General features: G+C 42.3%; 11 protein-coding genes across 35 annotated transcripts; 6 read left to right on the top strand and 5 right to left on the bottom strand.

Moving 5' to 3' along the window:
- Positions 1 to 1,229: 1,229 nt before the first annotated feature.
- LOC117738958 (SH2 domain-containing adapter protein E-like) lies at positions 1,230 to 10,256 on the bottom strand. Its single transcript, XM_034545164.1, has 8 exons — positions 10,179 to 10,256; positions 8,060 to 8,239; positions 7,255 to 7,886; positions 4,957 to 5,083; positions 3,739 to 3,975; positions 3,052 to 3,298; positions 2,673 to 2,792; positions 1,230 to 2,260 (listed from the first exon to the last, which is right to left on the bottom strand). The coding sequence occupies exons 3-8, from the start codon at positions 7,753 to 7,755 to the stop codon at positions 2,077 to 2,079; spliced, it is 1,416 nt and encodes a 471-aa protein (XP_034401055.1). The 5' UTR covers positions 7,756 to 7,886; positions 8,060 to 8,239; positions 10,179 to 10,256; the 3' UTR covers positions 1,230 to 2,076.
- On the top strand, positions 8,931 to 14,204 carry pygo2 (pygopus homolog 2 (Drosophila)). 4 transcript variants are annotated; one of them, XM_034545160.1, is made up of 4 exons: positions 8,931 to 9,701; positions 9,854 to 9,917; positions 10,537 to 10,589; positions 10,715 to 14,204. In XM_034545160.1, exons 2-4 carry the CDS (start codon positions 9,866 to 9,868, stop codon positions 12,500 to 12,502), a joined length of 1,893 nt encoding a protein of 630 aa, XP_034401051.1. In that variant the 5' UTR covers positions 8,931 to 9,701; positions 9,854 to 9,865; the 3' UTR covers positions 12,503 to 14,204. The 4 variants fall into 4 exon arrangements, with proteins under 4 accessions (XP_034401051.1, XP_034401052.1, XP_034401053.1 ...); XM_034545161.1 differs by having other exon boundaries at positions 8,931 to 9,105; XM_034545162.1 differs by lacking the exon at positions 9,854 to 9,917 and having other exon boundaries at positions 8,931 to 9,105.
- A 943-nt stretch (positions 14,205 to 15,147) lies between these two features.
- Positions 15,148 to 36,207, top strand: cgnb (cingulin b). 5 transcript variants are annotated; one of them, XM_034545849.1, is made up of 21 exons: positions 15,148 to 15,284; positions 20,461 to 21,590; positions 21,673 to 21,755; positions 21,863 to 21,932; positions 26,662 to 26,756; positions 26,940 to 27,066; positions 27,162 to 27,374; positions 29,604 to 29,752; positions 30,111 to 30,143; positions 30,946 to 31,066; positions 31,313 to 31,510; positions 31,648 to 31,746; positions 32,332 to 32,589; positions 32,681 to 32,851; positions 33,326 to 33,487; positions 33,646 to 33,735; positions 33,839 to 33,922; positions 34,026 to 34,144; positions 34,296 to 34,404; positions 35,339 to 35,502; positions 35,715 to 36,207. In XM_034545849.1, exons 2-21 carry the CDS (start codon positions 20,490 to 20,492, stop codon positions 35,845 to 35,847), a joined length of 3,579 nt encoding a protein of 1,192 aa, XP_034401740.1. In that variant the 5' UTR covers positions 15,148 to 15,284; positions 20,461 to 20,489; the 3' UTR covers positions 35,848 to 36,207. The 5 variants fall into 5 exon arrangements, with proteins under 5 accessions (XP_034401740.1, XP_034401742.1, XP_034401743.1 ...); XM_034545851.1 differs by having other exon boundaries at positions 30,114 to 30,143; XM_034545852.1 differs by having other exon boundaries at positions 21,676 to 21,755.
- A 4,575-nt stretch (positions 36,208 to 40,782) lies between these two features.
- Positions 40,783 to 56,066, top strand: tuft1b (tuftelin 1b). 2 transcript variants are annotated; one of them, XM_034545033.1, is made up of 12 exons: positions 40,783 to 40,961; positions 50,209 to 50,286; positions 50,383 to 50,475; positions 50,602 to 50,676; positions 50,785 to 50,850; positions 51,264 to 51,353; positions 51,994 to 52,104; positions 53,209 to 53,432; positions 53,830 to 53,935; positions 54,260 to 54,343; positions 54,574 to 54,668; positions 54,804 to 56,066. In XM_034545033.1, exons 1-12 carry the CDS (start codon positions 40,893 to 40,895, stop codon positions 54,874 to 54,876), a joined length of 1,164 nt encoding a protein of 387 aa, XP_034400924.1. In that variant the 5' UTR covers positions 40,783 to 40,892; the 3' UTR covers positions 54,877 to 56,066. The 2 variants fall into 2 exon arrangements, with proteins under 2 accessions (XP_034400924.1, XP_034400925.1); XM_034545034.1 differs by lacking the exon at positions 51,994 to 52,104 and having other exon boundaries at positions 40,805 to 40,961.
- Positions 56,067 to 56,070: 4 nt separating this feature from the next.
- Positions 56,071 to 58,748, bottom strand: LOC117738889 (protein C1orf43 homolog). The gene is made up of 7 exons (XM_034545035.1): positions 58,350 to 58,748; positions 58,162 to 58,263; positions 57,921 to 58,029; positions 57,741 to 57,794; positions 57,257 to 57,423; positions 57,072 to 57,130; positions 56,071 to 56,836 (listed from the first exon to the last, which is right to left on the bottom strand). The coding sequence occupies exons 1-7, from the start codon at positions 58,410 to 58,412 to the stop codon at positions 56,629 to 56,631; spliced, it is 762 nt and encodes a 253-aa protein (XP_034400926.1). The 5' UTR covers positions 58,413 to 58,748; the 3' UTR covers positions 56,071 to 56,628.
- A 1,168-nt stretch (positions 58,749 to 59,916) lies between these two features.
- Positions 59,917 to 83,676, top strand: ubap2l (ubiquitin associated protein 2-like). Of its 12 annotated transcripts, none has more exons than XM_034545762.1 (30): positions 59,917 to 60,027; positions 61,368 to 61,493; positions 62,248 to 62,325; positions 62,867 to 62,977; positions 64,022 to 64,196; positions 64,958 to 65,059; positions 65,222 to 65,267; positions 68,041 to 68,085; positions 68,917 to 69,023; positions 69,359 to 69,418; positions 69,520 to 69,572; positions 69,890 to 69,975; positions 70,393 to 70,573; positions 70,727 to 70,925; positions 71,017 to 71,348; positions 71,547 to 71,719; positions 72,029 to 72,149; positions 73,239 to 73,278; positions 73,379 to 73,565; positions 74,527 to 74,587; positions 74,777 to 75,068; positions 77,060 to 77,148; positions 77,260 to 77,313; positions 77,404 to 77,485; positions 77,709 to 77,926; positions 78,212 to 78,317; positions 79,605 to 79,730; positions 81,491 to 81,558; positions 81,686 to 81,883; positions 82,254 to 83,676. In XM_034545762.1, the coding sequence occupies exons 2-30, from the start codon at positions 61,410 to 61,412 to the stop codon at positions 82,347 to 82,349; spliced, it is 3,570 nt and encodes a 1,189-aa protein (XP_034401653.1). In that variant the 5' UTR covers positions 59,917 to 60,027; positions 61,368 to 61,409; the 3' UTR covers positions 82,350 to 83,676. The 12 variants fall into 12 exon arrangements, with proteins under 12 accessions (XP_034401653.1, XP_034401661.1, XP_034401662.1 ...); XM_034545761.1 differs by lacking the exon at positions 59,917 to 60,027 and adding an exon at positions 60,034 to 60,205; XM_034545763.1 differs by lacking the exon at positions 59,917 to 60,027 and adding an exon at positions 60,034 to 60,205 and having other exon boundaries at positions 81,689 to 81,883.
- Positions 83,677 to 85,168: 1,492 nt separating this feature from the next.
- Positions 85,169 to 87,511, top strand: hax1 (HCLS1 associated protein X-1). 2 transcript variants are annotated; one of them, XR_004610171.1, is made up of 8 exons: positions 85,169 to 85,358; positions 85,686 to 85,942; positions 86,034 to 86,254; positions 86,348 to 86,411; positions 86,498 to 86,631; positions 86,871 to 86,973; positions 87,064 to 87,224; positions 87,334 to 87,511. XR_004610171.1 is itself a non-coding variant. In XM_034545774.1 (7 exons), the coding sequence occupies exons 1-7, from the start codon at positions 85,294 to 85,296 to the stop codon at positions 87,132 to 87,134; spliced, it is 915 nt and encodes a 304-aa protein (XP_034401665.1). In that variant the 5' UTR covers positions 85,169 to 85,293; the 3' UTR covers positions 87,135 to 87,511. The 2 variants fall into 2 exon arrangements, 1 of the variants encoding a protein (XP_034401665.1); XM_034545774.1 differs by having other exon boundaries at positions 87,064 to 87,511.
- A 1,316-nt stretch (positions 87,512 to 88,827) lies between these two features.
- Positions 88,828 to 92,045, top strand: aqp10b (aquaporin 10b). Its single transcript, XM_034545060.1, has 6 exons — positions 88,828 to 89,167; positions 89,834 to 89,960; positions 90,157 to 90,294; positions 90,910 to 91,028; positions 91,297 to 91,514; positions 91,824 to 92,045. The coding sequence occupies exons 1-6, from the start codon at positions 88,859 to 88,861 to the stop codon at positions 92,017 to 92,019; spliced, it is 1,107 nt and encodes a 368-aa protein (XP_034400951.1). The 5' UTR covers positions 88,828 to 88,858; the 3' UTR covers positions 92,020 to 92,045.
- Positions 92,046 to 92,222: 177 nt separating this feature from the next.
- znf687b (zinc finger protein 687b) lies at positions 92,223 to 101,142 on the bottom strand. 2 transcript variants are annotated; one of them, XM_034545059.1, is made up of 10 exons: positions 101,067 to 101,142; positions 98,014 to 100,371; positions 96,917 to 97,179; positions 96,647 to 96,831; positions 96,186 to 96,362; positions 95,901 to 96,063; positions 95,385 to 95,744; positions 95,038 to 95,138; positions 94,435 to 94,522; positions 92,223 to 94,164 (listed from the first exon to the last, which is right to left on the bottom strand). In XM_034545059.1, the coding sequence occupies exons 2-10, from the start codon at positions 100,355 to 100,357 to the stop codon at positions 93,532 to 93,534; spliced, it is 4,314 nt and encodes a 1,437-aa protein (XP_034400950.1). In that variant the 5' UTR covers positions 100,358 to 100,371; positions 101,067 to 101,142; the 3' UTR covers positions 92,223 to 93,531. The 2 variants fall into 2 exon arrangements, with proteins under 2 accessions (XP_034400950.1, XP_034400949.1); XM_034545058.1 differs by having other exon boundaries at positions 93,497 to 94,164; positions 96,917 to 97,209.
- A 235-nt stretch (positions 101,143 to 101,377) lies between these two features.
- On the bottom strand, positions 101,378 to 105,948 carry LOC117739391 (26S proteasome non-ATPase regulatory subunit 4-like). Of its 2 annotated transcripts, XM_034545759.1 has the most exons (10): positions 105,816 to 105,948; positions 105,048 to 105,188; positions 104,805 to 104,919; positions 104,119 to 104,205; positions 103,879 to 103,947; positions 103,506 to 103,721; positions 102,862 to 102,970; positions 102,616 to 102,747; positions 102,458 to 102,510; positions 101,378 to 101,972 (listed from the first exon to the last, which is right to left on the bottom strand). In XM_034545759.1, the coding sequence occupies exons 1-10, from the start codon at positions 105,839 to 105,841 to the stop codon at positions 101,799 to 101,801; spliced, it is 1,122 nt and encodes a 373-aa protein (XP_034401650.1). In that variant the 5' UTR covers positions 105,842 to 105,948; the 3' UTR covers positions 101,378 to 101,798. The 2 variants fall into 2 exon arrangements, with proteins under 2 accessions (XP_034401650.1, XP_034401651.1); XM_034545760.1 differs by lacking the exon at positions 103,879 to 103,947 and having other exon boundaries at positions 101,646 to 101,972.
- A 2,464-nt stretch (positions 105,949 to 108,412) lies between these two features.
- On the bottom strand, positions 108,413 to 116,610 carry LOC117738890 (phosphatidylinositol 4-phosphate 5-kinase type-1 alpha-like). Of its 3 annotated transcripts, none has more exons than XM_034545037.1 (17): positions 116,436 to 116,593; positions 115,939 to 116,060; positions 114,986 to 115,039; positions 114,759 to 114,793; positions 114,483 to 114,569; positions 113,867 to 113,997; positions 113,651 to 113,768; positions 113,252 to 113,404; positions 112,641 to 112,940; positions 112,270 to 112,478; positions 112,103 to 112,186; positions 111,648 to 111,696; positions 111,465 to 111,549; positions 110,625 to 110,786; positions 110,258 to 110,474; positions 109,687 to 109,765; positions 108,413 to 109,592 (listed from the first exon to the last, which is right to left on the bottom strand). In XM_034545037.1, the coding sequence occupies exons 2-17, from the start codon at positions 115,985 to 115,987 to the stop codon at positions 109,587 to 109,589; spliced, it is 1,818 nt and encodes a 605-aa protein (XP_034400928.1). In that variant the 5' UTR covers positions 115,988 to 116,060; positions 116,436 to 116,593; the 3' UTR covers positions 108,413 to 109,586. The 3 variants fall into 3 exon arrangements, with proteins under 3 accessions (XP_034400928.1, XP_034400929.1, XP_034400930.1); XM_034545038.1 differs by having other exon boundaries at positions 114,998 to 115,039; positions 116,436 to 116,578; XM_034545039.1 differs by lacking the exon at positions 114,986 to 115,039 and having other exon boundaries at positions 116,436 to 116,610.
- Between the last annotated feature and the right edge of the window lie 20,509 nt (positions 116,611 to 137,119).

Genomic DNA, 137,119 nt, shown 5'->3' on the forward strand with positions numbered 1-137,119 from the left:
ACATATATCAGCCTCGGGTAACAGTGACAGAGTGAGGTAAAGGAGAGGGCCGAATGATACGAAAAGGAGGGTTGGTGTCCATTGCTCTTATTTCCTTCACATTTAGTGTCCTTGACACAGGTGTAATAGTACTACTGTTACTCTTTGTCTGTTTTTAGTGCTGCACTTACCTCAGATCTACCCACGGCACAGGACTCGGTGCTCTTTGCAACAAAGCAAGATGTTTATCCCCAACATGATCCTCGGTTCAACCTAATCTCCCCACGAGACCTTTCCTCCTGACCTTTTCACTCTAACCTGGCAGAATAATCAAATCCCTTTTGGCCAATTGGAGCAGTAAACTTCCAGAGAAATTACCAAACCACTGAAACCCCAATCAAGCTCTTGCAGTTAAAAGATTCATTATACTCAAAAGTGCCCTCATTCAGTCATTGGAAGCGTCTGTGAAGAGGCTGCTTCCTCGGGGACGGTGAGGCAGTTTGACGCTTTGATCACTGACACAAACACACCCTCACATGTTGCTGTTCATGTTGTTGATTTATTGGGATCAGAAAGAAGCATTGAGATTCACATACTTTTATTCTAATCGTTTTTACAATTTCTGAACAACAGGTGTTGATATAACAAGTCAAGAAGAACGGCGAGTTATGCTTTGCAGGTGTGTGTCCTTGTAAAACGTCCGCTTCAGTGCTCTGCCAAAAACCACAAACTGACCTTGCTTAAATCTTTGAAGAGATATAGAAACTGGCACACCTCCAAAACAAGAGAACATAAGACAAAACATAGCCTTAGTTCAACCATATTTTATTGTCATCCTGGCTTTATTGCAGATCAGAGTTGTCCGAATGATTTCGAGCATCTCTAAACTAAGAGTACACATACCTGGCCAAATGTTTGAGTTTCAAATACACAAAGAAAAATAAGACTCTAGTGAATACAATATAGTTACCACTTGTCAAGTTGGTCGTCTGCCTCTTAGCACCAGGGGGCATTAAACCCTGAGGGAGAACAGCATCAGAGGTCTGAATGAACAATGGCTTCTTCTTTTTTTTATAATGGTGTTGTTTATTTTATTGCAATTGTTGTTATTTAATAAATGATCCCCATGTGTAGACATAAAGTCTGACAAAAACCTTTAATTGTACAATGTTTTCTCACTACAAATCATAATAATCTGCAGGGTTTTCCACCAAATGGACAGGGTTATTTTTGCTGAAAATGAAGTGCGGTCTCAGTTCTCGTCATGAAAAACAGCAACAATTGTAAAGCCATGGTCCGTCAAGCACATTGCATCAGGGTGAATCACTCACTCTTCACAGCGCAGATACCACAGTGGAAACAACTCCCTCATTCACAGTAAAACAGAGGAAATCCTCAAGGGGCATTGGATACAACCAACAAGTATAGGAGCATAAATTAGACACATGCTGCAAGCACAAAATATTAAAATAGCTGCTCTTTGTTCATAATAAGTGTAATGATATGCTCCGTGTTTGGATTTTACCCATCAATTATGAGGAAAGAAGAGACTTCTTTGTGTTGGCATTATTGGTTGCAGTGTACCAGCACATCCACCAGGGGGGGAAGGAGAGCCACAAACTACTGAGATTCTAGTCCTTTCAGAGAGTCAGTAGTCCTTTCTGCTTCATAGTAAATATCACTTAGTAACAATAACAACAATATCACGTGGAGCTTCTAGTAGAGCCACACTGGATAATTAAAACATCAGAGTATGAGTCTTGGTCCCAATCCAACTCACATTTCATCATTAGAATTGCCTCATCGTCTCTGATGCAAAACAGCAGCCTGGATGTTTTGCATCAGCTGAACATCAAAAGTAAAATGAAGACATAAGGAGACACAGAGTGAGCTGCAAATGTTTTGTGATCATCAAATAAAAATATCATAAAAATAACACAAAGTAGTGTCCCACAGGCAGGTTATAAAGTGAGATGGAAGCAGTAGGAGTACAGACTGGTCAGAGATGTGAGGTCGGGACTGATTTCTGGAAACATTGTATCACTGCAGGCCTAGAGGTGTGTTTGTTTTGTATACCTAAGCTCGGGTGGGGTGGAGTCAGTGGATCCGAGGCACTGGATGCAGCAGGGTCATGTGCTCAGCGCCGTCGAAAGGCAGACGGCGGGAGCAGTAGTGGTGCACCACCTCTGGGATGCTGGCGAACACGCAGCTGCTCTGGTCCAGGGTGTAGCCGTTTTCTTTGGTCTGGGCAACAATGATGTGGACGCAGCCTTGGCTCGTCCTGAGTCACACAAAGGACACCGAAGGAGAGAAAAACAATTAACCCGTTTTATTTTGTCAAATAGGATGATGATCTGTGTGATTTTTGCTATGTATGACCCATTTGTTGGCGTTATATTTAATGTATATATTGATCTTGATGTATTCCAGATCCTTTTTCATAGATGCTCGGCCCCCACATGTGGGAGTATCAGACTGCATTGTTCAGCTCTGCTTTGATTCGGCTCAACTTGAAAGTGGAGTGACTCTAGTTTGACTCTTAAAAAGGGGGATTATGACATAAACAACTTTCCTCTGCTGAATTTACAACTGGACCAAATCCATCTGAATCCCTTCATAGAGCACAGTATGTGATCAATATGTACAACTTCCGCCCTTGAGACACCACTGATGCACTTTCAGGCTGCACTCACTTGAGGGCGATGGAGTACTTGCTGCTGTCCGACTCGCTGTTCCTGACCAGGAAGCTGGCCTCTTTGCAGGACTGCAGCTGAAACTCCGCCTCCTGACGAGTCACAAAGCCATGGTACCAGCTGAGAAAGAGGGTGAGAGTGAGGGGGATTACATTTTCATCTGCTGCTTATCAGGTCTGGATCCTCATTTCATACAAACCTGTTGAGCCTGACTCTGACGTAACACTGAGACCTATTAACAATCTGGAGTGAGGCTTATATAACGCATAATCAGACACATTCTGACATTCATAACAATTTAATTAATTTAAAAATAGTGTGAGTGTATTGAGTATTGCAGTATTAAATATCTAAGTGTTATGCACCCACAGGGTCTCACCTCTGTTTTTCCAGGGGCAGGCAGGGGTCAACGCAGCAGGCCTCGGGGTCGGGGATGCTGCCGGGGGTGCAGGACGGCGACAGCGTTGTGGGAGAGGACCGCAGGATCTTCTGGGTCCAGCTTTTCTGCCTCAGGTGCTGGTGCTGATGCGGCTGCGGAGGCTGGGCCAGTGGATGTTGGGGCTGCCTGGTGAGTGTGGGGTGAGGTGTCTCCTCTTTGGTTTGGCGTTCAGGGCTGTCAAACTGTGCTGGGGACGAAGAGAGGCGAGAGAAGATGTCAATTCATACAAAGAAAGAACTGAGTTAAAACGTTGTGCCGAAGCCTCCAGTAAATATAAAAATAAGAAGACGGCAGTTTGATGAATCATGCAAGATGTGATTCAATATGCTGTTAGTCTATGCAGCATATGAAATATAAATGTGAGAGCAGACCTTTGTTGTTGTTTTCAACAAATATACGTCATACTGATCTGAGGTGGAGAAGTGAAAGGGTTATATGAGTTCAGCAACACTGTAGCCAGGGATGTGTGTATTTTAGTTACTTTGAAAAGCGTTGCTATATAATTTATAAAGATAAAGATTAATGATCTAAAAGTGCATGAAATTCAGTTCAGCTGTTGCACGGAAGCAAACATTTCCTTGTATCTGCGATCAAGATGGATGTGGTGTAAAAAAATGTTCGCTGTACCTGACAGAGTTTTGACAATATGCTCTTTCTTCCACTCCCAGGGCAGCTCGTACTCAGTGGAGGGTCGGGGATCCAGCTCAGGCCGCATGACCACCGCCTTGTCCCCGTCACCACTGTCCTCATACGGGACGTCATATATCTGTAAGGGCACGGGCGGACTGTCCTCCACCGTTCCCTCGCTCGCCTCCACCAGCACACACACCTTCAGCAGGTCCTTGGACCCCCGACGTCTAATTTCTTGCAGGTAGAAAACAAGGGATTCGAGATTCAAATCTGTGGTGGAAAATCAGTATAGAACCACCACGCAGAGAGGCAGCCTGCAGAGATGCGTGTATCCTTTTTATATGGTTATAATGCCGGTTTGAATGTTGGTAATAATTAATGCCATTAATAAATGTTAAATAGGTTGTAAATGAATGGATGTTGTTTCAGGGGATGGTTATATGGTCCAATCACTCACAAACTGAGTCCTTCCTGCAAGGCTTATAACTGATCAATAACACATAGAAAAGTATTTATTCACTTTTGACTACTTTTAAAGCCTTTATAATAGATCATTCAGGTCAGTAACCCAGGGATTCAGCTGCCTTGCCTATTGAGTCATAGTGACATCAAACTCTTTCTTACTTCCTCAGTATGATTTAAGCCTCATAAATTGACTCAGTCACATCATCACATCCTCTGTAGACTTCTCTGAGGAGGCCTGGAAGTAGCACAGGCACTGATTGAACTGCAATACACCATTTACATTCACAGCAGGCTATTGTGTAACCCTTGTAATTAAAACAATGGCGTGATGGAATGAAAGGTCGGGGGAGCATGTGATTGGCCAACAGACCGCCAGTCTTCCTAGATGCTGGGAAGTTTTGATAAATGGTCAGACAGCTCCATATAGGGGGTTACACAGAGAGGAGGTGGGGGGCACTGAGGGGCCAACTTCCTTTTTAGAGAATAGTACCAGGAAACAGAGACAGGAAAGAGGAAGCAGGGGCAGGAAACTGCACCTATTGTCCGAACGCAGCACAGTTGCCACGGCAACCCCGTGGGGTTTGTGCATTCGCTACTCGGCCTGCAGAGACTGAAAATGGCATTCATTCACACGGGGGCTACGTGTGGAAACGTCAGCTGTACACATTCTGGGATTCAGGGGCTGAATGAAATATCATGGTCACAGCTGACAGCTAGAAGGCAGTAAGAGCACATTGATGAAAGTCTCACCTGTAATCATCTGCTGGGCATCATAAGGCTCCATGTATCCATCGTTCTCCCCGACCCTCTCAGCCTCCCTTTGCTCTCTGGTCTTCTGGGCATCAAAGGGATCTGCGTAATCCTCAAGGATGATCACCTGGATCAAAAAACGCAGGAAATTAGAATGGCATCAAACATTGTAGGGCTAAAAATGTGCCAGGCGTATAAAAAAAGAAAATGTAATTCCCCAGCTAGGGCAACAATTACTTCTGACGTTTCCAGCAGATACAACTGCAGAGAAGTTGACATGGATGGCTAAAAGTAATAGATACATGGTTGAACATAACCTATTGTAAGTCGCTTTGGATAAAAGCGTCAGCTAAATGACATGTAATGTAATGTAATGTAATGAATCCTCCACGTGGTAGTAGTACTAATATCCAACTAAAGCTACTGAAAATAAAAAGGAATAAAGACCATGGACCGTTCCAGAGTGAAACAAATTGCATTTATATAATTGTGTTAAATATCATCCAGTTAAAAGTAGGGATGCAACTAACGTTTTACTAAGAAATTAATCATTTTGTATGTAAAATGAAATATACCCATTACATTGGTGTTTGAATAATGTAGCCGATGCTCGACAGACGCAAATACATATGCAGGTCTAACAGCATGTTACGCATTCACCTCTTATGCAAATAACATCATATTCCTTATTAAAAAGGAAACATAAGACACAGCAATAAACCTGGCGGCTGCAGTGGAGATCAGTAACAGGGATTTTACTCCCTTCCTGAAATATAAAACTCCCATTTTATTCTTCCTCTCTTTTGTGTGTCTTTTTTCATCACCACCTCTCCACTATCACGATCCCTGACTTCACTATCTTTCTCTCTCTTTTATTTTTCAAAGCCAAGCTGGAGGGGACTCGGGTTAGTGCCTTTGTGTCAAATAACACTGTGCTTTTTATAACATGATAGCCTTCTTCACCAGGGGTGCTGAATCCAGTGAAAGAGGGGGATGAGGTGGAGGAAGGAGGGGTGAGAGAAGAGGGAAACTGGGCCAGATTACATACAGGAAGGTAAGGCCTCATGTCCGACCACAGCTTTGTATCCAAGGCGAGGTCGGCGGGTGTAAAGGCGAAGGGTGGAGAGGAAGAGACAGAGAGATAGAAAGACGGACTGGGAGGAGTGGACACAATGGGTATAGTGGGGACAAAGGGGAGGGAGAAACTGAAACAATAATATCAATTTCCACAGCTTGGACTGGATCCTTGCTATGTTATAGTCAACAGTATTGATGACACCATGCTAAGAGAATGCTGCCACATATTATGTATGAATTAATAAATGTAATTTCACATCCAAACACCAGCGAACAATCAGTGGTGGTTTAATTAAGTAAAAGTAGCAATACCACACTGTAAAAATATAATATAAGTAAAATGATGAGTTTTGATGCCATAGAAACAAAATGTACTAGACAGAATGATTACTGTCATTGTTATGGTATCATTATATTATATTATGAGGTTATGATTACCAGTGGTGGAAGAAGTAGATTGTTTACTGAAATAAAATTAGCAAGACCGAAGTAAAAGTTTATGCAGAGCGGCGCATAACTAGATTATAATTGCTGTTGATCAGTGATCACTAATGTTGCTGCATGCTGCTGAATGTGTAAATAATTAGAATTACTTTATATACTGTCGGGCAGCTTCATTTTACACAGCATTTTGTATTAGTTAATAAATATATTATATTTGGTCATAATAATCCCAAACTGTAAAGTAACGAGTAAGTAAAATGGTGGATTAAAAGTAGTATCAAGTATAGCAGAACATGGAAACAATAAAATACAAGTAGCTCCAAATTGTACTAAAGGATCTATTGAGTCAAAGTACTGATGTGTCCGAGGGAAAGCTAATTGTAAGTTATTGCTATGTTTGGTGGAGTAATCCTTAATATAGTACCATTATACACTAATCATGTAACATCTTAATCTGAAAGTAAAATGTAAGTAGTTTTCAGATAAATTAAGCCTACCAACACAATATGTCCTTCTGAAATGTAATTATAATATATATATATATATATATATATATATATATATATATATATATATATATATATATATATATATATATATATGGCATACAGTAGCATACAATGGAAATACTCAACATTGAACTGAAGTGCAATAGCCTATAGAAAATAGGCAGGGAAACAAATTCTACATGTATTTAGTTTCGGGCCAAAGTACGGTCCGTTGTGATATCAATAACAAAACTCAAGTCTCAAAATATAGATTGCATCGGCCACTCACCGTCTCCGTCTTGCACTGGACTGGTTTCTCTGCTTCGGGTACCACTTGATTGGTGATGGTGGCGCTCTTGAAGTTGGGGCTTTTGTCCTGTTTGTCCACTCTGATCAGCCGGCTGATGAACGCGTTGGCAGATGGAGAGCTTTTCGGGGGTCTGTGCTGCTCCTCAAACACCGGCAGCGCTTTGGAGTTCTTGCGACTTTTCCCAGACAGGAGGTTCTCCCAAACTGTTCCATCTTTCGGGGAGATGGCACCACTTCTACTCAACTCTGTGGCGGAGTTCTTCCGGTTTCTTCCGGAGAGGAGAGACCCGACTCCTCCGCCTGTGTTGTCACCAGAGGAGTTCTTGCGATGGCCCGTTTTGGAGCCCGTTGTTTTGGTACCGATGCTGGCCACCAGCCCGGCTTTATTGGCTCGAGGTTGTGAGCCCGATTCGGAGGCTGAGCGGATCCTGTCGGCACCATTCTTCAAGTTGATGGGGAACTCCTTGAACCACTTTGCCATGGTGACTCGGTTGGAAACCAGTACACCTCTCTGCCTGCCCCGACGCCTTTTAGCGCCATGCACCACAGGGCTCTAGAGACGCACCTTTAGAAATCACAGCCTCTCCAACAAAAGGCTTCCGTTGCTTTATTCTAGAGCATGTGCAGACGAAAGGATCTCCACTCAGTTTAAGGCATGTCATAAATGCGTTCAAACGGCAATGGTTATATTATTAAACCTTCAAACTAAAAAGTTTGGAAGTAAACGTACAGGTTGCCTATTTAGCAATATAAAGAAACAAATACCCCATTTGTGGTTTTCTTACACCTGTTTCTTCTTCTGTAGAGAACTAGTTGATTCCCGTTGAATGGAAAGATGACTTCGGAGTGGGAACACCCGAAAGAAGGCAAAGTTCTTCTTGCTTCTTATCTGTGGTCCAATTCCCAGAGTGGCTTATCTGGTCTTTCACAACCTTCTTCTGTCGCAATGGGGCTCCTGACTGCGCCTGGAGTATAGAGGGGAGGGGGTATCTGAAGTTAAGAGGGGCGGCAGGACAGGGTGGGCGGTGATAAGCTTTTAACGAGAATAACCTTTTGGGGAGTTTATAGGCTAACACCTAATCCACCGAGGATATCGACACCTTCCTTATTCGTTGGCTTTATAATTAATATAGCTTCTGTTTTAACTGTAATTGTGTAGTAAATGTATACATCAAAATGTCTGTTATTTAAATGTTAAGTATAAATATAAAAATATATATTGGCTTTTTAAAATGTTGGTATTTCAATACATTTTGATTAGGCTCGGAAATTTGAAAACATATGTACATAGAAGCCTACTAGCTTAATGCGGGATGTTAATTACATATTAATCATAATGTCCCTCCATAATGTTTATAATTGGCTGTCCATTCCTACTTTAATTTGGGTAGCGTTGGGAAATGGTCTGTTCTGAGCTGCTCCACATATACCAGTGAAGGGTATGACACCTATTCTAACAATTTAGAAGAATGCTGTTGACGGCGGTGAAACAGATGGTTGTTTAAAGAAATAACGATTTCATTATATATACTATACAACACAACCTGTATTTTATCCTTATATTGTGTAATGCTTTTTAATTTGACGAAGCATACACATGGACTCCCCCATGTTCGTGATGAGATGTAACCTTCCATGGTGCGCGATACTCCTGCTTGTCCCTCTTTGTCCGGTGCGACAGTAGGCCATGATAATTATGGCAACATTTGCGTTTTTGAATGAATTATAGTTGAATGGTGGATCAACAAGCATACACCGTGTGAGGACTGGTTTCTGGCAATGACACACCAGAGAGTTTCAATTTAAAGGACAGCAGAGCAACGGAGAAAGGGTACAGTTTGCTTCCAAGACAGTCTGCAAGATGGCTAGCTATCTTCAGTGGCATGCTAACGTTAGCTAGCAAGCTAATGTTAGCATATAGTAAACAACAGTTGTCAAAACATGATAAATTGCTTTATCTTATGAATGATGTGATACGTAGAATTGAGTGCACATTCTTTTCACAAATGACTGTAGAGAGGCCAATCACAGTTTCGGATTAATGTCCCGGTGTTGCCGCTACTTGTTTAAAACCTCAACGCTGCTAGCAAACCACACATTGAGTAACGTGGCTAGCTAGTGAGCCACGGCAGAGGCTAGCTGGTGGACTTCTCTGCTACACATCTGTAAGTGATCATTCATAGAGGGAGGTGGGGGTGCTCTGGAACTTGCTCGCGCTGGCAGTCAAGCCAAGGTAGCGAGCGACCCGTTTCACTCCGATCTGGTTTGCAACGGGGCGAACTGGCGCTAAATAACGTGAACCAGCTGAGCTTTACCTGACGAGTATTTGGTGACCAAATCCCGGCGTGACAGACACCGTGGCGAAAGATTGGCAGCAGCAAAGGAGTTTGCAGACCTGGGCCGGCGTTATAATCTTTAATATACATGGTACTAACTGCTGTGAGGATAACCATTTTAACGTGATTGACATGACCTGAAGGCAGATTCCACCTACTTTGGCTTAAAGCCTTCAAGACGTCGTTATTTTTGTAACTTTTTTTTTCTTGCACATGAACGGTGATATGCCACTTCACCGACAGTCATATTAGCTAATGGCTGCCGAATCGGGGAGACTACTGGCGGGACAAGGAAAACGAAGCAAAGGTAGGAATAAATTTCACCCATCTCCCAATCAGACCGGAATCATCCATTACTGCGCTGCAAAGGGCTGCACTGGTGCTGTTAGCAAATCCCTTCTCGCCCCCCACCCCATATGTAAACTTCACGACTGTCTCTGGTGGTGGCTGTTTCTCACAGAGTGGATCTGTAAACGGAGTTCATGTCTATCTTGCTATAAATGTACCTTCAACTCCGTTTCCTCGTTCTCATGTCCTCGTCTTTTCCTGTCTCCCTCATTGACCTTACCTCTTCTGCCTCTTTTTGCGGCCTCTTTCCCTCTCGCCAGGGTCATTTGGTCTGCCTGGGTCATTTGCGATTCAAGGCTTCATAACCTTGGTGATGGTAGCGCCTGGATGTTCAGCATCTTGTCCTCATGCCAGTCTATGTCCCATCATTGAATCCATCTCAACTGTTGGACTGGAAAAAGAGGCCCTAGGTCTAATGCTGCTCCACTCTGTCACTAAGGGGTATTGGCCAATCCAAATGTGATGGTGCGCTTAATTGGTGGTGGACCAATAGCATGAGACATGGAATCCTATTTTTGTCATGGCTAATAATCCATGTCTCCCTTTCCACCCCTTCCCTCCATATTTAAATTTCTCAGCTTCACAGATGAAGAGCCCGGAGAAGAAGAAGGCGAGGAAATCCACCAACCAGGTAATAGTTGTTTTTTGCAATCTGATGCTTTGCTACATAAAAGAAACAACGAAAAGTAGACTGCGAAGTAATCGGTTCTTGAAAAAGCAATAACAAAAAAGTAATATTCTGTGTTTTTGTTTTAGGCGGCAGGATTCTCCCACCTCACAGAGTTTGCACCTCCTCCCACCCCCATGGTGGACCACCTGGTCGCCTCCAACCCCTTCGACGATGACTTCACGCCCCCATCCCGACCTACTGGAACAGGTGGACCAAGTAATGCTCCATTTCTTCCCAGCCCGGGTGGAGGAGGTGGGTATGTCGCTGGGGGCAGAATGGGCGTAGGCATGGGCTTCATGGGAGGCCCAGCAGGACCAGGCGGCGGCCAACCTGGACGGAGGCCACCGTTCGGACCTCCATCCAACGCCGGTCCTCACCACCAGCTCGGCTTTGGAGGAATGCCTGGCTTTGGAGCTGGCGGTGGGGGCGGTAGTGGGGGAGGTGGAGGGGGTGGATTCCCCCCTGGTGGCCCTTCTCAGTTCAACATGCCACCAAACTTTAGCCCTCCCATGCACCCCGGGCAAGGATTCAATCCCATGTTGTCTCCGGGGGCTATGGGAGGTCCTGGGGGAGGGGGCCCACCCCACCCTAGGTTTGGCATGCCTCCACAGCAGCAACATGGACAGGGTGGACACCCATTCAATAGCCCACCGTTACCTGGTGGCGGAGGTCCCAGAGGACCCCCACATGGCCCCCTGCCTCCCATGGGAGGAGGCATGGGTCCTGTGATGAACATGATGGGTGGCATGGGCGGTGGCCCCGGAGGCAACATGGTGAGTGGGTTACCTGGTATGCCACCTCAAGGACAGTTCCCTCCCTCACAGGATGGGCCTTACCCTGGCCCCAGTCCACCAGGGCCAGGCAACGAGGATGTAAAAAACTTTGGTGGAGGAGGGCCTGGGCCTCAACAACAACAACAACAGCAACAACAACAACAACAACAGCAGCAGCAGCAACAGCAGCAGCAGCAGCAGCAGCAGCAGCAACAACAGCAGCAGCAGCAGCAGCAGCAGCAGCAGCAGCAGCAGCAGCAACAGCAGCAGCAGCAGCAGCAACAACAACAGCAGCAGCTTAGCCTAAATCCTAACGGCCCTTCTCCTAATAATACCCCTCCTGGCCCTCCTTCAAACTCTGGTCCACCGCAACCAGGAGGAGTCTTCCCTGGCCACCCTGATGTCCAGCAGCCCAATTCCAATACACCTGGTCAGCCTCCCTCAGCACCGCCACAGCCTAATCCCAATTCTTCTCCTACTGGTCCCCTGAATGGATCAGGCCAGCCACAGCATCCACCGCCAAATCAGCTACAACCCCCCAGCAATGCAAATACCCCAAACTCTAACAACTCAACCCAGCAGCAGCAATCCACCCCACCAAACTCTGCCCCTGGCTCGACTCCATACAACCAGCAGAACAACACTCCCGGTGCAGGTGGTCCCATGCCAAATGCAGCCCCCAACCCGGGTCAGAACAGCATGACCAACAACAACGGAGGCAACACTCCTGGCAGCAACCCAAATCCCCCCTCTAACTCCACTTCGACGCCAAACACCCAGTCTCCCCTGCCCCCTGGTCCTGCGGCCCCCTCGACTGGGCCTGGCACTGGCCCCGGAAAACTCGGCGGCCCCGGGATGGTGTTCCCTTGTGGCCTCTGCATGGCGGAGGTGCATGACGATCAGGACGCCATACTGTGCGAGGCGTCGTGCCAGCGCTGGTTCCACCGTGACTGCACAGGCCTGACAGAGCCAGCCTACGGGCTGCTGACACGAGAGAGCGCTGCCGTTTGGGCCTGTGACTTCTGCATCAAGACCAAGGACATCCAGGCCGTGTTTGTGCGTCAGGGATTAGGCCAGCTGGTGGCAGCTAATGAAAGTTGAGGAGTGGATGACAACAGAAGCGTGGAGGAGGAGCGCACATCAGGACAAACAGAGACAGTCTTTGCTTTGATCTAACTGAATGACCTGTGTCATGTCAGCTACTCGTCCAACTTTCTCTTGACTAGCCCTTTACTTGTTCACTACACAGAGAAACACACTCATTGACATTCATGCTTATATACAGCACTTTGAGTGACTCATGGTCAATTATTTTTCTTTCCTCCGCCACCCCCCCCAAACGAGTCAAAAACATGATGAATGTTAATCTACACAGTCCTTCAGACGTCTAGCCTGCCAACCAGCAAAGCACTGACACCAACACACTACCTCACACACTTTGTGACTGACTGGCATGGACACTCCCGCAATGGCTGACTCGCCACACTTGTGCACCGCTCGAGTAGGATGACATTTTAAAACCACGTTAGGAGAAGAACGCGATGTTGAAAAATGTGTGTGTATTGAGACAATGACTTAAATCATCAGCGTTATTCTCCATTTTCTTGGCTTTAAATTTAAAAAAAAACATGATATATAAAATCTTTAAAAAGTGTAGAGAAAAAATGTTTAAAGAGTGCCTGGAAATCTAAAAAGGGACTTGGGTTTCATTCATGAGCTTTATTTGCCATCAGAATGCTTCATTTGATCACATTGTCTTTTTTACTGCAATTGAAAGAAAATCGAAAACTACATTATTATATTGCAGCGCTAAGTTTTATGTGTTATGTGAAACAAAAGTAATTGTGGAGGGGGGGTACATTTTTTAAATTTTTAATTCTATTTTCAGTTCCTCAACACACGCACACATATACACGCACACACACACACACACACACACACACACTTTGACCATGTACATCTGTCATTTGGTGCCCAGTGCTGATTAATCCAAAGGAGTCCCCGGCCGAGATATCAGCCACTTCACAGATATAGTTGTAAATATTAGGACAAAACAATTGTCTGGAACTTCCATCACTTGTGACCATGCTACAGAGTTGACCAATGAGCAAAATACTAAGTTAAACTTATGTGTCTTGGTTGTATACAGTATGATGTTTTGGTTTTTATACAGTATATTTGAGTCAACCTTTTTCTTTTTATCTCTGCAGTAAACATGAATTGTGAAGTCAGTGCTTTTGGATGGTGTTGGCAAAGCAAGTAGTGACATCATGTCATCAGATTTGCATAGTCCTTTAAAAAAAGTAAATACAAAAAAAAGAAGACAAAATACGAGTCTGGGACGGGGGTGCATGGGAACCAATGCAGTAACTGTCTGATCTGTTTATGTTTATATTCTGGCCTCTGCACTGCAACAGGCCTTGAAGTAGACCAAATAACTTAAGAGCGAACAATATCCATTTCTGTCACGGTATAAGGTGTTTATAACTATTCTTCCCTCCGTCTCTCTTTACTTTTCTTTATTCAATGTCCAAGTTGCCTTCTTATTTTCTTGCTCTCAGCTGTTCCTTTTTATTTTGTATTGTGCTGTGCTCTTGCTCTTGCTTTGCTCTGGCGCCTCCTGGTGGAACCTGGAGGAACCAGTGAGACCCACCCAGGTGGGGAAGGGAAAGGTACTGAACTCTGAAGTAAAGACATCATTTTTGTTTTGTACTTGTCCATGTTTGTTTTTATTCACTTTTTTTAATTTGTTTGCTTATTGTTGTATTAAAATGAGGGTTGAAAAACCCAATGAAACAGGTAACAATGTAATTTATTTGTCCTAATGCTCAGTTACACCTACATATAATTTGTATTAACTATTTACGTAAAATGTTTCTGAAGTCATCAACTGAGATTTATTTTAAGTTTAGAAAAGTAGGTCAAACTTAATGATATTGGTCTGTACATTCTTAATGTCCTAATTTCCATGTAAATTTACTGAAAAGAATAATAATTTTGGGACTAATTAAAGGTAAAATTGGTACACTTCAAATTAATTATGATAAAATACGATAAACTAGAGAATTTTATTCAGGCCACAGCCTAAACATGCACAAGTATAGGCAATCTGTCAATAAGCAAACAATTCCAACAGTAGTGAATAGTAATGATTATCATTATAATTTACTTTGTTTTTAAATGGAGCTATTCTCCATTATGTCTGCTTGTAATTAGTACCAAATGAGAAAGTTCTTGCCAGAAAACCTCGACATGTTATTAGGAGATCATTTGGATATTTAAAATGATTGTGCGTCATGGTCTTGACAAATAGTTTGAGTTGGACATGAAATATACCCTTCAAATTTAAATGATACAGTATAAAGTATGTAAGTAGCCCTTTATGTAGATGAAGGAAGATGATTGATTGATATGTTATTTGGTGTACAAGTACAAACAAGATGTTCCCCTCCAAGAAAATATGCTCCAAAAAAATATAGGAGCAATTTTTCCTGCCCACATTCATTAGTGTCGCCTCAGCAGTTTGTCTCCAGTTTGAACTCCATTGAAAATGATAGATCTGTAATAACGTGCGCGCGTGTGTGCGTGTGCGTAGAGATGAAACTGAGCCCACAGCAGGCACCGCCTCTTCGGGGAGCCGCCCACCAATGAAGTCGGTCCTGAGGCGGGACGATGACGATCCGATGTGCTGGCAACAGGTTGCACTGGTAGCAGTGGGGGTGGGGGGGGAAGAGGAGAGACATTTCCCCGTGTTCTCAGTTCATTGAGTAACATCTCCTCATCCCACCAGCGCCGCACACAGCCGCTGCCTCTGTGAACACTGAACCAGGAGCGCTCACTGAGGCGGAAGGAACATTTTCGTGGATTCGCCTCATCTTTGCAGGTGCGCTCAGTATTTCTACAGCTGCCGACTATTTACTGAACACTTACTTTTGTGGGACGAGGTGTTGGGGGAAAGTGTATTACTGTGAGCCCCCGGTGTGCTGAGCGGGCATTTGTTTATAACGTTTGGATAAGCGGAGATGGACACCTGTGGCTTTGTGATTGGATTGAACCACCCCCACCACACACACACACACATACACACACACACACCTCCCTTGGCTTTTCCTGCTCAGGGTAATGACCGAGCATCGGTTTGTTCACTCTCAGGCGTGTTGTGGAAGGTCTGGTCGCCGCTGCGTGTAATTGGATCTGACTGCGCGGCGCAAAGAGGATATGAGAGGTTATATAGAGCAGGTAAAGGCTTCAAATAGGGCGCGTGGAGGGGGGAGGGGGGGCAGGTGCGTCGCTCGTTTACCCTTGTCGCTCGGCTCGTGGTCCTACTGGTGCGAGTCAACAAGCCGGTGGTTTCGACGCGCACCGATACTGACTGACCGGACGGGTGGGTGTGACGCAATGAATCCAGGAGCAGACAGGTGCTGCGGGGCTTACTTCGCCCTACTGGTTTCTCCGAAGTCAAGTGTCTTTATTGTACTCATTGATATGCTTTTTTTTTTTTTAAAGTGATTATGTTTCCGATTGTCAGTCAAGCTGTTTTAAATGATCTCACGCCTGCCAAGAAATTAGAAAGCAGTCTTATGTTCGATATTTCGAGTAAAGTAAGATGCACCTGACGATAGTCCCTCGTGTTGTTTGTCCAACTCAGTCGGTGGAGCTCCCTCATCCTTTTCGGTTGTATTTTAAATAACTTGCTCCAGAAATAGTCCTGTCCTTAAAAATGTGTGCCTAGGGGCAACTTCACGCTCCCTTTGAGGTGTTTGCGTATATATCTTTTAATGAGGGACAAGTATTTCCAGGTTGTTGTTGTTTCACACAAGAGAGCCTGCACTATACCCCTCGAGCACTGCCTGCCACACTGGCAACTGTCACAGTTTGCTATTCTGTTTACCCCAAAATTAATCATTGTATGTTGTTTCTTTTGTCTCAAATAGGGCTGTGTATTATCATGTCTCACTTTTTGTTGTACCATATGGTGATATGTTTACACAGTGGGATTGTTTAACACAATTCTGTTTAATCTATGATTTCATGAGGTTTATTTTTTTATTTTTTTTTATTTTATTATTATTTCATAAGGTTTATGAGTTCAATCTGATGTAATGCACAATATCACATAGTTCATATTATTGAACATCGATGTGATTATTTTACGTATATATATGACATTCTGATTTATAAATTTGATTTCAGATGCATATTTCTCATGGTTTACAACTAATGATTATTTCCATGATGAATTGATCCATTAATAGGGTATACAAATATTCAAGTATTGAACATCTCTAGAATCCTAAAGACATTCAATAAAAAAGCACGACACTTTACCATTTATTTTACTTTTGGAGGCAAGCACCTGTGAACGTTTTGAGGTTTTTTGTTTGCTTGGTGGAATGACATCTAGTGGATCCATTTTCCGAATTGTTTCCGAATGTCCTCTCTGTTTATTGATGAATCAACTGATCTCTTGATAAACATGATGACATTGATTTCAACCTAAGCAAACAGCCCCAGTATCAAAGTAGCTCGTCTTCTAGCTCACATACCGAAGGGCGAGGGACACTATGGGAGAAAGTTGAAGATCAGAGGGCCGAGGAACAGAACAGAGGAAAAAGATCTGGGTGAGGAGAAAGGGAAGAGTGAAGGCGGGCAGGCCCGTTTGATGACATTCCTGTCTCTGTTGACACAGCATTCCTCGTGACAAGAAAAGAGGAGATGAGGTTAACCAGTTCTCAGCTATTGCTCAGTGACAACAGCTGAGCCTCGAAACCCGCATCTACCCAAAGAATATTTTTGCACCTGGGATCTGTGTGACCAGTGACCAGCGATCAGCTGTGTGACCAGTGACGTGTGACCAGTGACCAGCGTCCAGCGTCCAGCTGTGTGACCAGTGACCAGCGATCAGCTGTGTGACCAGTGTCCAGCTGTGTGACCAGTGACCAGCGATCAGCTGTGTGACCAGTGTCCAGCTGTGTGACCAGTGTCCAGCTGTGATCAGTGACCAGTGTCCAGCTGTGATCAGTGACCAGTGTCCAGCTGTGATCAGTGACCAGCTGTGATCAGTGACCAGTGTCCATCTGTGTGACCAGTGTCCAGCTGTGACCAGTGTCCAGCTGTGATCAGTGACCAGTGTCCAGCTGTGATCAGTGTCCAGCTGTGACCAGTGACCAGTGTCCAGCTGTGACCAGTGACCAGTGTCCAGCTGTGTGACCAGCGATCAGCTGTGTGATCAGTGTCCAGCTGTGATCAGTGACCAGTGTCCAGCTGTGTGACCAGTGTCCAGCTGTGATCAGTGTCCAGCTGTAATCAGTGTCCAGCTGTGATCAGTGACCAGTGTCCAGCTGTGATCAGTGTCCAGCTGTGATCAGTGACCAGTGTCCAGCTGTGATCAGTGTCCAGCTGCGATCAGTGACCAGTGTCCAGCTGTGATCAGTGACCAGTGTCCAGCTGTGTGACCAGCGATCAGCTGTGTGATCAGTGTCCAGCTGTGATCAGTGACCAGTGTCCAGCTGTGTGAGCAGTGTCCAGCTGTGATCAGTGACCAGTGTCCAGCTGTGTGACCAGCGATCAGCTGTGTGATCAGTGTCCAGCTGTGACCAGTGACCAGTGTCCAGCTGTGTGACCAGCGATCAGCTGTGTAATCAGTGTCCAGCTGTGACCAGTGACCAGTGTCCAGCTGTGTGACCAGCGATCAGCTGTGTAATCAGTGTCCAGCTGTGTGATCAGCGTCCAGCTGTGTGACCAGTGACCAGCTGCATGTGTGACCAGTGACCAGCTGCATGTGTGACCAGTGACCAGCTGCATGTGTGACTAGTGACCAGCTGCATGTGTGACCAGTGACCAGCTGCATGTGTGACCAGTGACCAGCTGCATGTGTGACTAGTGACCAGCTGCATGTGTGACTAGTGACCAGCTGCATGTGTGACTAGTGACCAGCTGCATGTGTGACTAGTGACCAGCTGCATGTGTGACTAGTGACCAGTGATCAGCTGTGTGACCAGTGACCAGCAGCCGAGGGCTGAGCTCCATGACACCAGACGATCACATCGGCCCTTTTTTAAAGATGCTCCTCCATAGCTGAGGAGTAACCCTCAGATCATTGTTTTGATATCCAGCGTGCGATACAGTTTTGTTGTTGTTGTTATGTTAGAAGGGGGGAATTAATTAGTTTTTCGTTGTATGTGTAGTCTCCATTTTTTGTGTGTCGTCTTTTAATGAGTCTCTACACTTTTTATTTACTGCCGGTGTGGACACTTTTCCACATGCATTAGCTTTACAGTTAGCACTGCCCTAGTTCTCAGTTTCCTCTTAATCTGTCCTTAGTAATACAAATGCAAACCACGCGCAATGCAGAGTGCAAAGGGAACAACCTGGAATCCTAAGAATGTTTCCCAGAAAGACAAAGCCTAACTTTCATCCACCAATCTAACCTCAATGCCATTCAAGGTGCTTCTTGTTACACTATAACCGGCGGTCAGTTAGAGTTGGTTCCATTTTAATTCCTGTGAGAGTCACATCTGTAGGTCTGGACATAGGAAAGAGGCCAGGGTGGAAGTACAACGGTGAGCTCTGTAAAGCCAAAATCCGACTTAGCGATGCGTAAATACACAGATGAACGTGTCCAGGAGAAATTACACGTTCACGTGATCGTGTGACGGCAATAACGACACGTTTTAACGGGATTTCACATTAGTTGCTACTTTCATTCCACTGAAAAATGCTTATTAGATCAACTACTTGCTGTGTGTGTGTGTGTGTGTGTGTGTGTGTGTGTGTGTGTGTGTGTGTGTGTGTGTGTGTGTGTGTGTGTGTGTGTGTGTGTGTGTGTGTGTGTGTGTGTGTGTGTGTGTGTGTGTGTGTGTGTGTGTGTGTGTGTGTGTGTGTGTGTGTGTGTGTGTGTGTGTGTGTGTGTGTGTGTGTGTGTGTGTGTGTGTGTGTGTGTGTGTGTGTGTGTGTGTGTGTGTGTGTGTGTGTGTGTGTGTGTGTGTGTGTGTGTGTGTGTGTGTGTGTGGCTCAAAGTAAACAGTCTTTGCCTGAGTGAGTCCACTCTGAAGTCTGGTGACTGTGGAGAGTCTGACAGACAGAGAGAGAGAGGAGGGAGGCCCATTCCTGACCAAACCCCCAGGGTTTAATGCTCCGCAGAGCCAGGACAATAGGATGAGTATTCACCTTCTCATAGTGTTCATCACCAAGCTCCCTTTCAGACATGCTTCGGCTGTACTATTATTTATTTATTTATTTTGTGAATAATCTGCAGTTATTTCATCAAGTAAAGAAATGAAACACATATACCAGCTCCAGCGTCTAAAATGTGAGGATTTTATGGTTTTCTTTGTCATGTATTATACAACAGAATATTGTTTTGGTATAGAGGCCAAGATAACCTGATTTTTGTTATTTTCCCACCATGCATTAAATGAGTAGTACACATGAATAAAGTCAGTAAAAGACTAGATCATTTGCTACCTTTCCCACCAGTGCAAATATATCCACCAAGTCAAATCAAATGGCTCCAAATCTGTACGGTCCATACATATAGATTCAGTTCTTACAATTGTTTTCCCAATATCAATGTAAAAAATACATTTAGACCTCTCTCTCTCTCTCTGTCAGTCTCTCTCTCTCTCTCTCTCTCTCTGCTTCACAGCTGTTTACATAAATAATAATGATTGGATGAAAACATCAACGCAGTCAGGATGCATGAATGTAAATTAGAGGCAACATACAGTATTGATTACTGTGTGACACACAGTCCCACTCCTACTCTTTGTTTTCCCCGACAACTGAGCACATCCTCTGGAGAAAACAAAAGTATGACTCGACCTGTACAAAGAGCTTCTAAGTGCCCCAGTGGCATATTTGTTGTGCGATGAATACAATTCATTGTGATTGAGAAGGAATGAAACCTGTAGAGCAGCAAGAGAAGGAAAAAAAGGGCCTGGGATTTTAATCATCTGCAGGTCTGTTTTGTTGATTAGAGAGAAAAGGGGGAATTTCCTGTTCTGCCACTGATTCATATGCTTTGTATCTTTGCTGTTTCCCCCTCCCTGTCCGCCCAGGCTGCTAGCACGATAACCAGGAAGTCAGCATGAACACTGTGCCCACTGACAGGAAGCCCCTTGTGGATTACGGCGTCCAGATCCGCTTCATCAAGGACCTCCACGACACAGGCGGAGGTTATCCTGATAAATCCAGAGGGAACAACACCGCAGCCCCTCCTACCAATAAGTACGGGGTAGCAGTGCACGTTCAGGGAATCTCCGGACAGCCTTATGTGGTCCTGAAAGACGGCGAGAAGGGGGACTCTTACGGAGTTCAGCTGAACAGCCCCAGCTCAGGGCCACCTTCACCTTACAACAGCCTCCCCAAAACAAATAATGGACCAGCAGAATTAGCAAACCCCTTCAGCCCTGCTGTAAATACAGCACGCTCCCCCGTGTCTCCAGCGGAGGATGAGGTCGGGGAGATTTTTGGGAGCCCTCATAAAAGACCTCCAGGGGATGGTCAAGCTGGAACACAAGGGGAGGAGGAGGGCGGAGCTGGTAGAAAAGCTGGACCCCGACACAAAGCAACTGCCGGCGAAGCAGAGAGAAACAGAGATAGGACTAGGGATGAGGAGTATAACGAAGCAGGCCTGAAACCTGTCAAATTGAACTGCATGGGACCCAGAGGGTTCAAGCAAACTGGCTCTGGTCACACCGGCTCTTTGGGGAGATGCAGTGTGGGGTGGAAAAGCCAAGAGTCCCCTTCAGAGTCTCCCCCAAAACCTCCACCATCCACTAATGTAGAACCCATTCCAGAAATTGATACCAACTCCCTGGCTCCCATCAACAAGCTCATCAGTAAGTTCAGCTTTGGGACGCCAGCTACCGCCTCACAGACGAGGGGCCGCACCGGAGCGAGGCAGAGGCTCAAGTTTGACGAGCACCGGCGGTCAAAAAGTCTTGATGCAAGAAAAGATGTCCAGCCCGAGGGTCCCTCGCCTAGATCTACGACTCCGAATCCCTACGCTATTCCTCTGTCTGCCTCCTCCACGTTGTTGGCTGCATCTGTCCCGCCGAGCAGTGGCCTGGAAAGCGGTCCTGCATCTGTTTCCAGGGGGACGGCACTCGAGGCCCCCAAGCCGAGCTTCAAGTCACTAGGGAAGTTTGTTGCAAAGGACAACTATCCAACTGTAGCCAAAAAGCCTGTGAGTGCCAAGCGGTTTGTGAGCTAATACATTGTCTCTTTGTTGTGTGTCAGTTTTCTAACTCTGCTGACTCTCTTTGAAGAAGATCCCTCTGAGGAATGAAAGCCAAGTCAATGGGGAGGAAGCTCGAGTGAGGCCAGCTGTTAACAACATCCTTAAAAATGGGTAAATGAACAACGAGCATGACAAACTGAATGTTTAGAGGCATTGTTACTGTATATGAATACATGTGCTTTTCTAACCTGATCCTCTGTCCGCTGTTTCCTGACCAGCCCCAGTGAGAGTGAGGGATCCCTCAAAAGACCCGTCAACCTTGTCTCCGAGACAAACGGCAGCTTTAAGGTACGAAGCCTGTGATTCTTTTAAAGGTGTTTTTTTAGACGCATATACTCACACTGGCTTTTACTTGTATAGTAGACAACAGTTGTAATGTAAGCATAATTTTAACGATCTGGCAATCATTTCAAGATTAATATCAAGTTCCAGTCTTGTATTTTTAATTTTGCTGGTGGCTCAACACTCGTATACATATTTAATGACAGATTATGCCTTTTCTTTTTTACCATTTTCTTTTTATTCAACAATAAGTACACCAATACAAGTCATCAACAACATCGACAGCCAGAAATAAAAAATAAAAATGAAAAACCTGCTGTCATATAAAGTCTGTGTCAACTGCCATAGAGTCCACTTCCTCCATTTACTGTCCATCCGTGATCCTGTCAGCCGTAGCCTGTGTGTCAGTCTTTCCATAATGTTTATTTCCCCCACTGTGTCCACCCAATGGGTCTGAGCGGGTATATCATCCGTCCCCCATTTTCTTATAATGACCTTTTTACCTGCAACCATGAGTATGTTGAATTGATACAAGTCCCCATCATGTACATCATTCTCTGTGTGCATACACAGATACATCAGTTTATGATTCATTTGAAATTTGTATCCCAGAATATCTTGTGTTATTCTATGGACCATTCCCCAAAACCCTATTATTTTTGTCACAATTCCAGAATATATGTGCATGGTTGGCTTCAGATGACCCACAATTTCTCCAACATGACTTTCTTGTTTCAGAATAATTATTTGATATTTTAGGTGTGATAAAGAACCGTATTCGATTTTTCCAGGAAAACTCTCTCCAGGCTCGCGAACAGGTTGTTGTCTTGTGTTTTTCCCACATGTTATCCTATTCATCTTCAGATATTTCCATATCAAATTCTCTTCCCCATTTTTCTTTTATATACCCTGTTGCGTTTTTGTCATTCATCAATGCCTTATATAGTGTAGTTATAGTCCTAACCCGGTTCCCTTTATATGCATCAATCATTACTTGTACCACCTTGTTCACTTCTAGAGAGAGCTCCTGTTCAATCCGTTTCCCAAAATAATCCCGTACCTGTAAATATTTGTAAAATTCCCGCCAATCCAGGTCATATTTTGTTTTTAAGTCTTGAAAACTCCTTATCCTCCCTTTTTCCACCAGTGTGCACCATGCCGTAATGCCCTTCTCCGCCCACCGTCCGAATCCCCCACCGCGCCCAGCTGGTTTAAAACTGCTATCAAAAGCCACCCATTTCAATAAATTTGCGTTCTTCTCCGCCTTATTATGTCTAAGTAATTTGAACTATAATTCCAAGGTAAATTTTGTGATCGAATCCATGTGATTTCTAACCTTCTTAAATGTTTCCTTATCTCCTATTATACTCTGTATCGTACACATTCCAAATGATTTTTCCATTTCTTTCCATTTTGCTTCATAGTCCAGTTTACACCAACTATGCACATATCTGAGCTGGGCCGCGTGGAAGTATTCTTTCAGGTTCGGCAGGCTCAGGCCCCCCTTCTCCCTCTTTAGCTGGAGAGTTCTGAATCTCACTCTTGGCCTCTTCCTCCCCCAAATGAATCTGGATATCATCCTGTCCCATGCTATGAATTGTGTTTGAGGTATCTGTATTGGTAATGCTTGAAACAAATACAAAAGTCTGGGTAATACATTCATTCTTATTAATTCAATCCTTGAGCTAAAATCCAATGTTAGGGTGGTCCATCTATCAGATTATGCCTTTTCAAAGAAACAGTTCAACATGCTGGCGTCATACATCGTACAGACATGAGTTGCTCCCCATTTCACAAAAAGCTCGGCAAAACCATTGTCTACATATACAAAACTAAATTATAATAGAACATAATCGTATTGGATTTTGTAAGATGTGGTGTCTGTGATGGCCGTCTTCTTCTCAACAGAGCGGCTCTTGCAATGAAGCTAATGAAGCTCTTTTCTAAAGATATGAAGTTTCCATTTCATTCACTTTGTCTCCAAGGATCCTCCTTTGGCATGCCAAGAAATGCGAAAAATAAAGGAGCATGCTGAGTATTCCTCCGTCAATTTTGGTGCCATCTTTGCTCCTTTGTGCTCCTGTGAAACCTTTGTTAAAAAATATTGTGCCACGGTTTTTATGAACATGAGCACACCACTCCCTTTAAATTTGCATCCTTTTGCATAAATCTACATACAGAAGTTATTCCTTTGTGTCCTGGAGCTCCTCATATTACATGCACTTGATTATGTGTGTGAACCCCTCGTTATGTACTTCTCAGTGTGTCGGTGGCCATGGCTGCATCTGAATTGTTTGCCCGTCTTGTCTCTTGGCAACGATGCACCTGCCGAGGGAAGCTGCTGAGGGCTCAGTGTGTGTTGAGCGCTCAGTCATTGAGAGCCATCAATAATTGAGTTGAACTGGAACCTTGCCCCAGCTGGGGGTTGGCTAGCCGGATGGAACGGATTTGTTTTGGAGCGATCTTGCTGAACAGAACCCCCCCCCCCGCCCTGTAAGGCTGTAACCCCGCTGTCCACTTTACGAGATTTAGTTGCTGATCACTCCAGCATTCATCTCAGGCTCTTCAGAAGCGATAACGGCTTCTGAAACATCCTCAGCCGGCATCAAACTGCCGGGCGAAGGGGTTTACAATGTTTGTTTTCCGCCTGAGACTATTTATTTTTCTCCAGCTCTGCCTCGAAACCAAAACATTGCTTTTGTCTGCACGATGCCAAAACACACGATCAGAGCAGGATCAGATGAGTGTGTGTGTTACAGAGGGATTGGAAGCATTTGTGATACAACCAGTGGCAGATAACTCCCTGAAATGTCCGATTTCAGGCAGTTATCCGCATTGGGAGGGTAATGCAAGGCAGGGCTACATTCCCTCTGTACCACTAATGTCTGTGGCTCTTTGGCTCTTTCTAAGTGCTTGTGGGGTGTTTTGACTGGTCTAAGGCAGCGTGGCCAGTTAATGCGTGTCAGTGGGAGAGGGATGGAGCGAATGCCCCGACACCCTGTTTGTCCGCCCAGTCAATTGAGGATCAGACACTGGCGTGTTGCTGGGTTGCCTTAGTGGTTCACCCCTTAAAAACAAAGCTATGTCTTCAGTCTTCCCCTCGGCAGGTTGTGACCATTTTCTTCTACGGTTGTTTTATTTGAACCGATTTGGCCTACCTGTTTTCGTACGTTGAATTAGAGTACAAAAGATCAGCGATAGCTTTTGAAAATATCTCTCTGTTGGTGTACATAAAAACAATAAGGGAATAAGTTAACGAAGACCCCCAGGGTGCATTTTATCATGAAACATCCAATCATCTAGCTTAAAATGATGTAACATGTGCCGCCAACAGTGCCTGGTATAGTTAACAATTAAGAGAAAAGTAATGTTATATTCGGCATCATAAATCAATTTACTTTAGGATCAATATTGGGGGAGTTCGCCAAATATGGAGCCCATGTTTTCTTCACAATTTCAACACGTTTTTTAATTTGCTACAGTTCTGACTGGCACTCTTCTTCATAGCATTGTTGGCTGAGGGTCTTCAGTATTGTAGTATTTAGTCCCGTCCACCATGCCAAACTGACGGACAAAACAAAGTTGACCATTTTTATTTTTGTCATGGCCCCTAAGATTAAAGAAGTGGCACATGGGTGTGTCCTAACCCCTATGTTGGGAACCACTGGGCGAGTGATTATCAAGAACAACCCAGCCATTATTTTACATCAGACTAGATAGAATCTATTTGCATTATGTAATAACATCATCCTCAAGTAGTTCTGCTAAGACTGCAGGGCAGATCCCTTTGATGGCAGATGATTAATACACATAAAAACACAGCTGATGCAATTCAATCAAAGCTTTAAACATAATCTTGTCTGCTGTTGATTATCTCAGAAACAAACTGAAAAATGTCCCAGAGCGGAATTATCTGCAAACTGTCCTGCAGGGAAAGAGAGGACAATAAGACACATCTGTACAAAATACATCCTCGTAATACACCACTGATAAGTGAGGACTATGAGGTCCCCCCCCGCCCGAGGAGCGAAACCGCTCACGATCCTCTCTTTGTCTCTCTCCTTCTGCTTCCGTGTGTGCGTCCCTGTAATGAGTGTGTAGGAGGATAAGAGAGGGATCATGGGCAGGCTGCGCTTACGCCTCCTTTTCAGTGAGAAGGAGCCTTGACGAGCGGCGGTGTGGGCGACAGCGCTCCACCGCTCCCCTGCAGCCTGTCAGAAATAGTTGTTAATGTGAGGAGACTGTCTTTTTTTCTTTTTCTTGACTATATCTGAGCACACCATCAGGGCCTCCTCTCCTAAAGATTTTTTTTTTCTGCTGTCAGAAACTAGGGCAAGGAATCCGAGTCAGGGTTTCTCCTTTTAAAGTTTCCGATAATACAGAGGGCATAATGCATTCGCAGGGTCGACACTGACACTCTGATACGATGTTTCCAGTCCTCCTCGACGTGTGTTTGTCCTCACTTTGTGTCCTGTCTCGCTCCGTCTCACCTCCCTTCTCACACGCTCTCTCTCTCTCTCTGTGTGTGTGTGTGTGTGTGTGTGTGTGTGTGTGTGTGTGTGTGTGTGTGTGTGTGTGTGTGTGTGTGTGTGTGTGTGTGTGTGTGTGTGTGTGTGTGTGTGTGTGTGTGTGTGTGTGTGTGTGTGTGTGTGTGTGTGTGTGTGTGTGTGTGTGTGTGTGTGTGTGTGTGTGTGTGTGTGTGTGTGTGTGCGCGTGTGCGTGTGCGCGCGCACAGGGAGGATCTGATGGAAGCCTCAAAAAGGGGAAACTCGAGGAGCTTCAGGAGCAACTTAATCGCTCCAAGAAAGAACTGCAGCAAGTCCAGGATGAGTAAGTGTGTGTGTGGCTTTGCAAGTGTAGTGTGTGCACTTAATAGGCCAACAATAAGCCTCCAATTATTGCTTGTGTGGCTTTTCTTGTCAGAGCATCCTTTCACTTTTACCTGACTGATGGGCTTGTTAATGTGTTTGGCGTTGCCATAGTGACAGTGTCCATTTGTGTGCCCGTGTGCAGACTCGCAGAGGAGCGGATGGCCAGAGAGGTGGCGGAGTCTCGTCTGCGCCTACAGGAAGATCAGCTCGCTGAGCTTCAGGAGGATCTAAGGAGGGTTTCAGAAAGCTCTCCCCGGTCGGTGCAGACGGTACTTCCACTCCGGGGGAACACATTCACACACATAGAATAAAACATTGCTGTGCTTGTCCGTCCATCTGACCTCCTCGGTCTTCCTCGCTGCAGGACGTGAGGACTCTGCAGGCCGACCTGGCTGAGGCTGCCATGTTGCGTCGGCGCCAGGAAGAGGTTCTCCACCAACGGGAGCGGGAGCTGACGGCCCTGAAGGGGGCGTTGAAGGAGGAGGTGGAGTGCCATGACAAGGAGATGGAGACCCTGAGGGAGCAATACAGCCAGGACATGGACAACCTGAGAACAACGATGGAGCAGTTCACACAGGTGGATGGCACCATGCTTTGCACTTGGTTTATTGAACATGTGACACAAAATAGGATCTCTAAAATCGATTCAGACTTCACTTATAATAAAAAAATATAAAAAGATGGAAATAAAAGGACCCAAAATAAAACTTATGACAAACTAATGGTACACAACAGAATTTACCATTCTTGTTGTGTACCATTAGTCAGATAAATCTTCTTAACCCAAAGTATATAGAGGATATAAAACAGACTAAATGGACCCCATGGAACCCATTTCTATAAATACTTTCTAAATATTTCCCCCTGGAGCCAAAGATCTGAAATGTTACATATATGTCACAATGGGTGTTTACTCATTTAAACTCAACCTGGTCTTTTTATGCTCAGTAACAAAGATATGCCTTTTTATTAACATTTTCACAAGACATATCAAAGTTATAAATTTTTTTGGTACAGTTTAACCCAAACATCTTTTTGAGATGAGCGAGAAAATGAGCTAGTTCTGTCAAACATACTGACCAACCAGGCAGTCATTTTGAAAGTTATGTCATCGTTACTGTCACATGACCTTACCAGGTTGTTCAGTATGTGGGACTTCAAGAGTTAAAATCGAGGATAAAACTGTGTCCGGTGCTTTCCAGTATATTTAAAGTGTGTCACCGTGGGTTCTTAAGGGTTAAAAGTAAAAGACAGTCTGACACCTCAACTCATGTTTCCACATGGTCCGTTACTTTGCTGTAGGGTGAGCGGGTCCCGGTGTGTTTATGACCAGACGAGCGTTGAACAAGGAAGAGAGTTTAAGCTCAACTGGTTTAATAAAAGCAAAAAAAAGTGTTGGTTTAGTAAGTCTGATGTCACTGAACCAACACGAGTGTTTCAATAAACAGAAGAAAGAACAAGCAAGACACTGATAAATACCACTTTAAAAGAACAGGTCAGCTGCAGCTCCCTTTCATTAGCTCCCTTTCACGTGTGTGTTTAAGTCCATTTCAGCACTCCATAAAGTCTCATAGAAGGGTGCTCCGGATCATAAACTCACTGTGAGGGGACCACAATGCCCTGCACTCTGCCGACTACTTGCACTCACTTTATGAATGAAGAAAGGGCGCAGCATTTTTATTTTTAAATTTGGGTTAAAAAAAATAGAACATCAGTTTTACTTTCAGCTTAAAATTGCATACTGACCCATATTTCCACCTTCTCTCGTTGTGTTTATCCTCATCATGTTGTGTCGGTGTCAAAGTAAGAGCCTGTAGATTACAAAGAAATTAACCAGGGAGGATTTATAACCTCTTCGATGATTACAGCTAAACCATCTGGGATTCTTTTCAGCTTCTGATCACCGTAATTATTTTTTGTTCTGTGATTTATTATATACTTCAATTACTTAGCTTGTTACATCAACGTCTGATAAGAGACATTCCGAAAATGTTTTCTTTGCCGAGCATCTCTTTCTACAGATGTAGTGGGAGGACAGATCAGGTTATACCTGTCAGGCAGTTTGTGCATTCTGCATCCGTTATTAAGAACTTATTGAATTTGCTTTGATGTTCATGGCGATACACCCTGGCTTTGTCTTGTCGTTTTATGTGCCAGTATGCTGAGTCGGGGTATCATGGGGTCAGGCCCAGTGTGCAGAGTTAGTAAAAGAGAATTGTGCTCCTTGTGATTGCAATGTGAAACTTTTCCAGTTCACTTTCTGTTGCAGAGTTTCTGCCAGTTGACTATTTCTGGAGCATCGTACTGACGGATGTGGTGTAGAGGAAATTTGAAGCATATATGTATACAGGAATAGATCATTAGGCAGAATCTGGAAAAAGCAATGTCAGTAAAAAAAATAAAAAAAAGTATCATGCAGCTCGAGAGCAGGAAATAAGCCGACCGGTTGGCAGCTGCTTTTGATGTGGCGATTTAAATGGCGAGAGCAGGATTAAAGTAGTCACGTCGCTGTTTGTGGCAGCTCTTTCGTGCTCCATCTGCTCTGATATTGTATGGTGTTATTTCTTATGCAGAAGTATGTTTTCGAGGGTGAAGAAGTGCTGATGAAGGCATGTTCCCAAATATCTTCATTTGCCTGAAATAGAAACTGAACAAAAAGATGTGAGAGATTTGGGTGTCCTGAATCACTGCTTTTTTCACGACAGGATAATGAGAAGGGTAATGAGGAATAATTCCCTGTGACTCCCATGACTCGTAACGTGTGTGTGTGTGTGTGTGTGTGTGTGTGTGTCTGTCTGTGTGTCAGTCCCAGGAGCAGATAGAAGAGGAGCGTGAGAGGGTGAACACCTCCATGTTGACGCTGCAGGAAGACCTGGAGGGCTGCAGAGATCAGGAGGCGCGATGGAAGACGCAGCTGGACGTCACCGCAAAGGAGCTGCAAAACACCAAAGAAGAGTTAGTGTATACGCCTTTCTTAATTCTATTAGTCAATTGTGGGGTTGGAATACACATACTGTATTTCTTTCTGCATCTAACTTCAAAGGATGAATAAAAAAACACTGCATAAGCGTGAAGTAACGTTCAAAGACCGTGAATACGTGGATACATCAATGTCAATTTTAAACAACTCAGATATAAGCTTATATCACGCAATATCTCACGCTAAACCAAACTGATTATGGAGCCATAACAGCATCAAACGCACTCTGCTGACTTTTTAATACTTTTTACCACCAGTTCAAAGAAACACAGAAAAAACTCTTTTTAGTTTTTTTTTTAATGCATGCCCTCTTTCACTTGACTTTTCATTCAGCAGGAGCCGGACACACGCCACCAGCAGTCGAATGTGAGAGAGGGAAGCAATCTCACCTGGCTTGGTTTGAGTAGTTTAGCCTAGTTTCAAATCAGCAGAGTTAAACTTGAGATATGTTCCTTGAAATTCACTTGAATCTAAACAAAATACACACATGTGATTTTCATCATTAGATCTGTGAACCTTTTACTAACAGTAATCCAGTGACAACAAACCCAATCACTTAATCAATCATGTGAACAAATCAAGATTCAGAAATCTACTTGGTTAACGGTCTTAATCAAATCATATGTATCAATAATTGTGTCCTGTGTGTGTGTGTGTGTGTGGTTAGCATGTAGACGTTCACATTTCGTGGACATCATCCAGCGATCTCTCTGAGCTTGGATAGTGCACAACTGTTGCAGAGCAGTAACACACCCAGGAGAGAGCATTATACATTCATAGGGCATTGAAAGGATGCCAGCCCCCCCACCCCCACCCCCATGCTATGTCTGCTGTATATTTGGGAGGTAGTTTAGAAAAGGCGCCCACAGCTCATCTAAAAACCCTCTCATTCCCCATCAAAACGAAGCTCAAGCGCCCCGTCGGCAAAACTTGAATAATTCTCCATGCCAAGGGTTAAGAGTAGGAGGTCTGGGCTTAATCCGCTGAAATGAAATGCATCTTCTTGCTAATAGCAGAATGCTTGTTCAAAAGAGAGCCAGTCGCCTCAAATATTCAGCAGAAACAAACCAGGATTCATTTGTATTTCTCTAAAAATCGAAAAAAATTGTGTTCGGCCCCTCTGAGACTTTTCAACTGTGTTTTTTCAACATCTACTTTCTTTCCGCAGGCTGCTGAGATCTCGAGCGCAAAGGGATGAATTTGAGGGCGAGCTGATAGATCTCAAGGACTCACTGCTCACTGTGCAGAAACAAACGCCTGCGTCTGCCAATATGTTGTCTTTAGCCGAGGTAATTCAAAGTAAGGCCGGTTATGCCCGCTGTGTGGGTGAGATGCAGGCATTCATCTCCTGTTCTACAGTACGATTAGTGTGTTTTTGTTTTTTTTGTAGGGTTTTCCTCTAGCTGAAGCTTCAATAATCTCATTCATTGTTCCTGCACTCACACATACATTTACACTCACAAGCCCCATACTCATATTAGCACACTGTCATGTGCGCACGCACACATTATTCATCTCTGATTGCTTATCCCAAGGAGCTCCGGCATTGCCATGAGGATCTGAAGCGGGCTGGCGCCGATCTGGACAAACAAAAGGTTGAGTTGGACGAGGAGAGAGAGAAACTTCGAGCCCTGAAGAAAGCAAGTGGAGAGAAAAAGGCTGAGCTTCTGTCTGAGATCAGCAGGTTGAAGGAGGAGAAAGACAAGGCCGAGCTGGAAAAGGCAAACGAGAAGGTGCAGCGTCATTATAATATTATTATAATCGATATATAAAACAAACAAGGGGGGAGAGCGTACATATCGCCGAATGGCATCCTTTTAGAGTAAAGTTCATGCGCATCATGTCCATTCTGCCCGTTTGCTCTCTGCAGTCATCAGTCGGGTCTTCAGGAAAGACTGTGGTGGACCACGGCGCCAACCTGGAGCTCCAGGAAGCAAACACTCGCCTCAGAGAGAGGCTGGCCCGCATGGTACTGCACAGAAAAAAAGACACACAGCTGGACACGCATGCGTGCAAAATCATGTAAAGCGACGTACTGTACAAGAACAAAAAGAAATGCCCTCCCACACAGACTCTATTTTCAACCGAGAGATGTGAAGTGAATTAAATCCAAAGACAAATTCAAACATGTAGGCTCCGAAAATAATCCCTTCGAGATAACTGTGCCCAAGATGCGCATTGTGCTCCATGTGCGCTGGAACATCAACGTATTCTCGCTGTTTTAAGATGCTATAATCTTGTTAGCGTTGATGTGAAACAATCATGTGAAGAGCCCAGTCACACACAAATCGGTGCAGGTGCAAAGCCAACACAAATCAACATATACCTTCAGAACGTGGAGTCAGATTTTGGACTGGAGTTCGTATGCAGTGATCAGGACAACAAAGCTCAGACTGTACTCGACTGTACTTTGAATATAAAAAGACTTGAAGCCCTTTTTTAGTTGCTACTCTTCCTGTTTCACTGGTCAAACAGGTGTATCAATATAATACCCACATTAAATGCCGTATCCTTATAGCACAAGAGTGATGGGGGATATTTTCTCGCTCTCCAGACGAGGCTTCACTCCAGCGCGCCACGGAGTCTAGAGGCTGAGGAGGCGGTGGAAGCTCTGGAGGACGAGAACCGCTCCCTGAAGACCCACCTGGAGGAGGCCAAGAGAGGAGCCACCCGCCTGAGCAAGGAGAAGGACGAGCTGAGCCGGCGGCTGGAGGAGAGGGACCTGGAGAGGGAGGCCCTTAGGAGGGGCAAGACTGACGTAGAGGAGCAGAAGAGGCTGCTTGACCGAGCTCTGGATAAGATTAACAAAGAGGTCCGGGTTCTAACTATGTTGTGTCGTGTCTGATGTAAAGAGATATTGTCACTCACTGCAGTTTCCCTATTTCTGCCTCCTGCTCTGTCAGATGGAGATAATGATGGGAGATTCCCGTCAGTCAGTGGCCACCCTTCAGACGCAGCTTGAAGACTACAGGGAGCGCTCGAGGAAGGACATGCTGGAAGGCCAGCGCAACTGCAAAGACCGGCTGGTGGAGCTGCAGAGGGCTCAGAGCACCCTCAAGGTCCAGCAGGAGGAGGTGAGGACAAACGGGTTGGAAAATATTAATTAAAGGATAAAACACAGAACCTGTGAAATGTTAAAAAAATATATATGTAAAAAAGTTGTCATATTGTTTTAGTATGAAATGCAACAGTAAAAACGTTCTTTTTAAAGCCCTTCCTATGCATTCTTAGCCTTTTATAGCCATGCTAGCAGTACAGATCGAGAGATGACATTGTTGGTCACTGGGCTTTGGTCCTGACTTAAATATCTCAACAATGAGAAGGTCAGTTGTGTGGAATATACACACGAAGAAATCAAGACTTGTAGGTCTTCGATTTAAATATATATTCTTCATTTAATCCAAGATATTGTGTGTGTGTGTAACTTTTTCAGTGTTACAGAGCAATATGGAAAAATAGCATACATGCCCGGCAAATCTTGAGGACCAAAAACTGAATGAAAGTAAGTGGACTAAGAGTCAAATCCTCACTTTATGGCTTGTTTCCAGGTTTCCCGTCTGAAGAAGGAGCTACTAGTTTGCAGCGAGGAGAGAGACAGCGCCCAGTTGGAGAGAGACCTCTTCAGCAACCGTCTCAAACACTTGGACAGCGAACTAGAATCCGAGAAGAGCACCCACACCGACCGCACCAGGGAGATCAGGGGCCTGGAGGTGAGGCTTTCCAGGTCAAAGGTCACAAACTGGGGGATATAAAGTTGGATGGTAGTAAATTAGGGGGACGGTGACATGTCGGCAAATGGACAGAAAGGGTTGAGCTTTGAGTACAGGCAGATTGAGATGTGAGCATCCGTCTCTGCGTGTGTTCACAGGATAAGATAAAGACCTTGGAGATCGAACTGGACGAGGAGAGGAGCAGCGTGGAGCTTCTGAACGACCGCATCATGCGTACCAGAGATCAGGTGCCGCAGAGAAATATTTGAATACACGTGCAAATAAGCAGGCGGCCTTTCTATTTAATAACAGGTGTACTTCCACTGCCTCTTGATTGCTCTCCTATCTCAGGTGGACCTGCTTCGCTCAGAGCTGATGCAGGAGCGTTCGGCGAGGCACGACCTTGAAATGGACAAGAGTGCACTCGAGAGACAGGTGCTGCTCACTCAATCAGTCCCTGCACAATGCACACACATTCACACAACCTTTTGTTGAAGTCTGTAGCCCATTCAGCTCACTGTCCCCACTCCCCTCCCAGATTAAGGAGCTGAAGTCCCGCATGGTGGACATGGAGGGATACACTCGGCCCTCGCCTGCACTCAACCTGCTAGAAAACAAAATTCAAGAGTTGGAGGAGAGGCTACACAGTGAAGAAAGGTACAGTGTGACTGGAAAAAAAAAAGGAGGAATCTCGTCCCACTGCGGTATATTTTAAGTCAAAGCAAACAGTCATCGATATTAAAACACCTGGAAAGGGGAAGAAGAAACCTTCCGTAACATTGTGTAAATTCTGAATTTCTCCACACAGAGAGAAGGCCACTCTCCATGCCTCTCAGAGACGAATGGAGAGGAAACTGAAAGAGCTGAATGCCACATTAGACCAGGAGAGAAGCCAGCATGTTGAGCAGAGAGATCAGGTAACTCCCCATGTTTTGCGTGCAAATAATAAAGTAGTGTTTGTTTTGGTGTTGCCTGGTTCAACACAAAATGCTCTAACCGGATCTAACGAATTAATGGTTATAGTTATATACGGTGTCTCAGTACAAATCCGTGGAGATGTAATTTCCAATTGACTTTCTTTTCCCTTTTTAAAAACCGAAACAGCGAGCTTGGCTCTGTCAAAGGGAACCAAATCCACTGTGCAGCTTAAAGCTCACTATTTAACGCATTGTATCTCATTTATCTTGTATGGATTAGACAAACAAGACCTTGAGAGGTGCTGGAAGGTGGATTTTGTTTCCTTTGGATAGAGCCAGGCTCGCTGCTTCCCACTGTTTCTAGGCTTTGTGCTAAGCTGAGCTAACCAGCTGCTGGCTCCACTCCAGCTACACATTTACCATACAGAAGCAACCTCACTGTGTATTTCCCAAAATAGTCTTTGAATGTGAGACGGGTGAAATGTGTATAGACTTAAGTATCCAATACTTTAATGTGGTTATCTCAAGTTTCCTGACGGTGTGTTTGTACCACTTTGGTAGTTTTAATTATGTAGTAAGAATGATCTATAGATGCTGTTTGACCTGCACCTGCTGTTTAATCATTAATGCAGTTCAAACAGTGCTTAATTTCTTCTTGTACAAAAGACTAATCTCATCTGTACTCCTCCTGACCCACACCCAACCTCACTCGGCCCCCCAGGCTCCCTGACCTCCCATCCCCTGTCATCTCTCTGCTGCCTCAGCCTTCTTAATGTGGCTGCTCCCCCACAATCCCACACACCTGTCAAACCCCTCGCCTTTAACCCCCGGACCGCCTCTCATCTCCCCCTCCGCTCCCTCGCGGCCCACGTCTTCACCCAGTGACCTCCTCTGTTCCCCTCTAACCCCCTTGCCTCTCCCTCTCCGTCCCCAGCTGTCTCTGCGTGTGAAGGCCTTGAAGCGGCAGGTGGACGAGAGCGAGGGAGAGGTGGAGCGCTTGGAGGGAGTCCGCCGAAAGGTTCTCAGGGACTTGGAGGAGCAGCAGGAGCTCCAGGAGGGGCTGCACGCTAAAGTCGCAGCCCTGGAGACGGAACTGAAGTAGGACTTGAGTTATTGCATGAAATAATGTTGATTTAGTGCTCCGCATGTAAGATTACAGCGTTTGACAGGAGAGCACATCTATACCATGCATGCTCTTTACACTAGGTGGCAGTCTATAGTAACTAGCTGGACACACGCCTGTGTTCACTTCGCTGCAATGTATGAAAGTTGAAGACCCGAGTCAGTGTTTCTGTTTGTTTTTATCTCAGGCGGAAGTCTCAGCACTCGCATCGTGCAGCTCTGGGCTCCTCCACGTTTAGCTCGGAGGACGAGGAGGGTTTCTACGACACCAACATCGCCTCCATCCTGAACGAGAGCCACACACAGACCGCCAACTGCTAAAAGGAAGATGAATAAAACGATTTCTCTCATGTCTCCGATGCAAACACATGTAAGATTTCATCAAAGAGAGGCACTGAGGGCGCCAAGGACTCGGTTGCGTGGAGAACTCGGTTGCCATGCACTACAAACTTGCCTTGCAGTTGTTCTCCGGTTTTATTTTTAGTGCAGCGGTCCAACAGAGACAGGTTGTCAGGATAATTAGATTGCATTTCTTTGGAGCCCTCAGCTGTGATTATGATTGCGTCACTGCTGTCATGTTTTATCTGTCTTGAGATATTCTGTTTGTCTGTTGTGCGGAGAAGAATAATTACAGTTACTCTTCCAAAATACAAGGTTTGATTCCATGTACTTCAACTTGAATCGTAAAAGAAAAAAGGCTCTTTGCTGTGTGTGCTTAGTATTGACTGTATTTGCTGTGGCATGATTCCCGTTCGTAGTTCATGCAGTAAACGTGCAACTTCAAACCACTTTAACACCAAAAATGATTTTGTTATCTTATCCAGTCTTTTATATGTTTGCTTGCGCATGACGAGTTACATCTGTCAGTTAGCAGCTCAAAGTGTTTCTTTGTGTATTGAGTGATATTATTATTATTTTTTTTTTAAACCTTTTTTAATGTAAACTGAGCCTTTTTTTATTTTTACATTGTATTAGCTGTGCATACCTGCTACTCAAGACAATCAAATACACTTCTCCATATACAGTTTTCTACTTCAGCCACATTATTGATGACCTGGTTTAATGTAAGGCATGTAAAGGCATGTTTTCACTCAGATGCCTTTTAAAAAGTAGCCTCATATCTTTATTTTCACCCAATGTTGTCTCCACATACGTGTGCTCTGTTGAGATGCTGCTGTAATGCTTTGAGTAGTATTTCCCATGCTCGCCTGTGTTTGTGTCTCCTGTACATTCCTGTTGAATGAATTATTAGCTTGGTCTTGCAGGTGTTCTACATTTCTCTTTGTCGCGACTATCTGGGATGATTGGTGTCGTTACATTTGTAACGTGCCACTTGTCAATGTGTACGGGTAAGAATACAGGCAAGGATGCTATGAAATGTAGAACATGTTTGTTAAGCTTCTGGGGACCGTTTTGATCAATATTTTAAATCCATTTTTAACCGTGTGTGCAATTAAAAGAGGCATATTATATTCTTTCCCTTATTGTCTTAATTTCTGATCTCATAATATTAATTGTATACAATCACACTATATATATATTTGATTGTATACTATTAATATTATATATTTAATATTTGTTATATATATATATATAGTTTTTAAGTAGATTTCTTTCCAATGAGCTTTTATTGGAAGTGACAAGGCACACAATTCACAGTCCTGGTTTTGTGCAAACATTTATTCAGAGGTTTATCTGAAACTTATGAGGCTTCAGCAGACAGAATTAGACAGCTCAATCGTATAGTGTTCTATAAGTTAACAATTAAAATAGAAAATTAATGGAGATACATGGACTGGATGATTACAGTATTTACATGTAAAGATGGCCTCCCTACCTCCTTCAGACACAGCCGCACGTTTTCTTTAATAATAATAATAATAGTTTGATTCTAACATTAATGAGAATGGCAGCTGGGTGGAACGAGCTCCCTATTGACATCAGGACAGCAGAAAGTCTCTACATCTTCCGTCGCAAACTAAAAACACATATTTTTCGATTATACCTTGAATAGGGAAGGTAGCGCCGTAGTAGCACTTTAGTAGCACTTAAATGATAGGACTTTGTAGTTTAACTTTATTGAAGAAATTGTACTTGCTTAGTACTTGTTGTTCTGAGTTGTACTCGTGGTTGAATGCACTTACTGTAAGTCTTTTTGGATAAAAACGTCAGCTAAATGACATGTAATGTAATGTACGTGGCCCTGATGGAGGCCTGAACCTCTCATCCCCACTTCACTCTACTAAACTTGCACTGCACCACTTCACTGCACACTGTACTTTTCCTTCATGACAAGAATATGACGAGATAAAAAAAAATCTATACATCTATGAATCAAAGACTGAAAACGTGTCCCACGGTCCCATTAGAAAGGTTATAAGGAGATTGATAGGAAGTGTGAATCAGGTCTTACAATAACAGCTGTTAACGAAACAAACTGGTACTTTGTATTTACAACAGAAACCAGTTAAAAATACTAATAAACCTGGGGCAAGTTCACGCGATACAGAATATACAGAGACTACAAGATCAAGGCCCGCTTCCGTGCTGCTGCTCCGTCTTTGTGTCAGATTTCTCTCCACCGCTCACCACAGCCTGCCTGATCAGAGATAATACAGATTGTCATTCGACGTGGCATTATGGGTAACTTATAGTAATATCTGGAGACAAATAAAACAAATATAACACAAATTAATGCTTGTATTTCACCTGTTAATACTGTCACATAAGTGCTACTTTTACCTATCGCAGTGTAACCCCCGTAGAGCTGTTGGTCATTTGCTCATTACAGTCAGTTGCTGCCATATGAGCATTAGACTATCCAAATGACAGTAAGCGCAGCCTATGTTCAGTATGTCTCAAAACCTGCAGTGGATTATTATTTCATCTTCAGTAATGAAGCTAATGAAAAACAACCTGACGTAAAGAACGAGTGTTTGGTTCTCTTCAAATAAAATATCCTGCACCTCGTCTCAGTAACAGGTCTTCTTGCATGTTCTCTTTTTGCTCTTGCTGACTTCCCCCCATAGATACTCAGTCTAATCCTTAGTTGGTTTACTGTAATTACTGAAGACATCAAGCTGTAAACTTGACTCCACCTCATCCAACCTTCCTGTCTTTGTCCTTAGCTCCCCTTCTGTTCTGTCGCTTCCCACAGTTGAGACTTTCCTTTTCTCTGTGTTTCATATAGTTTCTGTTTCTTTTTCTTATAATAATAGAATATTCGATGACACGTCCGTGAATATGTTTACAATGGGATTCATTTCCATCAAACAGGCACACCGAGTGTCTAATTAGATCCGTGTTTGTAGATGAGTGCAGGCAATCGGTGGTGGAGCTTGTCTGTGGCACTGTTAGTGGGGTTCAAATACATTCATGATGCATGAAAACGTGAGAACCACTGTCCAAAATGTTAAATGGAGGAATTGTCCACGATTTAATCCATGACATTCAACTCTTTCACCGGAAAGGATTTGGTTTAAAATCCCATGCAGCCTGTATATTGTACAGTATACAAAGGTCAATAATCCATGATGTATACTTTGGGCCGGGCTTTTCAAAATGAGCTGCCTTCCGAGTTTGTGTTATTCTTGCCGGTAATCTATTAAACCCAACAGGTGCCTCACACAATGCAGATGTATGATGTTCACTTCAGGTTATTGAATTTCATTGAGGTGTCCAAAGTAAAACTGTTGTTCGGGTGTCACAGGACAAACGGCTCCTAAAATAATCGAAGTTGTGTCTGAAACTAAGATGTAAACCATAATTACATGATGTAAAACAGTGAGCATTCTAGTGAAGATAATACTATGAGTTTATATGGTTTGAACTGATTTGGGGATAAGACTCTGGTCTTTCAAAGGCAATGGACTTTAATTTCATTTTATGCCACACCTGTAAAGAAAAACCATAAAGCAAGTAACAACAGGAAACTACAGTCTGTCGTCACTTTAAACACACGGAAGTTGGACCGACATGTGTCAGCTTAAATCCATGCTCAGAAAAAATCGATGGATTACTGTTGGTTAAATCTGTTAAATGACATCATCAAACATTGCTAACGTATTACACTTTACACTAGAACTCTGTTTACTGCACTTCTGTTTTCTCGCTGGTTTGATCTATTATTCAACAACGCTGCAAGTAGCTACGCTTTCTCTGGGCTGGTGTGTCACACTTCATACCCCAAAAACATTTTCAAACCATGTGCCACCAAAGGCAAATGAGTTCAGCCATAGGATTAACAGGATAATAAGCAAGTGCAAATGGCCGACAGGGCCGTCTGACATGTGACCAGACTGTTATTAAACAGGACTACATCCTATTTGCAGCTCTGACACCGAATTAGCTGCAGCGCATTGGGAGGCACAGCGACTGCAGATTCCTGGTGCTGACCGAGATGTTGCTTGAAAGTTGGGGAGAAGTTGAACAGAATTGGTTGAAGCAAGGCCGGTCACGAGAGACAGCATATGGGATCAATCTGGAAGAAGATCAGGCAGGTTACTGAAGACAAAATGTTGTTTTTCAGCCGCAGTCGCACCAGATGTCTGCCGGATGGAGGCGGCATCAACTTCTCTGAGGTCAGACACTGTTCATTTCCTGAGTTCATCAGTCATTGTCATCCCTGTAGATCCCAAGGATAAAGAGGAATGTTTGATTTGGATGTATACATCTCACTCTGTGTCGTGTATATAACTTAGTGCCACTTTTTATCAATATGAAGCATTTTAGGCTTCATTCTATAGGCAGCAATGTATGACCTGTTTCAAATATGTAAAGCTCGCTTTTTGTGTGGACCAAAAGAAATGTTTTAATATGAACTATCCTCATTGAATTAAGTTATACACAATCATAAATATCATATCAATATCATACCAGCTCTGAAATGTACCATTTCAGCAGCTCAAGGCAGAGGCAGGTATAGGAACTGAATACAAATAAATAGAGAGAAACAAACAAACAAACAAAAACTATGAGCTATCATGATGAAAATTATAAAACTGATTTTAAAGGTATTCAAATGTTTCAAGTAAAAAAGATCTAAACATAAACGAGTTAAGAATGGAAATAAAATCCAAAGCGCAGACAGACTTCTGTTTCCTGCATCCTGAACGTATGATTCAGTGCATTCCTTTGGAAATGAGCTGCGGGCATGTTGAAGACCTGCAGAGTTCATTTTTACTGGTTTTACTGGACTGGCAGTGAACGCAGCGGGGCAGACGCCAGGTGTCTCTCTGCTCTTTGGTGAAGTCTCTCACAACAGCGTTGCGGAGAGGACGAGATGTAACGTGTCAAAGACCTGACTGAGAGCAAAGGAAAGCAACTCTCGACCGCTATCACGTTGTTTCCATTGTTATGTGAACAATATGTCTCTCCTTTCCGCGGACAAGATGAGCGGCGGCGTGAGAACCGGAGAAGAGGACATCAAAGAAAAGGTGAGTGATGAATACAACTATAAAGCTAATTTAAATGTGTCAACAATACGTTTATGGTTACTCAATCACCACTTTGAATGTCCGGCAACGTCATTCACTTTATTCTAATGACGGACCAAGACAACTGACTATAGTTTACTGAAGGTGAAACTGCACAGAAAAATAACACAAGAAATAAATGTGTATGGTCCCATGTGAGATATTTGAAGATTATGTGAAAGCCACATGTGCTTTTCATTTTCATATTTTTTTTTTTTCATTTTCACATTTTTTGAAAGAGTTTGAGTCCAGCCCACTCTTCTTCTTCTTCTTCTTCTTCTTCTTCTTCTTCTTCTTCTTCTTCTTCTTCTTCTTTGGCATTCCAACTCTAAATATTTGATATTTGAATCGAGGTCCAACACAGCCAACTGTGTCGTGTGTCATATATATATATATATATAAAAGCATTAACTCCCATGTGTGTTGCCCCAAAGTGAATGTGATGATACTGGCAAGTTGGTCAAGGCAAACAGCAAACTTGATCTTTGACTCTGGAGGCCGACCGGAGCCCAGAGCTTGAGCGTGTCATTCTGATGGTATTAATCTGTGACATCATTTAGTCATGTAATGCCTGAAGATGTGGCTGCAATTTAAATTCATGTGGATTTGATTATGTTTCCTAAAACAAATACCTATTGCGTTTTATCTCGCATTGCCATAAATACAGACCAAACAGCCGGGGGGATGATTACTCTGCCACTTGTTGCATAAGTTGAGCGTCACTCATCGTTGACTTTCCCCACAGTGACCGTTCATGTGTCACTGTGTACACGGCACTTTCTCTGGAACTTTAACCCGCTTTGTGCCTTTGAAGAATTAGTGTGGAGCCTGTATTTTAATGTGTGTGTGCACAGAAAATTAAAGCCAGTACACCGTATAGTGCTCGCTCTTTCACAGCATGGCCTACTGTAACTTGATAGAAGTCTGATATCCATACTGAATGAAGTAATGACACCCGCCAGATATGTTTTAATGACTTGAAAATAATTGTAATTTTTCATGCCGTTCGGTCGAGAAACTAATTTACAGAGAGTTCCAAAGAACTCATTACGAAAGTGCCAAGACTTGTTTGTTAAATATTTCAATAGAAATGTCTTCTATTCACTGGTAGTCAAAGATTGTTCTCATGTCATGATGTATATGACTCTGTGACATGTGATCCAGTCATTGTAAAACCTGCTTTTTTACACTTTGTTTATATGGAGATGTGGCAGAAATACAAAGTCATGCCTAAACTCAGCTTCCAGCTTTAATGGGCTTTAACTATTCTTAAAAAGTAGTTTTTTAATTTAATTGCATTGGCTGTAAGTGAATGTATGTTAGTGATAAATGGCTATATACAAATTAACTTTAGTTCACTGGCCCTTTTACTTTTACGCAGCAATGACTCGCCTTTTTTATGTGTCTTGAGTCACGTGATCTGCAAACATCAACTTTGACCTTGTTTACTTCCAGTTCTGCAAAGGATGATGTTCACTGGGGAAACAGTTTCATCCCACTTTTAGCACATTTAGGAGTTACATTCTTTTTTTCCTGGAACTTGACATTGAAGTTAATGTGTGTCCTCTCATAGCGTGAGAGCAACAACGACAAGCTTATTTAAATAGCTCAGCTGGATTGTTTTGGGTTTTTGTCAACTCCAGGGTTTACCTACTAGCTGCATGAGAGAGATCCGCTCTGAGCCTTCTGTGTGCGACACTGACATTGTTAAATGGCATGTTTACACTGCTCACATATCAACAAAAGGATAAACAACTATATATATTCAAATAGTGCTGATGCATTTTTTGTACGCCAAAATAAAAAAATGTAAGATGCACTGCATGTGAGACATAAGATCATACATGTAGAATATAATACACAAGTGATGATACTATAAGTCAGATTTAATGAACAATAATTGAGTTAACCAATTAAGTGTAATTTATCATTACACTTAATTAATACCTTTGGGTTTTGGACTGTTGGTCTGACAATACAAGCAATTTGGGAAGCTTGAACCAGAGAATTTGAGTATTTTTTCTGTCTATCGACTAATCGATTAGTTACAGTTCAAGACAAAATAATGAATAATCAACTTTTTTTCAAACAATCGATTAAGCGATACTTTTTGATTTTTATAACGATTTAGTTGCAGCTCTATAACACTTACAATTGTAATAAAAAACATTTGATTCAAGATTGTTTTATTACTCAAAGTTAAGTTTAACGTTTTACGTTTCAGGTAGTCAGAGACACATGGACACACACACACACACACACACACACAGTCATGGACATATTTGGACTGTGGCATTTGACTTTTGTTTGCACTGTTTTGTTTACATTGCACACACTCAACGTGCCAGTGACTGTTGTATAAAGACGCTTCATTAATCTCTCTTACATAACTGGAGCCACACATTCCTTGGCATGCTGCTACCTACCCCCCGTCACCATGTACCAGATATCTTTAACCCGCCGTTTTATTTATTGGTCACTTATTGTCCGACTAAGTTATGTATTAGTGTATATTTGCATGAAAATGTGTATGAAAGTTGAACCAAGTTGCTCATTTACTATTCCCTAATTAATGAAGATAAAATCAGAGTTGCAGACCTCAAAAGAAAAGTCAGTTTATTCTGATTGTTGTCACACGGTTTAGATTCACCATCAGCAAACCTCTTTTCTCCGGGCGGTTTATTATCCAATCAGACAAATGTTCCAGGCGTTCTTTCCATTGTGCATTTGGCATTGCAGTCCTGCAGGGGAGGCTAGCAGCCATGTGCCTCCCCGGCCCGGCCCTGTAGCTCTCTGACTGGAGAACGATCCGGAGGAAAAAAGGGTTGGGCCATGTTAGGCAAGAAGACCGCGGCTTCCCACGCTCTGAGTCACAAAGACACAGACTGTCCGGACCACAGCTGCCTGAACATCGGTGGGAAGAGTCCCCGACAGCTTCGTCTGCCCAGGTAGATATAAGAGAGATGAAGTAGAGCTTTGGCGTCTGGGTTCATACGAGGTGAAGTGCATGATGGTACCTGCGGTTGTAGTTCTGTCTGCTCCGTGACAGTGTTGGTTTTTCATGATTCATTTGGCTCGGTCCTCATTGTGGACTTGTCATACTAAAAAAATAAAGGGCTAGTTTCCCTCACACAGATGAAAGCAGCCCAAAGGGATATTTGAAAATATCATATACAAAAAAGACATTTGTTTACCCTTTATTTGACTGGCATGATTTAAACATCATGCAAGGAACTACGTCTCTGTTTGTCTTTTGAAGTATCAAACATCAATCTGAATCAGTGGGTTCATCTCCATTACATTTTATTGGACACAGACCCCCTGAATGCAAACATTGCCGTTCGGTCAAAAAGCAACATTCAAACTTTTTAGAGTCACTTCCTATTCGCCAGTTGTGTTGTATTGGTGACACATGCTGTTGGTATTAATCAGAAGGAGTTAATAATTAACATGTGTGATGGTTTAAAGCGAGACTCGCTGATATCAGCAAGTGACCATGTTTGAAGTGTTTTATGGCTTTTCTTTTGAATCATACGTTGCTTGGTAATAAAAGTACGTTGTTTTGACTGCACTCAGAGATGGACTTCACGCTTCGCTGTGATCTCTGGAGGCACCGGGGAAAGGAACGCAGATACGGATCCACCGTTCTTCTCTCTCAGCTTGTTATAAAGATTTAGTCCATAGATTTATAGCCATGTCTGGTTGATCCTATATTCCTCGCGTGTGCTTACGTATCCGTCGGCCTGTAGTACAGCTGAGCACAGCAATGACATCATCTCCAACAGCACTCATGGAGGAGCTTGTGGCTCCATAACAGGGATTGGATGGCCGTGTATTGATTGTGGGAGGCCACTGACTGGTATGAGGATGCTCTTGATATATGTGTGTGTGTGTGTGTGTGTGTGTGTGTGTGTGTATTTGTTTGTGTGAATACATGAAGGTCAGAGATATTATCTTATCTATTCTACTTCCTTCTACTCTACTTTACACTATGCACACTCTACTTTGTGCCACCCTGTTCTTTTTTTTGTTAACTATTTGTCGATCCTTTAAGTCAATAAGTAGAACAACTACATTGTCATATTTTGCTGAGTAGATTAACTCTTGAGGTAATTTCTAGCAAAATGGCAAACATGACTCGGTTCCAGCCTCTCGATTGTGAAGATTCGCAATCTTTTCTTTGTCGTACTTTGTCTGCCTGAACATGTCCGTGTTTTGGACTAATGACGTACTTTTGAGGTTTAGGAAATAATCATGGACATTTATGGTATTTCATTGACGAAACCAGTTTTTATCAACAAAAAACAAATCTGCAAATGAATTGACAATGAAATAGTTGTCCGCAGCCTTATTGCACTTTACTTTGATTCCTTAAATATGAATTACAGAGGAGCTGTGATGTGTTTCACACTGCTCTGTCCTTCTGCTGGACACTGGAGACAGAAAACAGACTCTCTACCACATAATCTACTTACTTTAACGCTTCATTTGGCGCTTGGCGCATTGTTTTCTCTCTCTTGCATGGTTTCACTCCAGTAGAGGTCAAGTCAATTCGATTTCACTCGGTACGGAGACACTCCTTTGGACACACTTTGAGAGGCGTGCAGCGATCTGTTGAATAAGGCAACGCTGTTTTGACCACCATGCCTCCTGTTTAATGACCAGCGGTGATCGTGGAGGTTACTGGCAGCACAGACCATGAATGTGACAATAAAACCGACTCATCGTAACTGTCTCCCCGTTTTGATCAAATGCAGTTTTTTCATAAATCATTCATTACCTACCGTACATTAAACACAGAATTTGGATTATTTACAGTGTCTGCGTGTAAACTAAGTACGTATTACTGTAGAAAATAGCAGTATGAGGTTACTTTGTCGTAAATTCATTTGATGTTGCATAGTTTTCCCAGTAGAAATCTTTCTGCACAAAATCTAGCAAGGCATCACACCCCAAATTACTGGGAAAAGGAATGTCCAATCCCTTACTCGTCAACGACATGCCAAGGCCTGCTGATACATTGGAAGGTTAATCCTTTAGTTTTTTTTAGCTTTCTGTTTTTGTCTTTTGATCTTCATCATTTAATTCATGAGGATCTCTGATTGATGTAGATTTATGCTTCGGAGTGAGAATCAATCAACTGTAATAGAACAACAGCTGAACACCTCCGTTAACCGTATTGATATCAACTCGAAAGCAATTATCATTAGTTACTGCATCATACATATTGAAGGTAGATTGTATTATGGAATGAGTGGATGTGTCCACATGACACTTGTGCCTTTAAGAGGTATGAAACTCACAGGGATACAATTTAACCTCGCAGCTTTGGTTTACTCTGTGTTTATAGATTAATTTGAGGTTCCCAGAAATTACAAACAAATGGAAGTTAAGCATTCCCTGAGCTACAAGTACAAAGCGGAAGATGTCTTCAGCGTAACCTGTTCATTGACAAAATATACTCATATTCGTCATCGCGCAAACTTTCTGATGCAAGTCGGTTATTCTTGTCAAAACACAAATGTAGGAGCTGTTATGTTAGGACTTAGTTGTTAATGGTTTGGACAGGCCAGGACCACAAAAGTATGCGCTGATTCAATGTTTAATTCCACCGTGGAGCATAATCTCATCCATTTAACCTGTAATGACGCTTAATAAGCACCATTTGTAGGAGCGGTTGTTCCAAGCAACCCTCTTAAATCCATATTTATTAGTTTGGACTGTTGTTATGGTGCTGTGCAGTTTATCTCTGCAATATATGGACAATAAAGGACTCGGTGGTAATCATGCAGAAGAGATCTTTCTGAAACGTGGAGACAAGTCTAAACAGCAGAGATTGCTTTGGCGCTCAGTGCTCGGTGTAACACTTATAAAGGCAACACTGTAGTCTGCAGTTTCCCATATTTCTTTTGTCTCAAACTGTTGCTGTTTTTACCCGGGATCATTCTCAGTGAAAGAGGCAACCCCTCACAGGCAAAAGCTTGAAACAAGAGCTGTGCACTATTAAGGATTCATTTGCATTCTGGGAACCAAAATATACCTGAGGTTTGCCTTCAATGCAGCTTCATGGGGAAGCAGATTATCACCTGTAAACTATTCTGCAGATGTGCTTACTTTGGAACTCTGTGGATGAAACGTGTCAGTGGGTTCCAAGGGAAGGCAGGAGGATAGCGTGTGGTGAGGAGCTCCGTACAGTAACCAGCTCCAGGGCGTGTCTGTGCCACGATCCTCTGTGGGAAGCCCTTAAACTGTCACTCCTTTTGATCGCAGTATGAAATGTCGGCCTGCCCGTCACTTGCCTGACTGATGGTTTTTTGAAAGATCTGTGTTTGACATGCAAAGCAGAGAACTGTTCGCTTACGTAAGGAACCAAATGTGTTAGCCACACGTGACGTGCCGGGTCGCTCTCCTTTGTCCTTAACCCATACGCTACTTACTCTGTGTCGTTATGACTTATGGGACTTATGTTCGCACGCATTCTAAAACTCATAAACAGTTTCCACCTGTTCACAGACATTACCAGTGACACAATAAAACGCATACGTTCAACAGGTATCCTGCAAACAACGATTCTCTGTTCGAGGAGATTCATATTGACTTATATAACTCACACACACACACACACACAGTAAAAGTAAGTGTTAGTTGAATCCCACAGGATGTTACAATGCATTTTGCTTGTATTGAACAAAGACGATACAAACCACAGTGGTACTATGCGCCCATGTTTCACTACTCGTCATGATCTGCAGGCAGGAGGCATCACATGATTGTTGATTGCCTAATATCATATAAAGTGTATTAAACTTCAAGGATACAATATGGGCCTCTGTGCAGGGTGTTGCTATGTTGTCACATAGAGCTGTAACATTCAACCACTGACTGGCAATTAACCGCATGACTGCAGTTACTTGGAAGCCAGATTCAGTGAAGGGCTTTTCCCCAGGGAAGGGGTGATTGAATGAATAAAGTGAGTTGTGTGGTGGTAACAAAATCTAAGCTTTGCAAAATGTAGAATTCCTGTTGGAATATTTTCAAGATTCCCATAGTCAGCCTCAAGAGTCAGTATAAGTTATTATTGCCTTCACACGAAGACCGACTGTGGTATGTAAGAACGTGACAGTGCCTCTTTATCTTTCCTGCACTAAAGTAAATTACAGGTGTTTAAAGCACCTTAATTAGGTGTACACTATGTGAGCTGACGGTGCTGTATGTCAATACTGGATGACATCAACCGATGAACACATCATCAAAGAATGGGATGCTACAGAGCGAGTATTTCAAGGGAGTGCCTTTTTATGCAAATAATTACAGATGATGAGACATATAAGGTTATTGACGTCCTGTAGCTGGATGTTAAGACAGGGAGGCAGCATCTGTTTCTCTTGCTCTTGATGTACCTTGGAAGAGTATCACCCGTGTGTGAAACTTGTAAAGAAAGACAATTCTGGAAAACACAAGTGAGTGCAGCTGTATTATATAGAATAAACAAACTGTCTATCCATATTAATCCTTCACATTCCATCATTTAGTCTGTTAGACTAAGACTAAAGATGAAGTCAACAAAGGAATAAAGGTAATACCAGTGCAGTCATCTACAGGACATTTTGCTTTTGACTAAGAGATTACGTGCCATTTGATCTGATCGCTCTAATTTACTCTGTAGCTGACGCCCACACAAAGCTGAATTAAGGCCACTGATGACGATGATGATAATGATGATGATGATGATGATGATGATGATGATGATGATGATGATGAGTGCCACCAAGTAAAATAGTCTAAGAGTATTTATAATTCTGTAATGACTGATAATATTCTTTCATTCTTCATCTCATGTACTGTCGGCTGGAGGCACACAACAGCTACAGCAGGTCGCATATAAGCTACACCTAAATATGAGCACGTACACACACACACACACACACACACACACATAACACCATCTAGAGGCCAGGGTTAAGCGTGATTCAGGTTGGGGATAAGATAACAATTAGATATGTTACATAACTCTCCTGTACCTGGACTTTTAGCCTCCAGCTAAACTGGAATTAGTTTGTTAAAGTGCCAACTGGTTTTTTTTCTTTGCACATTCAGAGGAAAAGTGACACAAGTTGTGTGGAGCAATACCTCCACCTAATTAAATGGGTGTTGCCGTCGAGGATTATGTATTGTTAGAGCCATAATTTGCTTTGGGGAAAGGCTGTCCTACTATAGATGTGTAAAACACATCTATAGTAGGACAGGTATGTGAGCGTGTTTGTTTCTATAATTTATTTTACTGTCAACTGATGCCAATTGTCATTTCCTTTTTTAAATGGAGATATGCTTCAAATTGTTTATTTTTTCACTTTCCCATCCTGTTTTCTAAGTTATTCACTAGATAATGGATTGTTTGTTTGTCACTGAAGCATAAAATCTGAATAACTGCAGTTCAAGAAGAACGTGTTGAGAAGGGATGTACACTGTTAATAGGCCATTTGCAGTAGATGATCTTAAATAAATAAAGTTCTACAACATGAAACAAATCAATAGCACTGGATGATGATGTGATCTTCAACTCAATAGCTATGATCAACATGGAACAACATGCACTTCCAGTGAAAGCCTACAGTTATTATCAGGGGAGTCTCCATTTTAATAATTGTCAATAATTGAGCAATGCTGAAGAAGCTGGCGCCACATTAGAAACAGCTTATGATCAATAAATAAAGGAGCTATGAACTCCATTGAAAACTGCTATGTTATATTAATACTTTGTGTTTAAAGGGAAGTTCTCAAAGCATGTACTCACACAATCTGTTTTTATTTCAAAGTTGAAGTGAGAGTGACTCAACAGTCACGCTGGTTTGAGTGTTGGTATTTTTGGCCTTTACTGAACAGGACTGGTTTCATTTTCTCGAGTGAGCAGATTGGACTGTTTGGTTATAACCACTAGACTTCCCCCCGGAGGGATGCAATGGAAATGGCTCCTCTGTGTCGGGTTGCTAGGCTGTGTCGTCAAACAGTGTGGCATCCACAGAGGAACTTCAGTATGGGGAAGTTTTATGACAAAAAGAACGCCCCTCTTTCTCGGCTCCACCCTCTTTCTCACTGACGCCTTTCGTTTTAAGCCTCTCTCTCTTCTCTACGTCGGTTGTTTCCCTCAACATCCCCACAGCTCCATTTAGTCATGTAGTTTCTGTTGTGCCCTCATCCTTCATTTCAGGTCCAATCCAGGCGGTTTAGATTCACTCTACAAGATCAGGATCAGTCCGACTGCACCTCGGAGCGGCACAGCAACAAGGTACAAGATTAAAAAGGAAAACTGTTTAGCTGTGTTGTTTACTGACTGAACAGGGGGGAAAAGGAAAGTACAACTTTTTGCTTTTACTGAATATAGGAGGGCAGCATTGCAGTAGTGCTGCCACAGAAACCAGCGGCGCAGGAAGAAACACTTATCTCTACCAACGAAGAAAGGGTTGAAGTCCTTAAGGTATGTGAGCGTGTTTGTTTCTATAATTGTACGCATGTGCGAGCCAGTCCACCTATCTATGCTTATTTAAAGTATGTGTGTGCTCACCCCTACTATCTAACACACTGCCATCATTGTGGCGTCCAGGTTTATCTCCAAGCCCGTCCAGAGGCGGGGGAGAGTGTCAACATGATGACAGACGAGGTGTCGCAGATTCAGGAGGTCAGTGTGCGACTGCATGGCGAGTGGAGAACATTAGCGTGTGTGTGGGTTGAACAAGGGGAAGGGCCTCGTTTCTGTATGGAACCATTCTTGTTTTTGGTTTTCTAGGTGAGGTACTGTCTAAAGACTCTGAGAGAGCAGATGGCTGCCAGGCAGAACTCTAACAACAACAAGGTACACACCCTCTGCATCATACATGAAGACGTTTTGATGAATGTTGAGCTGAAACAATTAGACCAATAATTAATGAACAAAGAGCAAAATTGCAGTTTTTAAAAAAAATAATAAGAACAAGTCGAGGCAAAGAAGCTTCGATAAAATCCTCACCAAAGCAGAAGCCTGGACACCACGAGTCGTGTGCTTTTAATGCAACACCAGGAGCCCTTGAATGGCATCAGCAACTCATGGTGTGACTAATCGTAGACGCAGCAAAGAATACGATGCATTACAATAGTACATAACTGATGTTTCACAATGTGTCGTGTTTCCTTCAAGTGAGCTCCCATGGCCACTCTAGTTGTACATTGTGCGAGTAAAAGGAGAAATAAAGCCCTGACTCCACTAACCAGCCGCTGCTCTCCCTTCAGTATCCAGCCAATGTCTTCAGAGTGAACTTATCCAGCAGCCCAGCTGCTGTCTCCAACGGCAACGCTGTTCTCACAGAGTCAGACACTCAGGTGAGCTAAAAACAATACTTGAACTGATGTTTTCTGTGCTTGCTTTCATGATCTGATCCTTCATCAGTTTAATATGAATAAACTGCGGGGAGTAGCAGAAACCAATTTCAGCTGAAACTAGTTTGAATGCTTTTAAATTAGTATTTAAGTGACATTAAGTGCATAACATCCATAATGGAAAAGATGTCTGGCCCTCCAGTGCTGTCACACTCAGACAATCCAACTGCCCGCTGCTCCAAAGAAAACAGTGCCAGACTCTCTGGAGCTGATAACAAAACGTACCCCACACATCGATAGACTCACTTACATCCTGACTAGTAGTGCGCACACACAAACACAGCCCACACACATACACACACACACACACACACACACACACACACACAATATTGTATTTCCCATGCATTATTCTAGACTCGGCACGTCACAACATCTCCTGTAACACAACACCGTAATCTACCAGGGCAGTAGGGTCAGAGCAGGGAGGTATTGTGGCTATCCATACACAGTGACCGGCATGCACACGTTAACATCAGCGGCCGCTCTTATCTGTTTGTTGGCACCAGCCTTGCCCTCGGGTTCAACTTGTTCTATTAAGCCTGATTGAGCGTGTCGCTTTCTGTCTGCCCCGCACTCTCAGGTCGGGGATAGTCCGGAGGAGAGTGTGAGGCTCAGGGAGGTGACCAAGCGTCTTTATGCGCAGCTGAAAGAGATGGAGACGAGGCATCAGGAGGAGAGGGAGACACTGCAGGTCTGTCTCACGAGACCAGTAACATGACACAACTTCCTGTCTGCGGCTATGACTCACTCCTCGACTGCTGTCTTGTTCCTTTAATCACCCTCATTGGCTGTCATTATCTGTGGACTTCATCCTTCATCCTGTGATCCCCCACTGTTTGGATCTTTGCTCTGCAGCCCATTACTCCGTCAGGTCATGCAGGGACAGACTAAGCACAAGCTGATCTGTCGGGCACTATCCCTATGGCCTTGTACTAAAACCCTCCTTTACAGTTAGCGGCACCAGCACAATTATATTGATACAATAGGCAGAGACATAGAACCATTTACAGAGTTTCAACCCTAACGCGTCATTTTATTCAGCTTTAGTGCAAGTTTAGGTTGTGATTCAGACAAGAACAGAGCAAATATGACAACACTTAAGAAAATCACTACCAATTACACAAACCAGCAACTCCTCCCTTTCTCCTTTGTGGGTTTTAGTATGCATTAAGGACAGAGTACGTTTTATTCTGTCACTTGTCACAATGTCTAATAAGGAAGGTAGAGGAGTAAGTCGTCTCGTCCCAACAGGCGAATGTCAGACTATAGGCGTGTAGGGAAGGATCATTTCAGGTCATAAAATTTGAACGTCCATTATACCTAATGGTTATGAGATCTATTGCACTCCCAAAGTTAATCGCTGGGATCAGGGAAACCCACCAAGTTGCTATCTGAAAACATGAGCATTCAGACAATCAGAGGATTGAAACAAACTAAACTGAATTAATTAAACTGATGAAGGCTAAGGAAGGATCTTGTAGATCAAAACATTGCCTTGCAAATATTTATTTGTAGCCTAAGAGTGTGCAGACCTCCTTTGTGCTCTGCTGTTTAGTATTTGTTGTTTTACACCCGAGTATTTTTGCCCTGGTGTGCGCACAGTTGGTCCCTCTTTAGATAGGGATGATGGCCGCACTCACTTTTGGTTCCAAATAAAGTGGTTTGAATAATCTGGGTAATTAAAGGCTAGCCCCAAACAGCTTCAATGTGACAGAGATCTCATCAGCCAGAGTAACTGAAAACAGTCATTGTTTGTGTATGCAAATAAGGTCTCACTCTGTGGCTCCCCCCACAGGCTGAGTCACACGAGTGCAGCGCTCGTCTGGCCGAGCAGTCCGAGCAGCTGCAGACGGCGGAGAAGCGGTCGGAGGAGAGGGGTCAGCAGGTGGAGGAGCTGCAGAGGCTGCTGGGAAGCATGGCGATCGAGAGCCGCAACCTCAAAGACAAGATGGCGGAAGGGGAGGCAGAGCTGCTGCAGCTCAAAGCAGACCAGGAGGAAGGGGAGGAGAGTGAGGAGAGGTGAGAAGAGAACAGAAACAAAGTGATGAGACAAAGTACAATCATTGGTACACATAGGGAGAAGAAATCTGTATACAATAATGTTATTTTTCACTGTTTGATTCCCTGAATTCATCCTCATTATACATATTCTAATATGAGAAAATATATCTCCAAATATAATTTAGAAATAATTTAGAACTTATTATTACTTAACTTATAGTGTAAAATACAAATCTTGACAACTAACATGACCTCAATGAGTCAAAATGGCAAAATGCCTTTTTGAGTAGTTTTCTTAATGTATGGCTTTTTCACTTTATCCGTTTGCTATTAATTTAATATTAGTAGTAATGTTAGTAATAGTTTTTCTTACATTAGTTTGACAGAGTTTTCTCATATATTTGTGTGTTTGCAGGTGTGAGGAGCTAGAGAAGGAGGTGGCCATTCTGAAGGAAAAGATCCATCACCTTGACGACATGTTAAAGAGTCAGCAGAGGAAAGTCCGCCACATGATCGAACAGGTATTTATGACCACAATCTACGAGCAGTGCAATGTGTACACAGACACACACACACACACACACACACACACGTCATGCAAATGAGGCGCTCCGGTGCCCACGACTGCACAGGAAGCCATTAACAAGGAAATTAGATTTTGAGGAGGCGGACGCATAAAGAGTAATTGTAATGTGCAGGAGTGGAGTCGAGAAGAAACGTGTGGTGAAAACAAAAAAGTCACTCGTCATGAATAAGTGATGCCGCATCTGCTCCTGCAGGACAAGTGTTTCTCGTGAGCGTATCACATCGTTTGTTTGTGTTTGTTTGTTTTGTCCGTGATACAGCTGCAGAACTCCCGGACGGTCCTCCAAGAGAGAGATCGATTCATCGGGGACCTGGAGGAGAAGGTGGCTTTCCTGGAGGCTGAGGTCAGGAGCCTCCTACTTCTCATCTGAATGCGTTTTCGTCTGACATTTTGATAAAGTACACAACGTGTGTTTTTAAGTTGTTCCTTCCGTGCAAAAGCTTCAAAACTTTTCCAACCAAGTAAAAGTTGAAATGCTGTCCTGCATGTGAAACATTCGTACCACTGCTCTGCGATGGCAATGGTGCTTCTTTGCAACACAGTGTAACGTCTTCAACCCCTTTCTGTCTGCAGAACAGAGAAATGCATGACCACTTGGATTACTTCCTGGCAGGCCAGGAGTCTCCGCCCCTTGAATCCACTGTGAAGAAGCCAGAGGTTGTTTACAGGTAAGCTGCTTGTTTTCTTATCTACATTAAGAACGCTGATTTCCCACTGAGACGGTGTCTTGTCTGCCAGTCATGCTAAACTCAAATGTCCACATGAACCTCAAAGCATTCAATTATGTGTCCCCTTCTGTGCAGTAAAACACTCACACCGAGGACACAGACCAACAAGGCCCTCCCGTTCATCAAGGTCATCGAGCTCAAGTCCTGAACAGTGTCAACCAAAGGAATGACCAGATGGAAAATACTGTGTAAATATATATATATATTTAACCACCCACCGGTATGTAGAACTTAGATCGTAACAGACCTCATGGTGACAAAGCACATTGGTCCTTTGGTTAGCACCTCCATGGTTACTCTTGAGGCTGTTCTGCGTACATTTACTGCATCCTCTCGGTGTCAAACAGAATGTAAAAAAAAAGGGAATTCAAACTAGGATCCGATGGTCGGAGAGATACAAGGAAGGAGCTGTGCAATGCAAAGAGTTGTACTGAACTTCTTACATGATACACACAGACACAAATATGTGCAGCGTGCACTCTGTCAGCAAGTCGTAACGAGGCAAGAGTTCGGCAAAGTTTTCTGTGTTTATTTGTATCCGACTCCACTTCTTTCCCATGCAAACATCTCAATAAAGATGTTGGAACAGCTCAATGTAAAAGGTGGGTTGAGATTAAACACACTGTACATGTTTTAATGTCCCTGTTATGCAATCGTTTAGACAAACGTACAAATGATCCACTGTGTTGAGTGTTTTCAGCACTTCTGCAGCCGACAGCCTATTGACCTCAATCTGAAGCAGCAGCAGGTTTGGGGACAGATGCCTCAGTGCTTTGTACCACATTGCCAATGGCAGGCATGCAGTTGGAAATATGAGTTATATTTAACTTGAATATATTTCTCTGACGTAAAAATATTATAAATATTATGAGTGTTAATGCTATTTTATATATTAGAATCTTTTTAGCCATGCTAGTAAATACTTATTTGAGGCTACCTGTAGAGATAGAGGCTAGCTGATAGCAATACTTTTATTCTCATATATGCTGCCAAGTGTTGCCTCAACATCCTTATTATTTATCCTGTTTTATGTCGCATATTTAATAACAACACCGTTTCAAACTTACTGACATCATTATGCATTGTTGGCTGTTTTTCTGTAAACTACTTGGAATCAAGGATGTACATTTTTATAAACTGAGTACCCATTTACTGTGAACACTGCAGATAGATACATTGAAGTTTGGTCTGTTATTTCCTTGAAGACTGTCTTTTTTCAATACCATGAAATACCTGGTTTATCTGACTTATTTGTCATATCGCTGATGTTGCATCTTTACTCCGTGTAACCGTGTACTGACACCTAGTGGAGATTTTATTAAAGACTCTGAGAATGAAGAAGTGGGTTGCAAAGCTTTTTTTTTTTATCTCAAACCACAAGAGTTCAACATCACATGAATACAAATCACACAATATCAATTAAATAAGGTATGAAGGTCTGTAGAAAAATCTTACATCTGTACATATACATTAAATCAAAACACTCATATTTACATTTGGACTTGGAAAAACAAATCCAGGTGACTTGTCATTAACTTTGCCGTTTTTACAAAAATGACAACGCAAACCTTGCCATGTTGGCTACAATCATATTTGTCCTCTGAACATGTGCATTACATCCAAAATACAAATGGAGGCCTTGGGCAGAATGAGAAGGAAAAGAAACCTTGTGATGGACAGATTCTAACAATCGTTATATAATGAGACATTTCTTTCTCCATAATGATTCTTTGAAATTACATGAAAAAGTGTAATTTACTGCAAGGAGAAGTTTTCCCAACTCATTAGATGGTGAATTTTAAAGCTCAACTTGAAAACTAAGTTACGGTACGTCACAACTTTAGGTTTTCCGTTTGTCCACGCAAACATTTTGCGACAGTCGGCCCGTGGCGGCGGCTTCTCACAGGGTGCTCTCCAAGGTGTTGTAGTTGTCTTTGAAACTTTTAAGCTCCAGAAAGTGTTTGGGCCTCTTGCTGCGCTGGCCAGTGGAGGGCAGGTAGGTGACCTGGATGGTGGAGGGAGTGCTCCGGACAGGGGAGCCCGTCAGGTCCTTTGCCGCGGACTGGTGGTGCTGGTCCAGGCTGGTGGTGCTGGAATAGGCTTTCACCCTGAGGGAGGGGAGAAAAAAGGGGCGTTACGATGCAAAAATCCCCAAATATAATCATGCTAGTACGTGTCAAATCTTTCATGGACATCTAAAGAAACAGCAGCAGTGTTAGTAGTAGTAGAAATGATTACACAAGGCCAGGCCCTGTCAGTGTCAGCAATGCGGATTGTAAAACATGCCCCAACAGTGTTTGAAGACTAACTATTTCAAGTCCGAACCAGAGGAGCAGCACTTACACATCAGCCAGTTCGTTGAGAGCTTGCTGGTATTCAAGAAACTCTGTTTCCCCAAACACCTGAAAGAAACCATTTCAGTCAAATCAGAAACATGCTGCAACATAACTGATAAACCCATTATATTCAGATTTTCTTTTCATCACCCATCAATCAGTCACACGCAAAAAACAAACACTCGAAAGCACCCCAGTCCCATGGCGAGCACTGTCGTAGCCCTCGAGTAAACGGTCGATGAGCGGGCTGCGGCTGCTCTTGATCAGAGAGTGGGAGTTGCGCAACTCCAGCAGCCAGTTCCTGAAGCTGCGTCCAGTAAACGCACTGGGACATCGGCTTATCTCCTGCAGAGGGATTCCTGAGGTCCAAACAGGAAGGAACCACAAGTGAAGGTTAGACAAGATAAAACCTCAATACTTCCCATGGGAAGATTGGGTCGCTAGAAGAAGGGAAAAAAAACATGATTTGTTAAATTCATAGAGTATCATACATAAATACAAAAAACAATGACATAAGAAATCCATTTATAAAAAGGAGCTGCTGCTCCTCCGTGAGAGGTAAAGCGTCTGCGTGAGAGAGAATCCCAGTAATAAGTGTAAGAATAATAGATTCAGTTTGTGTGATGAGACCACGATGACAACAATACATGCAAAATCATCACATTTCATTGCTCACCCGAGTCACGGATGGCATCCAGAGCTTTCATTCTGTACAGGTAGTTGTAGCAACCTGTGAAAATACAAACAAAAGCTTTTGACACAGACGAAAACAGGGACATTGTCATCACTTCAGGTGCATAAAGTCAAGTGGCCGAGATTCAGGTGGCAACTAGAGGAGCTGAAAAAGGTGACTGACTGATTTGTGATTCTTGCTTCAGCCTGTCATCGTCCTCTGATAGGAGACGAGGTTCGAAGCGGATCTCGTGGACCTTGGACAGTCTGGAGTCAATCTCCTCCCTCAAACCCTAAATCAATCCACGAAGAAAAATACACAGACACGTGAGCTCTTGCTCCAACAGCAGCTGGTTACTGCATGGGGTATTCGACTATTTTTGGCAACGCAAGAGGCAATCAAACGTCTAAAAGATCCCCTTTACCTTTGGTGCGTTGTGGCCGATGGGGGCATGGGGTCCTCGGCGGGACCTCATTGCGAAACGCATGATTTGCCTCTTGACGAAGATGAACAGCAGCACGAACACCTGCAGACGAAACCAAAGGGGACCGGACGGGGGTTCAACGTGGGCATCGTCCTCACGCGAGTACTTCTCAGGGAGGCGTCACTTACCAAGCTTCCATAGGCCATAACCAGAACAACATTCACCCCTGACAGCGGCGAGGAGTCTGCCATGTTGTCTGTCCGCGTGCACGTTAGTTTGTCCACAGGTCGGTGACGTCCCAGCGAACGCGGAATGAAGCCGGCGTTAAACGTTCCGCTACGACCGTTACATTAGCTCGACAGCTAACAGTCGAGTGTCCATATTGAAACGAAATGTCCAGAAACGGTTTATCAGCTTTGAAAGGATGTTTCGACAAAACAACACAAAACTATACAGCAGCAGTGCTGATACTCATATGTGTGTTCAGCGACATCACGCATGAAGTAAGAAATGTAACGTTTGCTTCCGCTAGCTAGAAGCAGTGAGGGCGACAGCGACTGATTTACGACTTTTCAAATTACCGTAATAACTGCGTAAGGATGACCAGTCAGTTCTCACAACCTAACCTACGTGTAGTGTAATTAACATGTTGTACAAGATTTGCCCGGAGATGTCACAGGACCCTAAAACCTACTGCTATCTGTTTTGTAGTGTACCGTGTGTATTTTGTATAACGTAAAAAGATATTTTTGCATCATGCTTTTATATATATTGTTGTTGTGCATTAAAATAAGCCATTTACAACAATATAACTGCACTTTCTACTGGATTATATATATATATATATATATATATATATATTTATATATATATATATATATATATATATATAAATATATATATATACTATAATGACACCAATATGTAATATATTGTTATAATATATATATATATATATATATATATATATATATATTGTAACAATATTGTGATGTAGTATGAAATACAAGAAAATAAATATTATAAACAGAATAATTCGAGATAAAATAGTTTTAGATTTGTTACCACTACTAATACTACTACTACTACTACTACTATATATATTATTATATTATTACTAGTTGTTGTTGTTGTAGTAGTAATTACCAGGAAATTTACCAGATTACAACAGCAAATGGCTAAAGTACACACAAGAGACATGGTAAAAAAAAACAAGTGATATACATAATAAACAGTAACAAAAAGTAATAAACAATAATACAAACAAGTACTGAGCACCCAAGTATACGTAATTTGATGTATATTGTAGTCATTATCCATGCTTGTACCTATACATGTATTTATGTAGCACATACTTAAGCATGACTACCTTAACAAGTACCTCAATAAGGATTTCAGAGTTGCACAATCGGACACATTTGCATCATGTGTACAATGATTTAATGAAATGTTTTGTCATGTACTGTGTATTATGTAGTTTATGTAGCTTTTGATTGTCATTTCTATGCTTTATTTTATGCATGTTATTGTCCCCATTATATATTATTTTTCTCTTAACCTTTCTCTTGTGGTGCTCTTGCATATAAACCTGAGTCTTTCTGAATCTTTTCAGTGAGTTCATATAGTCAAGTTCATGGCTCTCACTGAAATGTTATACATGTAATTATTATTAGATAATAACACGCCTCGTCTGTCCATTTGCCAAAATGTATTATCTGTGTTGTGCATCCACACCACTGACATGTCCTAACGCCGCTGATAATATTGAACTAGAGTGTGATCACATGTTATGGGTCCAGTTTCCGCGAAGCGCCCTATAGACCACGTGACGTCGTTCTCCGCGGTGTCAGAGTGGAAAAGAAACAGGTAAATTCAGTCTCTCGCTTATTGTGCGAGCGAGTCGGTTCGCTATATTTTCCCAACTTAGTTGTATCAACTTGGGGTTCAGGAATTATATCCTGTCCTAAATCCGACAAAAAGGTCGACAACGAGACCACTTATCGGTCGGTTGTGTAGCAGTGTCTAATATTGAGCCGGGTTTCTGGTCAGTATCGCCTGTTATTTATTTGCATTTTAGCGGCCTGTAGGCCTTCCTTTAGCCTCGGTCTATGTTGAGAGCCCGGCCGGTAGAGATGCAGTAGCGTTCGGATGTTGTAAAGTGGTGGTGCCGTTTGTAAAGCGGCTACTGAGCTAACCTAGCTAACTGTCCGCCGTTGCCTAGTTAGCTGTGAGAAACGACGTTAGTTATTTAAATTAGCACAGCTACCATCCGTTAACAGACCACTAGTGGGAGCGAAGTGACTTGGGCGGCTTTGGGTTGGTCGGACATTAAAGCTTCACCGCTCGCCTGTAGCCGAAGAGCTACTTAACTTGTAGCTACCAAGCTAAGTCAGCTAACGCTAACGACTCATCGTTGTATAGACAATTTAGCTAGTTAGCTAGCGTCTGTTAGAATCAGCCTCGTTGTCGCCATGAGGTGAAGCCGTGAGAAGCGGAAGCCCCCAAGACATAATAGTTGGATCCTTTCCCCTCAAGTATTAGCGCCTTGGCTAGCATTTTGACCATGTGGCTGGCGAATGGAATTGGATATGTTGTACGGGCCCCGGCTTTAGGCTCGTGTTAGTGGGCTAACGTTAGTCCACGCAGGGTTTTACGTAACGTATGCGAGATTAAGCAGTCGCCGTCGATCGCAAGGTTAACGATTTGCTATCGAAAAACGATGCAGTCGGATGTGTTTTGCATTTTGTCTTTCTCATTTGGTGTTCATAACAGTGTAGATCTGTTTGTGATGGGTTTGCAATCATATACTCTTGTTTCACAATATGTAGCTTAACTAAACACCACGAAGGCTATTTTTATATAGAAAGCGTTGCATAATGCTCTGAAGATGTAAATAAACTAACGGTTTGCACTGCATCAGCACCCAGTGTATCATGACTCTTGCTTCCCGGGTCAAACCCGCGGCTCGCTTTGGTTTTAGGCATTGCCTTTAGAAAGGGGCTGAAAACACCCTTTGTCAACGTCCAGGCGTCTCTGGGAACAAAGCTGATGCTGTCCTCTTGATAGCGCTGCTAGCTACCCCCCATTAGGCAATAAACCACCAGGCAGTTTGAGGAAGTAGTATTCAAGTGCACCAGACCTGTACATTATGACATAAATAGGTCAGTCACAGGTCTTTAGTTCATCTCTCGGTTGTCTCTCCTCAGGTGTTATTCCTTTGTAAATACTGTTATTTGTATATACTGTAAATGATGACGTCCATGGGCGGAAACCGAGCCCGGGGCAGCTGGGAGCAAACCCCAGGCCAGACACAGCACAAGCAGAGGCCTCAGGTACCCTCACTCGCTCCACCTGTCACACTGCACAGATGCACAGTGATTTGCACCAGTGTTGCGTTTAGGCAAATCAATGTATTACTCAATGTCTCTTTTTTATTTTTAGACCTTATTACCTTGTCTTTTGATGAGCTTCTGAGCCAAGAATCTATTATAGGATAATCAAACCGGTTGACACCATATTTTGAGCATGGGAAAAAGAATACCTGATTTGGGGCATTGGGGATTACACCTTCAGTTTGAACTACACTGACCAACTCAGTCACTGGCTTAAGTTGACCAGCTAACATCACACACGTTTGATTGTTAGAATGTAGTGTTTGGTCAAGTCTTTAAGTGTGTGGATTGAAGGGTATAACTAGACTTCTAGTAGCCTGATCTGAAATTAAGTTTTTCTCTCACCTGGCACTGGGGCAGGTCACTGAACATTTCAACAAGCCACTTAATTATTTTTGTCTGCCAGATGTGAAATCTATTTTTTTTTTAAAGTATAATATCATATTTCTTAATATAAGGAGAAACTATGCCATCGTGGCAGGTGAATTTGAATGTTGACCTGCCACAGCCAACATTTACAGTGTATTTGGCAGTAATGTCCTGCTTACTGTTCAATGTGGCATATTGTTTGTACATAAGTTGTTGAATATTTTAGAAATTGCTAAATATCATTTGTTCGTTCTGGTTTTGTAAGAATGCAAATTTTGTGCTTCTTTTTGTAATAAATATTGGGTGTTGGCTTCTCTTGGAATAGGCTACTGCGGAGCAGATCCGACTTGCGCAGATGATTTCAGACCACAATGATGCAGACTTTGAAGAGAAGGTTAAACAGGTGAACCAATGCACACCCTTTTGTCTTAGTTCAACTTTCGTCTGTAGTATTCAAATCATACTATAACCTTCTGTGTAAGATGTGTTAATGTGATATTGATTGGAAAAGGTCTTGAACCATGCCTTTTTTTTAATGCACATTCTCAGTTCTGAGAAATTATGAAAGATGTAATTTCTAGCAAAAAGCAATGTTTTTATACCGAACATGGTATTAAATTATATGTGATTTAATGATTAGGTCAAAGTTATAAAAGTAGGGACCTAAAATGGCATCTAAGGTAAAAGTTCTGTAAATGGGCCATCTTTTGCATACTCTATTATAGTGTAGTAATTTCAAAGGCATTGAAAATGAGCATGGTGCCGGTCTTTATGGAACATGAACCCTGTGGTATAGCTTCTGAAGTGACCAAGATGCTGAAGCATACGGTTCTGTAGCTAACCCAGTGTTTGTTTTTGTTTTTTTAATTTATTTAAAAAAAAACATTTTCCACAAGTGCCAGACAAGTCACCTCTGTCTCATCATGACACACCTTCTTTTGCAGCTGATTGACATCACAGGCAAGGACCAGGATGAGTCTATGATCGCACTGCACGATTGCAACGGTGATGTCAACAGAGCAATTAACGTGTTGCTGGAGGGTAACCCAGACACTGTGAGTATTGGCTTTGTGTGAGGGCTTAGTGCTGTAAGGGGCCATATCCTGGAGAGATCAGTGCTACATTGGGTTAGATAACTATGATAGTAGACTAACTGTCCACTGTACGAGTAGGGATCCTGTGCATTGTATGAACATGGACAGAGCTTTTCTTTGTTTAGACAAGGTTGTATCCAAAAGTAATAATTGCAAAAAGATATTCACCATGAACACATTTTCTCTACTTCCTCTGTTGGTCAATATGTCACCTCTGCATGCCCCGAGTGCATTTACAGACCCATTAAGAAAAATGAACCCTTAAACAAATCTATTATTCTCTCACTGTTGTCTCAATTACATTATCTAACGAGAGGTGAAAACAGAAATGGACTGATATTTTAATCTATGACAAGTTCTGAAAAAGAACAGCGTATGAACTGGCCTTCCTAGCGATGCAAGTGCATACTAATTTAAAGGGGCCCTCATAGTTGCATACAAGCTTTGATATACTTGTAACTGGTAGAACATAGGAGGAAATTTAAACCAGAAAGGGAGTGGAAATGTGTCTTGCCAGTACATTAATCGGATGTGATAAGGGATTGTCAGCCACTTCCATTGTCAAGATGCTGCCTCAGTGTAGAGACCGTTAAATGAACTAGTTCAATATTGCTTGTTGGGAGATTATTGACAATTATTGACAGTTTGTTTTTTTACTTTAATTTTAAAATAGCTGCTGACCACATCTGGCCCACTCAACCTTAAGTTGCTGCATCTGTGACAAACACGCATCAAACTCAGAAGTAGTCAGATGTAGACTTACCACTTGGTGGTAAAAGACCACCAGAAACTATTTCTTAATAACCAGTTAACTCACTGGCTGACCAGACGATTGTCTCAAGTCAATGGCCACCATGCAACACTCCACATCCAACCTGTTTATGAATACATTTCATTTTGTTGGATCATATTTTGGCTAGGTACAATGTCCAGTTGTTTTTTGTTATTGTGACTTAGTACAAAGTCAGTGAGTACAGCAGTGTAACGCTGTCTTTCTTCCTTAAGGACTCTTGGGAAATGGTGGGAAAGAAGAAAGGGGTGTCAGGCCCAAAGGAGACTAGCCAGGCAGAGACTGGAGAGGAAGGAAAAGAGAACAGGGAGAAAGGAGGAGAGAAAGATGTAGCACGTCGTCGAGGTGGAGCTCTACGCAAGGGCCGTGGAGCCAGCAGGGGACGAGAGTGTAAGTATTTACCATTCTTTTAAATGTGCCTTCATTATTTTAGTTTTTGGTATCTTGAAAATAAAAGATTCATATTTTTGTTGCTGAACAAAGCACTAGTGCAATCAAAATTACTCTACAATTTACAATATGAGATCATTTCCTCTCGACACTTTTCACTAATCAAACACTATACGTGTGACCATTCATGGGCATACGAGAGCCCTGTCGGACTCCTAAATGTATCTGCATTATGTGAGCGATATTCATTTGTCAAATAAGGCTGTATTTCAACATGAAAGTTCTCCAGTGATTCAGCAATGGAGGCTTTCAAAGTTAAAAAGTGGTAAGTGTTTGGTTTGCATCAACAGTAGCTTGTAAACTTGTCTGAACAGTGTAGCTTCTGTTAGATTAAGTTAAGATTACAAATGTTGCACATGTGCGATTAAAAAAACAACAACTGAAAGATGAAAATAGGGAGCCTTTTAAAAATTATTGGAAAGTAGAAGCTCAGCCCCATCATGCCATTAGTAATTTGCAGCACACCAGTAGACCCTTCTTAGCCCCAAATGGTCCTGAAGTGGGGATAGAGTGTGCCTCAGTTAATGATAGCCAGCGAGAGGTTCATAGTTCATCTTCATTTTGAATGATGGGCTACTTGGCTCTGATAGAAAAGCATTTTTTTCATAGTTGTTCTAATCTGTAACCAATCTAGTTTAGGATTTGTTTTTGACATTTTGCATGCAGTGTAGTGTCTAAATTCAAAGTCCTTCTCTCTCAAGTTCGTGGTCAAGAGAATGGCTTGGATGGAGCCAAGGCTGTCATAGCTGGAAGAGGTGCAGAGCGAGGCCGAAGGGGAAGAGGCAGAGGAAGAGGAACTGTTGGTAAGTGTCTGTAATCCTCTTTAATGATGAAATAAATGTTTCTTATCAAAACTAGTCGGTATCTAGGAAGGGTTTTTATTTGTACTTACTAAACCATCGCCATTCCTTCTTGGGACAATAGTTGTCAAGCTAAGAAACTGAAGTAACCTCTTATCTCCCCAGGAGTATCTGGACGGCGAGGAGGCAGATTTTCAGCGCAGGGCATGGGGTAAGAGAACACCTGTGTTGCCTAAAACCAGAGGGCCTTTTGTTCCACTTTTACCTGTTGCCATGGTCACCAAGAGAGCAGAACCCCATCCTATTGTTTAGCCATAATCCAAAGGAGGGAGAATATACATCAGCCAATGGGATAGAACAGAGTGGGCAGAACAACTCTCATGATGTCGTCTAAAGATTTTATTTGGACTGAAATTTTGATAAACCCACTCAAGAGGGTGTCTCTGCTCTCTGGACCTCAACTGCAGCATAATTCAGTTGTATTTTGCTTGTTCTGTGTATCGTGTGTGCGTGCAAAGTTAATGTCAGATGATGAGTTGTTGGTTATAAGGTTATCTTGATCAGTAGGTGTCAGAACAGAAGAGGTACTTCCCAAGTGAGAGGTCCAGCCAAATTTCAAAACGTAATGGTGAAAGATTGTAGTTGTCGTAGACAAATGTCCTGCCTTTTGACTTTAAGCAGTTAAGTGGGAGGTTAAATATCCAACAATCTTTTTTTAATTTTCTTCTTGATCTGCTGAAGTAGCACTTATGATATGTGGCTTTCTCTAGTGATGTTGACGGCTAAGTGGTTTCCTCTCAAGAGAAGCCTGAATGTAATTTTCTCTTGACTTTGTGCTTCAAAGCTGCAGTAATCATGCCATACATAAATTTGAACATAGGTTCAGAAGGTAGAGGAAGACTTGAATGAAACAAAGTGTTTTGATTTAATTCACAGATATTTGCTTAAGCGGTGGTGCACTGCACACAGTTGCTATAACAAAACCTCACATGTCTTTTAGACTTTATTTGTATGTTCCATGATGCTGTGAAAATGTCAAACAATTTGTTTATTTGAAGTGTGACTTTCATATCTCCAGGAACACTACAATATGCTTCATATTGGTCGTAATTGATCCGAGTGCTGGGGCTTTGCACCTACAATTGCATGCACTGCTAGCTGAAGTGTTTTTAAAAAAAATGTTTATGTTGCTTTCGCTTCTTGCTGCTACCAGCATTGCTTCAGTGTCATATAAACCCAGTGGCTTAAATGAAATGTGGCTTTAAAGGAAGGAGTCTTCAAGCAGATACGGTCTTTGATCAGTTTATTACAGTGGATTGCATTATTGTGTGCATCACTGGTACCTTGTGCTAGTACATTTACTATGCTACGGCAGCATGTACCATTCACCTCACATACATGCATTCTGCATGAAAATGTTTAACATGCCCTGAATTAAACTGAGTACTGTGAGCTCCCAAGGGAAACGAGTACCGCAATTCATTACTGAAGAATAAGCTGCTCAAACAGATTTGTTCTAAAGTTGGTGTAAAACATAAATGACTAGGATGATCGGTTTGATATTAATACATTATTTCAATATATTCTACAAATGTTGTGTTTTATCTCAATATAGCAGATAATAAATATATATATATATATATTTTTTTATTTATTTATTTTAAATTCCGTATTAACAGTAACTTGTAGATACAGAAAACCTCAGGGTGCCAAGAATCTCAGACACATTCATTTGATTATTTAATGCAATAGAAGACAACTCGATCTTTAAAGCTGCCCCAGTTTGAAAACACTGTTGAAGGAAGTGTTTTGCACAATATTAGTTTTGGATCACTTTTTCCCTCGTTTCAGAATGTGTCACCTTGTAGGAAAATATAGATGTTTGGTCTGACTATAACAAGGTCTCAAGTATTAGCCCATCGTTTGTGAAACGGATCATGGTTTTAAAAACCGCATTGAATTGATCTTGAATCACTTCCACAGTCCCTTCAGATTGTGGCACAAACGGTAATGTTGCATCGAGAGTGGCGTTGGCCATAACTGCAGCATGTAACATGGCTGCATATATCAACCTCCTCCATTGCTGATGTTGCCTGGCATAAAGGATGCATTCATTATATAGCCAGTTGTATTCAATTGTACCACAGCATCGGTTGGCACATTTACAGCGCTGCCTCTTTGGGTTAACTGTTTGCTTCCTTTGTATTTGAGTTCTGTGGTTGAGTGTGCAGAAAAGAAACTGAGGGAAGGGATAGGACTCCCAGTTTGGTGTATCTATAGAGGCTTCTTCAAATTAGCATGACTATAACCCCCCTGAAACTGGTCACAATTGTAGGACACAGCTTCAGCTTCAAAGACTATAGTAAGAATGGTTTTGCTCCGGTGGAGACTAAGCTGTTATTAATTTAGCCAATTCAATTTGAAGCTGGTCAAAGTTTATCGCAGTGTGTGTTCATCATTATTCAATTTTAACTAAAAGAACAGTGAGATTAAATATGACTAGTCGACTAAAGATGGTGATTTATTTTCAATGGAGGAGATCTTGTATGCTGACTGATGCATTCACATCAGTATCCTGTATGATTGTTCAGCAATAGCTTTGAGATGATGTGGCTGTGTGATGGGCATCATTGAAATTCCTAAGATTGTTTAGCCATCAACTGCATCAATGGGAATATTACTGCATTTATTCTTGCGTAACTGCTCTCCTCTAGCAATGGTGTTTGTGGCTGCATTGTGTATACTTCTGGTGAGTTGGTTTTCTTGGTCTGTGTATTTGCCCACCATGACTAAAAGCACACTGGCTTGCCTTGCATTGGGGAGTGACTGACAGGTGGTGTAGAGAGTTTGGTACAATACTGGCACAGGCAGATCGAAGGCATTATGGTCACGCTGCTGCTCTGGATTGTGGTCTGAAAAACAAAAGCTTTATCTTCTACTTTGTTGTGCTTCTTGTAATTGTTGCCATTATTTTTCCTCTAAAGCCAGATTGATAAGGGGCCCAGATATGATATTGCAGGAGGTGAGAGGTGAGTGCATCGCCTCTGGTGTGTCTGTTATTCTTGTTTTCTGTAGGGAGACTTTTAAATGACATAAAACAGGATGTTTTAATATAAGACATAATCAAAACAAAGTCTTACTCTACATTCTATTAATAGTATATGAAAAAGAAATTACCTTCCTGAAATGTCATGTCTGCTCATGCACTATAAGTGCCCTCAGATTTGCACAGCAAATATCTTGGACAAATAATGAAAGCAGCTTAGCTTTGATTGACTCAAAAGAAGTCTTTTACTTTATCATATTGCTAGATTGCACCAGCTGCAATTTTTCCAAGCATGCACGGCTGTGTCAGATTTAATGAAAGACATGCAGTACCAGGAAAGTTGTTGAGAAACAACAAAAACAATATTTGGATGCTAACACGTCCTTATTTGCATGTCTTGACTGTAAAAACTCTCAAAGACGGTAATGGATTCACTTCAGCCTCTTATCATTTCCTCTTCCTGCTAAAACCCCAGTCACTCTGAAGTGTTTCTATTAGCTTAAAGTCTAATGACGATAAGAGCAGAGCTGGGAATGTATTCAAACAGTACTCAGAGTGCAATATTCAAATGCAAAACAACCAGCTCACTAGTGGTTTGAAGCTTTTAAGAATTGAATTGGGGTCTGCTTCTGCTTGACATTTTCAAAACTTTGACCTGTAGAAGGTAAGTTAAAATGGACCCCAGATTATTGTGTGTGGGCACCCAGTCATGACTAAAGTCTTTTTTTGTAGTGCTGACAGCCCTTCAAATGTGGCTAGTACATACTTGATTATTCAATTCTCAACTCTACCCACTTATTGCTTTCTTCCCCAGAACATTCAACCCTGCTGACTATGCGGAGCCAGCCCAGACTGAAGAAAACTATGGAGGGGGCAGTACCTGGAACAACACAGGAAGTGCAGAGCTTGAGGAAGGAGCGAGTAAGTTAATTTATTAGGAAAGGTTTCCCTTCAATAAGAGGGGTTAATCTTATCAATAAAGCATCTGTTTACCATCCAAACAATTTGTATAGTCATTATCAACATCCCAAAAATATTCCTGCAGTAAAGATGAAAGGAAGGTTCACTTGTGGTCAAAGGGCACTTGATGATGATGATTATCAAGGCTTTCTTCAACAACCATGTACACTGTTCAAAATCCGAGACGCATTGTATTCCTCTTAGATCTTTACATCCACATGTGTGCGTCCAGTTGACTAAAGTATAATCTCTTTTCATTACATTCAACTTTGATCTCACCTCGTCTTCGTCTCTAGGGTTGGAATATGCTGCAGGAGAGGGAACAAATTACCCGCCCAAGTTTGACTCTGCTCCTGGTAAACCTGTTTTTCTTTTCTGTTTTTTTGCATCCCTTATTCTGTTTGAATCTTTTTTTTCTTATCTCATTCGTATTTAACTGTTTCTCTTTGACTCCCAGGAGCCTGGAGGTCTGCCACAGAGGAGTGGGGCACTGAGGACTGGAATGAGGATGTGAGTGTTTCTAAGCTTCGCTTCATGCAACTGCTGGAGCTCTAGAAGTTCTAACTTAATGTCATATTTAAAGATCGGAATGTATAAAATATTTGAGCAAACTTTTCACTGAACAGACTGGATACACTGTATCATATGCTAATTATTACCATTTCACACGCATGTCTTGTTGGATGAAATGAAGTCATGACTTTTTGAACCGACATGGATGGAAACTGCAACTACACTGGTTGGCGGAGGCATACGGCCGCAAATTATGTGCCCATAAGGGTTTTCCAACTAAAATTACCATCATCCTACTCTCTCTTCCTTTGCAGCTTTCAGAGACCAAGATATTCACAGCTTCCAGTGTGGCGTCCGTCCCTCTGCCTCAAGAGAATGTGACCATCACCAAAGGACAAAGGTAGGCCTCTCGTGGACTTCATTAGCTCCACTTGTGTTTTCCAGGAAATGGATGAGTGAATAATTACATTTGGTTGTCTAATTGTCAAACATATTTTCTGGGTTAAGCATCTCAATTATGAAGATTTGCTGAGTTGTCTTTCACGTATGTAAACAGAATATTGTTTTGTTTTGGACTATTGCTTGGGGAACAGTATTATGAAGATGTCACCGTAAATTATGTTGGACATTTCTTTACTATTTTGATTAATACACCAAACGATTAGTAAAGAAAAGAATTTCAGATTATTGAATAATTACAATAGTTTGTCGTTGATGTCCTAAAAAAAGGTATAGGTAGTTGTGGTATAAATAAAGTTTCAGTTGACATCACATTTCAAATGTCTCCTTGAATATAAACATTTCTGCCTTGCTATAGGATTGACCTTGCAGTGCTCCTGGGAAAGACTCCCCCATCCTCCTCTTCAGAGACAGAAAACCCCCCCATGGAGGCCACCCAACCCCCATCCTTGTCCCAGTCACTGGTTTTTAGTAACTCCAAGCAAGGAGTGCCGCTTTCCCAAACATCGTCCAGCACCCCTTACACCCAGCACAGCATGGTAAGACTCGCCAATAAATAAAACAGAGGCATTTTTAAAGTGTTATATCTCAAACACACAGCAAAGGGATAGATAGGGCCATAAACATTAGGTCATAACTACGACAATGTAGCACCAATTGTTTTATAGAGTCATAATCTGTTAACATTGCAGGTCAGCATGCTGAGCAAGGGTTTCGGGGATGTGGGGGACCCTAAAGGAGCTAGCACAGGGACCACTGGTTCTCAATTCCTGGAGCAGTATAAAACAGCCCAGGCACTGGCCCAGCTGGCAGCCCAGCACTCCCAGACTGGACCACCGAACACAACCCCTTCATCCTGGGACACCAGTGCCACCTCACTGGGACAGTACGGTAAGATGGCATTCTACTGTAATTACTCTGATATTAATGTACTATTAAAACAAAAAAAAAACGTAACTTAAATTTTGTTTCCATTTTCCAGAAATGAAAAATCAGGCTGAGTCTGCAGTCCATATGCCCTTTACGAAGCGGCAGCCCTACCAGGCCGCCACCTCAACCTCGTCCATGTTGGATGTTTTCCTGCAGGACAAAGGTCTGCCTCCCTCCTCCTTGTCTTCTTCCTTACCACAACAAACAACATCCTCATCCCATGCGGTGCCTCCGCCTGCTTCATCCCTTCCCAAAATGGCAGCAGTTCCTTCACTAGGTCAGCAAGTTTCCTCAAGTTCCTCAGATGCCCATGGTTCTAGTCCACTGCTGTTGCAGCAACACAAACTCAAACAGCAGAAGAAGAAGACTTCCATTTCAACGAAGGTAACAACTGTATTCAAATACCAGCATACTTTAAATGTGATTGGATCTTTTTTATTTTTATGAATGACATTCTCCATGTATAATAAAATGGCACATTTCATGGATGTGATGTGAAAATAGTTTCCTGGTTCTGGGTTAGGAGAAAAGATCCTTCGACATTATGTTCCCGAGTCTTATAATGCCCTTCATCTTCCTCAGATTCCTGCATTGGCAGTAGAGATGCCTGGCTCGGCAGACATCACAGGTCTCAATCTTCAGTTTGGTGCACTGCAGTTTGGGTCAGAACCAGTTCTACCAGACTATGAGTCCACCCCTGTCACTACAACACAAGCCAACCAGGTTCACAACAGTCGCTACACTAGCCCCAGCAGGTTGGTACATTCAAAATTCATATTTACACCCTTTTGTGTGTGTTTTCTTTTTTCACAGTAAAATATGTTATTGCACATTTTATGCCATTCTTATTATGTCTGGAAAGTAAGCTTTTTAAATAAAAAAAAAAGTATTTATATATTTTTTCCTTACGCAGCATTTTTGTACTGGGTGGTAATGATACATTTAAGTGCATGCTCTAGTCCTTAAAAGTGCCTAAAAACTTAAGTTGTGATTATACATTCTTGTGTCAGAACCACTAGTTGTTCTCTAAGAACACGATCTTGTCAATACATTACAATCTGCAGTGAGTCAACTCCAGCTCTCTCCAACTCCAGTCAGATGGACATGTATGATCAGAGAGCTTCCCAGAACCGGCGCTACCCTCCCTCAGCCTCTTCCTCCCCTCAGAAGGATATGCAGCCCAAGGTATGGCCAAAGCTTCCCTCTTTTTCACTTTAACTGGTAAAACATTTGATTTTGTGTAATGTTATTACAGTAGTTAGAGCAGTGGCTCGCGTGGACAACATGCTTAATGATGAGCATCGTTGGAGCTCATTGCTAGTGTTGATTGAAAGGTTTTTGTTTAATGCAGAAGTCTCTGACTAATAATATACAAAGCGCCACACACATTGCATCAGTCAAAGTCACAGTTCTTCATACAATCAGAGGATTTATAGTTCTTGTTTAATCTAAAATCATGTAAAGAGCACCACCTGAACTCAAGTGTCCAGAATTACAAAGGGAGCAGGTGTTCTTAGTAAACTGTTTATTTTAATTTTTGTAATACATTGCTAGTTTATAGTGAGTGGTCAGTGTAATATACTACTGGTGTCAAACCTGATCGGAATTTAAAATGATCTGCAAAGCAAATGAGCAGCTTGACTCGACTCCAGAGCCCATCACCCTTCAGCCTCTTAAAGGTATACCCTGTAGTCTCAATGTCTGTTGCTACTTGTAAACACAACATACAAAATGTGCCTCCCTCTGAGAGGGAGGGAGAGAGACTATCGGTGGTCGAGCAATGTAGAGAGTAAATGAAGTGATGGGAAAACAATGCCGTAAATCGGAAGTATAAAATGTTATGTTCTGATTGTTTCACGGTGGTTATGTTTGAAAGCACAAATAGACATGTCCACACCTCATGAACCTGTGGGAAGGTGCTGTCTCTGTCTTTCCCATATGGTCAAGGGAAATGCAGACACACTGAAGGACATAAAAAAACCACAGGGATGTAGCAAACCGTTCCATGTCGTGTGTTTTGACCTGAGAAACACTCTTCTTGGGGTTCAAATGCTCTTTGCTAGAAATACCCCAAACAATGAAAAAGAGGAAATACAGGCAGAAGACAGTCTGCCGATACAGACACTTCCAAAAACTTCTAGTGGGTCATAAGAGATGATCAAGAGGGATTATTTTTGTATCAGTCGGTACATTGAATTTTGAAAAATGCCTTTTTTAAGAATGGCTGGTTTCCATAAAAAACCTCTGAGCTCACCTTTATCGTTGTTTTTACAGAATGGCTTCAGTTCGATGCAAACTACACAATCTGTGGAAGGTAAGTGTCTATTCTTTTTCTTCTTAACAGCATTGTTGAAATTGTTCCAGATAACTCTGGGTTGAAATTTACTCCAGAAATATCTGTTCTCGTTTCCCAGCTACAGCAGGCTCTGCAGTATCGGTCAAGCCGGGTTCTGGTTCAGTCACGCCCGTGTCCAGCATGGGCACTTTGGTTGACAGTGGCTCTGCCTCCTTGTTGTCTACATCCAATCAGACGTCCCTCAGCGGTCTGGGGCACAGTGAAGACCTGCCTCCCAACACCCTCCCCCCACCTCAACACAACAAGTGAGATGCTGCTAAATTACCACATGTGATAAAATAGGAAGTTAACCAGTATTTTAAGTTATGACCTCCGGACAGAGTTAGGCATCCAGTTGGGTAACCTGCAAAAAAGAGATTAATTTGATACATTTGAGGGTTACGGTAATAAATTACTGAATGGAGGTGGGCAGTTAGTAAATGTTTTAGTTCTCTGAGAAATCGGAAATGAAAACGATTTTTTTAAAAATATCTAAATCGACTAATATTTTAATGCCTCAAGTGTGGTTAAACGGTTAGAAGAAATCCCTCGCTGGGCCTGCAATACACAGGCAGTAACCTTGACGGAGTGCCAGGCAGACAAATGACTGACAACGCAGCTAAACTAATTAATGCGGTGGAGGCTTACTGGGAGAGTGGCTGCATGTGTCCATGACGATGCAAGGCCACAGCGTGGCCTCTAAGTCTCTCGGACAGGTGAACTAGGGATTTAGTTTCCTGTCTTGCGCATGCATTGCAGCTGGTGGTAAATTGAACCTGTGCATCAGTTATTATTGCAGTTGGGTAGCTTGTTTGACACTTCAACCAAAGTCCCCCTGCATGCAAGACATTCATTGTGTCACTTAACAGTTGGTAATCAGTTAACGAGGGTCTGCTATTTTTCAGAAAAATAAATGGACATTGCAAGCCTCTAGGGTTTTTTTGTATTGTGAAAGACTGGCACTGATTGTGCTTGTCATCAAAACCCATTGAAGGAGACTTCTCCTTGGCTGGATTTGTGATCATGTTTGTAATCATGGGTCAATAGCAGGGCTTGTGTAAACGGATGAGGATTGGTCCAGTTTTGGCGTGTGTGTTTGTTTGTTTGTTTGTTTTTGTGTGGGTGGGTTCAGGTTAGCAAAACTGACTCATGCAGGAAACTATCAGTACATGTAATGTGAATCGGAGATAGTTGAGACGTGCTCTGAACTTTTCTGTATTTTCACAGCTCTCACCAATCGCAACAGAACAGCCACGTTCAATCTTCAGTCCGGACATCTAACCTTCTGGTAAGCTGGTTTTGTGTGTGTATATATCTTGAGCGGGACAGTGCATCTCTTTATCCATCTCTGAGCATTTTCAAAGATGCATTTCTTGTGATAGCAGATGGACACATTATATGTCCATTTACTCTAATGGAAATATAATCCCATCAATCCTAAACGCATCTTTCTATCTTCTTACTTCTGTCTCTACAGCATCACAGCGTAGACGGTGACTCAAGCCTGCACTCCTCATCCTTCCCTTCCTCAGTGTCAGCCGTACAGTCATCAGTTGCCTCCTCTTCCTCGGTGGCTGCTGCACAGGTGTCACTAGGGGCCCCTCAGGCCTCCTCTGTGGGCTCTACCACCATTTCTGGCCTCGGCCCCGTCAGCAGTATGGCCATGGGCCTCAACACTGCCTCCATTGCTGCAGCTGCTGCTGCAATCGCCTCAGCGGCTTCCACCATTCCTTCATCAGCTACTTCCTCACGCAGCTCTGTGGCCTCAGGTTAGATATAAACACAAGATGCTAATTGCAGATCATTGATGATCCATAGTGCATATATACAGAGGCATAAACACGGATTGGTTGTTCACAATCTAACGATATCCGAGATCGCCGTCTAGATAAGCAGTCGATGTTCTCATCTCATATTTACTAAATATTGGAGGATAACGATCGCCAGTAAAACTTCATCCCACACTGATGGTAAACCTTAAACTGTAATTAGTCTGCGGTTTACATGCCGATCAATGAGGGGGGATCTGTACGGGTCGACAAGAGTCCATTACACCATTAATGTATGTAACCATTTTTGTTGTTTGCGTGGTCGGTTTATCTGAAGCTTCTGTAGCTTTATCTTAATGTATTTCATGGAGGTTTTCAGTTGTATGTGTGTTACCCAACAGTGGTGCAACTATGGCAAACGATTGGGAGCTTGTGAAATATCTGCTTTTTTAATTCCAATGCCAATAACAGAAACTAAGCTTGTACCAAATAAAAAAAGGGTCACATTCCATCTGAATTTGGGTTGGATAAACTGGTTTCCATTCCTCTGACTCATCTTACTCTGGTTGCTCCTTTCTTCCTCTCACTCACGTTAAATTTATCTTACTCTCTGCCAGTTTATCACGTGGTGTGTTTCAGTCTAGTGATGCAGCTTAGAAATGTGTAGCTTGTGGGTTGATGCAACAGCTATTTCCCTTCTGATTTAAAATCTGGTTCATGTACAGATGAGATTGTAATAGGGTTAATGTCATCACAGCAAGATGGACCGTATATACGTGTCCTTATTTACCCTTGCCGAGTTCTCCATGAGCGCCGGCTGCCGGCCAAGCGGACGACTTTATTTAGGACTCAGCAATATATTGATATTGTATCCTTTGTGATTTGAGACTAGATATCGTCTTAGATTTGATAATATGGCTTAAGTGTTGTCATTTACTGGTTTTAAATGCTGCATTACAGTAAAGTGATGCCTTTTTTTAACTTACCATATTTCTTTAGCTATTTTATTATTTGCCTTTTACCCATGTAGTGATTTATAGTCTGATTATTTATTTTTAAAAATTGTAAAAGTACCAATGGTCAACCCTAGAATATCGATATCAAGGTGTTTGGTCAAAGATATTGTGATGTTTGATTTTCTCCGCATTATCCAGCCTTAACTTTATTATATTTCTTTTGGTTTATATTAAAAGGATTAACGTGTTTGGTTCACTATGGTAGTACATTTTCCGACCACTAGCCTCCGTTTCATAGCAATGTGTGCATAATGATAGAAATATTGACTGTTTCAGTCCTGCCTCCACTGTGTGTGTGTGTGTGTGTGTGTGTGTGTGTGTGTGGCTGAGAGGTTGTGTCCTGTACAGATCAGAGAGTCGGCTTCAGTGTTATACATTTTAAAAATTCATTCCCTATATGCGCTGCATTTTCAATATATAACACATTAGGTGCTTAATGAATACATTATTTACAATATACTTTTTACAGCGGAACGATCTCTTGCACACATTGCAAACTAGGGGTGGGTGTCACAGAGTAACTCACGATATGCTATCACAATACGTTGCCGACAATAAAGATGGTATTGCGTTACTCTGTATATTGCAAGACAATCGCCCACGATATTGGTGTAACTGAAGAAGGAAAAAAGGGACCTGTAAAAGACAATTGGTGTGATTTATGTGTTTTTTTCACGGCATTGTGGTTAACTTTGATCAAGTAAACAAAAGGTGAGGCCAGAGGTTTGTTTCTGTCGGACGTTGAATAGAATTGGTGAGCATGACCATGTAGAGTTAGAATTGGCCTGAACAGCAGTAAATCCAGTGAGGGCAATAGCAGAGTGACCTATCACCCACTTAAAGCAGAATGATCTGCATTAATAGCTGGCTACTCCATGCCCTTTTGGAAAGCCCTGCGGTTAATAGATGTGTAGTATTGGCTTGTTTAGCAAATTGACTGCAATACTTATGTCTGATTTGGCTTTGTGCTTATAGGGAAAGCGCCTCCAAACCTGCCACTTGGAGTGCCCCCTCTACTGCCCAACCCATACATTATGGCCCCTGGACTAATGCACGCCTACCCTGTAAGTTCCTGCCAGCATAATGTCAGTCTTTTTACAATCTGAGCTTTACCTGTTTTGGAATTTTTGTTCCATAATTTATATAGTAACACAGTTTTCACATGCTTTGTTCAGCCTCAGGTGTACGGCTATGATGACCTGCAGATGCTGCAAACAAGAATACCGCTGGTGAGTTTAAACTCCTGCAATAAAAACATTATGCACAAATCATACTTTATTGCTTTGTTTATTTTTGTTTTCTAAAAAAAATTTCTTCAGGACTATTACAGCATCCCCTTTGCAACTCCCACAACGGCGCTAACTGGCAGAGACGGCAGCCTGACGAGCAACCCTTACTCTGGTAAGCCATCTAAGAAATTGGTCTATGAAGATGCTTTATGTGCCAAACCTATGAACAGTGGAACCTTTATGATTATCCTCACAATAAACTTAAAGGTGCTTTTGGGGGGTTGTTGTTGCAGCTCATGTAAAACTGAGCCTGGCAGGATGACGTTGGGCCTGTCTGTTGTCACACATGGGTTCTAACTTCCCACTCTGTCGCTCTCTGCTTCACATATTCGCAGGTGACTTATCAAAGTTTGGTCGGGGTGATGCATCATCTCCGTCTCCAGCCACCACATTAGCTCAGACACAACAGAACCAGAGCCAGGCGCATCACACCACACAGCAGCCCTTCCTCAATCCCGCACTGCCACCAGGCTACAGCTACACAAGCCTCCCATACTACACTGGCATGCCAGGCTTGCCCAATACCTTCCAGTACGGACCTGCTGTGTTTCCGGTGAGAAAACTTAGGTCTCAACAAGCTGGCTAACTTATTGGCTTGATTTACAGTTTTTTTATTTTGTATTACTGTCTTCAGTATCTTTTTCACAAGCAACAGGTGCATCATGCTACCATAAGAACAATGGGTGGGTTTGGACACGAATGGGCTAGCACATTGAATTTAATGTGTGCGTAAATGGAAAAGATCATTTTGTTTCCTTTGATAGCCCCCACAAGACAAACTTTGTTTACCACTTACTGACATGGTGACTACACATGCTGTGGTTTTGTTTTTGTCCAGGTGGCTCAGACCTCGTCAAAGCAGCACGGTGTCAACGTTGGCGTCAATGCATCAGCCACACCCTTCCAGCAGGCTAGTGGCTATGGTTCCCATGGATACAGCACTGGTGAGGCGCTAAACTCTATTGAAGCTGCTTTTTTTCAAGGGGTCATGCAGGTCCTGCTCTATATACCTGCATTCCAATAACTCTGTGCTCTCTCACAATGAGCCCATTGATTTCTCATTGGCACGGAGTGCATATTTCATTTGAGCTCTGCAGCGTCTACAAGCATAAACGTGATGCTTGTGTAAAGACTTTTGTTACGCTTGTGTTGCTATTGGTACACAACACATTGTTTTATGCTGATTCTCACTTGAACTGTTGACCTCAAAGTTAATCAGACTGTTTTTGGACTGAGCATGATAAATATTGAGGTTTAATTGTCGGATTATCGGAAATGCATCTGCTTCTTGTACCCAGTTTTCATTGCCCACACATACATGGAGCATGTCTCAACAATGGAGCTGTTTTAAGATGGCAAGAATGTGTCTGCCACTCGTGGTAAATGGCTTGTTGTGATGAAATATATGGGCCGTTTAAACTGGATGGGAAAGGGGAAGATGGGCTTGAACAGTGGCTCCTGGCTTTAATTAATAGAGGGGTTAGATTATCATTCTCCTGCTCGTTCTCTTCCAGCTTGCTCTGCTATGGAGTTTGCACCACGGCTTCACCTTCCACCACATTCATCCATAACACATCAACAAATGGATCACCCTCCCTTATTTTTTTTAATGAGTCTTCTTGTAGCCCATTTCTTTCCCCAGCATTTTCATTGTTTCACAGTGGCCTTCTGGTATCAACTCTTATTTTCTTTTTCAGTGATGCTGTTTTTTTTTTTATCGTCCTACTTAAATTCATCACTCAATATCTAGCTTTGGTCACAACATGTGCAACATCTATTCGTTCTGAGCTGCACCATCTGCTGCTTTCTGCCATCACCCAACTCAAGCTCACGTTTCCCACCCCCCTCCTCCTGCACACACAACCTGCCTGCCCCCTCACCTCCCCCCACCTCCTCCCCTCAGACTTGGGTCAAATAGTATTTGCAAATGATGTTGGCGGTGTTTCTGACCTGCTTGTTGTAACCGCATTGACGGGTTTTGCTACACAGGACAATACATTTGGTGTCAAAGTTCAGATACTTCCAGTAAAGTATTTGGGTGTCAGTATAATGTGTTTGCTAGAAGACTTGACACTATCTGTATTGTCACTATTTGGTAAAACCTGTCCATGTGGTACACTGTTTCAGACGAACGCCACGAATTGTTTGTAAATGCTGTTTGAGGCATGTCTGTTTCCCCTGCCTGGTGTGTCTAATGCTGTGGGCTGCGGCTGTGTGTCTGACTGTTGCAGGCTATGAGGATGTGGGCCAGGCTTCAGGGAGTGGGGATTTCTGTAAGGGCGGATACGGCACTGCCGTGGCCGCTGCTGCTTCTGCACAAAACAAGCCAGCCAGCTCTGTCACCGGGCCGGGAGTCGGTGAGTGCCGCCACCTGCCAAAATAAAGAAAAAAGGAAAAAAAAAACTGTCCGTCCCCGTCTTCCTCCTTGTGTCACCAACCATCCTTCTCCCACTCTTTGCTCTGGTTCCTTTGCCTCATCGCTGATGAGCTGCGCCTGTGGGAAGACCCATCACCCTTCATCCGCTTTCAGACAGTCCAATAGAGCCTGCATCTCTTACTAGCCTTGCCTGCCATTCTTCAGTTTAGTGTTCTCTTCCAGGGCAACTTATCGTCAATCCAATTTGTTCTTTATATTCTTGACATTTATGCCACGTAATGATCAGATTTTGAGTCAAAAATGTGGCAGGTCACAAGGGCTGTGGTTTGCCATAAACGGATGAGTTGCTCTGGTTGATGTTGTCCCTGTTTCCCCTCCGTGTTGCTAGCTCTTCACTCATGTCGTCATTGCTGGCATGTCCATCTCCAGAGTATCAAGTTCACTGTCCTGTAGGTTATAATCCAAGAAAGATCGGGCAGCAAAATGGCGTGTGTGAGGATTACCGTTTTAAGAAGCTGCAGAAGTATTCACACTAATGCACTTGTTGTTTACACAGATTGGTACCTGAATTAAGACGGTTGCCTTGTAAAGGGGATTAAAGTTTTGATCAGGGTGTTTGCCATAATCTTTGCAGTCTGGATTGTGGTATTTCTGTTACAAATCCATATGAAATGTCTATAAAGAATGTGTAACCTAAACAAAATGATGAAGGAAATGGCACCGTTCCCCCCCCCCCCCGAACTGCAGTGATGGCACGAGGGGTAATTATTTCTTTAGAATTAAGACGGCTTGCTGGATCAAATCTGAAGGAGTGTGCTCTTCATTATATTCAGCTATGCTGTCCATTTTGTGTGTGTGTGGTTTGTTTGTTTTATTTTTCTGGAGAGAGTATTATTTCTATAGCACAGTCTGAATCGATGCTATCGGATAAATGCAAAAACTACAGTGGCACGCAGGGATGGGCATCTCTCATGCTGACGATGGGCATTTAAGGCTCCATCACTTAAAAGAAAATCTGTGACGTAGTCTGGAAATTAACTCAAACCAGTCTTCATTAAAATTATGTTCCAGCTTACTGCGGCTTCATATGCCAAATATGACATTAGCATTGTGCCTCTTTCCGTAAATGTCATGTCTCAATAAAGCCATAAAATGGTTTACGTAACGAACTGAATGACGAGTCATTTTAACTCTATTCAGGATGAAGTCATCATATGATCAGTCTTCTTGCTCACAGATTTTGACAAAGCTTTGAGGGACTCGAAGGCACCACCATTTTGATATGTGAATACCACTTAAAATGAGTCTTTCCTGTCCAGTTTTGTTTTGCACACCAGTTGACCTTGTTTTACATCTCTATGGCGATATGGGGGGTAACAACCACAGCAGTAACCACCAGATGCACTGCAACAATATCTTTCTCCCCTCTCTTCCTCTTCATTTCATCCCTCTTCGTCGCCTCTGCTGTCCTCACTACAGGGAAATTCTACTCTAATCATCTGAACTTATACTGACATTTCTTTCTTTCTCAGATGCTCGAATTGGAGAAAGTTTTTACACAAATGTATAAAGGGCATATAGACATATTGTTGTAGCAGGGGGTTGTACCATATTTGCTGGTTAGAATCTGAAAATGACAAAATTGCTCTGCTAGGTTTGTTTGGTGGGTTTTTCCTCCACTCCCATTAACATCCCCAGTTTTTGGATTAAATGTGTGTCCGGTCTCCTCTGTCTCTACAGGAGTCTCTGTGACATCAAGCAACACGGGGGTACCAGATATTTCAGGGTCTGTTTACACAAAGACGCAGGTAATTACAGATCATGAATATTTCAAGTCCTCCCTCCCAGGAGAGCCCACCCCCACCCCTCCTACTCCTCCTTGCAGTTTGAGTCACTCGAAAATATAATTTCTGTCCTTCGTGTCCCTTCTGTCAGCAGTCGTTTGAGAAGCAGGGTTTCCATGCCGGCGCGCCAGCAGCTTCGTTCAGCCTGCCCTCGGCTCTGGGGAGCGGTGGACCCATCAACCCCCCGACGGCTGCCGCCTACGCCCCGGCCCCCTTCATGCACATCCTGGCACCGCACCAACAACCCCACTCTCAGATCCTGCACCACCACCTGCAGCAGGACGGACAGGTAGCGTACGTTGTTGTTTGTCTCCATTTGTTGGTGCAGGTCGCTCGCACACCTCAGTTCAGTCGGTTCAGACCAATTAAAAAGATACTCGATTGCCATTTTGGTTTTTGTTCGTCTAGCTTTCAACCAGGTTAAAATTATCTTTTAGTCTGTCCTATGCGTATGTCTGTGACTGTGAAATATCTGTATACATTGACATACTGTCAATGTGATCCATTTAAACTCCTGCAATTCCTATTTTGATTGCCCTTTGCAGATGAATCATAAGTGTGTGTGTGTGTATAGGTTCAGCAAGTCACTACTCTGGACAATGTGAGCAAAACATGGCATGAAGGAACGGCTCAAAGATAAACTCTGTCCTCTCTCACAGAGCGGGACCGGACAGCGCAGCCAGAACGCCTCCATTCAGCAGAAGTCTCAAATCAACAAGTCGGCATACAACAGCTACAACTGGGGTGCAAACTAACATCAACTGTTGGGGCCCCCGCGCTGTTGACAGAAGCTAGTGGGGGGCTCATCACTCCTTTCGCAAACGGTCTCCACATATAAACTCCCCCCTCCCCCTGCAGAGGTTCCCTCCCCAGTCTCTTGGCCCAGCACTCCTGCAGCTCTGACTGCGGTCAGAGGAGGTGCTGTGCCGAGAGAACCAGCACCGCAAAGATTGATGGATGGATGGGCGGGAGGGACAAAAGGGGCTTAGAAGAGCGGGGAGATCGGAGCTAAATGGTTATAGAAATACACCGTCAAGAGGTGAAATATTGAGTGTTGGGAATTTGTATTGTGTTAATCCCCCAGCCCCACCCATTTTTCTTTGACTTGTATGTAACATAGAACTGTTTTCTAAAAGAATGAACGTTTTATGTCTGGTCTTTTTTTTTTCTTTTTTTTTGTCTTCCCCCTCCCCGCTTTTTTTCTTGCAGATGGGGAGGAATGAACTAATATCTAAAGGTGGGGGGGGACAGGCTGGTTTTGTATTGCTCACCCTCAACTCCTCTCCTTAATTTGTTGGTGGAACAAAAAAATACCCAAATACATAAATTTGCTTAATTGCTGTTGAATGTTTTTTTTTATTTTTTATGTAATTTTAAGTTTGAAGAAACGATTCTCTAAATTGGTAGAATTGTGAAGTTTATTTTTTACCAAATATAGATATATTATATATAAAGACATATAAGCGATCTCACTGGCTTGGACGGTGAGGAAAGTGTTTGTCATGTGACTGCGTGCATGTTTGTACACATGGGGGCTGTGGTTGTGTACTGTGCTTTGTTTTTTGCCTAGCACAGAATTTTTCATTATCCAACACTTGTACAGTAACTGTTCCTACAAATTATAAATATGTTGCATAAAGGCCTCACCTATTCTGCAAGAGATGTTGAATGATTTCCAAGGCCAATACACACCCAATCTGCCTTCCAGTGTGTTTTTTGTTTTTATTTTATTTTTTGAGGCCCCCCACCACCTCCCTGCTCCACCACCTGTCTCCCATTGTAAGGAAACCTGCAGCATTGAATACCGATGGACAAAATTGTACTATGGTTTTTTTTTTTGGTCAGTGATTTATTTTGTTCTTTTTGTACTGTGCGTTTTAAAAACAATTTAAATGGATAAACTTGTCTTGTACATATATAAAAAAAACACAAGTACTGTAGTCCCTGTTTGTTCGATGGCTTTCTCCTTTACCTTCTCAAGAATCCTTGCAGACTTGTTAGCTTTTTGTTTCATGTATTTTTTTTTATTTTGTAAAAATATATAAATATTAAGTAAATAAACAAGAAAACGACTTTCATAAATTTGGATGTGAATGTCTTCTAAGAAACTATTTGTTTCTCATGTGGCTTGGCCTTAATTCATCTGACAGTATGAAATGTCAAAGTCAATGATCCTTGCTATCGGGGAAACGATGAATTGACAAACACTTCAAGAAGCTGTTCATCAAGTGTTTGGCACAACTGAATTAGAGGCTCAAGGGTTGGTGTCTGCTAGAGGCCCGAGTTATCCAACAAACTCCAGGGATCAGCGCTGCACATCTGCTTTGTTTCTTGTTTGCACGATTTGGAGGACTTTGCATCTAAATATGTTTCACAGAGTGATATTCTGCTAACTGTTGAACAGGTTGGTCTCTAGCTAAATATCTGGGATGCCACCTGCAGTCAATGTAATCTTGTCACGATTTACATTTCTTTCTTTTCTTTAAAAAAAAAAAAAAAAGCTTTCTTTCACATGTATAGCTTCACATTCTAACTAGTCATGGCCACACACAGCACTGCTGCTGGTCCCTACAGGATATCCCATACATGTCCTGTTTCCCTGAGGTGTTGTAGCTTGTCAAGTGAAACTCAGTGGTGGAAGGTTCTGTCAAGTAGCTAGGTATATTGTACTTAAGTATTTTTGTTTTGTACTATTTTATACTTCTACTCCAGAATGAGGACATTTTACTTTGTTTACTTTTTAAATCTCGTACATTTAAACAACAGTTCCTTCACCGGCTTTGATTTGTATTATTGTGTCTCCATGTTGGTTCCCCTCTCCTGAAAAGCTTTATGACACGTGACAACAGGATGCTAACACACCATCGGCAGAACGTCATCGTCACGGATCGGCTCCTTTTTGTGGAAATATTTCTTCCATACAAACGCCTGTTTATAAAGTCGAAATGCTTAATTAACCCATTCCGTCATTTATTTCACAACCATCTCATAAAATAGCCGTTGCACTTAAAATAAACAGGCTAAACTCCTGTTACCCGGGTGACTGACTGGCGTCATAGTAGTCGTTGGATTATGTATCACTGATGGAAATGTCACCCCGTTGCTAGAAAAGTATTACGCTCTTTTGCATATTTCATAAGGTAAAATGTAAAAATATTTCATAAAAACTTTTATGGGCTTAATGTTTGTATGGCAGCAGACTCGCCTCTGTCATAATGTAGCGTTAATTGTGTTACTGCATAAATACATAAACGTGACGTTAGCAGCGTTTTAATACAAGTTCGTTTTGATGGGTAATAACAATAACAGGATCCTCTTATACAGACAAAACATCGCATTGAAAAAAATGAGTAAATCAAGCAAGTCGGATAAATGACGTTCAGTAAAACGCACAAGTCAATTAAAATGTGACTCCTCGACGTCTTACGTTTAAAACATTAACACTTTAAACACGCGGAACATCGTTGACCCTTCAAATTCTTCCCGATACTCCGCACGCGGCGGAGAGCATGCGCTTATTTCTCCTGCGCATTTCTTCTGATGTTTACGGTGGCGTTACGACAGATAGCGTCATTTGGAAGTATCTGGAACACTTTACGACACTGTTGACAGCGGAAGCTTTTTCTCAACGCGCAAGTCTGGTGTGGGGTTTGTTTTTTTTAAGTTCTGAATGAAGTTGTCTACGAAAGCTGTCGTTAAATGAGCGTTTTTGATTTATTTCGCGGGTTCTTCGGAGTCCCTGGAGGTCATTATCGTGGCCAGAGGTGAGTTTGTGGAGTAAAAGTTGAGCAACGTCACACTCTGCCACGTTAACTGGATCTAACGTTAACGTCGGTTACCGGCACGGTGTCGGGCTCGACAGGTAGTGAAACGGCTTAAATTGCAAGATTAGTGGTGCTCCGCCAGAAGGACCACAGGGGTCCCTGTTGTATTCAGTCTACGGGTGACCTCGAGGTGAATACCGTTGAGGACTTGAAGGTCTATTAACGTTAACTGTTGGTCACTCGACCTGACGAACAAACCCAAAGAAAGAGCAGTGAGGGTCAATTCACATTATTCCCTTATCTATGTTACCTTCTGTAATGTTTCAGGGACCCCTTCTTTGATGCTATGACTCGTGATGATAATGATGACGACGATTGTGATGAAGAAGATGGATTCTCCTGCGATGGGTTCCGGGCGGACCAGCAGGACCCCTTTGACGGTGCCTGGAGGTTCGGCTTCAGCGTGGGCCCCGATGGGATGAGGACGCAGGAGCCGCCAGTGTTTGGCCACCTCCTCAGGGAAATGGAGGAGATCTTCTCCCTGCTGGGCCGCCGGGAGGGACAGCCGGATTCTGGACCCTTTGGTATGAGACCCGAAACCTGATCCGGCCCTCTACACCTCAAGTCTACTGCAACACTCGGTTGTAGATTCAGCCTTGTGTCTTTTTGTTCCAGATGTTCCCAGTATCATGCTGCCGCCTCAGGGCAGAGCTGAAAGGGGTGGAGGGGGATCTGGGGAGAACCCCCTGAGAGACTTTATGCTCAAGTCCCCTTACAACAACCCACAAGGACCCCGAGAAGGCCCGCCTAGACAGCCCAGAAGTGATGACCACCCATCTTATGAGTCACCAAACTTTCCCAGCTCGCCATTCCATGGATGGCCCTCTATTTCAAAGGTGCATGAGATATGTTCTTATGTTTCATAAAGGCGTTGTGTCTGGTGTCTGTTTACTGTCGTGTATCAACCTTCTCATGGTGTCTGTTAACAGTTTAATGATATCTGGAAAAGAGGGCCACACAAATCTTCAGAGGAGGAGCGCAAAGAAGACCGAGGTGGGGGACATGTTTAATCTTTCAGTAAAACCAGTGAAGTATATTACTTTGCTCTGTGTTCCAACTGAGATCCCGTCCACATCCAGATCTGGACTCTGCAGTGTCCTCTGAGGGCTTGGATCAGGTTCTGACGCCACCTGCTGGTCCGTTACCGAACCAACCCAGAGCCCGCTCCTTCTTCCAATCAGTGATAGTCACCAAGGTGGTGAAACCTGATGGGGTAAGAGAACGTATTAGTTGTATATTAATATACCTTCACAGCATATTTGTAGGTGTTTCGTGGACAGTTCAAGGGGCCCACTTAAGCCGAGTGGGTGGTAATACTGTGGGGGGCGGGGGTTAGACATGGTTCATGTCATTAAAACAATTCTTATGACTCTTTATATCTTCAGTTGTAATCCTCTCTTTTTTTTGTTACCGCTTGGCTGCAAATTAATGTTTTTTCTTACTGTCCGTCAGTCTGTAGAGGAGAGGCGAACAGTTCGAGACAGCCAAGGCAAAGAAGAGTCCACGGTGACCCGCTCAGGAGGTTCTGGTGGCCAAGAGGGACCTGTCCTATCAGGTCAGTCTATACATAGTAGGGTTTTTAATGAGTATTTTGCCTAATGTACTAGCTACATCTAGCTCTAATGCATTCTTGTTTATATTTCAGGTCGTCAAAATCCATTTTCGGACATGCGGGATGATGACTCCTTGTTCAATTTCTTTGGGAGGTTTAGATAACGTGTAACGTGGAGTATCGTCTCTCGACTGGTTGACCATAGCTTTTGTACCCTGAAAACGTTTCAGTTAACGAGGGATTTCCCCAAAGATGTGAGTTTGCATATGTATAGTTTATATCTATATGTCATGGACAGAACACTTGACTGTCTGTTGCCAAAATGAACGTGTAGGATGGATTATGATTTCTGGCCTGTTTAAGGTCACACTGGGGTTTCCAACTCACGTCGACGAGAAGCTGCCAATCCCGAAGACCGCATCGGGGTCGTGAACAAATTCACAATTACATATTTTGTTTTGCAATTGTCCTGTAGGATAAGTGTGTATGGATAAGAGTGTGTGATATGTCAAATAAAGAATGTTAATATATTTACACTGTTTAAGGTTTAGTCAGTTGATTCAAACCACTTTAAAATAACACTATAACTTATATACGAGCTCTGCTCTGATTGGGCAAACTTAAGAGTAGATTGACTCTCGATCATGAGTGTGTTTTGCTTTGATGGCGATTTGTTAATGCCTGATAAAATTATTAGATCGAAACTTCGCACAGTTTAAACTGTTTGGAGCTTTTAAAGCAGTGTGTGGATCTTTTGTTTAGATTTTTAAATCCACCTTTTTTTCCCCCTCCTTTTTTCTTTTAAACCTGATTTTCCACTGCGCATTATGACATTGAACTGGAGGGAATTTCCCACAACACAACACTGCCAGTAAATGCAGCTCGTTCTTGTCCTGTGTTTGGGTGCCAACTTGTTTCTGCTATCTTATTTATCTTATTCCACCGGCCCTCTTCTTCTCTCTCATTCCTTCTCAAAAATGTCCGTTACATAAAAGGGCCTTTTTTTTTTTCTGAACATGTCGGTGTAACCTCACACAGGTTTGTGCTTCAGATACAGAAAGAATGTTGATTTATTTTCAATTAAAATGAGGGTTGGGGGGGAGAAGCTCTCATGTGTGAAATATCAAAAGGTTTGATGTTGTGGTGAATCTGCCTTGGTGAGGGGAGTCCCGGTCGTGGGAGTTTTCCTTTGAAAAAGGGCACGACACTCAACTACAGCAGGAACTTATAGAAGGGAGGTTATCTTCACAGGAAACCAAGGGACTAACTTATCTTACTGATGTAGACCACAAACTAGAGATGACATCTTATGAGCCGTGACCATATCCTGCTTCACTTCGTTGATCATCAAATGCTTCAACAAACTGTCTTTGTGCGACAATCTCTCGACCTCCATGTTATTTCATTTGCAGTGAATTACTCCACTGTTGGCACCCGTTGCTAAATCCAACACAACTTAGAGTGTACGAAATGAATGCATTTGGTATGCATCATGAGAAAAATACACTTTGAATAAACAATATTATCTCTGTTGATTATCTCTGTCAAGGCCATTGAGAGATTATTCTGATCCAAGATTTACGAGCACATGGCACAAGCCATTATTCTGTGGTAACTTATACAGATGCAATATGGCACAAGAAAACAAGCTGTTACACCTCAAATCTGGAACCAATGCATTCATTAATTTATTGGAAGCACGTGTCTTGTTTTGGATCCAAAAAAATGCTGAGCTGGGCTGTGACGTAAACGGCCAGAGAAGAAGAAGTGTCACGACCAATCAAAAGAGAAGAACAATCAGAGCCAGCTCCTGACAGGTGAGATCACTGCCACCCTGCCAAGGGGAGGCCAGTCCTCAGTCATGTCTGCGGGGATTTAAGGTCTGAAGATGTCCGACAGAGCGAGCGACTCTCCTCCCAGAGCGCGTGCACACAGCCACACACACACGCGTCGTATAGTGTGTGACGTAGCCTGCAGGTCCAACATGAAAGGGCAAACTCTGCTCAGTCAGGCCGACAGTGCAGCGCTGTGCGGGTCCGATCTACCTGTTGACGGCGTCCCGGCTCCGAACGCTCACGTGCGGCGAGGCGGCGCAGAGGAAACCTGCGGGATGGAGAGGCTGCTGAGGACATGTCACATCAGAAACCAGCTGGCCAGGGAGTGCATGGCTGAATGCCTCGGAGTCTATGTTCTGATTGTGAGTATTTATTCACCTGCACCTCCGTTAGTCTCATGCTTTGGTAGGCAAGAGGTCAATCACATCATGTGGATATCCTTTGCATTTAATTGAATGAGCTGTATTGTAGAGAAAACAATGACTTTCTCAAGTGTTTTAATATAGTTTCCTAAAACAATGACACTTACTCGCTTGCTTTTGAATCAGCTAGTGAATCCACACAATAGATAACTGGACTTTGCCCTGAAAGAAACAGGCGGGCAGAAGAAATAAGAGCCAGAAGGAATGAGAGCCACAGAGTGGGTGAGGTGGCGGGGGGATGAAGTAATAAAGAGTGAGGGTGGTGCCATCAGTGATTTGGAATGAAGCAGAGGTGTTTGTTCGTCTCTGCTGCTGGTTTATCTCTGAACTGTCTCAGCTGTCGGGGGTAATGAGCGGTTTACAACACGCATCATAAAGCGGGTTCCTTGGCAATGAAGATCATAAAAAAAGGAGATTACACCAAAGGAAACAACATTTGTTCGCCTCTCTCTCTCTGTATCTTTCCCCCTCTCCGTGTCTGTCTCTCTCTCCCTGTGTCTGTATCTCTCTCTCTCTCTCTGTCTGTATCTCTCTCTGTGTCTGTAGCTCTCTCTCTTTCTCAGTCTGTATGTTTTTAATGCAGCTCTTCCCCTCATCTAATTGCAGCTGTTCGGATGCGGCTCCGTTGCCCAGGTGACCACAACTGAAGATAAGAAGGGGCAGTACCTGTCAATCAATCTGGGTTTTGCTCTGGGAGTAACATTTGGGGTTTTCGTATCTCGTGGAGTCTCGGGTAAGGGACCCTATGAAGATGTTTCACTTTGTCCCCGCCGCCTTTAAAATAAGTTTTCTACAATCGCAACAGAAATGCCAGTAAATAATAAAATCACCGTTATTCGAAACCTCTTGATGGTTGATTTTAAATGTGCATGTAAAGGCTATTTGAAACTATTGTTGGCACTTTCTTCCGCATTATCTTCGACCACGAGGTGCCCACCTGAACCCGGCTGTGTCTCTGAGCTTGTGCGCGCTGGGCAGACATCCCTGGATGAAGCTGCCTTTCTACGTCTTCTTCCAGGTGCTCGGAGCCTTTCTGGCTGCAGCCACCGTCGGCCTGCAGTACTACGGTGAGTTCATCACGGACTACTGCACCAGAATCACGTTATATCAGACCAGACAACATTACAAGTCAAATGAATGTTCCATACTTACCTTTTTTTTAATAGGGAAACATTGTGGTGCCTTTTTTATTTATATTCTTTTCAAACCATCTCATAAAAAGATCAAAAGCAACATGTGCAATACGTTATGGCGTTCTGCCTCAAACCTATTGAATACACCTGGTTTCATCGTTAAAACAATTTCCCAAAACAGCTGGGCTCTATAGTCTTTAGCAAATATTACTCAAATGAAAGTAAATAGTTGATTTGTATTTTCATCCGTGGATTAATGCACATTTGACGCTAGTTGATATTTCTGGCAGGACTGTATATGGATTAATTCATATTCATCGTGGTGAAGAAACATGCAGCTCAGTGCAATGTGGTGGATCACTTTATCAACAACAGAGGACGATACTTAGTACAAGCAGTTATTGGGCGGTTTTGGTCTTTGGATGAGAATTGTTGACAATAAGAATATCAAGTATCACTCAATGTTTAGTATAAAGTGTGCTAATGGTGCATGTGTTTCTATGTTGGGTGATGATGATGATGATGATGATGATGAGGTGGTGTCTGCAGATGCCATCCTGACTTACAGCAGAGGCGAGCTGACCGCGACGGGTGCCACTGCCACAGCAGGCATATTCGCCACCTACCCAGCGGACTACCTCAGTGTGTGGGGAGGAGTCGTGGACCAGGTGAGACGGCGTCACTCTCCATCCGGTCATCACCGCGTGAATTAAGACGTTTCAAATGTCCAGCCAAGTCGGCCCAAATGTCAGTCCGGATTTGAACTTCCACGCTTTTTGTATACTGAAACTCTGGCTCACCACTTTGCACACCCGCAGTTCAGTTCCAGCGTGTGATGCGCGTTCCCTTCACCAACCAAGTACCCCCCTGCTCCTTGCCCCCATATAGGACAGGATGAGCACACATTGACCCTCCTCCTCCTCCTCTGTGCTGCAGGTGATTGGCACGGCTGCACTGCTGCTGTGTGTCCTGGCTCTTGCAGACCAGCGGAACAGCTCTGTCCCGGATGCTCTGCAGCCCGTCCTGGTGGGAGCAGCCGTGCTGGTTATTGGCATCTCCATGGGCTCCAACAGCGGTTACGCCCTCAACCCCGCCAGGGATTTTGGTCCTCGGCTGTTCACGTACATCGCTGGCTGGGGAGTGGACGTTTTCAAGTTAGTCGTGTCTAATATATGCAATTTCAAGACTGCTGAGAAACATTCATATAATTCACATTTATAGAATAGGTGGTAGGGTGATTCTCACGCATAAAACCTATTTAATATTCAGATGTCTTGACGTGAGATGTAAAGGGACCCCTGTGAATACGTGCGTTCCAGCTTGCCCCCGCTTCCTAATGTGTAGCGTTTTAGCCCAGTTCCCATCCAGCTACTTTTAAACGGAGCCCGCTACATGCAGCCTCTCGGGGATCTTAATGTCGGGTGGGATCACTGCACAGTCTGATTGTGTGTAACCTTTTACAGGGCTGGAGGTGGTTGGTGGTGGGTGCCCATCGTGGCTCCCTGTGTCGGGGCGCTGCTGGGAACTCTGATCTACGAGCTGATGATTGAAGTCCACCATCCTCTCCCTCCATCTGAGTTACAGACCTCATCTCAGGACGCCACTGAGGACAAGATGAGGCTGGAGCTGGAGCCAGACTGTGAAAAAGCCAGACTGTGAAAAAGACTGTGGTAACTGAAGCGGTGTCAAAGAAGATTAACTGTCTATATACAGTAAACATTACTTCTGTTGTGATACCCATTGAAGCTGTCTGTGTTAATGTGTGTGACTGATTCACTGGATTGGTTCTGACAATATGAAGTTTAGGTGACTGCAAATGGAAAGAAGCTCAAACACTGATGAACCGGCTGCACGAGTCAATCTTCTCTTTTACACATTTATTTCAAAAACAGCACAAAAGTGTATGGCATTTCAGCAAGCAGTCCACGACCATGGAAAATAAAATGACATGAAATGTCCACTATTGAGCTATATAAATATGATATTATGACATATAAAAGATACAAACAAAAGAAAATCCACTCTTAGGCGTCCGTCACGTGACCATGAAGGCTGTTTTTGAAACATACAAAAGAAATGTGAGTACAGCAAGCACTGAATCTGTAGATAAAAAACAAACAAAAAAAAAACGTTTGTATTCATACACATTAAGACAACACAACCCCACATATCTCCCTCTGCTTTGTAATTACAATGTATAGCTACCTCTGGGGGGGAATTCTTTTAAACTTGAAATTGTTTGGAGAAAAGGGGAACGGTACAAGTACAAATACTATACGTATTCACATTATCATAGCACGTTACTAAAACCAGAATGCTTTCTTTTTAGTGTAATATGTATTTACATGTCAAAACGTACACGTATACTACTGGCAGGAAGCCTGACCTCTCTTCTTCTAGCTTAACGATTAACAACATCACACATTGTTCACACCACACAGGTTATGGACCTCCAATAACCTCGTCTCCAAATGAGATGTCTTCAGAGATTCTTATCTCATGTCTCTGCTGTAGGGAAGTCGCCACAACTGGTGCGACTTGACGCAACCGATTCACACAAATACCAACAGCAGTGTGTTTTCATATAAATAAATATTATGGCAACATAAAAATCAGTGTTAATCTCTCCAAACACTCCCCTTCATGCTTCAGATGTCGAGATGAGTTTTAAAAATCTCTCGGAGCCATTAAAACCCATCTCATGCCGGAATAATGAGCGTGGACTTGAGGCGAATGAGTGAATACCACGAACGATAGGTTAGGTACAAAAATATCGTCACTCCTGTACGGTGGGAGGTGTACGTGTTTAGGTGTGGCACACTAAAAAACAAACAGGTGGCTACAGTCAGTGCAGAGTGATTGAGATGGAAGGACAAGACGTATCAAATACAGTATGGCTGATATATATATAAATGCTTTACTCAGAGGGCTGTTTGAGTCTCTCTACTCAAGAGTCTATCACAGGTGTGTTCAGTTAAGTGACCAGTAAAAGGACCAAACATGCAGTTACAATCGCACAGAGGCGGTGCCGTAGATCAGAGTACAACTGTTTCATCTCGGGATCAACATTCATATTCTACAGCCTCTCTTCCTCCATTGTGACACCCCCCCCCCCCCCAAACTCCTCATTGGAGATGATCTGTCAGTCTCAGAAGACCCCGCCCCTCCTCTCTACTGGGGCTTGTCCGTCTTGTGTGCGGTGAGGAAGGCCATGCCGTGGGTCCTGAAGTGGGTGTTGAGGTCCGAGGCCTTGTCGAAACGCCGGCCGCACACCTTGCAGATCAGATTCCCATCTCCGTCTTCACCCTGTGCCTGAGGGGAGCCGGCGGGTGAGCCGTCGGGAGTGCTGTGGGCGCGCTGGGTGCCGCGGTCCGCTTCGCCGTGGGCGTCCCGCACGCGGTGGGCGATGAAGCGGTGCCTGCTGAGAGAGCCGGCTGACGCGAAGCAGACGCCGCACTGCAGGCACTGGAAGGAGGCGGTGTCGGCCCGATGCTGGGGGATGTGGCGCTGAAACTCCGCTCCATCCTCGGTGGAGAAGCCGCAGGGGACGCAGCGGAAAATGTTGTCTTCCTCCTCAAGCTCGTTGGGTGCCATGGACGCCCTGGTTCTCTTTGCAGGACCTGTAGGACCTGTAGGACCTGTAGGACCTGCAGGACCTGCAGCACCCTCCTCACCGTCCTCAGGGGTGTTTTCTTCTTCGCCTCCTGCCCTGCCTCCAGGAGGGCCGCCCTCACCGTCCTGTTCTGAGGAGCTGCCTGGTCCTTCTCCCCCTGTGGCTGCTCGCTTCCTGGTCATGGGTCTTTCCTGGGGACCCAAAAAGGTAGAGAGACTAAACGTTTGCTTTATCAACGCACACGGACAGAAAAAAGTGAAGCAGAATTTCCCAATGTTATCGGGAAAATACTATCAAACTTTAACATTCCCATGTTTTTTACATACTACATCCTAACTGTGTATACCACTAAATATACAAATAGTCCTACTATACGGTTTCTGTAATGAGTAAATGATGCAATATGTGCGTTGTAGTATGGTATTGGGACACAGCTTTAGTTGATCTCACTGTCGTCTCACCTGTCCATCTGTGGTTCTGTGATGGAGCCGAATATGCTTGTCCAGTAAGAATCGACTACCAAAGGTGCGTTTCCCTTCTGTGCAATATCTGAAAAATAATGATGCTGGTTAAATCAGATCTAAAAAATGTAACTCTAAGGCTAATTAATGTCACATGATCAATATTTGAGTGTTAAATTCTGATTACAACATTATGGCCAATAGTGAGAAGGAAAAAAAACCTTTCTTGACACAGATCCCTTAGATTTGTAAGATAATTTTAAAATGCCCCAGTATGCATCTTGGTCTCAAGTGTAAAATTAACTTCTCAGTACTCTCTGGTGGACAAACTACGTAAGGGCGACATCATTTCTGAATGAACTCAAACCTAGTTTTCACTCTGCTGTTACTTTATCGGCCAACATATATACATTACACTAATATAACTGCAATACCGTCATATAATAATACAGCCCATCCACCAGTCTAGCTTTACTATCAACATGCCTAGTAGGTAAATCAACCAGTGATTTTTGTTGTCTTTTTTTTTTTAGCAAAACATTTCAAAATCATAGTTCTTGGTCAGTTTGCGTTTTCTTTTTGTGTCACGTTTAAGTAACTCACTGGCAGTGGAAGACTCTCTTGTTGCCCTCATGAATGACACGCTCGTGACGTCTCAGGCTGGAAGACGTGCTGAACGTGCCGCCACAAATACGACAAGGAAACTTTGGCGGCACACGGAGAAACGCACAGAGAGGAGATTAAAAAAGATAATGAGTCTCAGTCAAATGAATTGAACAGCCTCCCTAAGTATGAGTGCTTCTTTGCCTGCTTTACCCTCCAGGATTGGATGTCATTTACCAAACACAAAGTTTACTTAGCTAGTTATCCTGTTCAAAATTGGTGCATTAACTAATCACTGGATTCAATACAATCAGGTGTGAGTAAATGATAGAGGTAGTATGCTACACCTTGCCGTGCTCTGTCTTCACGTGACTCAAATAGTCGTCGTTGTCTGTGAAGGTGGACTGACACTGGGGGCAGGTCCACTCAGTCTGGGCGGGGGGTTGACTGCTGCCGCCCGCGGCGGTCGAGTTAGCCCCTGGAGCCTCGTAGTCCTGGTCCCCGTCGTCGTCGTCGTCCTCCTCCTCCTCATCGTCGTCTTCCTCCTCCTGGTCCCGACCCCAGTCCTCTCCGTCAGAGTTGTCCGGTTTTCCGGAGGATTTTGATTTGGGGCCGGAGGGGCCGGATGTGTTGGTCGGGGCCGAGGCAGAGTTCGAGGCATCGGGCTGAGACTCTGTCTGTTTGGCTGACGGTCCTCTGTGAGCCGTCTGAGAGGAGAGGACAGTAAAGGGAGAGAAGGAGAATTTCAGATTAATGCAAATAACTCAAACTGGCAGTGCCAATATACTCTACCTATTCAACTTAATATCTTAAAGGTATGACCCCTTTTACTTATTCCATTTACTCTCAACATAGAAACACACCTTAATATGTTCCATCATTGATCCTTTCTGGGCGTAGAGCTTGGTGCAGTCAGGACACTTGAACACGTGCACTTTTTGCTTGGCTAAATGGGTGTCAAAGTGCATGTACAGCAGGGGTTTTTGGGTAAAAACCGTATCGCACATCACACACTTGTAGATCATTCTGCAAAAGGACAAAAATACAGATATTTTAGGGTTCTATTTCCAAACTTGTGAGCATGATTTTCAAACATCCTCTGAAGATATATCTCCCATGGATTGTTTTGGTAGGATTAGGTTACATACTTGGCCTGTCCTCCAGTGAGCGTTGGGTGCTGGGTGCTGATGTGGCTCTGGGCGCTGGGGGAAGACTTGAAGGCCATGGGGCAGCTGGGGCACTTGTGGAAGACCTCGCAGTGAGCGGTCTGAATGTGGGACTTGATGGAGTTCAACCCTCCGAACACGACCTGGCAGCTCGAGCACCTGGACGAGATCATGGTACACAGCAAGTCGTATTATGGCTCTAGTGCAGAATATTTTAAAACTGAATACTAATCACAGGACAAACTTAAGTTAGTAAAGCATTCACGCTTGCCCCACTCACATTTATTACCGTTTGCTCTCCCCCCCCCCCCCCCCCTAAAAAGGCCAATTTGAAATAAATGTTCTTCTCAAAGAACAACAATTGTCAAGGAGAACACTTTAATAAAGGATCATTTAGCATTAGTTACAGGTCTTAATGATGGTTTAGGGAAATGTCTCCACACCTGTATCCAATGCGCCTGGCAAAGTGCAGACATGCCTCCTCCAGGTGGGTCTGGAAGCTGGCCTGCCGGGCGATCCCCCCACACTCGGGACAGACATGAGGCGCTCTGTGTTTATGGATCCTCTGGTGGGCGGACACGGCACACGAGTTGGGCAGCATCATGGGAGGTGAGCATTGCGTACATGTCTGAAACGGAACCAAAGAAACATCAAACACGTGATCGCCAGCATTTCATCACAGCAGGTATCAGCGGCATGAAACAAAGACTCACTGAGTTGGGAGCAGCTCTGATCTGCTGGAAGTGGGTGACCAGCTCAGCCTTGCCCGAGAATTGTGATTGGCACTCCGGACATTTGTAGCTGTTATACTGCAGAACCTCGGCCTTCTTGCAAGGCAGAGGCATCAGTGCTTGGGGGCCCTGGGGTGCACGGCGGACAGGACGAGGCTGAGCTGTTGCTGGAGCTGAGCCCTCCTTCATTGGACTGGAGCTGGCAGAGACGCCGGGGCCCCCGGACGTGGTCGAAGGAGATGAGACTGGAGGAGAGGACGAAGAGGTGAGCAGGCCTGGTCAGCCAAAGGTGGAAATTAGAGGAGACAGATGGGATGCAATCAATGGAGGTGAATCACAAATGAATGAGATGTTTCCAGACTAACTTATCACTGATGTTCTTTCATGACTCTCTGGAACATGGAGCTGAAGCGATTCAAGGGAAAATTAATGAGCAACCATTTTATTGATTAATTGCTGGCAGTTGTTTTTTTCTAAACAAAAATGATCTGGTTTCAGCTCCTGATTTTTGAATATGTGCTTGTTATATTAAGGTTGTGTCTTGTCAAGTCTAGTCTATGATAGTAAATGTAATATCTTTAGGTTTTGTTTTGTGTGGTCGGCCAAAACCAGCAATTTGTTTATAGTCTAGTATGAAAGTATAGTTTATAGTTCAAACAATTGATCAAGGAAATAATGGGCAGGATAAGCCTTGACATAATGTAAACGTTGACCCCGAAAGCATCAAACACACTTAATGCAAAACGTATTAACGAACAAAGTCGATTACTTCCTTTGTCAATCAACAAAAAATTAACCGACTATTTTTATAATCGTTTGTCATTAATCTGAATAGAAATCCTCCAATTCCTGCTCCTTAAATTGGGAATATAATGCTTTTCTCTATTTGATATAAAGTTCAATTTAATATCTTTGAGTTTGGGCCTTTTTAGTCAGACAAAACAAGCCATTTTGAGTACGTCACATTGGGCTCTGAGAGATTGTGATTTTTAGACTACAACATTAATACAATCCTATCCTAAAAATAAAACAAATGCACAGACGGTTAAAAATAATCGCGGGCTGCAACTCTTTCTTACCACCAATGGGTGTTATGTCCTGTTGACCAATCATCTGCTCCACAGTGACGGGCCTCATGACCAGGTGCGAGCACTGCATGACCAGCCCACGCTCCTTGTGCTCCCTGGCATGCAGCAGCAGGCTGCACTTATTGAAGAAGGCCAGCCTCTTGGCACAATGGTTGCAGGTCACCTCGATGCGGAGTGATCGTCTGTCGTAGTGTCGAGCCAGGCTACGCTCCAGGGCGAAAGCATCCCCGCACTCCAGGCAGCGGTACCCTGTGGCTGGGAGCGGGAGACCCCACTCAGGTGGAGGAGGCGCCGAGAGGTCAGGCTTGTAGCTCGGTAAAAGGTTCTTACTGTTCAGGATTTTGTTAAAAGCCTCCACCAGGCTCGACTGACTGCGGGAGATAACGGCCCCTGTACTGTTGACAATGGAGGCCGGTTTGTTTGGCTGGAGGGTGCCGCCAATGATGGTGCCGCCACCGCCGTTGGCTGTCTTGTTAGTGGATGTACGCACACTGATCCCACCCGCAGCAACTGAGAACTTGGGAGAGGAGGCCACGGCAGGAGTTGCAGGCAGAGCAGCAGATTTAGTGATGCTGACAGCAGTGGCAGAAACCTTGGCCTTGTCAGATGCAGCCATTTTGTTTTGGACCTTGGTGGCAGCAGCTAGCATCACGCTGCTGGCTGCCAGCGTAGACACAGGCAGAGCATTGAGAGCACTTACTTTCTGGGAGTTTGTTGTCATGTGACCTGAGGAAGCTTCAAGTTTTTGGCTCTTGTTTCCCAACACCTTGCGTTCCCCAGTTTGAGCTTTGGGGTCCAGACCTTTTCCTGCAGCACCACCTTTAGGAGCTACCCTTGTGACAGTTCTGGTGATTCCGCCTGTGGAGGTTTTAATCGTTTTTATTCTGACTTTGAGGGGTCGGGCTGGAGCTCCAGAAGCAGCAGGTGCAGCAACGCCTGCTTCTCCTCCATCAATGGACAGAGATTTAAGCTTGCCATCATCTACCTCCATCTTCTCCTCACTTGTTCTCCCATTATCTCCCTTGTCTGCTTTTCCATCGATAGCCTTCTCTATCCCATTACCCACTTCCATCTCTTCCTCCTCCTCTTTGGGTTCCCGCAGCTCAGTAGGAGGAGGAGTGGAGGCCACTGCGGGGCTGGAGCACTTTTTCAATGCAGCTTGAGTAGTTGATTTTGGCATCTCTGGTTCAGGACTCTCTGGTGAGTCTCTCTCTTCGATTACATGTTCTGGATGTCTGTCCTCCTGCTGGGGACTCTCTGTTGAGCCTGACTGGGGTGTTGATGAAGTCAGAGATGCCCCTGAAGGAGTGTCCCCAGGTTTAGGGTGAGATGTAGTAGAAGATGTGGGCTGCGTTGAGTCAGACTTGTAACGGCGGCTCAGCTGAGTGCATGTCGGGGAGTCGGGGCTCTCTTGGATCACCAGTGGACTCCCCAAATCAGGGTCAGAATCATCATCATCATCATCCTCCATCTGTTGGTGCTGAAATCCAGCAGGGCCTCCTTTGGGAGCTCCGTTAAAAGGCTGAGACGAGTGCAGCGGGTGTGACGATAGGGCAGAGGGTGGAGTGGGAAGCAGAGGCTTGGAAGGGGTAAAGAAAGACGAGGCTAGTCCGACTGCCCCGCCTGCAGCCGGAGGAGACGACCCAGCTGATAGAGAGGAAGATGAAGGTAACGATGCTTTGACGCCATCTGCCCTCTCTTGGCCTGTATCCTGCTGCTGCTGGTGTTGCTGCTGCAGAAGCTGCATCTTCCTAGCCCGGCCCACTGGATCTCCAGACCCCTGTGCCACAAGCGGTTTAAGTCTGTTGAAAATGTTCCCGCCCTGCTTGTGAGACTTTGCTGCACCGGCACCTGGTGCTTCTGAAGAAACTTTAGTGGTGTTTATTGACCACGGCGTTCCATTAGACTGGGTCTGGCTGAGGGGGAGGGCCGTGGACACACTAGATGCCCCAAAACCGTTGTGGTTAAGAGCCTCAGATTCAGCCATTCCAGGGGCACATGCACCTAGTCTTGGACCCACATCTACCCCTGCGATCACATCGATAGGGTCCTGGTCTGTGTCTCCCTCCTCTCCATCTGCAGCCTCGAGGCAGACTTTATTCTTCACAATCACACTAACAATTGAGGTGTCCGCCTGGGGGTCTGAGGGGCTCGGCGGTCTTAAGGATGACCCAACACCCACTCCACCATCCGACTTTCCCAGAGGTGCACCTGCAACTCCATGGGGTCCCTCTGCCTCATCTGGGGCAGACTGGATGGCCTCTTTGGCATCTATGTCAGGAATGTCAAATGCTGCCAACAGGTCATCGAAATCTGGGGTCTTCATGTCCCCCATACCGGGATTAACTCCTGTAAAAACAAATCGACATAGGAGCAGCAGGCAACAATAGTCATTAACATAAATATGTCTGATGTCTATCAACCCCTGCCCTGGCTTGCTAGCATAATTATATAAATGCTGCAAAACCTAAACATGCAACATTATTAAAATCGTTATCATGGTTATATATTCGAGATAAATTACGCGCATAAAATGTCGTGCATGCACTTCCGTTTGACACAAAGTCACAAGCCACAGCAGGTTAGCTTGATTCCAGGGACCTGCACTAGCATTCGTTTTAGCCAGCTAGCGCGACAGCGCTGCAACCAAACCCTCCTCTGAGAAACAGGTCCGGCACTAATTTGCTTTGAATGGGAAACGCTGCTTCTATTGTGCTTTTAGCGCATGCTGAGCTTTATAGCGGGGGCTGTTTGAGAAGCCGTTGAACCGGCACGGCGCCTCGGAGCAGCTACCTCGGGTGTTTAGAGCCACCGATGTTCCTCCCCGGCTGAGGCTGGCTAGCTGGCCGCTGAGCTCCAGCCAAGACAGAGGGGTCATTTAGCTAACGAGCTAGCGTTCGCCATTAAAAAGCAACTGGAGCGATTTGCTGAGGTATGGTATGACAGCAATAACAAGCCGGTGGTCGGAGGATCGACGATGTCACAAAAGAGGATGGTTGGGATGGGGATTTTCGTTTAATATTTCATGTATTTTTATTGTTTACCTGGATATGCGATTCCCGACTATCCTAGCTCGTTTTCAGCTGAAAATGCAGTGCTTCCCGTCACGTGACCTGCGACATCCTATCAGGCTAAGATAATGCTGGACAAATGCTCGGAGGATGCTGCAAACGACACGTATATTTATTTATACTGTCACATAAAACATGTCTACATGTCATCGCCAAACAATTTTTAACATCATGCAAAGCCATTTGAAGTTGGGACTCTTAAGGAAATACATCTTTCTGTCTTCCAATATGCTCGCAGCAATGTCAACAATCCTGAGGGCGACAAAAACAACAACAAATGCAACATATTTACACAATGATTTTATTGCAAAAACACACTTACATGTTTACAGGCTTGTCATGACAAATTCTTGCTCTTCTGGTAGGTCAATTATACCATATAGACAAAATGTAGGGTAAAGAGCGTGCACAGCAATTTGAGAGGAGGCCTATATTACATTTTTAAGATGATATAAATTTATGTTACAGGACATTCAGATTTTACACTAAATAGTCATTCAATACTTAGGAGTTTTCTTTATTACTGTTATGTTGGTGCTTTTGAGTGTCTGACAAAACGATGGTATTAAATGTCAGAATGATGTCTCATGCCGGGCTGTTAGTCCGACAATGCATCAGCAATATTTTGGTATATTAAAGTAATCCTGCATTAGTTTGTTTATTTTCTAGTCAGTGTCTGAAGTCTGTGTCCATCTCGTTTGCACCTCACTTCTTCTTCTTCTCTTCATCCTTTTTGCCTTCTGGCTTGTTTCCGGTCTGGGAGGCCAGGGAGCCCATGGCATTGCGAATGGCCTCGTTGTTCGGGTCGACGCCAGGCAGGTTCTCCAAGACGCTCTGAAGGAACTCCGGGTCTTGCATCACATCATAGTCATCTTCCTCCTATTCAATTAATTGCATTAGGATACAATAGGTGGTATGTGGTTTTAAAATCCCTAAACTGTTTGCTCAGCTTGTATGTAAAACATTCTGAGGTGGGAGGAGCCACTGGTTCCAAAGTTCTTTTCCAATTTAAAAATGTCCAACTTTGTTGTCTTGGGGTTTGTACTAGGCATAATATTTAGCTTCCACTTAGATTTAGCAGCACACACACACATACACAGGATTTAAATCTCGTTAAGATGTTTATACTAAATCCACCTTGGGAGTCACACTTTTCTTTGTACACAGGCCTGTACCTTTAACCTATTAATCAAACAACCAGGTATTTTCTAAAGCAGTTTCTCATTTGTTTATACTGATGATTCACTTGTACTTTGAGGACCGTGGTGCAAGGAATAACTCCTACCTTTTCCCAACTCTTGAGAATACACAAGGGGCAGTTGAGCCCCATTTAACAATTGCTCCTTTAAAACATAATTACTCACCTTGGCTGATTCTGCAGTGTCCATGGGTGCAGCGGTGTCCATTTCTCCATACTCTGTTCACAGGATAAGTGAAAAGAACGTTTTATCTTCAATATATTAGCTATTAGAGTTATAGCAAGCGCATTCATTTGTAGGATAAAGGATCAAATGGAACTCACCTCCTCCGGCAAGGGACATCTGCATGGCGTAGGCTATCTGCTCCTCCTCTGTCATGCTGCTGAAGTCAGGAAGCACTGCTGCAGCACTCTCAGGCTGCGATACTGACATCTTCAATAAGGCCTCCTCTGATTCTGAGAGAAAATCAATCAAAACCAAGTACGTCATTCTATTAAATACTCACAATTATAATAAACAGAACTGTCTCATAAGTGAAAGCAACTATATGTTAGTCCTCCAACAATTACCATCTGCCATGGGTGTGGGCAGGCCTGCATCCACTTCAGAGGCAGCAGCAGCTCTGCGGGTCTCTTCCTCCTGCCTCTGTCGCTGTTCCTCCATTGAAACACGCAGGGCCTAAAGGAATTCACACAGACAGCACAGTGCTAAGACAAATGGCATCAACTCTAATCTGTGAACACCTTTCTATTCTAACAAAGTCAACGTGCACTTGAGATCAAGCTTCTTTTTTTTTTTACATTGGCCCGTTTCAAGGATGCCCATTATCGTCTTTATCGAGCCCTCTTTGCGCCAGTGACATTTTAGTGAAGTAAAGTCACACGTTGCTATTTTTACTACTATGCAGCATCACAATGGCTTGTGGATGAGTCTCACCTTAAAGAGCTAATATGCTATGTAAACAGCAACTCTCACATTGGTGTTAGCATAGGCGTGTCTGGAATGGGTATTTGATAGTTTTCTATACAATAACGGTATAATAGCAGTTAAGTGCTATGATTTTACTTTTTGGGCGTTATTGTAACAAACAAATGTTTGCTTTAAAAGAACCGAAGAATTTTGGTCTTGGGTCAATACATCCAAGCTGACTTTTCTGCTCAGTACTAGTTTAAAATGTTTGCTAGCACTAAACTCACATCTATAAATTGCTTACCAGGGCAAGTTCTGGATCTGCACTGGGATCCACACCAAACTCAAAGTCACTGGCACCAAGACCCATCAAAGAGCCTCCTTCCCCGGCCAAGATGGGAGAGGAGAGCAGCGCATCAGCCAGACTGGGTCCTGGAGGGACTGTGACCAGGTGGGAGCCAGTCCCCTCCTTCCCATTTAAAGTATTTATAAAAGCAGTCAGCTTCTCTGTGTTCAGCTCCTGAAAAAAACAGTTGTGGAGATAGATAGGCCATTTGAAAACTCAATTTAGAAATGGAAATGCATGTCAAATATGAACATCTAGACTATACAACATTATGCTTTGCTTTACTCTGCCTTATAGCAGTGCTCTGGTAGATAAACCAAGAAGTCCTCACCTCTTCTCCAAAGTTGATAATATCCACATTCACTTTCTCTTTTTTCAAGCGCTTTGCCAACTTGACAAGCTACAGAATCAGCAGGTGGAAGAGTAGCAGGTTAGGATGAAGAAGAAAAGAAAGAAGAAAGACAGACGTACATTGGCAGTGATATAGACAGTGGGAGAATGTGCTATGACAGACCTTTTCGCTCTGTGGGATTGGCACAAAATGTGATACAAAAAAAATAAAATAACTCACATCTTTTTCATTATCCTCCACAGGACTCCCAACAAAGGCAATGATCCTCATCTTGTGGTTTTTCCCTTGTCTGTGTTTTAGGGCCAGCTACAGAGCAAATGCATGACAAAAAAATATGGCTACTCAAAGACTGCTGCTGCAGACACCAACACCCTCTTATTTACAACTTCAGTAATCACATAGCCCTTCTTTTAAAGCTAGGGTTGGTAATGTTCAAAAACATGTATTATATATTTTAACATGTCATAACATCAACAAAATTAATAAATAAAATGTTCGGACAAAAAAGGAAAGGAAAAAAAAATGGTATCTGTGGCAGTCAAAGGGCTGTAATAAATAAACAGCCTACATGCCCATGTCTACCTGTGCACTAATTGCACATAGTCAGAGTCTTCCTTAAGCTTCTAGTCTGACAGCTGCAAGTAATAATAATTGTCCAATTGTTGTTTGAGGTAATTTGCTTTAAGTGTTGCCAACTTGGCGACTTCCTCCATAGGTTTAGGGACTTCTGGAGCTCGCGCTACAAGCTACTTTTATTGGGAAAGAGTTGGCAACACTGGCATCATTTTCAGTTGGATAATTTTTTTTTTAAATCTAGCGTAGTCTTGCTGGTATCTCAAGATTACCAACCCTAGCTTTAATTTGAAAACAAGCACTTAAAATGAAAGAAATCTTAAGTTACACACATGAGCCACCCTGATGCCTGTGCAGAAGCAGATATTTCCTTTGGGCTGGATGGCATGGAGTTTGGACAGGAGGCGGCCAGAATCTGGTGTCAGTGTGTTCAGGACCTCACAGTTGCTGTAAAACAAAAAACAAAATACACATCCATAGCTATCCATCATCCGCTACCACGTACAACACACCATGACGTGTTGAAGTGATACCAGGATGAACACTGCTAGACCTTGTGACTGAGAATAACTTACTTTGCCATAGTGATGAGGCCCACGTTGTTTTCTGGGTTGCTTCGTGTTTTAGAGTGGCAAACAATGTTGACAGCATCTTGTTGAGCTTGTAGCCTCGTCGGTAGAAAGTCTCCATTCCTCATGTATTCACTGTTGTCCACACTGTGAGAGAAATATCAGTTAAACGTGATAACGTTACGTCACCTAACGTTAGACATGTCGTTCCCACATCAACCCGAGACCAAGCTAGTTAGCATAGGCCTGTAGCTACTTTACGTCAGTAATCCATATCAATTCCTCTTCTTTATCAGCTCGTGGGAACACATTTCCTTGTTTAAGTTAATCACGGAAGTAAATGTAACGTTTGAATAGTCAAAACGCTGCTATTACAATAATAAAACAGCATTAGCACGGCTGGCTAACGATAGCGACCGGTGAGTTCACATAAGCCAAGCCGCGGGTCGAAACAACCATATCATCGGAGATGTCAGTTGATGATGAAGATATAAAAGCATTTTACTTGATTGTAAGGTAAATAATGTATGAATGAAACGTTAGCTAGCTAGCAAATCAATATATTAATAAGACAGTAGAGCTAAGCTAACATTAGCTACAATGACTCAGCCGGTCGACAGGCTAACGTCAACGGTCCGTGTTGTCCGGTAAACCGGGACACGAGCCCTAGGTTTAGTTCGAAGATCTACTACACCGAGGGATACGTTATTGTATCTACGTATGAACCGATAACAGATCAACAACTACACAAAAGAGCATTTGTAGACTTCTTACCAGACCATAGTACTTTCGAGCCCCATTTTGGAACCTTCTTGTTGCTGTCTGTCGTAATCCTACAACCTCGCTGGTGATTGGACGAAGATCGAGCAAAGCGAAATGTGATTGGCCAGGTCTTTGGCCAGTCTTTATTTCACTCTCTTACTTTCTATTTATAACTTGTAATGTCTTATGTTGAGCACTTTGACAAGTCCTTGTTTCTGAAATATGATAACACATAAATTGTCCTCGCATATGCAGGTGATATTGCTTTTAATCAATTGTCAAGAAGACAGTTCAGAGTAGAACTGAATCTTATTTATTGTGCAAATAAAGACTAGGATTGGACAATATGAATATAATCCTCTTTCAAGGTTAATGTATTTGTGTACTGCAATTTACATATAAAGTATATATTGATCAACATAAAAAAACGTTCATACAAGCCGTCTATGGCTCCTCCAGTAATTTAAATTTCTGGCTACTCAAGGTATTTCATGTTATCGAAGCAACAATTCAAATGAAACATTGCAAGGGTGTAGTACACAAAGTAATAGAGGGTTAGGTCCCTCATTCAAATCGTCATACAGTATTGCATAACACTATTATAGACATATAAATCTGTATAATGTAATATAATCAAACAAAATCAACATGTATTTTTTATTTAACCACTTCAGGTACAAGTGTACAAAAACATAAAATCACAGAGTGAGAGAGAGAACTTAAAAAAATACATATTCTGCTGAAAAGGCACTGTTGTGATTCTCGCATACAGTTGTGCACACATTTATTGTATATAATTCAAAGGCAATTGAAGACCAATTAACTAATTAAACAATTAAAGGATTATTTTTATGTTGTTATCATAATCAAGATTATACTTACAGTTGCATGCCTTTGATACCCTAAGCTTGTTGTGCTAAATAAAGTAAGGCACATTTTCAATCAATACTCACCATTAATACACATTTTGGACACCAGGGCAATACATACAGAAATAAATACTATAATACATATGACTATGTACATGTTTGGTTCATAGGCTGCATTTTTTCTTTTAGGTTTATACCATAAGATAGTTTCAGTTCAAATAGAGTAGGAACGTTTGATATATACCAGCGAGCAGAATAAAAGACCTCCACATACCATGAACAGGATGTATAAAACTACCCAAATGATGCATGTATATCTTTTCTTCGTTGGAAAATGGTCATGTCCTTTAATGTATTGCACCACTGTCTATTCATTCAGGAATACAGTATGTATGCTAGTTGAAGCATCTTTTTTGGCTGTCAGACTTAAAATGTACTCTAAAACATTTCTGCATTTTTAAACATCAAACAATAATTAACATTTAAGCATTGCACATCCATTTTTAGTGCTAAACCCCAACTTGAATCGTCTACTAGTTTGAGAGTACAAAAAGAAGACTAACCGTTTTGTCTTTTATACACCAGGCAGCCATCACCATGTTTTCCTAATGAACACAATTAAAAAGTACTACTATACCTTAGCTGGGACCTGTTTCAAAAATCTCTCTTTATGAATTTGGATAACCCAAAGCTTGCACAGCTGGCTCTGTTAACCCCAGGTTTACTAGTTCAGCACATGACAGAGGCATTTAATTACAAGCCAATCACATGCAACATCAACAAAAGTGAATTTAACAACAGATGGAGAAGATATCCCTTTGGGGAAATTGCAGTAACACAAATTATGTTACTTAGGTAAGGTTAAGATCATATTAATATAACAAAATAGTTTCAATGTTTAGGAAATACTTGATGCACAACCCGTTGATAAATAGCAGGAACAGGAAAACAAAAAGCTGTAATATGTGGTTGACATAAGTAAAAGGGGAAAAAAGTCAACTCAAATTTGAGGAATCCATATTATATTATATTCATACATATGTTTTTAACTTTTAGCAGTGGACTACTGGAAATAGTGGGAGTGTAATGAAAAAAATATAATAAAAATGCAGTACCACCCATGTTTCTAGTTTTATATATTTAGCAGAAAAGTCAAAACTCCTACCAAAAAATATTGGTCAATTTCTTTTGGCCAATGCATCCTTCCCGTGTGTTCTATTCTTTCTCCTTGTTACTCTGGAGAAAGTAATCAGGAGAACAGAGGACGGACAATAACACTCAAGCAAAACTCTTATGCTGCGTTCACACCAAAAGCGTTGCGAATATTCTCAACGCTTTTGGTGTGAACGCAGCATTAATGTGGTTAAAAATTTAAAAAAACACACACACACACACACATACGATTATCATGCAAAAGCAAACAAAACAAAAATGTTCTTACAATCACTTGCAAATAACGACATCTTCAGGTCTAAACTGCTGCTTCTGTTACTTTTAGTCTCTAGGTGGTGCACTTTGGACTTGAAGGTCTGGTTATGGTTATGCAATTTGATGATATTAGTGGAGCCCAGTTTCAGATGCTTTACATCATTTACAATGCAGATTAACTGCTGTTATTTATGATTATATACAAATATCCCTACTTAGAAAATCACAATATGTTCTCCTTGGCTGCAGTGTTAGAATGTGTCATGATGGTGAGGCTGAGCTGAACCAATAGGAATACTCTGAAACAGTCTGTTTAATGCTCTTTTAGAAACTGTTTTTATTCCATTTTACAGCCACAGTGGGACACCGGCTTATACTGCAAACATTCACTATTTAAAATGTCTGAATTTATAAGGAAAAACAAAGTGATTGTACCACGTTTGTAATCGTGTCATACATGACATTCAAAAGTTATGTGTTTATGTTTATTGAGCTCATGTAAAATTGTGAGTCAATTTCCCCCAATCAATTGATCAGTAGGGAAGTGGTTCTTTTATATGAAATCCACCTTAAACTGACTCGCTGGTATTGCTTCACGAGACAGGCCCCAGGTCAGAGTATCAGTTCTTTGCTCACATTTAGACATAAGCCAGTCTACACAATCAACCTGCAACTGGATATTAAACTGTACAGTGTATGTATAAAAAAATAATTTCAATATAACCCTTTGACCCGAACATGAGGTGACATTTAGGATTCACAGTCCATTATTAGAATAGTTGGTTAAATAAAAAAACACAAGCTAAGGCTCACCTCTTTTTCCAGCATGATTTGCATTTAGAGCAGGCTTAAAAAAAGGCAGTTTACTCAGTACGTATACAGTAATTGCTTTAAAAAATGTTTTATTTAAAACAGTGTTCCCAACCCGAATAATATGGTTTTGTGTTAAGACAACTTAGTCAATCATGTAGCAGGGACCATACTCTCGGCTTGGGCCTTTGAGTGGCGGGACAGACACGTACAGAGACGAGTATGCACAAGGACGTGCTACAGCATTTGGTAAACACGAATGAGGAATTCATTCTAAAATAGAGAAAATGAATTTGAAAAGCAACGCTTAAATAACGACAGTTGCAAATAAGGCAAAGACCTCGTGTTAAACTCGACATCAAATGCTGGCTGAGTTTAGCACATCAGTGCCAAGAACAATCTGGTTGTGCATAAAAGCATTCCTATGAGATGAATAATAGTGTTCAATAACCACAGCATAAATGTACCCGCAATTACTAGTGTCAGAACACAACCACCCATTGACATACCATGTATCGATTTGGAAATCATAGTGCAAAACAACAACATTTAATGTCCCTCTTGGTCTCGCTGATGCACCGTAAACTTTACCTCAAATCACACCAAGGGGAGTCGTAACAATTCATCCACGCTCGTGACTTCCTCCAAGTTTGTCTCCGTTCACAAGTTCATTCTTTTACACCTATAAACCAAAGGCAATGAACATAGTTACAAAAAAAACACTCTGCATAAGCAAAATCTGTCACAATTTTTTTCTCTTCCTTTTAGCAACTTACGGAGCATTTGCTTGCTTGTGTAACGATGTCACTGAGTGAGATCACATCCTCAGAACTGATACTGTCATCATACTGAGCTCTGCAAACAACAACGGGCCAGTGTAAGTAAATTGAACCTTCACACAATATGAAACACTCTGTTTCTGTATGTGAAACAAATCTATTGAATATATTTAAACAACTAAAACTAAATCAATACTTGGTACTAAGGTTTACTTGAGGTTAGCATGATGAAGATGTTTGCCATTATATGGCACTTTTAATAATGCTTTACTGCCACCCACAACAAAAGACACAGGCTATGGATGGTTTGGGTAAGTTTCAGCCAATCACATTAGGTGAGGTGGGATGTGTACACAGATAATAATTGCATCATCATTAACACTGGCATAATGTAAGATAATAAACTTGAAACTGAATCTGTGTGCAAACTATGTGAAATTATCACACTACATATTTAATCATTAAACATTATAATCCATGACAGACCCAAACACATTTGAATATGCATATACTCCTGACAAGCTTTCATAATTAAATACTAATCTTAATGTGTGGTTTCCCCTCTTACTTCTTGAGGGAGCTGAGCTCCTGGTCTTTGCTTAGTGTGTTGTTTAAATCCACTCCTGCTTGCTTGTAGGAATCCTGAGAAGGAGACGGAGGCTGACTTGTGGGAACAGATCCAGGGTTTCCCGAGGAGGAGGAGAAGCTGGTTTCGGTAACGTTGCCAACAGCGCTGCTGGCCGGTAAGGTCTTTGGGAGGAGGTCAGGACGACCTGACTGCATGACTGGGGGGAACGGGACGGAAAACTGTTAATACCGTGTTGTGAAAGAAGCACTTCACATGCTAGTACATGCTGGAGGACTGCCGGTATAAAAAAACTGAATTTAATTACAGCACTTCAGCTGAAACCTGAAATCCTGTTTCCAGTTCTTACCGTGGTCTCCTTCAGGTTCGTCTTTGGTCTCAGAGCTGACTTGGAGGAAAGAGTGCTGGCTGTTGCTGCTTGTTTGGGTCATAAGAAAAGGCCCTGCGCCAGCTGTCTTCCTCAAAGGACCATGTGTTACTGCACGGCGCTTCTTAGATGGCGAAGTCTTTACTAGATACAAGGGGAACAGTGTTAATTAAGAGGTCATAAAACGAGATTCAATTTTGGTGTTGTAGAGTGACCCAGTGGGCAGAGAGGCACGTCAATGCAATCTTGTTGCCAAGATGTATGTCATAATAATTTGGTATTTTTATGTGGTGAAGGCACACCTAAATAAAACTCTGAAATCACACAAACGCCATTATTCATGTTTGGACAACCTCTCCACTTTTTTCAACCAGCTGACATTTTACTTTTTTTTTTTTTTTTTTTTTTTACAATTGTTGTTATTTTTTTCCCTTTTTGCCTTTATCAGTTTAGAGGACAGGGGGGACGGCTTACAGCAATGGTTTACTCTGCTGACTCTTCTATTGCTATCTGAAGGCAGCAGATATCGGTTTCATCGGCAACCTTTAATGTTGAGTAATGTTAATGAATTCAACAAGAGTCATCATCTGCTCTCGGCAGGATGTTTGAGCAGCTGTTTCTATATTTGAAACTCTGCACGTCAAAGATAACAATAGGTCTCCTCTGAGGAAAAGCTAAACTGTGTACGCACCATGACGGGGAAAGCCCTGTGTTTAAAGGCAATGAAAGCAACAAATGCACCTTGCCGTCAGGTGACGCGGGTGTGATCTGTGCCACGCTGCAGGGTTCACAGTATTCATACGCATGCATTCATGTACTTACATAAGATTTTCCTGAAGACTGCATTGCACATGAACTTCTGAAATCGTTCTGCGTAGAAACTCGGTCTGTGTACCGATACAGTGTCCTACAGAAAAGGAATGGTTGCAGGGTTTACATGTATATACATTTAAATTAAAACTCATTTTAAAACACAAATAACTGCGGCTAGAGGATGTAGCCTACCCCATCGTGAACCAGAGCTTTCCACGAGTGTTCAAGCTTCTTTACTAATCTGAAAAAACAACACCAAGAGCCTGGATTAGACTCCAGACTGTAAATGGACTGTACCTGCGCTGTAATAGCGCTTTTCTAGTCTTCCGCACGTCATCATTCACCCATTCACACACTGATGGCAGGGGCTACCATGCAAGGTGCCATCGGCCCATCAGGACTAACTAACATTCATAGCATGGCTACGGGAGCAATTTGGGGTTAAGTGTCTTGCACCGCCGACCCTCTGATTGAAGGACGACCCCGCTCTGCCACTGAGCCACAGTCGCCCCTGAACACATCCTGTAAAGACACAGGTGGGCCATTGAAGCTGTCGCCGTCCTGCTAACGTGCTACTTTTGCTATGCAGGCTGTGTAGACTGACTGGACAAAGAATTTCGAGGTATACAAACATGTGTGCTCTTTACCTGTAGGACTGCAGAATGTCGATGATACCAATATACACCAGCAGCCTCTCGCCTTTTGAGTTTCGTGCTGGGATTCCTCCCGTCCTATCAAATCAAACAAAAAGAATAGCATTTAGTGTTCTGTTATTACTCTCAGCAAACATGACCACTGAAACACCGTCACTCACTGGTCCTCTGTCTCCGGTGATCCAATGCTCCCTGCCTCAGCCTGGATGGCCTCGATAGCAGTGCTGTACATGGGCTTTTGACCTTGTGGCCTCCGTTGGTCCACAGCCCCGACCACCGACTCTTTGCTGGCCTGCTCTCGACAGGCTTGATTTACATTGTGGATTCCCACCAGAAGGCTGTAGTCCATAATCTTAAAGCTTTGCAGAAGCTGAATGGAAAACCAGGAACACACCACACCAGTGATTACAAATGAATTTGGAAGAAAATAGCTGAGAAAAATTGTGCATTTATCGTCATATTATTTTAATTCATTTCAAAATATCATGCTTGTAGCCTTATGTTTAGACGGCCATTAATCTGTAGTTCTTACCAGGCAGTCTCTTTGGATGGTCTTGCAAACAGCACTGTACTTGTCCCCCTCCAATAACAGCCCATCATGCATGTCCTGCAGGAAGTCCAGGTCCTTGTATGTAGGCACAGACTTGTCTTTCTCTTTAGCTGAGGCCCGCCGCTTGTAGGTGGAGCCCTTTAGATCGTACTTGAGGTGCATTTGTACAGCACTCGGGAGCAGATTGTTCATGACTGCGATACGGATGTTCTTACCCGCCGACTGGACACAGTAGAGTCCATAAAACTTTGGTAACAAGGTCCGCTTGTTCTGGTTCAGGTTCTGAAAGAGAGCATGGAGAGGATGGTAGAAGGAAAGTAAAATATTTACACAAAATCAAAACAAGCAAGATAATGAAACAAATAAGGAAAAGTAAAACCATTATCCCACACAAGGGATGGAGTCAGTGACGAATATGGCACCTTATTTTGACAATTTTAAGAAACACCTCCCAGTGTTTTCCCAGTTTCTATTATAATCCAAACATCCTTACATGTTACAATAGTCATTGTTAATTCATCTCTTGATTTATCATGTTGTCTACAATATGTGAGAAAATGCCCAAGATATGAAAGCCAATCATTAGATCTTACCATGAAGTAACCTGGGAGCAGTTTCTGCAGAAACTCCGCCTCTTTGTGCTGCACTGTCTTAATGATGAACTCATCGTCACTGGAGACGTAGAAGAGAGATCCACTTGCCCCGGAGTTTGATAGCTCAATGAGCGGATCATTACACAGAGAGTACTGTCACCAGACCAGAGCACAGTCGTTAGAAATGTTGTCTTATAGGTACCGAAGAACACAGACTACGACCACAGGTTAAAAACAAGTCAGCTGTGACTTTACATCGTAAGCAGCCCCACCCTTAGTGTGTCAACCCCTCATTTTTTCACGCTTCCCTAGTTTCACTCTTTTACGTCTTTCCTCAGAGTTTTACTGTTCTGCTAGCACATTTTCTGAGTATCACAGATGCAGAGTAAACAAGAATACCATGTAGTCATCAGGTCGGATGCCAAACATCTCTCTGAAGTACCGGAAGGCCATTGGGGCGTACGTCTTGAACCTGAAGTCTCCGTAGTGGTGGGCTGGTGTCAGGTTACTGCCCTCACTGCCAGTAAAAGACAACACACAAGACGGTTACGTGAGGAGTAATAATTTAGTACAGAAAGAAGCCCATCATCTTTACCTCAAATTTGTAAAATGTACCTGGGAAAGAAGATGCTTTCGACTACTTCAAAGTCCTGCAGCAGCACGTCTCTCTCAGGTTTCTGGCTTAAGCTCCCCACCGTGTGCGCGATGCCTAACTGGATAGCGCCTTGCAGGGCTGAAGATGTTGTCTGGAAAAAAGAGTAAACTGACATGACTCAAATGACAAATACAGTTCAGGTCTGTCTTTGGTTCATATGTCTTTGGTTCATATATGAACCAACCATACGCAATCTCCACAATATGACTTGACAAGAAAAGTTTGACATATTTTCATGAATTAACAGACAGTAAAGGTCTGCAACAATTACTTGATTAATCGATCAACAAAAAATGAATTTGCAGCTATTTTGATAATTGATCAATTGTGAGTAATCTTTAGAGCAAAAGGCTCCAAGCATTATTTTTACAATTTAAATATATTTGTGCTTTGGAATGTTGGTCAGCCAAAACAAGACATATGAAGATGTTACTGCTGGCTCTTGAAAATTTTAGAGACTAAGCAATTAATTAAAAAAACATTTGGCAGATTAATAGATACGGAAAATATTGTTTTGTTGCAGCTCAAAGTGATTGAATGTAAATGTGCTTCAGTCAATGAAGGCTGATCACCCACCTTCTTGTACGTCGTCTCCCCAGTGGGATCAATTCCACGATGGCCGATAGTCTTTTTCATGGCCGGAGACATGCTGGTGCTTGGAATCTGTGAGTACAAACATGGTGAAAGAAAGAATTACAAGAAGGAAAACAAAGTAATATCCTCATGTTTCAAAGAGGAAGGAACGGAGGGAGGGTGTGTCAGCTAAATATCTATACAAGACAAACGCAATGTGTTTCCTAACTCACAGAGTAAGATTACGCATTTCCTGCAAACTAATCAGTTATTTCTTACCTCGGGAGAAGCATTTTTTTGGGTCCCAGTCGAAGCTGCAGTAAAAAGGGAATTAAACATAAAAGTTAGAAAATTATGAAAAAGGCCGAAAGAAATACATTAAAGAAACAAATGTAATTCTTGCACTGGATGCATTAATATTACACAACAAAGATTGAAACATCTTCCACCATTCCCTAATGGTGAAGAGAAAACTGAGCAGATTTGAAACAAGCATTTAGACGCACCTCGTTTTTTACCTCTGAGAAAAGACAGTCTCCTCCAGAACTGACTCTGCAGGTCTTCGAGTGCAATGGGAGGAATTAGATAAGTATTCTATTATTGTATAAGTAAATTCATAAAAGGCTAATGAATGTCCTGATATTAACGGACAGTTATTTTCCTGGCAGTCTAAAGTCCAAATTAGACCTTAACAGTTCACAGCCTTACATTTCAAAAAGCGACACAACAAAACGGTGGCACCGTCCACCTTTCAGTCTTATTTGAAAGGAAAAAAGAACCCTGATGATGTTGTTGTAATGTCATCAAGAGAGCATAACTTTAAAACAAAAAAGCCCTGGGGGTGTAGAATTTGAAAGTTGTGAATATTTACCAAGCTAGGGGGGGTGGTCTAATAAAAAGATAGTATTGGTTGCATTATCGTACGTTTTTAAAAAAAATACAGTGAAACATTTTTTTTTTTTTGACCATTGATCTTTTTAATCTGTCTCATATGAATCCCACAACTCACTAGCTTTCAAGTACATCTAATCCATCACATTAATTGCAATAAGACTTAATAGTATACGAGTAACACCTCTCATTATAACTCAATTAGTTTCAACAACAGCACACATTAAAACTTCCAAAATGACTAAACTTGAGTCTGTAACTCACAAACGGTTTGTACACAAATGTAATTTGTAAGTATTGGTTTCAGCCAGGTGTGCCTAAAAGCCTGGCAACAGAGTGTTTACAAACAGGAGAGTCAACATTGAAGATCCTTTGAGGCGTTCAGGTTCTCACAGGACTGACTGACGAACTGCTGGCGTGCTGATACATGTCGGTGCACGGGATCCATAACCTGAGCTAATAAACATCCATAACCTGAGCTAATGAACATCTATCTGTATCACGTCAAAGACATCTGATCTGTCCCTTTCATAAAACGATGGTGAACAAATACAGCGTTAGTACTTACTACCAGAGAGGCCCTGCAGCTCTGGAGGCTCCTCTGCAGCTGTGGCCATTCAGACCGAAAGTCAGATCCCGACTAGACGTTATGGGTTTGTCTCTGCGCGAGCACTTCTAGTGGCCGTGGATCTGTGGCGACAAAAGTAGCTTATTAGCCGCAAACACTTCTGATGACTTCATGCTACAAATATTGACAACCGCCACGTTGGCTCTGGGGCAGCAGCTTCGAAAGTACACAGTAAGTAACATTGACAGGGCGGAGACGGAGACTGGCGGCAGTTTGTAACCACTGTATGCAAACCGCCTGTGAATAATGTCACTGCGGGACTTTAGTGAACGGTAAGACCCGTGCATGTTGTATCGGGCCAGCACGTTAACTTACACTGGATTGCGACATTTAACGACGCTAGCTAACTAGCTGCTAACTCGGATCAAACTTTTCTAACTTGAGCAAAGTCCCACTGATAACTAAGCAACAACAATACAAACGAAGAGCCAACTTACTCGTAAATCTTGTTGAGTAGTTCCCACCGTTTCCCGAGAATGAAACAATTAACTTTAAAGGCACTGTTTTTCCTAAAACTAAATAAACAAGGAAGCAGTGCGGAAGCAGCAGTTTTGCATTATGCTCCACTAGCCAGCGCAATAACACAGCTTCCGGTGAAATGTTCTTTCAGAATAAAACACAAATGTCACAAGGGAACAAAAAATAAAACTAAGGACCTTTAGTGTGTACACCATGCCATCAAACAACTATTCATCATGTAAAGATATAGTGTAGTAATGTCTACCTGAGCAAAGAAAGGAAGTCGCTCTCCCTCTATGTGTGTTGTAACCAGAGTTTCTCTGTGTTTTCATTACATAGCGTCCTGGCCAACATATTACCAATCCTCCTATTATAGCAAGGTCATGACCTGCAATCTCACCAATCGTGTCTAAACCGTAGCAATCTAACCAACACAGTCAAAGGATACTAGTCAAACTGAGACAGGATTCGTAATTTTGATTTGATTGTGTCACCATAATGTTAATGCATGTGAGCGTTACCTACTGGCTCACTATTGCCTCGGTTCTGCAGTGCCCTCCATGCAGCTGATAACAATGATACTGTCGTGGCAGACAGGCTATGCAGATCTGAGGTTGCGGGTGAGAGCGTGTTGATGCAGGTGGTCAGAAAGGTATAGAGGGGCTCAGAGTTGTGAGGGGCTTTGTAGGTGATGAGGAGAATCTTGAACTGGATATGTTGCTGCACAGGGAGCCACTGGAGCTTTTGATTTGGTGGAGATGTAGAGCTTGGTGCTGTCAGCATGGAGACCGTGATGGCGTACAATGTTTCCAAAGGGCAGCAAGTGGAGGATGAAGAGGAGGGGACCGAGTACTGAACCTTGGGGGTCATCTTGAGAGACTGGGGCTGTGTCAGAGTTGGATTTATTGATGATAATGAACTGTTCGCGGTCGGAGAGGTATGACTTGAACCAGGAGAAGGCTGTGCCAGTAATTTGGAGGAGAACTCACGACGAGAAGGAGTGGTTGATCGTGGGACTTTTTAATCAGGGTTGTTTCAGTGGTGCCGGATGGACGGGGAAGGACTGAGAGAACAGGTGACCGGATCTTGGCGAGTCCTGGTGTCGGTTTGTGCTGGACCAACGATGATGGTGTCCATGAGCTTCTCGGCATCATGGATCTTGAAGATGTTAACTGATGTTAACTCATGATACCACGCCCCTGTAGTTGAAACCACACCCCCCACGCCAGATCCCTGCCAAAAGTCGGAACCTGGAAAAAAATACAATCTGAAAGTGAAAAAAAGATTTGAACCCCAAAAAATAAGATTCGAAACTGTAAAAAAAAGAATGAAAGTTGAAAATATAAAATATGCTACTGAAAAATGAAAAGATATATTTTATTCCAAAAAAAAAAACATAACTGAATCTAAATTATTTAAACCAACACAACTTTTCATACACTGATTTTTATTTCGAAAACATTGTTGAATTTTTCAATGTTCAAGACCAAAACTTGAATTTTCAGGTTCAAATCTTTTTTTCAAACGAACAAAACTATTGGCCTGGATTTGGCTCCATAGATCCTGTGATATGTGCTACCTGTTTGTATATGTACTACCAACTGCTTATTTATATCATGGTTGAACATGTGAAGCTTTGGTCGAATTGCAGAACGGATTCCTATTTCAATTGGTTGCTAAGTTAGTTATTTAGCTTACATTAGAGCTTTGCATTATCAGAGCCTATTTTTAATTAATTAACCACTTTAGGAGGCGGGTAGAAGCTGTTTTTGGCTCCCTCTCTCTCTTATGTGCTGTGTTCAGCACTGCTCCACCTACACATGTCCTCTCACAGCAAACAGCGCTGTCCATGGTTCTGAAACAGCAAGGAAAGTCACGCCATACCAAAGGTCGTTGTTCTTCCATTACTTCTATTACAGTATTTAAATACAGCTTTGAATGTCCGTTGTTATATTGTGTCACATCATCACCCTAAAAAAAATATTATCAAACAAAAGCCCATGTTTGTGTAGGGATTCATCTGATCAAATGTGTTAGTCCTTATTTAGTAATACAAACTTTCTCGATGGTCAATGCGTTCTTACAACCTGGTTTATATCTAGGAATACCAGGTTTAAACGGAGTGAAATAACATGTGTCACCCTGGACGCCACCTGTGTTAACAAGACAAGACTGATGGGTCCTGGGATGTGTGCTGCTATTTTCTCTATGTGTAAATGCTTTTTTAACATTATTTCGAAGCTTCACGCTTTGGTCAACTTGATAATTGTGGAACACTTTTCTCTTTTAATTGGTTTCTCCATTAGTTGTTAGTGGCTGCTGAGATAAATCATTTTAAATTAATTTATAAACCTGTAGAATTTACTAGCTTGTCAACAAGATTCAACATGTCAGGAAATAGTTTAAATATTTTGAGAAAAATATTCTAATAATACGAGAATATAGTCATAATATTTCAAGACAAAAATGTACCTGCCCAAAAAAACTGGATCTTCTTTCTTAACTTTCCCAGACTGTTAGCTGGACTTTGTTTTCCTAATTTTCCAGCCACAATCAGCGAACCGGATTATGTTAGCGTTTACAAAGAGTCGTTTTCTTTATTTATCTTCACAGAACTATTTTCTACTTTAATGCTCTACTGCTTTTTTAATGTAAATTTCTTCTAGAGCTTGTTATTTATGTATTTTTTTCTAAGGTTCTTTGGGGGGCCAAATTCAGTATGAGGTCAAGGCTGATGGGTCATGTGATGTGTGTTGCATGTTATTTTCTGCATGTACCAAATACCAATATTTCTGACATCTATTTCAATGGCTATCTGATAAATATAATCTAGCATATGTATTTAGTGAAAGATTTAGGTTTGTTGTAATATTATGTCTATACGTAATCACCAAGGCTGTGTTGTCTGTTGCATCAAACAGCTGACAGTATAAAACATTTTCTAAACATTTTCTAAAAAATTACACATTGCAATTCTGGTTTAACAGCACACTCAAAAAAGACTTGAACTTGTTTCAAAACTCAACTTTTGTTCTCGTTTGAAGCTGCCAACCTGCTGTTTCTCCAAAGTTATTATCAGTAGCTTGTTCAGTAACAAAAAACATATGAGAACTGTAATGTCTATATTTCATTCTTTATTTCCATAACAAAGAATACTACAGTACATGTTATAAACTGATGTAAAATCCATTCAGGACACACTTTATTTGAGCTATGACATGAAGTAAACATTTGCAGAAAAGTGCAATTTAAAAAACATGTTTTCTGTTGTAACAAAGCTGGTTAACATACAGTTGTCAAAATAACTGACTTCAGCTGTTATTGTCCTTACTCAGCATTAGCACAACCAGCATGTCCTGTCCTCCTCTGTGACACATATCTGCATCACATTATGAGCTCAGCATATTATGTATGTTTGCTAATGCAGCACATTAACCCAATCTCACTCCCCACTGAAAAATCATTATTCAATCTCAAAATAGTTTTACCTAACTATTTGGTTCACTTTTGTTTCATATTGTATATATATATTTACTTCTCTGTCCAACTTCAGCAAGTATTTGCGTTGAAGGTGAATCCCAGCTCCTCGGGGACGGGGGGTGCAGTGTAGTTTGGTTTTGGGTCGTAGTTTGGGTTTGGCAGCTCGCTGTCGAAGCACGTCCACCGAGCGACTCCTTTGTCCATACAGCACACATATGCTTTAGTCATGGTGGAATACTCTTCGATACAGAACTCAGACAGGGTTTGTTTCCACTGTAAGAAAAATATACTTAAGGTCACAAAGTTGTATTTCATCTCCCTCTGAAAAAGCATATTTCATCTTCACAGGTCCTCACCACTTTTAGATTCTAAAGTTAAATCTATTCCTCTGTATTTGGGTGCAGAAGACGAGACTACTAAGACTGTCTTTTGTCTTTTAGTCATAGTCTGATGCTGGTCCTGTGAACTGAGGCACTGAGGTTCTTGTCAAATGCAATCAATTCAACCTGTTTTTAATTATGACTTATTGTCATTCTTTTGAAATATTGGTAATTACAGGAGGTATTTTCTTGTTGTTTGTGCATGAAGTATTAATTTAATAAAACATGTTATGTTGACGTCCCCACAGAACAACGAAATGACAAAAGATGACAAACAAATATAATTTAAAACTATCAGTTCAGTGGGTATTTTTGTAGCAGGTACAAATATATACAAATATATTCATGCTATAGTATATAGATGTTGAAATGTTGTTATGATTTTATAATTGGAATATTTACTATACTTCATTTCTTATATGTACAACAACTGGTCATGCTTTCTCACCTTAAATACCATTATAACTGTATTTTTCATAAATAATGTTGTAATATAATTTCCCCCAAACACAAACACAGGCAGAAACTCACAGCTTGTTGGGTGCAGCAGAGGATCTGGTCACTCTGCTCTGCTGTCTGTCCGCTGCAGCACACACTGTACCACCACTCCAGACGGTTGATGGCGTTGCCACGGCGGCGGAAGTGACTGACCCTGGAATTCGGGAAGAAGCTGGATGGGTATCTGGGACGGCCTTGACTTAGATTACAGATGGCATCAAGGTTGTCAGCAGTGGGACCGGCAGGTGGGAAAGGCACGTCAGGCTCATTGAGAGAGTTTCTTTTGGTCTCTGTAGGCAAAGAACATAAAGCAACACAGAAGTTAACAGCATTGCAATTAGATGAGTGCATTAAATATGAATGCTTAAAGAATCTAGAAGAAATTACCTCCCACATCTGCACCGTGAAGCAGTGCAATTATCAAAAATCCTGTGACGCCTCCAATCGAAATCATAGTTGTATTGTTGTCTAGCCGGAGCTTAAGTCTCTCAAAGATATTGGGACTGGACCTGCAACCAGCTTATATAAAGCAAAGGGAGTGATTCTGTGGGCGTGAAATGCTTGCAAGTAGGGGTGCGAGGGTTGGGGGGGGAGGGGGGGGGGGAGGGGGGGGGGGTAACATGATGTTGGGAGTTGGATCTGCTGATGCATGAAACAACTGATGATGCATGCAACAACTATTTTGTCTCAGAAGTCTGCCATCGTAAGGGGAAATAAATATTCCATGATGATATGTATTTCACATTTTGACTTGTCACCAGAGGGAAAGCACAGGTGTTTCTAACGTTGACACCAAATGCAAACGCATGTTGTCACGTGTTTCTTTTACGGAAGCAGCGATACAGTGCATCAGCTTTATCTTCTCTAATCCAAACAGTAGTCAGAACAAGTTGAACACATACCCAGTTAAACAAAACATAATGAAACCAAATATAAACAAGTGAGTTAATAAATAGTTAAATAACAATAACAAAAAGGAATCCAACTTGTCCTTCAGAGCAAAGCTAAGTGTTTCGTAGAGTATCAGGCAAGTCATTAAGCCGGTGCCGTAGTGAGGGTGAAGATACAATGTCAGACAAACTGTTAAAGTTGCAGAAAATGACAAGATATGTAACAATGTGCCTTTTGAGGAATTACACTCAGCACACTGTGATGATACCTCAAGAAAAATGCTGTGTGTGGAGTTTACTTTTCCAGTAATACAGCTAAAACTTCAAATGAATTCAGTATTGTCTGTCATTTATAGAGCATGTACAACATGTTGATCATGTAGAGTGTCATGCCAGATCTCTCCCCACCCAGCTCTCTCTCCTCATGCCTGTTAGATGATATTTGTGGAGGGCTTTGAAATCCATTGTATAAATGTCTTTTTGTAAATAAACTACACAATGAGTGGGTTTTTTCCAGTTATTTTCCAGGTGGCAAAGTGTTTTTTTTAAATATATTTTTGTTGTCATTTAAATATACCATTGAACTTCAATTGTAAAAAGGCCCCATTCAAAAGCCTTCATCAGAGAATCATAAAGTTTGAGAAATGCTAGCTGAAAGCTCATAAGTTTGCTTCGAGGCTACTGAAACTAAAACTGCAGTCCATCTGAACCGTGAGGGACAGATATCAAAATGTCCTCCCTGAAATTCCCACTTTTAATATGAAACTGGTCTCAAGAGTAGAACAAAATCTTGAGCATGCGTGTGGCCAGTCAGCAATGCTTTGCTGAAGTGTGAAAAGAAACATGGAACAGACTGGTACGCTTATCATTCTGACTTCTTTCCCAGGAGTCAACACTTAACAGCAAACTCCCACAACCTGTTTTCAAAAACTGATTAAGTGTGCTTTCTGTTATCCGTTATCTGCTACAAACAGTGTTTTGACTTGTTTCATGTGAGAGGAATGAAGAATGCACTGGCTGAAAAAAATCATTGAATCACTTTAATTGTTTTTCACTTCCTTTCTAGCTAATATTACAGGCATTTCAAAAAAAGATATTTGTTAAAGATGTAATATCAATGTAGTTTGACAACATGAATACGTGTCCATTAGTATTTGATGGGTCTGTTTAGTATTGCAAGTGTTTGTTGGGGTGTGACTTATTTATCACCCATAATGTGTGCTCTGTTATCACCAATGCAATCTGAAACTGTCAAATAGTGACTTATTGGATTTAAATAATTTCTCATCTAGTGCATATAACTCAAACTTTATTTTGTCTAGTGCATGTAACTCAAACTTTATGTTGTTATTCATTTTGGTATGTGGTATCCAAGGTGCTTTGCCAGCAGATTTATCACAGTATGATTGATTTTTTTTCATCTTGTCCAGTATTGTAGTAATTAGTGTTGCTATGCAGACATAATGGAAAACTTACCAACTTTCCTATCAAACTCAAACACAATTTCACAGTCAGCATTTCAGCAAATGCTGCCATCATAAATCGTGTAAGCTTTCTTTAGAGTTGTGTGCATGATGCTTGCTTTTACAATGGCAGGAAAGGCTCCTGATGTAGCCAGCTCTACAGTTACACAATAAAAATACCAAAGCAAAGGAGTCAATGTGTCCCAGCGGAGGACTGAATACGTCTGTAATAAACAAATGTGTATGCACAAAGGGGAAAGATTAAAGAAGGGCCAGTTTTCTGTCACCTGACTGTCAGCAAAGCTAATGCCTCTCGAGCCGAGTGAAGGGGCGAACATAACATTCACTTCCGGTGGAAATAATTTGCATCACTTAAAGTTAAATTTCGGTGAGACTTTGAGCGGTGAAGTCGTAGTCATGGGCTTCTTGCTGGAAATGAGGCAGGAGTCCATGCATGGCCTCATTTACCGTACAGGACCTCCTTACCTGGTGGGGATGCAGGCTGCTTTTGAGCACCATAAATAAGGTGGAACTGAGATTTATAAATGTGACGTGGACGCAATGTCAGGACAGCTTTTGGAAATAGTTTATTTCTCTAAGATTAACATGATGCAGCGTTAGGCAATCCATGAAGGAAACAATGAAAAATTATTTCTGATTAGTTACAATAGGAAGTCTAGTGAGTAATGTATTTATTTTTATAATTAGTTTTTTTTGCAGTGAGTTGCAGGTGACCGATGATCTTCTCAACACCCACAGATCAATGCAGCAGTCAAATCAAATCAACATATCCTTTCAATGAATGACTGCAATGCCACATACATGTTTACATCTTTTCTAAATGTATATTGACAAATTTTGTTCATCATTTGATAAATCCTATATTATCTAGTGGCCAAAACTAGAATATATCACTGTGAGAGATGTAAAAAATAAAAAGGGAGAAATGTATGTATATTTGTTGGTGTCATAATGGGGCCCCACATGTTTTATTCTGTATATGAATACAAATTATTTCATGAATCAATGATGCTGTCAGTCTGGTTAGCGGCGAAGGATGTTTATCAGTGCAGTTGATGAAAAGCTGGCAGGGCTGAAATTTACAAACCACTGAAAAAAAACAGAGACATTTTTAAATCATATAAAAATGTGGAAGAAATAATGACAACAATAATAATAATAATCTGATTTACAAGCAATCTCCAAAAGTGTGTATGTGCGGTTAGATTTTTGTTTAGTTTGTAAGATTTGTTTTTGTAATATTTTAATATGGAAAAATACAATTCCTGTGCAAATTGGTTTACTCTATGGGTTCATGGTGTTGAGGTGTTCTTAGTATCAGTCATTATTTGAAGGCCTAGTTTATGTTGCTTACCATTGGGGGAAATCTGGAGCTATCCACTGCCCGATGTACGCAGAGGTAATACTCTGATTGATGGTTCCACACTCCCCACATACCTCTAGTTTGTCACTGACAGTAATAGTGAGTTCATTAGTTGAACTAAAAGACACCTGAAAGCTGGAAGTGCTGTTAATTCTCACTGTATTGTCAGAGACCACCACTTTCATACTGTTCTGGGAGAAAGTGGTTTGAGTCAACGCTCTTCCATTTATCTGTGAACACATATTGAACACTTTATTGTCAAATTAATTTTTTTAAAGTAAGATTAATGTCATATCTTTACCAAGACACTTACCCAGACGTGATGTTTGCTGTCAACTGTGACCATCCCTTCATTGAAGAACACATACACAGCTAAAAGTGTGTTCACACCAGGAGTGCACGTCTCCAACTTCCCCACCACCCTGAACCAGAGTGATGTCGGAGAGACATCACAGCTCTTGATAATCTCATAGAATCCTGGCACTGTAATGGTAGAACTTTCCCCATTAAATGTAATGAGTTTCCCATTGGCGCCCAGAAGGCAATGCGGAACTCCGCAGCCCATAACGCCTTTCTCGACTTGGCATCTCTCGTTGGGGTCACATGACATGTTTTGGGACAGAACTACTCCAGAGGCCTGGCAGGTGTGAATCCTGTGACAGTCATCAGTTATAATGGACTCTCCAACCTGCAACAAATTACATGGTTTGGTTCATGGTTAAAGTGGCCTGCATGCTTTACTAGTTTGTAGTGTAAAGTAGTTGGGAGTATGCGTTAGTGTACATATCATCAACGTTTCAAGTGGTAGAGGTGAACTCTTGTGACCCAAAACAGCCCCTTTGCCTGTCCGTGCACATCTGAAATGTTGTAACGAATGGATGGGCTTAGAAAATGGAAGACTTTGAGGAGCTTCTGTCTGCAGAAGTAGGAAGCATACATCGGTCTCGCAAGTATGTACTCTCCTTTGTCCTGCCTACGCTTTTTAGTGGCCGCACAGCCCATCTGCTCCTCCTTCACTTCTATTGCAGCAGGATTCATTATAAACACAGTAGCTCGTCTCCATTTTCACGTTTTGAGTTTTTAATACACTGTCCTCTACAGTTTAGGAGAATATCAATTTGAATATCGACATGCAGGAAGGAGAAAACATTTCCTCCTCACAATTCAACGTCAGCTTCATGCATTAATGAAATGAATGTCAAGTGTGCTGGTGTTGAGCACTCCACAAGCCTTGTCCTAAACTTTTGTTAGAAGCCAAAATGCATTTATCAACAGACGGAATAGTATCCAGCTTCACTTCATCAGATCTAGTCTACCTGTAATGAATTAATAATATATTATCTGCTCACGCTGTAACTTTGGCCATTGTAATAGCAGCTGCACTGGTCAGAAGGCACACAGCCGGTTCCATTGTAGAGGTAGTCTTTATCACAGACACAGCCCTCCACACAAGTTGTTGTGCATGTCACAATGTCATGGAGACCAGGACATGGAGTGATACACGACAGTGCACAGATGTCATAATGGCTGCCAGCACTGCATTTAAAAGCTGTTATGAAAGAATAGGAGTTAGTAGTTTCAATTTATATATATATATATATATATATATATATATATATATATATATATATATATATATATATAGTAAAGGTAAAAGTGTTGAACAGATGTAGAGTTAGAGATGGATATTACTGTGTACAATGAATAATAAAAATGTGCACACTCACGGCAGATATAAGTACTTCTCCAGTTCTGAATCTTTACGCCAAAGGTTTGGCAGTCTGACACGTATGCAGCGACACTGTGACACAGCACGCTTTCATTATTTTTGGCGATGCAAGTATCATAGACACAATCTTTGAAGTAGGAGGCTGGATTAATCACATCGTGGCAAGCGGCAAATGGACCTTTGATAGCGGTGATTATTGAGCATCTATCCTTTATCAGGGTTTCCACAGAAGCTTCACATTTGGGGCACTGGTCGCCACTGCACCCATCATCACAGACTGCTCCAGGCACGGCCACCTTCCACGCTGCTCCAAAGGCGTGGGAGTCCTTGGTCAAAGTTCCATCTGGCAGCTGGAACTCATCTGCTTTGTCATCACTAAAATTGCCGCACAGACCACAGGTTCTGCCGATGTAGTTTCCAGGGACAGTGATAGTGACGTGGTAGACCAGATCATACGCGACCCTCAGTCCAAAGTCGGTAACAATGACATCATATGCCCCCTCCTGAGAAACCATCACTGCACCGTTGTGGAGGTTTAATGGAAGCTTATGTAGAACTCCATTTACCTGCAGAAATATAAAAATTAGTACTCATTTGACATATATTCGTCATACAGTGATATTTATTTAATTGTGCCCATTTGACTGTTTATGATGTCTACTATTGTTGTTATCATTCATTTGCATAGTTCCCTAACTCAGTTTAAGCCCTTAAACCAGCAATAACAGATTTGTTTGAATTGGCATATGACAATGACTTTAATTTCACTCTACCAATAAGTGTTCACCAGCTAGACGCTAACATTTGTTGTTTGGTCTTGAGCACATAGTGTACCAAGAGTTTATTGGAGCTGTTTTGCTGAAAACAGCTGCCAGCTGTGGCTGAAAACAACACTATTAGAGCATTGATAGTGAACCAAGAGAGTTAAATTGTGAGCCAGACAACTAAAAAATAAGCTGAAAATCCCAGAAGCTCTGCAGATTCAGTTGATAGTACTTCATCACCAGAAGGGACACCTTTTAAATTGTAACTCTGTTATCACATTGAAATTTAAATCATCGCATCTTTAAATGATAGAGGTCACTTACCCAAACCATATTAATGTCATTATTGCGAAGGATCAAGACGGTTTCGTAAACCTTTACCGCTACCAGTTTTGTCACCGACACCTTGGGATCGTCAGACAGAGCGTACCACTTCTCATTCTCCACCGCCACAGAGAACTTGGGGAGCTGCACGCCGCTAAGGTGGCAGCTTTCAGCGGCGATGTAGGTGCAGGTGCCTTGGAAGTCATAGGTGGTGTTGTCAAAGGTGTTGTAATGTGGATCTCCAGATATGGAGCAAACTCCGCTTCTCAAAGGCTGACATGATCGCACGTTATTCTTCATCACACACTTCTCACTTGAGCCACAAGACGACTGCTTACACTGCACCTAATCCGAAAGACAAACCTGCTTAATCGTTGTTGAAAATGTTGTGCATTAAATTACATTCCCATTGTTCCAAACAGATCTTGGAAAAATAAACCCAGATAACTCCTTCAAACTCTCCGTTCATGTCATCCTTACTGTGCCGTTACAGGTGCATTCCTTCTGGCAAAGGGCATCGGGGTAGAAGACCTGTCCGTGCTGGTAGTATTTCCCCTCAAATGTGCAGCCACACTGGTCGGCAGGCAAACATTTACCTCTACTCAGCAGGTAACCCTCCTCACAGACACATCCTTCCATGCACTGAGCGCCACAGTTTGGGTCCTTCTGACATGACCTGAGACAGTCGCTGCCACAGAGCTCGTAATGGCTATTTGATTGACACTGGCCATCTAGAAGGCAGGGTCAGAATTATGTAATCACTATAGTGGTTGAAGACATTCACAAGAATGTAATAAATAGGAGATGTCCTTACCACAGAACTGAGCTGACCTCCAGGCGTAAACGGTGGCACCTTTCAGCTGGCAGGCGGCTGTGTAGGCGGTCAAAGTCTTGCACTGCATGTTCCTGCTGCCCTCGTAGAGACAGACATCATACACACAGTCGTTCAGGAAACCTGCGGGGTCGACCTTGGCGTGGCAGTCACGGAACGGACCTGCAGGGTCGCTGATGAGGCCACAGTAACTGTTAGTGTTGTAGGTTTTTTTCTGAGCGGCGCTGCAGCCGGGGCAGGGGCCGCTGCAGCCGTCTACGCAGCCGGGGGTTGTGGCGACTTTCCAGCTTTGACCGAGCTCCTCATAAGTGGTGGCTTGTTTCCCATCTCTCATCTGCATGTCGTCTTTGGGGTTGAGGTTGTAATTGCCACAAAGACCTTGCATGGTGCCCATGTACGTACCGGGAACGGTGACGATCGCTACACTGTTCCAGTCGTAGTACACGTTCACGCCGGAGTCCATCTCGATAACAGCAAACCAGCCGCTCGGGTAAAGATGGAGTTTATTGCTGTTCAGCGTCAACGGGAGGTTGGAGAGCTCGCCATTTACCTTAAAAAGTTTATAGTGAAATAGAAAAAATATTCATTAAGTCATTTGTACACGCAGTGATTAATACATATCATTACAAAATAACGACACGTATGTGGAGCTTAGTTTATTAACAAAATGTATTGAGACTAATTTTGATACTAAAACCGTATAACTGAATACTTCTTTGCGTTTTGGACAGCTGGTTGAACAAAACAAGGCATTCAATGACGTCACATTGGGCTTTAGGAAGTTTTGATGGATATATTTACTTGTTTTATGTTTTATTATAGCCTATAGAAGTAATACATTTTTAGAGAACGTAATCTGAACAGTAATTGATTATTAAAACAATAACAATTATTAGTTGCAGCCCTACGAGTATGATATAATTTATTCAGAAGTTACCACAACAGCACCAGGGTGCTCTTTGCTGATGACGATGGTGTACCCGTCCACTTTCACCTCTACCCGCTGGACAGCGGACCCGATCTTCTTATCTTGACCATTATTCTGCAACACAATGCTAAATTGTTCCAGGTTGGTATGATTGGAGGAGACGCCAGCCATCTCATACGTACAAGTGCCCTGGAAGTTGTAGCGCTCCCCATCAAAGGTCACAAAATGTGGGTCACCAGACACCATACACGTGGCGTAGTTGACAGGATAGCAACCCCTGATCCCTTCCACCACTTGGCACTGCTGCCCGGTGGGACAGCTTGTCTGATTGACAGACAAACTTCCACCAGCAGAGCATGTGTAGCGCTTGGTGCAGCTCTCATTGCCCCAGAAGGAGGCTCCGGCTTCCACATAGTGACCCTCATACATGCAGCCGCACTGAGCTTTGGGGACACACTTGGTGCTACTGAGGATGAAGCCGTCATTACAGACACACGTCTCCACACAGGTGGTGTTGCATTTTGTAGGAGGGTTGGGGTTTGCGCATGTGGCTTGACAGCCACTCCCACAGAACTCATAGTGGCTGTTTTCTTGGCACTTGGGTGTCGCTGTGTGGACAAAGAGGAGACAGATCCAGTTATTCACATGTATTCAGTGATGAAGGACATTTTCAGATCCTTTACTTAAATAAAAAATACGAATGTAGAAATACCATGCTGTAAGTCCTGCACCAAATGTACTTAAAGTATTAACATGAAGAAACATGACCCGTGAGTTAATAATATTAATATATTATCAGACGTTTATTATTATTACTCATACATTAACATAGAAGCAGCATTTCTGTTGTGGTTGGTTGAGGTGAAGGTCAGCATTTAGTATTGGGCTGCAACTATACATTTTTTTCATAATGGATTAATCTGCTGATTATTTTCTCCATTAATTGATAAAAAATAGCAATAAATGTTGTCACAATTATTCATAACTCAAAGTGACACCTTCACAATGCTTGTTTTGTCCCACCAATAGTCCTAACCTCAACATTATTTTAAAAAAAAGAAATAATAATAATAATACAAAATAATAAAATGAAAAGTCTTTTTTCATATTTGCATTAAAAAGTGATTTAGTTGTTCCCAGTTAATTTTCTGTCAATCCACAATTTGGTTAATCAACTAATTGTTTCAGGTGTCTATATACTGTTTGGTTATTTAATTTATAAGAAAGCGCCATATTTTCTAAGTTCAATTTGTGTAACATATAACATTCCCCCACTGCATTGATTAGCATGTGTTTACAATATGATCTTTACTTTGGATTACTCACGGCATTGAGTCGAAGTCCTCCAGTTGGGACCTTTGGCCCCAGACCTCTGACAGATTTCAGCATAGCCTTGAAGAGTGTTGCAGAGATACGTGTTCATAGATTTACCCCTACAGAGGTCAAGCATGCAGTTGCTTTGAAATATTTTGGAGTTAGTGACAGGTTGGCAGCCCAGAAGTTCTACAAAATTCTGTATGAGGGCGCTACAGAAGATTTGTTTCTCTAATTTCTGAACTTGACTGAGAGGACAGTTTTGACACTGGTCACCACACCCATCTTGGCAACTGGCATCGTCTACAGTGACGGGAACCTTCCAGCTCTTTCCCAGCGCTGCCACGCTGCTGGCCACTGAGCCACTGGGAGTGGTGAGATCATCTTCCTTTTTGTTGTTGAAGTTGCCACACAGGCCGCACACACTACCGGCAAAACGGCCGGGCACTGAGACGGCAAGGTACTCGTTCCAGTCGTACTCCAGGTTCAGTCCAAAGTCGGTCTCCATGATGACATACAGACCTTTCTGGAAAAGCTTCACCTGGCCATTGTTCAGGTTGATCGGGAGATTCCATTTTTGATAATTCACCTGAAAATAGATCCAATTTCACTTGCGTAGCACATTTTATACAATATGTTTGAATATATATAAATATATATATGAATTGTACATGTACCCACTCGGGGACTAATAAAGGATTCTCTTATCTTATCTTATATAGAGGCATCACAATGCACCTGTCAAATATATTTTCATTGCTTTTGTTCTTTTTAATTTGTTTGTTAGATAGGAGAATATCTCCAAAACCTCTGCACTTAAATGAATACAAATATAAAGCCAATGCATTGCTTACATTTTTTTTTCTTTCTAATATAACAATGGAGATTACAATAGGAATACAATAGAAACATGAAACAGTGCAACACTACTGACTGACTCACCCGGACAATACCAAACTCGGAGCGAACTATATTGATGTTGATCCCGTGAACATTGACAGTGACCGTCTGCACTGTCGGGACCGATACGTTTCCCTCGTTCATGTTCTTGGTCTCCACCTCAAAGGCCGGGAGGGTGTCATCAACATGGCAGTTCTTGGCCAGGGTGTAGGTGCAGTTACCCATGAAGTTGTAATGAAAGCTATCAAAGGTGGAGTGGAGCGCGCCTATGACCCAGCAGGTGCCTGACTGTGGTGTTAAAGTAGTTGGTCCTCCTCTGCAAAATCCTGGAAAACATTTCAAATGTCTTTAGTGGGGTCTTTCCATGTAAGATCACCAAAAGAATAAATTAGGTTCTGCAAACTTAAAACACAAGTACAGACATGTCTGGAACATTATTAAATGCATAACCTGTTATTGAGCTGTTTGAATAATGTGTCTCTTACGGTATGTGGCGAAAGGTATATTTTAATTACTTAAAGCCTTCAAAGATCCGAGAATGAATGTCCACAGTCGAGTCATCAATGTATTTTTTTACGGTTCACATTGACTTAAAATATTCTATTTATAGCTGACAATATATATTGATTTAATCTGCAGTCCAAGCCGTTTCTTTTATTTTAGTTGTGATCTAGTTCAATTCACATATAGACATGGAACTGAAAAACTTTTTCATCAATCGTTATTTATAAAAATAAGATTATTTAAAATACAATGCTTGATAACTTACCACTCAGAAGAAGAGCTGAAAAGATGTTGACAAACAAACCCATGTTTGTCAGTGGAGGGGGCCTAAGACCTAAAATGAAACAAATAAGTCAGGAACATTTTATCTTTTTAACTTTTGGTCATTCTGCATGTTGCAAACCTCAATTGTGTCTCTTTGTTACATAAAATAAACAAAAATCCATGAACACAATTAAATTACATGAAAAAAGAATAGAAAATGCACACAAAGTCTTTTTATAAAAATAACTAGAAACCAGAATTTGTAGTATTTTGTTTAATACTTCAGTTATGTTAATCACTCTCACCTAAGCTGGTCAACAGGCATTCAGGGTTTCAGGTACAGGATCTGAGGATCTTTAAATACGTTCTGAGCTCTGCCAATGGACCAATCAGCTTCTATACGTGGCTTTTTCCAGAAGTGAGCAAATACAGCATCACGTGACACATTTCTTGTAAAAACCTTTATTGACTGGGAGAAAGATGTTAACCTAGTTAATCGTATTTTACCAGGTCATAAAGGAGTACAAATGTATAAAAACAAGCAAATTATGGTAAAGTGTAAATAAAAAGTACCGAAAACAGGATGTAGGACTGCTGCCATTCTAATACAGATCAGTCTAAAATGACTCTCCCTGCGTGACCATTGTTATATGTGATTGGTCTGCTGGCTTTGAGCCCATCGATTTGACTTCATAGTGTTACTGTAAAACATTCAACAAATGATTGATTTATTGACTGTGTGGCTGCTTGTTCAGCACCTGCAAGAATAATGGGTGGGTGTGAGTTGAGCAACTCTCAATGCTATCGTGACTTATTTCGCAAAGGATCAAGAGCTCTGTTCAGCTGTCCTGCAAAGTGGTGGACATATTGTGGCATGGTGGTGCTGTTTCTTAATTGTACCAACGTTATTTATTTTTTTGTGATGTTTGACGATAAAGACTTTGACTGATTGTTCTATTTATTCTGCAGGAACACAATTCAAAAGATAAAATGGCCTCGACAAGATTGCCAGATAATCCAATGGTTTTTTAAATGTTTTATTTCACTTAACTAGTCTGAGAACCTTTTAATTTTTTCAACAGTGTATATGAAAAATATAAAATCAGTACAAAGTGTGCAAAATATATTTGTATTGCTTGTTTTAAAACTAATTGATGTGCATTTTTACGTTTTTAGAAAAAAATTAATGTTTTTTAGAAAACATCAGTGGTTCACTTCCACTGGTGATAAAAATCCTGTTTAAATTAAATTAAAATTGTAAATGCAAAATATTATATACCAATGATATATTGCAAAAAAAAAAACAGCAGAGCAGAGCAAAACAAGGAGCATACCATGACTCTCAGAGAAATCTTAACACATTGCGGAGCATGTAGCATAACAGATGAACCAACACGGAGACAGTGGACAGACTTCCTAAAAACCATGAGGAAAAAAGAAAGGAGAAAAATCAAACTGCTTGCAAAATGTGTTGTCAAGTGTTTGAGCAAATAGCTACATAATTTTTTCCCACGTCACGCTGGTCAGACCTGAGTTGACAAAGACAGGGTGGTAGATGAAAAGTCTTTCAGGCGGTTTCTGAGGATAACTATAGTCTAGCAGTATAACAACAGCAGTCCATAGAAAAGTCTGAAGCTGCTAAACAGCTCCATTGTAAAAAAATCTCCCAACTGTAACTTACAAATGTGGCTGTTTTTTCTTGTTGTTGTAGCCAGACAGGCTTCTTTCGTTCATTCACAGTGATACAGAATAAATAAAGCTGGAGATTTAATCAACTATCATTGAAACAGTTTATTATGGAGAGTAGTGTTCACACACAAATATAGTACCAGCTTCTTTCTCGCATCTCTAACAGGTGTCACGGTAAATTTAGTCTGGCTAATTTACTTTGGGCCAGGAGCTTCTATTTAACAGTTTATACTGCATAAGTTTAGATTGAGCTTCACATGTTAAAGATTGCCAAGAGTCAAAACTAACTTTTTCTATTTGTCTTTTGCAATTCTTTCACCCACATCTTTTTTCCAACTTAGTTAGTAACACTCTAATCGGGGTAATTATACATCTTGAGTAAACCCATATATCTTGGAAGCCCCACCTTTTTCAGGCCACGTTATGTGTAACAACTTCTGAGGGTTCATCATTATTTTTTCTTTTGTTCAGAATACAATTCCTGATCGATAAAACAATCTAAACAATTGACTTATTGTAAGTCGCTTTGAATAAAAGCGTCAGCTAAATGATATGTAATATTTAACTAAGAATTGTATTCACTCTTAATGTCATCAAAGGACCTCATTACATGTTTCTGAACCATTTCACGCAGAAGATGAATTCCAGATCTGGCCCATTGCTCCCACGTAGCAGTTTTCTTGCTTATCAATCATTTGTTCGTGATACATAAAGATAGATATTTTAGGGGTAAGATATGGAAGTAGCTTATCAACTGGTGAGTTCTATCATCTTTAGTACGATTACAGCTTGTTTAGTTTTTTAGACTACCCACACATAACTCGAATTTCAAAAGGTTGGGTGGAAAGGTTAAAGGGAGCACATATGAAGTATAATAAATCTGTTAGGGTGTAGTAAACAACACACAGACACACATGCACGCACAAGCACACACACACAGAAAGTTTAGGTTTGCCTTTTGAAGACAACAAGTTCATTATTGTATCACTAAGTTCAAGGTCAAACTGATTTTAATTCAGCCACAACCCTCCCAGAGTCAATAATTGCTACAGGCGTAATCAATTGCTCCAATCAGCCATCAGCTTCTTTCTTCTTTTTTTTAAAATAACCGTCTCTCTCCCCATCAGAGTAAAATCACTTTGCATATCCCAAACTATACTAGTGTAGTTTATTAAATGATAGTTTATGATACACAGAATGCAGAGTGAGTTACTCAACCGGCGTGTTGCGAAAGAGGCGACAAAAAATGCAAAGAGCATGAAATGATACCAGCTGTAAATCACTTTGGTTGTTTGCTGTAAATCTGTGTGGTACATTTGTAAATATATGAAAGCAGGAACTGAAGTGGACGACATAGGAAGATTAGATGGAAATATGATTTTGAATGTAGGAAGTTTAACTGACTTGTTCTGACACTCTTTTTGATATAAGCTTGACTGAACACTGTGTGAAACATGTCACCCCTGCTTCTGCAGGAGTTATTATCTCTCTCGTTATTTTATTTCTGCAGTACGAAAAAACTAAACTGCTTCAATGCGGGCTGAGGGGTTTGTGGCCATTTCATCCGCCTTCATGTCCACGGCACTGGTGATGATTATCCTGAGTCAACAACAACCGCACTACATTTATCTGACGGCTACAGTTTTCTACGTCTAGCTCCTTGTCGTGTATCAGATGACTAAAGCAGTTCCATTCACTCTATTAATGTCTTAGATGGTTTAATTTAAAAAAAAAGAGAGGTAAAATCAAGGAAGGGCTGAGAGGAACAACACACCCTCCTGTTAGAGCCCACCAGTCTTAGAGGTTGGATGTAATTGTAGGGTATAAAGACTCACAAGTTATTAGTCAGTGTTTGTGTAACACAACTTCCATGTCATATTGACTGACATTTCTCACACACTATTGTAGAAAACAAAAGCAGACGAGCTGGCCACCAAGGAGAAGGAACGCACAGAGACCAATGACCTCACAGATCGGTCTCAGCTGCTAGTGCCATCTTGTGGTAAAATACAAGAATTACTGTTTAAGGCTAACTCGTTCCTTAGCTTCTTCTTTTTTTCTTTTTTTTTGTCACTAAGCAAATCTGAAATCAGAGTCTGACGCCTGGAACCAAGAGATTCAAAATCTGAAAGCACAAGTGAATGGTTACAGGCCACTACTTGTGACTCACTTAGGCCAAAAGCTAAGTGAGTCACAAGTATCAATTAAACGTTTGTGAAAAATTGAGCTTAACAATGCAACATAATTCTGTCTTTTAGGAAACTATGTGGCACCAAAGGCGAACCCCTCGTCTGACGAAGATAAAGGTTTAAAATCTCAACTCTCCACAATTGGTTGTATGGGTCAGATTGGTTTGGGTTTATTTTTTACATTATTTATCATTCCTGTTACTTTGCAATGCAAACACTGTCATCGTGGCATTTCTTTGTCACTCATGGTATCTAATAAAATGTATTTGCACATATTGAACATACTCCTTCGTAAAAAACATATAAGTTTCTCCAAACATCAACTTTGTATGAGCCGAGAGAAACAGCTGTGTAATCAACTTTGTGATGATCCAACTGTATTTGTATGGCCTCTTTTCATGCACGTTATTACACTTTGAAATGCTTTGCATATGACATATGTATGCACATGACAGAAGGGGAAACAATAAAATATAAAAAAAGATGAAAGATTGCATAAGTAAATGCATAAAACGGGCCCAAACAAGTGAAAAATAAAAGTGAATACGATTTTTAAAATGGCCAAGAAATACTCAAATTACAGTTTTTCTCTATGGTACATTTCTCAGATCATAATTCAATATGACTGCACATCATGAAAACAATTTCTCACTCTTTTGAACAAATTGCAAATGCTTTGGCACATTCATGAAATTGTCTGTTGTAATGATCAAATGTCACGTTGACTGAAATGTATATTACAGCTTCTCTGTTGAACAGTCCCCCAAAACATCTCAGATTCAGTTCATTAATAAGTCATTCCATGCTGAATAGTTCAACCAGTTTTCATAATATGTCAAGCATATTTTATTTACATTTCTTTTCTGAATGTGTTGATTAATTGCTCTCAGGTGAATCTTGTCTTTCACTATCGGAGGGGAAGGCGAAAGTTCTCTAAAATACCTCAGAGGTGCATCTCATGAACCTTTAGTTGTTTACATTTCTAGTTTAGTTATAATTTAAAATCACAATGTTATATCAACAAAATCATCCTTATGACAGCACAATTGTTTTCAAACATGTTTTATGACGTACGTCGGTCTTCTGCAGGACCCCAGTTCCTCATGCCTGCCTGAGGATCACCAGATATT

Source organism: Cyclopterus lumpus, chromosome 11 (assembly GCF_009769545.1).
Source record: "Cyclopterus lumpus isolate fCycLum1 chromosome 11, fCycLum1.pri, whole genome shotgun sequence".
Classification (NCBI taxonomy): Eukaryota; Metazoa; Chordata; class Actinopteri; order Perciformes; family Cyclopteridae; genus Cyclopterus; species Cyclopterus lumpus.

Bases quoted from the DNA above. Each gene is read 5' to 3' on its own strand.
- aqp10b (XM_034545060.1), top strand. From the start codon at position 88,859: ATGTCCGACAGAGCGAGCGACTCTCCTCCCAGAGCGCGTGCACACAGC. The intron at 90,295-90,909 runs GTGAGTTCATCA...TGGTGTCTGCAG, and splicing joins CGTCGGCCTGCAGTACTACG to ATGCCATCCTGACTTACAGC. The intron at 91,029-91,296 runs GTGAGACGGCGT...TCTGTGCTGCAG, and splicing joins GGGGAGGAGTCGTGGACCAG to GTGATTGGCACGGCTGCACT.
- LOC117738890 (XM_034545037.1), bottom strand. From the start codon at position 115,987: ATGGCCACAGCTGCAGAGGAGCCTCCAGAGCTGCAGGGCCTCTCTGGT. The intron at 113,405-113,650 runs GTATTCTTGTTT...GTCTGGTGACAG, and splicing joins TCCGACCTGATGACTACATG to TACTCTCTGTGTAATGATCC. The intron at 109,766-110,257 runs GTAAGAGGGGAA...TGTTGTTTGCAG, and splicing joins GAGCTCAGCTCCCTCAAGAA to AGCTCAGTATGATGACAGTA.
- LOC117739391 (XM_034545759.1), bottom strand. From the start codon at position 105,841: ATGGGGCTCGAAAGTACTATGGTCTG. The intron at 104,206-104,804 runs GTGTGTAACTTA...TTTGCTCTGTAG, and splicing joins CAGGCATCAGGGTGGCTCAT to CTGGCCCTAAAACACAGACA. The intron at 102,971-103,505 runs GTAAGCAATTTA...GAATTCCTTTAG, and splicing joins CAGATCCAGAACTTGCCCTG to GCCCTGCGTGTTTCAATGGA.
- znf687b (XM_034545058.1), bottom strand. From the start codon at position 100,357: ATGGGGGACATGAAGACCCCAGATTTCGATGACCTGTTGGCAGCATTT. The intron at 95,745-95,900 runs GTGTGTTTCTAT...CTCTCCTCTCAG, and splicing joins CAATGATGGAACATATTAAG to ACGGCTCACAGAGGACCGTC. The intron at 94,165-94,434 runs GTGAGACGACAG...TTGGGTCCCCAG, and splicing joins ACAGAACCACAGATGGACAG to GAAAGACCCATGACCAGGAA.
- hax1 (XM_034545774.1), top strand. From the start codon at position 85,294: ATGAGCGTTTTTGATTTATTTCGCGGGTTCTTCGGAGTCCCTGGAGGT. The intron at 86,255-86,347 runs GTGCATGAGATA...GTCTGTTAACAG, and splicing joins GATGGCCCTCTATTTCAAAG to TTTAATGATATCTGGAAAAG. The intron at 86,974-87,063 runs GTCAGTCTATAC...TTTATATTTCAG, and splicing joins AGAGGGACCTGTCCTATCAG to GTCGTCAAAATCCATTTTCG.
- cgnb (XM_034545849.1), top strand. From the start codon at position 20,490: ATGAACACTGTGCCCACTGACAGGAAGCCCCTTGTGGATTACGGCGTC. The intron at 21,756-21,862 runs GTAAATGAACAA...TTTCCTGACCAG, and splicing joins AACAACATCCTTAAAAATGG to CCCCAGTGAGAGTGAGGGAT. The intron at 34,405-35,338 runs GTAACTCCCCAT...CTCCGTCCCCAG, and splicing joins ATGTTGAGCAGAGAGATCAG to CTGTCTCTGCGTGTGAAGGC.
- LOC117738889 (XM_034545035.1), bottom strand. From the start codon at position 58,412: ATGGCAGACTCCTCGCCGCTGTCAGGGGTGAATGTTGTTCTGGTTATG. The intron at 58,030-58,161 runs GTAAAGGGGATC...GGATTGATTTAG, and splicing joins TCGGCCACAACGCACCAAAG to GGTTTGAGGGAGGAGATTGA. The intron at 56,837-57,071 runs GTAAGTGCTGCT...CCCCTCCCTCAG, and splicing joins CTCAACGAACTGGCTGATGT to GGTGAAAGCCTATTCCAGCA.
- ubap2l (XM_034545762.1), top strand. From the start codon at position 61,410: ATGATGACGTCCATGGGCGGAAACCGAGCCCGGGGCAGCTGGGAGCAA. The intron at 62,978-64,021 runs GTGAGTATTGGC...TTCTTCCTTAAG, and splicing joins TGGAGGGTAACCCAGACACT to GACTCTTGGGAAATGGTGGG. The intron at 81,884-82,253 runs GTAGCGTACGTT...CCTCTCTCACAG, and splicing joins ACCTGCAGCAGGACGGACAG to AGCGGGACCGGACAGCGCAG.
- tuft1b (XM_034545033.1), top strand. From the start codon at position 40,893: ATGTCTCTCCTTTCCGCGGACAAGATGAGCGGCGGCGTGAGAACCGGA. The intron at 50,851-51,263 runs GTACACACCCTC...CTCTCCCTTCAG, and splicing joins AGAACTCTAACAACAACAAG to TATCCAGCCAATGTCTTCAG. The intron at 53,433-53,829 runs GTGAGAAGAGAA...GTGTGTTTGCAG, and splicing joins GGGGAGGAGAGTGAGGAGAG to GTGTGAGGAGCTAGAGAAGG.
- LOC117738958 (XM_034545164.1), bottom strand. From the start codon at position 7,755: ATGGCAAAGTGGTTCAAGGAGTTCCCCATCAACTTGAAGAATGGTGCC. The intron at 3,976-4,956 runs GTGAGACTTTCA...TCTACCTGCAAG, and splicing joins TGCCCAGCAGATGATTACAG to AAATTAGACGTCGGGGGTCC. The intron at 2,793-3,051 runs GTGAGACCCTGT...CCTCTTTCTCAG, and splicing joins CTGCCCCTGGAAAAACAGAG to CTGGTACCATGGCTTTGTGA.
- pygo2 (XM_034545160.1), top strand. From the start codon at position 9,866: ATGGCTGCCGAATCGGGGAGACTACTGGCGGGACAAGGAAAACGAAGC. The intron at 9,918-10,536 runs GTAGGAATAAAT...TAAATTTCTCAG, and splicing joins ACAAGGAAAACGAAGCAAAG to CTTCACAGATGAAGAGCCCG. The intron at 10,590-10,714 runs GTAATAGTTGTT...TTTTTGTTTTAG, and splicing joins CGAGGAAATCCACCAACCAG to GCGGCAGGATTCTCCCACCT.